Source organism: Microtus oregoni, unplaced genomic scaffold (genome assembly GCF_018167655.1).
Source record: "Microtus oregoni isolate MIOR12 unplaced genomic scaffold, Mior012 000055F_ref0000237, whole genome shotgun sequence".
Taxonomy (NCBI): domain Eukaryota; kingdom Metazoa; phylum Chordata; class Mammalia; order Rodentia; family Cricetidae; genus Microtus; species Microtus oregoni.
In genome coordinates, this window is record NW_024543831.1 from 3,650,357 (window position 1) to 3,794,535 (window position 144,179).

The following is a 144,179-nucleotide window of genomic DNA, read 5'->3' on the forward strand; positions in this document are numbered from 1 at the left end:
GGGGGAGAGGCCCCAGGGATTCAGGACAGGTGTGTTCTCTCGGTCAGCTTTTGCTTTCTTTCCCCAAAAGTGAGGGGTAAGGTTATTGGCTGTCTCCGACTTGCCTGCCCGTTTCTCTCCCCTCTTTCCACTTTCTTCCCTGGCACCCTTTCCTCTTCCTTTTGATCTAGTCCCTACCTCTCCTCTCTTCTTCCCTGTTATCACCCAGCCTCCCTTTCTTTTTAACTTGGACTTTTTGAGATAGATTCCCGCCCCCCCCCCCCCACACACACACCAATGTTGCCTAGTTTTGACTTTATCCAGCCCAGGTCATCCTTAACCTGCCATCTCCTTTCTCAGCCCCTCAAGCGGTGGGATCACAGTTGTGCACCACCATGTCTGGCTTTCAGGTTTAAACAAACACAAACAAACAAACAAATGGATGGATAAAAACACACAAACCACAGTGCTGTGGCCCTTTCCAATCCTTAGCCTGTAACATGTACCGAAATGATCTACTGGTTAACGCACAAAGATCCGTGTGTCTCAGGCAACCCCTACTGTGTATTGGTGCATCCAAGGGTTAGTCCCAAGTAAATCTACACTCTTCTTTAGCACAGGAAGTCTTTGGATGTGAGTGTCTCTCCGTGCTCCCTAAGTTCTGTGATCTCAAGAGAGGTTGTGTGGCCTTTCCTAGCCTCAGCTGCCTGGTTCTTTCTCTGTCCATACACATGATATCTTCAATAGGAATGATGAAACACCGTGATGGGAGATAAGATTTAAACAGCATGCCCCTGCTGCCACGCTCTGTAATAGTCATTCATTCATTAATTCACTCATTCATTCATTCACTCATTCATTTATTTCTAGGCCTTGGACACATGATCCAGTTGGGTGATCAACATTCATTATACTTTCTCCCCATCACCCGCCCCCAGAGGCTCACATGAGCTGATTTCTTACTGGGTGCTAACATCTCTATGTAGCCCCCCCCCATTATCCTGTTTTCTACTGCTTAGAAAACAAAGCCATGGGGAGGTGAGGTACATTGTCAAAGCTCAGAAATGACACAGTGTTGAAGACCATCTGACTTCAGAGCAGATGACTTCCACCATTGCACCCATCTGTCACCCCCAAAGCTAAGAGCAAATCTCAGGTGCGAATGATCTGTTTTCTGAGGGTGTCTGAGGACTGGGAAGGGTTTCACAGAGGAGGGAGGGGGAGAGGAGAGGTCTAGTGAATGAAAAGCCCCTAGAGGAGAAACCAATTCCACACTCTGGAGATAAACATGGCTGGGAGCCTCACCTCTGACCAGTGGTTGCTATGGCCTGATCTGTTGAGAAAGGGAGCTGGCAGCAGCTTCACCTTAGCCTCCGCCATCCCAGTGGGAACACGGGAGAACCTGGTGGGTGCTCAGCGTGTTTCAGAAGGACCATACTCCCTGTGCCTATACCTGCTATCCCTGACGTGGTGGGGTTCCCATTCCTGGAATAATCTAGCTATGCATGTGTGTGTAGGTGTTTGAGTGAGTGTGCACATGTGTGTTCAGGTGTGTAAATGTGTGTGCCTACACGGGCTCTCTCACTGAACCTGAATCTCACCAATTCAGACAGAGTGGCTGGCTGGTATTACAGGAGTGTGCCCACCATGGCTGGCATTTTACTTGGTGTCCTGGCTAGTTTTGTCAAGCTGGAATCATCTGAAATGGGGGGGGGATCTTTGAGAAAATTGGCTCCCTAAGATCCAGATATCGGGCATTTCTTTTTATTTATTTATTTTTTTAAAATTTATTTATTTATTTATTAAAGATTTCTGCCTCCTCCCTGCCACAGCCTCCCATTTCCCTCCCCCTCCCCCGATCAAGTCCCCCTCCCTCATCAGCCTGAAGTGAGGTAAGCCAGACCCAAAAAGAGGAACATGGGATGTACTCACTCATATTTGGTTTCTAGCCATAAATAAAGGACATTGAGCCTATAATTAGAGATCCTAGAGAAGCTAAATAAGAAGGTGAACCCAAAGAAAAGCATATAGGCATCCTCCTGAATATTAACCTTCATCAGGCGATGAAAGGAGACAGAGACAGAGACCCACATTGGAGCACCGGACTGAAACCTCAAGGTCCAAATCAGGAGCAGAAGGAGAGAGAGCACGAGCAAGGAACTCAGGACCGCAAGGGGTGCACCCACACACTCAGACAATGGGGATGTTCTATTGGGCATTTCTTAATTAGTGATTGGTGGGGGAGGACCCAGCCCATTGTGGATGGGGCCATCCCTGGTGGTCTCGAGTTCTATAAGGAAGCCAGCTGAACAAGCCATGGGAGCAAGCCAGTAAGCAGCACCCCTCCATGGCCTCTGCATCAGCTCCTGCCTCTAGGTTCCGGCTCTGTTGCTTGAGTTCCTGTCCTGACTTCCTTTAGCGATGAACAGTGCTGTGGAAGTGTAAACTCTTCGGTCACAGTGCCATCATAGCAGGAGGAACCCTAATAAGACACTCAGTTTCTGGGGATCGGAACTCAGGTTCTTAAGATTGCGCAACAAGCCTTTTACAGACCGTACCATATCCCTAGCTACACACTAGCTTTTGGAAGCCCGTTTCTCAGCATCCTATAAGAGGAAGATACTTCCAGAAAGGTCTGAGAGGACCCCTAGAGGACAGAAATGACCAGAAGGCTGGCACAGAGCACCAGAGTTGGGATAGTGGAGTCTTGGGTCGGGTGAAGGACGTTCCAGGCTTTGTTGCTCCCTGCAACTCTATCTGCCAGCCGAAACCACTGCAGTTTCAGCACCAACCTCCCCGGGATGATTTAGTCGGGGCTGCGCTGAGCAGTCATCCCTTCCATTATAATGGACCTGAGTCATAATTCTCAGCCACCACAGGCCCCTTCCCGCTTCTACCTCCTCCCCGAGGCTACAGCTCTGAGGCATTTAGGGTAGATTTAAGATCAAAATCAAATCAGAGTCACCAAACAAGGTGTCAGGCCAGGCAAGAGGGGTGGGAAGCCTGGAGTTATAGTCTGGAAGGCTCCGCAGCTCCTTGGAGACTATTAAGTGAGTGTCTTTTATGGCCAGACACAATGCTGAGTGAACCATCTATAAACCAATTACAGGGAACTTCCCCTGCGCATCTCAGGGAGTGCTGGTGGCCGTGGGTGGGTGAAGAGGACATCTGACTTTGTGCCAATAGGCGTTCTCCAGGGTTCTACCTGCTGGTGCCATCCTGTTTACCCCCTCACAATACTGAGACTCTCATGGGATGGCTACATGGGAAGGGGTCAGCAGTGGCTTTAGAAACAGCAGTCTCAGGATCATGATACCCATTGTACCAGTGAAAAAACTGGAACTTGAGATGGGGAGAGTCCTTACTCAAGCTGAGAGGAGCGACAGGGCGTTTCCAGTCCTCAGGTTCATCCTTCTCTGCTTCCAAGGCACCCGACCTCTTGTAGGGAACAGTGGAAAGCAGATTTCCTCAAGTGATTTCCCTACCACTCAGCTCTAGATGTTCTCAGGGGGAATCTTACAGGCCTGTGGCCCAGGTGAGGCCATTGATGCTGACAGCTGGAGATGGTCTGTAGACAAAGGCTGCCTGTTTGTTTCCTGGCCACCCAGACTGGAAATAATTAGACAGAAACTGTATTAATTACAACATTGTTTGGCCAATAGCTTAGGCTTCTTATTAAGTAACTCTTACATCTTAAATTAACCCATTTCTATTAATCTGTGTATTGCTATGTGGTTGAGGCTTACTGGGTAATGTTCTGGCGTCTGTCTCCTTCAGCAGCTACATAGCGTCTTTCAGACTTTGCCGTCTTTCTCCCTCTATCTACTTGGAATTTCCAACCTTACTCCGTTCTGCCCCTGCTGTCGGCCAAAGCAGCTTTATTCATTAATGAATCCCATACCAATGGTCCATCCTTTACTGGATGTTTTCCGTGGATGCCTCCCATCCAAGCCCTGGCCCATTTGCTCTGAAGCACATCATTTCCTCATGAGAATGCTCTCATTGTAGAGTCAGGCACCACACCGATTCATCTCCATACCACTTACCAGGGCCTGGTGAAGGAGACACAGTGAATCTGGTAGATGATTACACCTAGACTTCTGCCATCTATACACACTGCCTAGAGACAGACACCGGTTGCATGGGTGAGTGAGGTCACTTGTCAAGGCACATATAGTTAAGAGTGACAATACACTCTTCCCCCCACCCAGGCAGGGGCTGTGGGACCAAACCAAATGATCTGGAATTAAGTTGCCATGATCTTCTGGTACAGTTTGGATGCCGGGCATCCCCCAGAACTACATAAATTAAAGGCTTTATTTCCAGGATGATGCTGTTGGCGGGGGGCGGGGCTCTGTGGATCTTAGGGGTTAGAGCCTCAAGAGAGGTCCACAGTCATTGGTGACTGTGTCTTTCATGGGTTCCCCATTCCTCCTTTTCTCTTTTATTGTTGGCCGTGAGGTAAACAATTGGCTCCACCACACTGCACATCATTGCCAATCAGATCACCCACCAGAATCCCAAAGTAGTGGGGCATCTTAATCATGGACTAGAACCTCCCAAACGGTGGGCTACCCTTTATCACCTTGTGAGAATCTCAGTTGTCTTGTTCTGGGAGAGGAAGGCTGACTGACACCCTCCCATCAGGAAAACCTGGTCATGCAGTTCATTCTAGAAGCTGATAGCCCATTTTAACTAGATGGGACTTTAGTGGAGAACGGTGACTTAAAAAGTCACGTTCTGGAGAGGGTCAACGATGCCTTCTCCCCTTTGCACCCCCCAGGGTCCTCCTCCACAGCATCTGCTTCCTGGCTACTCCTGTCCTAGAAAGCCAGATCTGAGCTTGTGATGGCCATCTCTGAGGGCCTGGCAAAGACCCAAGGGAAGCAAAACCCAGAGGACCCAGCTGCTTCCCTGTCAGGTCCAGCTGCCCCGAGAGTTGATGGCTTGACAAGTGGCATTAGCATAGAAACCTCCACAGTGGCAGCTGCCAGCTCTGTGCAGGTGCCCACGGCTCCTCTGCTTGGTACCACTCGCTGCCACAGGGGTGGATGCTTGCCAGCTGAAGGTGCCTGGCTGTCTCTCACACCAGCACTTTAGACTCTGGGCCTGGAGCATGAAAGTCTCTAGCTGCCCCCTCAGCTGCCCCACAGCCTCGCTTTTGTCTCTAGGCATCCCTCTTCTTAACTCCCTAGAAGGAGCTGCTCTATTCCCTGTGTCCCACAGGTTCTCGCCTCTGATGGGATTGCCTGTCCCTACCCTCAATTTCTTCCTCTCAGGAGTAAGGGAAGATCTTCCTGAAGTACTTCTCTTTGAAGATCTTAGTTTTGGAGAGGCACAAGGGTCAGGCTTCCCAGATTCCATACTTAGTGCCCCTCAAGAAATGACTCTTCATAACATGCATGCAGATACCCAAGTTAATGGTCTTGTGAAAACAGTGGCAGGGATCCCAAGGTCAGATGAATAGGAAGAGCTAGAGAGCAGACAGGAAGGCATGACTAGACAGAGGAGGCTCTTGCTCTAGGAGTTCCCTAACATCCGGTACCACAGCAATGTCTTGATGCCCCTTTTCCAGTCTTTGCAACCTTGGGCACACAGATAGAAGCTTCCAGAAATATTATCAGCACAGGGTAATATTAGAAGATGGCCAAAAGGTATCAGTTACAAATAGGTATCAGTTAGCAAATAGCCAGGAGTCCTTTGGGCTCCATTGTGCCCAAGCTGTCTACCCTGAGTCCCAGCATCCCTTTCTCCTTTTCCTCTCTCCCCACTGCCCTTCTTAGTCCAGCCTTGGACCTTTCTTATGCTTTTTCTGTTTGTCTGGAACCTTTCTGTCCTTACTCAGAGAACCTTCCAGAACTCACAGCTAAGAAGTCCCAGGGACCCCACATCATCATGATCCCTTGCTCTTGTTTTTCATTACAGTCACAAGGAATGATATTGTATATTTTTGTGCAAGCATTTTAAATGACTTAATAGACATCTCAGTGTAAAATATCTCTTTCCCTTTGTAAATTAGTGTTTTAACCAAAGTGACTTATACACAAAATTTAAAAAATCAAATAATATCCTAAGATTTTGTAGGAGAATCCATTGACCTGAAACACCTCTTCTTCCACCCTCCATAGTCAATTACTCCCAACTCTTGTTCGATTCTCCCTTTAGCTAGATCTTTTCATTTAAATAACACACCACTACATATTAACCCAAGGTTTTATTACATATTTTATTTTATTATGGTTTTAATACATAAAAATGCCAAAAAAATTTTTAGTGACAACCCATAATCCCTGGATTATACAATTAACATTTTACTGTATCTTCATTTTTTTTTACTCATCTACCCATTTACCCATCTGCCAGCCACCTGTCCACCATTCTGTTCACCACCCAACCGTCTATCCATTCAACCCATTTATCCAGTTATCCACTCACCCATTCCTCAACTCATTCATGCATTTACCTGTCCATCCATTCACCCATTAACACATGCATAGTGCATATATACACACAATCCATCTACCCACCCACCCACTCATCTATCCATCTACCCATCCACGCCTCTACTCATCCACCACTCATCCACCCACCCACTTATCCAGCCATCCACTCATCCATCCATCCACTCATCCATCCATCCACTCATCCAGCCATCCACTCATCCAGCCATCCACTCATCCAGCCATCCACTCATCCAGCCATCCACTCATCCAGCCATCCACTCATCCACTCACATACCCATCCACCCACCAATACACCCACCAGCTCATCTATCCATCCACTCATTCACCCACCCACTCATCCACCCACCAATCCACTCACTCACTCACTCACTCACTCACTCATCTATCCATCTACCCATTCACTTTGTTTTTGTTCCTATACTATACTTACATCACACTTTAAAAACTTCAATCAGCATCATCTTCACACACAACAATAAATGTAAGTTTCCTTCCTCAGACAGCACAGTGTAATGATCCTTCTTGTACAACTTTGTTCTCCTCATTTCCAGTTAGCTTTCTTTGCTGTGCAACACACATACATACACACACGAACACACACACACACACACACACACATACACACACATACACAGAGCGATTTAACAGAACCAGAAAATTCTATCATCTTTATTTGCTACCTGACTGAATGTATCAGATAATCTATAACTTATTTTCCCCAGAGAAACTGCCTTCCCATCAGTCGAGAGCTGCTTTCTCTCAGCTTTTAGAAGCTCCTATCTCTGGTGCCCGAGACATCACCAGCACATACCTTAGACCTTTAATGACCCTTTCAATTTGCAGACCAACATCTCTCAGCTTGGGGAAATTTTCTTCTATTATTTCTTTGATAATTATCCCTCCATTTTCTCTGAACCTCTCTAGAATTCCTAACGGTCAAATGACCAACCTCCTGAACTGATACTTTAATGTTCTCATTTTCTTTGCCATTATCTGCCTTTCTCTGCCTCGTATTCTCTCTCTTTCTGTTCCACTTTTGGGGAAATTTCATCTATTTTATCTTTCAAACCTTTTATTGAATTTTGAATTTTTTCCATCACTTTTAATAGCCAAGAGTTCTCTCTTGTGCTTTGATTGTCATGTATGATAGCTTGAATCTACACCTATCTGGGATCTCTCTGTCTCCCATCTACCATTTTTTTTATTTCAGGTGAAATCTCTGCTTTTATCTCTACGAGGATATTATATACACATATATGAATAGATGTGTGTACATATGTTCATGTATGTGGTATGCACATGTGGGCGTGCATGCACATATGTGCACATACATATGGAGGCCAGAGGACTTAGATGTCTTAGATGCCATTTCCCAGGCACTAGCCACTTATTTTAGAGATCTGGTCTTTCACTGGTCTAGAGATCAACAGGTAGGATGACCTGACTGGCAGGCGAGCCCCAGGGATCTGTCTGTCTCTTGTTCCCCAGTACTGGGATTATAAGCTAATACCACTATGGAAATATTTGCATATATATTTTATTACATATTTTTATTATTGTTTTGAAAACAGAGAAATGCCAAAAAATTTTACACCTGGATTTTACAATTAGCATTTTACTGTATATTTATGATTTTACTTATCTACCCATTTACTCATCATCCAGCCACGCCACCCATCTTCCCATCTACTCACTCACCCACCCATCTATCTATCCATTCAACCACCAACCCATTCATCTACTTGTCCACTCATCCATTCATCAACTCATTCATGCATCTACTCACCCATCCATCCACTCACCCATTAGCACGCGCGCACACACACACACACACACACACACGCACACACACACGCACACACACACACACATACACACACACACATACACACACACACACACACACACACACGTGCACACCCGCAGGGTTAAGTTCGGGTCCTTGTGCTTGGAAGGCAAGCACTTTACTGATGGAGGCGTCTTGACAACCCCAAGTTTGTCCCAGCTTCTTCTAGTTTTCTTCTCTTCCTTTCATCTTGTGTGGCATTCATGATGCCAAGAGTTCTTGCGTTGTCCACATCTGAGTGAAGGAGTCATTAAGAAAACCTGATTGGGGGCCATCGAGTTGGCTCAGTTGTTAAAAGCACCTGCTGCTCTTCCAGAGATCTTGGGTTCAGTTCCCAACTACCTGTAACCTCGGTTTCAGGGAATCCAGTGTATTCTTCTGGTCTCTGCAGGCACCAGGCATGCTAGCGGTACACACATACAAGCAGATTTTCACACATTATACACATAGAATTAAAACAAGCAAATCTTAAACAGAAAATAAAAGTTAGGGATTTACTGATTCTCTATATGCATTAAAAAAAATAAAAACAGAAAAAGAAAATCTGTCCTGACATTCTCTGGACGTAAGAGGGTCCCAACCCACTGGTGGATTTACTGTGAGATGAATAGCTATGGAACGGAATTTTCTTGGGAGGACACCCATACATTTTTATTGTCTTTTTTTTCCTTAAGCCAACTGAGGTTTTGAGGGGCGTCTACTGGATGCTTCCATTTTCAAAGCCTAGCCGGGGGAGGGGATCGATAGTGGCCCTGTCTTGTATAGGTTGTCTGATGCCTTCCTTCTGTCTGCAAAGCGCCTTCTAGTTCCCTCCCTAGTCACCTTCTGGGATTGGCTCCTCCCGCTCAACCTGGTTAGAGAGGAGAGGCTTGTCTGTCTGCATGGTCCAGAAGAATTACCTACAGCCCTAGCTTTTTTCCTTCTGTCTTACTCTACACGAATTACCCTTAACTCCTCAGGCCTCCTGGGGTCCACAGGACATGTCTTCTATACTTTCCTCTGTAAGTTGGCTATTCGGACTTCATCCATCCTGTTAAGTCAGCTGACCATGAGTGTGTGTTTATGATTTTCCCCAAATTAGACATTTCCTCTCTGTTTCTGTCATCCCCACTTCCTTTTTCCTGGTGGGATTTTGTCCATTTGTGTGATTCCAGGAGGGAACTGTGATAAACGGTCACGATCAACCTCCCAAGTCTGTGGATTTAACATCTGCCTTCCCCACTAACCTCGCACAGCCCACAGTCACTCTCACCAGCTTCCTTCCTCAGCTTTCAAAGCACCTACCAGAGTGCCTGGCACACGCTAGCAGCAGCTTAGGCAATAGGGGTTGACTAAATTAAAAGTGTGGAGGCAAGCAAGCTTTACAGGGAAGAGTATCTGCTTACTGGGTGTGAGACCCCAGGCTGTTCAGTGGAATAAAAGCCAGGAGTGGGTTGAGGGGGTTGGCAGATAAGCTTGGTCATACCAAGACAATAGAAACACACACACACACACACACACACACACACACACACACACACACACACCAAAAACCTTTAGCTTCATCCATCCAAATATTCTGAACAGACTCCCCCAACCAGGTGGCTGAAGGAGCTCACAAGAAGAGCCTGGCTCCACCCTCTCTCTCTCTCTCTCTCTCTCTCTCTCTCTCTCTCTCTCTCTCACACACACACACACACACACACACACACACACACACACACGCCCACTTCACACCCAGAGCAGGGCCTTTTGTGTCTCATTCCTGGAGGGGAAGGGAACCAGAAGTCTGGAGGAGGGAAGGAGGAGAGGGCCACCTGGGAGGGAGGGCTGAGAGGAGTGAGTGGGGAGGGAGGAAAGAGTGAAAAAGTGAGGAAGGGGAAGAAGAGGGAGAGGACAGCCTGGAGGCTTCAAGCCTCAGCACCAAGCCCTGATGCTGGCTGTGGAGCTAAAAATACAGGGCTTCCTCTCCACCACTGTCTTAATGTAGTTTTTTAAAACGAGGCAGCCTCTTTCTAGTTCTCCCTTTCCACTGTCATTTATTTTAGTTTTTATCTCCACAACAAAAATTCCTTCCAACTTTCCCCCCCTGTCTCCCTCTAATGCTCTTCACTCTCAAATGCTAATAACCTCCAGCTGTAAAAGGCTTAGAAGTGGCTCTAGATTGTTTGATCTTTGGCCTGTGATCTGCTTTCATCTCTCTGCTTTCAAATGTTACTTTAGATTTACTTTAACCTATTAACATGCTTGGTATTCATAGACACGCACACTCCAAAACAGCTTCCAAGCTCCCCAACTGCACGCCCCCCCCCCATTATAACTGGGCCGGAAACTGAAATTCCCAGTGCAGACCGGAACTTTCCAGGGCTGGATGGAGGAGGAGGCCTGGAAGGCGTGGAAGGGAGAAAGCCGGGGAGCCTGAGGAGGCGATGCAGGAGAATGATGGGAAGGAGGAGGAGGAAGAGATGGGGGAAGCGGAGAAAGGAGTAGAGAAGAAGAGAAGGCAGAAAGGAAAAAAGGCAGAGAAAGGGACCAGGGGTACAGAAGTCAGGAAATCGTCCAGGACTGTTAGCCTCTGTGCTGGTTCCTCACAGCCTAAATCTACTCTCCCCTGATGGAGGACGGGGACCCAGAGCCCACTGAGTTAGTGCTTGAGATTTCCAGCTTGTGCTTGAGCTGGGGTGTCTGGCATGCTGTTTCCACAGGAAATGAGGGGCCTGAATATGGATGGAACTCCTCACCGAGACCACAAGGGTACAGTTCAATTGTTTGCTGGATAAAGTAGCGTGTGAGGATATTCAGTGCTTGATTATGTCTTCTGTGTATGTGTGTGTGTGGTGTCCATGCATGCAGGGGTGTGTGACTATGACAGGGTGTGTGTGGGTGGCTGGAGAAGGTTCCCCAAGCACCTGCAGGAGACCCTTTGAGTGCTCCTGTGAGAACTGAGCATTGGAGATGATATGGGTGGGGGCTGACCATTTTTCTCTCCTCTCCTCTCTCTCTCTCTCTCTCTCTCTCTCTCTCTCTCTCTCTCTCTCTCTCTTTAACACACACACACACACACACACACACACACACACACACACACTCGCTTTCCACTTTCTCCAAGCTACAGCTGTCACCCCACAGCCTCTAAATCGGCCAATAGACAGAGCCCCGGAGGAGGACTGCTGATCTCAAAAGGTTGGAGAGCCTTAGAGCTGAAACCACCCCAAACCAGCCCTTTCCCCAAGCCTGCTCTCCTGTCTGGGTGAAGCAGGTGTCTCTGTCACCCCCACCCTTGCCCCCTAGGGAAGATCTGACTACAGAGGGAATCCAGCGTCCTCCTAGGCAGTCTCTGCAGAGGGAGGAAAACCCACCAAAGCTACCGAGAGAGGACCATGAAACCCCACATGCAGTCAGAAAGTCCCAGGTGCAAGTCTCAGATCAGGGACTCAATCCCTTCCGCCTCAGGTTCCTCATCTGTGAAATGGACTAGCAGCTCTTCTTGAGCTGTGCCAACAAAAATAATCCCAGCGAGGATATAACTGTAAGTTACAGAACATGGATCATGTAGCAGGTACTGTTCTAAGTGCCTTATGAATATTAACTTGCATAATCCTCCGTTAATCCCACTTAATCCCCTTTTAACCCTATGAGGTGGATACTATTATTAGTCTCATTTTCTAGATAAGGAAATGGAGACACAGAAGGTTTAAGTAATTTGCACAAGGTCACACAGCTAGGGCTATTATGTTCATTTTAGACTAATTAGGCTACAGAGGTCACATGAATTCATCAATTACCTCATCCCAGTTCCTTAACAGCCCTTGGAGATAGGGGCCTCTGCCACTAGCTCACACAGAAAGGAACGGTCCAATCTCACCCTAGGAAATCAAGTTCATTGCCACGGCAACCCAAGTTCCTTAACATGTTCTGACATGAGGCTGCATCTCCCGGAACAGGACTAACCTTGTTATTATTACGCATGAGTACTGGCAAAGCAGCAAAGGGGGAAACTCTTGTCTGCGGCGTTAGAAGCCAGGGCACTAAGGAAAAGGAAGTGTTTCTAAGCTGTCCTCCTGCTGGGACCTTCTCTAGGGCTGTCCATGGCCTTCCTAGTGCTGTGGGTGGGTTGCTTCTGGTTCTTTACAGGAAAAGGAGCCGAACCCACATTAGAGTTTTTACAGCCCGGGTGTCCTAGTTCAGTAGAATCTCTCCTGTGGCTTGACCCCTTGACTTCCCATGGTTCGAGGACTAAGAAAACAGGTGATCCTAGCAGAGCCCACCTATAGGCTACGTTGGCCACCGAAGTAGAAGATCTACCCGCTCGAGGCCCATCAGCATCCATCATCTTGTTCAAACATCAGTAACTCTGAAAGTTATGGTCCCATTCACACCACTGTCAGAATTTAAGTGACTTCAGCATGGTCACACAGCATCTCCTTGTCACACCCAACTGCCCGTTCCTTGGCGCTCTACAGGTATAGATTGATAGCAGTTGAGAATTAAATCAGGAAGCCACTGTGTGGGGCTCCCGCAGGTGATACACATGGGACTCCACATTCGCTAGGAATGCCCTGGGCCTGCGTCTTCTGATGAGCTGGAGGAATCCAAGTTTAAGGTGTGGCTTCTTCCTCTCTCTGGATACTCTCTCTTCTAGCTTGCTCAATCTAGTCAGCTCTCCATAGCAGTGGCCCCCATGATGGCAGAGCCCTGGGCCAAATTTGAGGGCCTTTCTACTTATTGGCTCTGTACCCCTGTTTGAGTGGCTGACCAAAATTTCCCCATCTGCTTAAATCGTATGGTGTTTTTAATGAACCATGACTTCTGGGGTGATCGGGCCATGGGAGTACAGTTCTCTTACATACTGACTTCCTGCACAGCCCATTGAGGTCCCCTTAGGAAGGAGCTGAATGTCACACAGAGTTCCCAATTTAGGGGCAGGTGAAGGCATACACTTCTCAGGAGGGCTGGACATCTGCACCTTTTCCTCTGCAAAGCTCGGACTGTGTCACTGTTTATAGGACAGACAATCAGGCCAGGAAGAACAAGTCTAGGTTGCTTTGATGGTAAGGGCAAGGCTGATTAAGGCTCCTTTTTTCCCACCCCACCCTGGTCTGTGGTATCTTTTGGTGCCAGGCTCACCAAGGGCTTGGAGAAACTGGGAGGAACTGGAAGCACTTGAGGAAGCATGCCCCCTTCTTCACACCACCCACCAGCCCTTAGCTACTGGAAAGAACAAATGCAAATGGACCCAAAGCACAATACCCAGAATACACTGCCATGCTTCCTAGGGGCTTGCTGTAAGTTAAAGCTGGGCTCCTCCTGGGGGCTGACATTTTCCCTGGTTCAAACAACATCTGCGCCTCACCGAGCTTGGCAAAAGGTGAAGGAGCCAGTCGCTGCCATTGTAGACTCTAGTGAGGCAGAAGAGAGCCATCCCACATCCCTTTCACCTGCACAGGGGAGGGTGAACCCACACATGCCCATGTATATGCCCGCTCAACATGTCATAAAACATGTACAGCTGGAGGAGCCTCTCATACACACCTGGAATGCTGGCAAGGCACACTCCTCCTGCTGTGCTGTGTGTGCTCTTTCAGCAACCCTTAGGCTTATTCAACCTCAGACGTACAAATACATGTGTGTATTTACTGTGAATGGCACACAGGTTCCTGTGACTTGTCCACCCTCATCCTTCCCCAGTTCAAGTCCCAGCCCCTTCCCTGCCATCTGCCTCCAGCCCTATGACTGGGCTGGAGCAACTCGGCCGCTGCTGAGGATTCAAAATAAATGCATTCTTAGAAGGACCGTCTTCCCTCCAGGCTGCAGGCCAAATCTCCAAATGAAATCAGGCTGGGGAGAAATGAACAAGCGAGATGCAGAAAACAATGTGAAGAAGAAACTCTGAAGATACGAATAATAATAGAAAAAAAGGTGAGAGTTATTTTTCAGCTCACTGGCTTTTTGAAAAGTAATATAAAGTTGGCCAGCATCTTCTTGGAACCGACCTTTCTGAGCTGAGACCCAGGCCACACACACATCTCTTTCCTCCCTTTCTATTACCTGAAATTTGTATGGTTTCATCTCCTCTGATTTTCTTTCATTTGTGCGCCTGTGCAAACCCCTGTGTCAGGGGCTTGTTCCTAACCTGGCAGGCCCACCAGGCTGCCAGCACTTCTCCCTGGGCCTCCTGCAGGGCTGAGAATTGAGATCCTCCCAGGGCCCATGGTGCTCCTGCTCCAGCTCCCCCACCCACCTGGCCTCCCAGCTGTCTTTGTTCCTAAGAGGACGGACTCTCCTCTTCTTTCTTGCACACTATCCTCTCCGTGAGCTGGGGGGACAGGTCCTGGAGTGCAGTCGAGTCCAGAATCTGCTGCACCCTGTAGCAGAACACACATTCACAAGGAAAGAGTGTGTCTTCTTCAGGGTTCCTGCCCCAAATTTTCCAGGATAAAGATTCGGGGCAGGGGGGGGGGGCTAGGAACGTTGTTAAGAGTAATGCATTGCCTATCCACTGCGATTCCAGGGAGTCCTCTGAAGGAAACAAGATGCAAAAGTCTTGCATAGACGTATTTCTGTTGCTCTCCTATCACTCCCTACCTAAGGTACCCACACACTCACACATGCACATATGCACAAAGGCTTGTATGAGGTCCTCAAGCATAGCTACACAGGTATACCCACACACTCCTCAAACATTCAAATAGACCTATATGTATATATACTTTAAATGCATCCATATAAGCACAAACATACCTTTTAACATACATGGATGCATGTGCTTTAAACACATCCACACAGATGCACACACATGCACATCTCACAAACACTCAAGTACATGTCTATACTCCTAAAGAGACCAAACCATGTGTGTACATGGACAAACAAACACACACTTAGACAATATGTGTGTGTGTACTGACGCATCTTAATCACATGCAAATGTATATACACACATACATACCTCACAAACACATGCAAACACACACACACACACACACATACACACACACACATCTCTAAGGAGACCAAAACATATACATACAGAAGATACCCATTTCTTAGATGCAGGCACATGTATTGACACATCTTAAGCACACCCTCACCATCACTCATGTGTGCTCAGGTACACATGCATGTTCTTCTGCAGGGGTACCTCTCAAGGCCATGCTGACACTCTTTTGGTAGCCATTTCTCTCCCACACCTGAGGGGGTGGGGTTGTTCTGGAGTCTGGATTCTTATTGACTTTTGCAATTAACGCATTAACATGAATTCCACAACCTTTCCCAACTTCCTCTGTTATTCATTGCTGAAAAGATGAGGGAGGGGTGCTGACTCCAGACTGAGTGTGGTCCTTCAGCAGGACAGATTGGTGCTCTATCTGGGTCCACTCTAAGAGTTAAGAAAGTCTGTATGGGTAGATATTGAGTAAGGGAATGAAAGCAAGTAGATGCAGAAAAAGTGACTGGTTTTTTAATTTTTATTTTGCCAAAGAAAAGTAGGAGGAAACAGTCAATTCTTGACTTCTGTGCATTCTACCATCTTCAATGAAATTTTTGAAGCACCTGGGGTATGAGGGACTCAGGATATGACTCAAGGGGTAGATTGCACAAGACAGTACTGATTATTGACATTAGTGAGTTCTTGGCTGCTTGCATCCTCCTTCTTTTAACCCATTTCTCTCTTTACACTCGCCATTCAGTATGAACGCTATAGGTTTTAGCTGTGAACCTTGGAGGTGAGGATTATGGGCCTCAAATAAGGTGAATGAATGATTTAAGTGTATCTGTAGGGCCATTGCTGTAAACATCCCCATATCTCAATGGGTCAGCACAGCTTCTCCAGCTTTCCTCTCTACAGCTGGGGTTGGTAGGATGCTAGGATGCTCTATTAGAGTAGTAGTCAGGGCGCCTAAGCAACTTCTGTTTTGCAGTTCTTCTGCCCATCAGGTTCTTGGAGCATCTCAATTAGGGAGGTGAATGGAAAATAGTAGGTAAGAATCCTTTGTGATATGCTTTTCTGGGCAAGACCTGGAGATGGCGCATATCATCTATGTTCACACTCCACAGCATAGAACATAGTCATGTGGCTATACATAATGACCAAGGAGGCTGGGAGATACAGTCTAGTTCTCACTGTAGGAAGAAGAGGAGAATGCAGACATTGGTGAACCATAACCAGCATTGCACAGCTAGAGTCTGTTCTCAGATGTAGGTCTTTGCCTTCCAGGCTCTGTGGTCTCCCATTCTATAATTTACAGTTGAAGTCTTTGGTTTTACCAACAAAGGTTGGGCCCTTTTTGTTCTAGGTCTAGAAATCTGTGCGTGTATAAGATTAACAATCATGAACACTGTATTTAATGATTTATTTGGCTTCTGTGTACTCTGTTAGTCACACTCTCTATAATCTTCACTACCCTCATCCCATGAAGTAGTTAGGCCTGTCTTCTGACTGAGGACCTTGTACCTCAGAGATACTGGGTGGCTCACCCAAGTTTGACAGATAACGAGGCTATGGAAACATTTTAGTCCCATTCTCTCTCCTTTCTACTATATTGCTGTGGCTCCCACTGGCCATAGGATTGGAAGTGGGGTAGACAGAAAGTCATCTTTCTGTCCAACAGGGTGGGATATCCTGATGAAACTTAAGTACGCTGCTAAAGTTTTCAGGAGTGAGTAGGGTCCTTTATAGCCTCTTGGCTCTTGGTACACCTGAAAAGCTATAATCATGGTAACTCATCTGGGTTGCTTACCATAAACTTGGAAACTGAAAATTGACTTCTAGTTGTATGATCTTGGACAAATCCCCCCCCCCCGGGGGGGTTAGGAGTTGGGAGGTGTTCGTGCTGAGAAACCATCTGCAATTGACAGCTACTTGGGGCATCTCACTTTGAGTCCTTCGTTCCTTTACCTTTCTTCTGAAATTTGAAGACTGTAGCCCCTATTATCACTCTGCATCTCAACCAACCTCCTAATCAGCCTCTCAACACCACACTTTTCACACTCTTCCTGCATATCCATGACAGATTAACCTTTGTTCTTAGTCACACATACAACCTTTCCCATACTGCTCTGATGCTCAACAAGATATAGGCAGCCCTGCTCTGAAGTCCAAGCTCACTAACAGAGTCCTTGCCTATTTTTGAACCAAGTACACATCTTTCCTGTCCAGACAAATTACCCTTGATTCCCTTGAAACACACCAAATACTCCATGCTCCCTCTGTGATGTCTTTTTCATCCTTGTAACCCCATGACCAGGTGACCCTCCTTACCAGCGTATCAGTGTTGCCTCTAAAATCCCTCGGTTAATCACTGCTCATTTTCAATCTTATGTCACCATCTTTAGATGCCCATATATGACTTACATAATAGTACCCAAATGTTTAGCAATATACATCCACATAAAGCCTTAGAAAGCTTTTAAAAGGGGGGCTTCTAGACCCACAAAAATGTGAGTAAATTGGACTTCTTGGTAGCTACATTTTTTTTTCAGATAGGCTCTGCTTGCTGGTGGCAAGCAGAGGCACGGATTCTTTAAGAGATGACTTCTTGGTTTGTATTGGTGGCACGAACAGCTCTAGTTCTTTTGGGAGGTCTCACTATAGAGTAGTCAAATGGGGTTTGTAGGCAATATGCTACAAGTTACTTGGTGGTGGAATGGGCCAACTGCTTCCCAGAATTGGGGTGGTAAACATGGCTCCCAGAGTTGGCAGTAAACAGATCTTTGCCATGTTGGAAAGTCGAGCAGGGTAGAACCAACAGCCAAAGCGGTCACTCTGGTTCTAGTCAAGCCCGCATAACAGCTTAAAGCAGTGATCAAAAAAGGATTACAGCTATGCAATAAAGGCAGATTCAGACAAAAATAAACCTCCAGATAGGTCATAATGTGTGTGAAAAATGTACATGGACAAGAAAAAAAGAAAATGTGTATAGGCAGTAATAGGAAGAAATAATTTTAAAAAAATAAAACAAACTCTTTAAAGAGACAGTAAAAGTAATATAAAAGAGGGCAAAAGTCATAGATTTAAGCCGTAAAGATAATAAAATAAATATTAAAAGGTAATAGAGTAAAAAGTCACATAAAGATGGAAAATACACAGAGAATCTGGATTATGTATATTATTGTGTTCTTTAAACTTTTTGATTGTTAATGAGCTAACTGCGGAGAGACATTTGATTCTGGGGGCTGCTAAACTAAACCAACATATATATTTTAAAGGTATCTTGACTTCAAAATTTGAGTCTAAGGATATGTTACTTCAGAAAAGAGGTTCTGCTTTTGTTTCCACAGAAGATGAGAACCTGTGGATTCCTACCAGACTAATGTGGTTTGATGGAACAAGACACCCCAAAAGGTCTCTGTGAGCCCTAAAAATACTTCATCCAACAAACAGTAGTAAGCATTTTAGAAAAAACTATGTCCAAATTCCAAAAATTATTGTTTATAAATGTTTTCATTTAAAGGGGGTTGATTATAAATGGTTAAATAATTGCAGTCAATCTCTTTTTTAAAAGGGGGGAGATATAATATAAAGATGAATACTTTGCATTAGTATGGATCTTGGTCTATTGATAGAAATTTAAGGACAATTTGTTACATTGTATATATGTATTTCTACTTTTTTAAAAAAGATATTGTGTTGTGCAGCTCATTTAAAATGTAATTTATAATTAAGAAATACAGATTAATAGATAGTCATTTATAATATTCAAACTGTAGTCATGTCAGTTAGGTTTTCTTGTTGTATAGAGATATAGTTCAGATGGATAGGAATTATTCAAACCTTTCAAAGACCTATAGAACATGGCATTTAAAATGTTTTAAAAACTTCAACTTTTCTCAACAATGAGACATGTCTGATTCTGACATCACCAGTTACTTCAGGGGGTTGATGGGCATTGAAGAAACTCATTATGGAATTAGCCTTCAATGTGACAAGGCTAGCCATTTGGGCAAGAAGCTTCTCTTGCCTTGGCTGATTGATGGTATACTCTATATATTGGGCCTGCAGGATCCAGAGAAAGATGACTGCTAAACCTGCCTAAAGAAGGTAAGACAGTCCACCAGGGTTCCTGATTCATGAAAAAGTCTGTCAGATATTCTACAGGACACAAAAGAAAGTGATTGACAAACTACCAATATAGACAAAACAGTCTTTCAAATTTCCTGCTCCATGGAGAAATCTGTTGGATACTATAGGCCTGTAGGCTGAAAATAGATGCTCTAATATGACAGAAGAACTTTGGGTTACTGTCCAAGCAGCAAGATGTCTCTGTCAGTTCTAGAGTTTTGGAAGTTGCTTATATTGTACTTCCTGTTTACTTAGGTAATATTATGTCCTTCTGGGGTTTTTGATGGAGTTGAAGAATAGATAGTTATAATTATAGTTTTCCTTAGTTATGATAAAAACAAAAAGAAAAAGTAGATATGAAACTTTGGACTCACAAAGATAAAATAGATGATATAATATTTTCTTTAATTTTGCCTGATACCCGTTTTGTTATATGTAGTTTTACTATGTTAAAGTGAAAAACTTTTTCTTTTATTTATAGAGAAAAGGGAAAATGATTTGGGATTCTCCACTATATGCTGTGAAGATGTTTTAATACCATTGCTTAATAAAGAAGTTGCTTTGGAATATGGCAGGGCAGAATAGAACTAGGCAGGGAAAATGAAATTAATGCCGGGAGAAAGACGGCAGAGACAGAGAGATGCCATGTAGCTGTCAGAGAAAGATGCCAGGACCCTACTGGTAGGCCACACCCTCATGGTGACTCATAGATTTAATAGAAATGGGTTAATTTATGATGTAAGAGCTAGATAGGAATACACCTAAGCTATTGGCCAAACACTGTTGTAATTCATACAGTTTCTGTGTGATCATTTGGCCCTGGATGTTGAGGAAACAAGTGAGTAATCTCTATTTACACATATAGCCCCTCTCTTGGAGGGCCCTCTTGCTGTGTGGTCATCCTTGACTAGTTCCTATTAGCTCATTAGATGACAAACTTCTTGAGAGGGAAACTGAGTCTCATGTAATTTACATCCTTAAGAATGTAAACACATGAATGATCACAGACTCTCTGTGATATGCAAATGAAAGATTTCATTTTGAGACCAAATGATGCTTCAACTAGACATAAGGAGGCAACCCTGGCATACAAGTGGTAACTTTCTTGTGCCTATCTGCAGAGCTGACTATCTGTATGCATGGACTGAGATCAGATTTTCAGGCACGCTTGGTTGTATTTTCTTTGCCTACTGAGGGGCAAACCCAGGTGTCCCATAGGGTGACCTGTCAGTGGAAGCAAGTGGGCAGGTACCTTTAGGGAACTCTTCAAATTAAGCTCTCTTGGCTTTTTGCCCACACTCAACCCTTTTAGACCAGGCTGAAGTCGGTGGAGAAAGTAATAGATTGGGACTGGGATGCTCAGGTTAAGTGGGCTGCTTTGCGGAGCTCATCCATAACCCTGCTGGAGCCCAGAGAACAATACGTTAATTAGAGCCGACGGCAGGGCTCCCATCAGCCATCCATCCTGTATGTGTCTGTGGGGCTTCCCCATGGACACGTCAGCACACTCCCTGCTCTGAAAGAGATTTATTCATTATCAATGTGTGTCTATGAGAGGGACCTAGTGGGGAGGGAAGGAGGAGGGAGGGAGATGCCAAGAGGGACTGGATGTGAAAGAGGCTGATCCCAATCTGCTAGCAGCTGATGAATGGGTGTTTGGGGGCTGGAGATAGGGTGTTCCCAATTAGGAGATTAAAACAAGGCCACCTGGTTAGTCAGGTGAGCCAAGAGAAATTAGAAGAAATGTTGTAAATATGTCCAACAAGAAGGAGTCTTGGCCAGGTTTGAATGCAGCTTCCTTTAAGCCCAAAAGGTAGAGGGAAAGAAGGCAAAGGAGAGAAAATCTGTTTACCACAGAGCTATGCATCCCCAAGATTCTGCTTTCAAAGCACCCAAAGTCATGCAGAATGAAGAAATGACACTCTATGGACAGCAGAAGAATCAAGGCCAAATATCAGGAGACCTAACCACCAAGGAAAAAAGAGAAACAGCAGCCAGAAAGACAAAGCATGGGATTTTTTTAAATTCTATATTATGTTATATTTTTAGCTCAGGAGTTCTTTGGAAGAAAGGGAGGTGCATTTCATTGTTTCTGGGTACTGTTACTTGTGTGTATTGCAAAGAAGTTTAGAGATGATGGAACCAGCTCTCTTCAAGATGCTGTAGGAGCCTGTGGGGTGAGAGGTGAACAGACCAGAGATGGCCAGTGGATGACTGGGCTGCTACCCATTGGTCCAAGATCTAACAACAATAAAGAGGAGTATTATAGGTGGTACAGTCCCTACCTTATACACTGGCTTCACAAAAGACACGTAAAACATTGCAATGGTGCTAACACCACCCCTGCAACCTGGTTGACTTCCCCAAGCCCTACAGCTGTTTTTTTCAGAGTAGTGCTTTTTGACTGTGATGCTACTCGGGGGGGGGGGTGCACCAGGAAGACTGGGTTCTGTGATGCTATAGGGGGGCACCAGGAAGGTTGGGTTCTGTGATGCTATGGGGGGCACAAGGAAGGTTGGGTTCTGTAATGGTATGGGGGGGGGAGCACCAGGGAGTCTGGGTTCCCCTGGCACAGGTTCTTGTTCTCATCAGTCAAATAATTTATAGAAGAATGCAGAAGGACAGCAATCAAACACTTTATTGGAAAGATGTTGGGGTGTTTGAGAAGAGAACATCCATATTGGGGAGCAGTGCTGGTGGCCTCAACAGTGAGAACCTCACTCAAGGAAGGTTGGGGTATTGTTTTCTATGAGCTCAGAGACATTGTGGAGATGGGAGTGCTTCATTGGGGATGACTTGACTAGTTATGCCTTTATTATATTTAAATAATGTACACTCATTTACATTGTGTTGGGTATTTCTATTATTAATACGAAGCTGCAGAACTTGTGGTAGGGCTAATTTTCCCTTGAAATTGTCCTTCCTGATGGAGCATCACCAGTAGACGATCAGATGTGAAATCTTTGGTGGGGTTTTAGGACACTGCACGTGCCTAAACTGGGTGTTTATCAGCTGGGAATCATTTGAAAGTTCCCAGGAGGTATCCACGAGGGCTGAGTTCTCCTTCCTTTTAGGTAGGAGCAATGAATGATTTGTCTCGAATGCAAGGTAAAAGGTGAGAAAACAATGAAGGGGTTGGCCACTGTATCTGGGCAGGGCCTCTGTTCATCAGCTCTTCCTTCCTTCTTTCTTTTCTTCCTTCCTTCCTTCCTTCCTTCCTTCCTTCCTTCTTTTCTTCCTTCCTTTTTTCTTTTTTTCCTTCCTTTTTTTCTTTTTTTCATAGCAAGAATTTGTATTTTTATTGGAAAATTCATAAAATATATTTTGATCAAGTTTCCCCACCCCCAACTCTTTCCAGATCCTCCCCAGTACTCTGTTCTTCCAGCTTTATGTCCTCCCAAAACAAGCAACAAACATGTAAACCTTCCCCACAAAAACAGAAGTCAAAAATATGCAAATAAAAGGCCAATAAGACAAAAAAAGTCCAAATAAAGCAAAATTAGACAAAAAGTCTACAGAAACACCATTGAGTTTGTTTTGTGCTAGCCAACTATTCCTGGGCATGAGTCCTACCCTGCCTGAGCAGGCTGTGTGTGTATATCTGTTTGTATGTGTATGTATGTGTGTTGTGTTGTGTTTCCACACTATGAAATGAAGTGTTTCTGATGAGGTAGCAGTTTTCTCCATGGGCCAGTAGAGCCCATTGCCCAGGAGTCCTGTTGCATATGCAGGAGCTTGGTCTGTGTGCCGTGGCGGCTAACCAGGGTCGGTATTTCCACCAGCCCTCCATATGATTTATGTGGGCCCTAAACCTGGAGAGCTTGTTGATCCATTGCCTATCTCACACTGGGAGGTGACGGGATACTGAAGAGAAGGCCAGTGTGGGGTCCACTCACTGGCTGGGTGACAACACCTCTGGACTTCAGTTCACTTGTTTTTCACGTAAAGGGACTAAACTAGAGCGGGTAATTTTTGTTGTTTGGAGGGGTTGAGAAAGGTCTTACTACATAGTCTTTGTTGGCCTGAAACTTGCTATAGAAACCAAGCTGCCCTCAAACTTGCCGCGATTCTCCTGCCTCTGCCTAGAAAATACTGGAAATCCAAGCGTGTCCCAGCATGATCAGCTCAGACCAATCTCTCTCTCTCTCTCTCTCTCTCTCTCTGTGTGTGTGTGTGTGTGTGTGTGTGTGTGTGTGTGTGTATGTGTCTGTCTGCCTCTCTGTATAAGTTCAGAAGTCAATAAGGGTTTTTCTCTGCTGATCTTTATCTTATTTTATTTTATTTTTGAGACAGGGTCTCTCAATGAACCTATAACTCACTAATTTGGCTAGACTGTCTGGCCAGTAAGCTAGTAATTTCCATGGATCCTCCTGTCTCTGTTCCACCAGGACTGGGATTATGGATGCTCACCACACACGTCCTTTTACATGGGTGCTAATGATTCAAACTCAAGACTTTGTGCTTGTGTGGTCAGCACTTTATTGACTGAGTCATCTCTCCAGGCCCAGGTCAGTGAAACTTCATTATACTTTAGCAGTCAATGATCACCTGGAATGAAGGAAAGTTGTCTGTGTAGGAATCATGATTGTACTTTTAACAGGCTCCCTACTGCGGAACCTTAGCTTGAGAAACACTGACCAGATGGTTTCTGAGGTTTCCTCTGATTCATACATTCTATGGGCCATTCTGCCCAATCACAGTACAGAATTAGCTGTCCCTCTGTCACGCATCTTCCATTGGTGGGAAGATTCTCTCATGTTCATGATGAGATCTGTTCTTCCAAGAGGACAGACTTGTCCCATGCCATATCTGCTTCCTCCTAGTTGAGACAGTGAAGGCCACTTTCCCAGCATACCCTGAATGGATGAGCTAAGCCCTACAAAAAGCACGGAAGGCAATTCAGAGAAAGTATTATCAACAAGATTTAAGAAGAAGCCCATGGAACACAGCAATAAAATCTGGAAATAACTATCCATTTCCTACCCACAAAATGTCTCATTTCCGAGTCCATAAAGGCTCCCCCCTCTGAATCCCAGGCCCATCTGTTTTGTGAGCATGTATAATTATTAGCATCATAAAGTCAGTTTCTATACCTAATGCAATTATCAGGAGCCAAAATAATATCAGGTAAAGGCGGGGGAGAGAGAGGATGCTTGCTCACTGCAAACTTGGACTATTTCTTAAGAGAGAGAGAAGTAGTCACATGAGAAGATAAGGATTCTTTATGGTGAGATGCCTTTGGAGGCTTTGGGGACTGCTCCGCAAATAAGGCAGAGCTGGCTCATCTTAAAGTAAAGAGCGGCTTTCTTGGCATGTGCCATGGGGTCATTAGCTGTTGGGAATCAGAAATTGGGATCTGTGCTTCCTCTGTGACCTCTGTAGCCTCTCTGGAGGCCGTGGGAGTATTTTCTTCCCTCCAGAGGCACTTCCAAAGCTAGTCCATTCTTTTCCATCCTTTTCCTCAGCCTCTGGAGAGTTAAAAAGCAACTTTACCACGCTTGGCTGAGAATCTACTCTGTGGTGAGTTCCTGATTCAGAAAGAACTCGGGCCTCCCGTCTTGGTGTCTGGGCCCAGTGGCGAGGCTAGTTAGCTACCCATGGAATGAGTGAGTCAGTGGATGAAGTGATGGATGAGTGGAGAAGGTACAGATGGTGACAACAATCGCTATTACAGGAGAAGGGGGGCATATGCCGGTTCCTCCGCCTATGTCTTATTGTGCTGGTGGGAGGTAGCATACGGCTCATGGAGACATTATGGAAAGCCTGGCTTTTATTTACTTCAGCATCCTGACCATGAGATCTGTCCAAGTGGAATGGCCACCTTGGCACGGCAGTGAGTACCACATTACTGCTGATTTTCAAGGCCGAATCCGGACAGCCTTCTCTGGGCATCTCATCCAGGAGTTGAAGGTTAGGTTGGAGGGGCAATGAATACAATATTTACCAAACATCAGAGAGGTGTCTGACTCTTCTAACCTCACTAAATTCATTCTCCAAACCAGAAGTAGATGCTCTGATCTCTATTTTTTAACATTAAAGAAAGCAAGCTCAAGGATTCATGGAACTAGTCCATCACACCGGCTAGTGATATACGGAGCTGTGATCCAAAGGAGGGTCTGCTTTCTCCAAGGTTTAGCACCTTCCACAAACTACTTGAAAGGCTATCCCAAGCCTTAGAATGTTCAGTGCACTCATTGGAGCAGAACTTGGTGTGCCTGGCTACTGAAAACACAGGCTGCCGCCCCTGCTGGCTGAGATGTTGGTCTGCCTTCTGGACCCGTTGCTGAGGATTCAAAGCTGTCTGAAGAGGGCCTAGAGTGGGGGTGTGGCAGTTCTCCATGCCCGTTGTCATTTGGTTCAAATGGGTTTGTCAAGCTGCCCAAGCATCTTCTCATCTGCTAGTCTGCCAGAATCCAAATTCTATCTGCGGGTGTAGGGATTTCATTCTAGGGTCCTGAAATCTGTGGCTGGCTCATCTGGGCTTGTCTGAGCTCCCTCTCACCTGTGCCCCTCTGTTGCTGAGGAGAAGTCCCCTGTCTCCCCATCCCACTCCAAACACAGTTGGGGGAATGTGTCAGCAAGGCAGGTCAGACAGATGGGGATTCAGGCTGCTGTACTATAGCTAGTTTATAGCAATGGTGAACTCCAGAGGCAATAGCAATGCAGTCTCACAGAGATGAGAAAGTTGAATGGCAGGCTCTCTGAAGTGTCTCCTCAGCCTGTGGGAACAGCTCTATGCAGGGGTGTTTTCCACTGGCCTCTGCCCTTGTTCCCATGCTAGCATCCTCTGGTTGTCCACCAAGTCCCTTCATGCCCGCAAGCCCTGTCTCTAGTCTTCCTTGCAACTATGCGGCAGGGACTCCTTCCTTTACAAAGGCTGAAGGTCAAGAGGAGTGGGGAGGAGGAGCTGTGAACAACTGGTTGTGGGTACCATGATGCCATCTTTTTTCTTAAGGCTTCCCCCTTTCTTCGCTTCCAACATATTTTTTCTTCCAGTACCCTGCAGTCTGGCTTGATGTGGTGCTAGGACAGGTCCTGCCAGAGCAGAGCACCAGCCAAGCCTCCGGGAGGACTTCTGCTTCTACTGATAAGTACCCTATCTTTTTCCTCCCCTCAGGCAGGGTGGAGACGCCCTCCCTTCGGAGCCAGGGAATTAAAGCAGGGAGCTGGGCCTTGGCAACTGGCCTCCTCTCTGGCACTAGGCCTGCACCGTCTCTATGGGTTGCTCTCTCAGACTCACTGCTGCCTGTTTTAAAATGATTCCTTCTTGCAAGACAAAATAGGGTCTTGTTTGGAGTCCACCCCAAAATGAAATAGACACTTGCTGTTCCAGGGCCGCAGGTCCACAGGAAGGAAAGGCCGAACCAGGGGGTGGAGACGGGTTTCCCTTCAGGTGAAGGGAAGGGCTGCATGAAAAGCCAATCTCTTCAGGTCGCCTTATATCCATTCTGGCCTTACCTGTTTAAAGAACCACAGAGTCTTAAGCCATGAAAGCACAAGCCAGGCATGGTGGCACGTGGTAGTAAACCCAGCACTTTTGATGCTGAGGTGGGGAAAAGGACATGAATTTGAGGTTAGCCTGGGTTATACATTCTGTTCTAGGTTAGCCTGAGCTATAGTGTCTTGAGCAAAACAAAGCAACACAATAAGCCAAAAGCAGTCTCTTGAGAGCTCTGAGGGCAAAAGTCGGATATCAAAATGTGACTTTGGGGCTTGGTTCTTGCAGAGGGAGGAGCAGAATCTGGTCTCGGTCTCTCTGTTGGACTTGTAGATGGTGTCCTTCTCTGTTTTCCTCATTGACTTCCTTCTGAATGTTTCCCAATTTTCCTATTTTGGGGGTCACCAATTATATTAGTATGCTCAGCCTATTGGAACAAATGGTTATCAACAATGGCATCCCTGAAGCAGCCAGCACTTCTTTTTCTGCAGTTACAGAGGCAGAGAAGCCTCGGAGCAGGGTGGGAAAGCCTCTTCTTGCTTGCAGAAGGCCATCTTCACTAGGGAAAGAGAGGATACCCATGAGCCTCCTGGAGTCCGGCACTAGTTATGTTTTAATCTGTCACCTCCTCACAGGTGCTGCTTCCACCTATGACCCCTTTGAGGGATGAGATTCAAGATCCAAGTTTCCAGGGAAGCAATTCAGACCTTGGTATCATTCATTCTGGGTTAGGGATCATCCCGATGACCTGACTTATCTTGAACTCGACTATCTTAGTAAAAAGTGTCTCTGTATACAGAGATACATTCTAAGGTATTGGGGGAGTTATACTGTTAACAGCAAAATTTGGTGGGAGACAAACTCAGTGTATAAAACCCAGGTTCTACAGACTTACTGAACCCCAGTAGAAAAGAGACTGGGGGGCACATATGTTCCCTTTCCTTGGCCCTGCTTTGTTTTCTGGGGACATGGGACAGGCAGTGTCCCCTCAGGAGCTCCCTGGGCTGAGACTTACCCTTACAGCTCCACTCACTGTCCCCAGATTCACTTTCTGCCATTGCTCAAGGGGTCAGTTTTCAGACTCATGGCCCCACTGCCCAGCCACTCACTCAGCCCTCAGTTGACAGAGGACAAAGCTCCAGAGCAGTAGGGTTGCCTTTTCAGGAATCCTTTGAGAAAGGAGTACAGAGGCAACCTGACTGGGCCTGGAGTCTGTTCAGGGTTTGGGAGATTCGGAAGCAGGGGCCAGAGAAAGCAGGGGTGAGAATTAGCACAACTCTCCTTCTTCCTAAGCCGGCCATTGCTGTGGTGGCGGTAACCTCTCTTCACATTTTTCTGTCCTAATAGGATTATGCCCCAACCATCTCAAGCAAGAGAAATGCTGTTTCCTTTTTAATCTTTATTTAGAGTACACAAAGACTGGAACTTCCCTTTCTGGGTTAAGGAGCTTTTACATCTTCTTTGTGCCCCATTATTTCCCTGTAGAAATGCTCTACACTCCCACCATCATCTGGAGACCCACAGGCCACGCTGTGACTCTGAGCCACCAAAGTGGGGGGTGGGAGTCGTGGGGTAAGGATGCCTGTTCTTCCATCCTTTCAGCTGGTCTGTCATTTGCCACCCTTTGCCTCCGGATTCCCCAGGCTTCCTCCCAGGCTCCCGCTCCCTGACTCTCCTCACCTGTCTTTCAGCAGCACTGTGCGAGGGTCAGGAATCAGAAGAGCTCACTTGCCATGTGAGCCAAGCGGTAGAACGGTGGGGGCAAAAAGAGAAGCTATGCACCTAGCCTGTGTCACGTGACATCTGCTCTGGCTGCAGTGGCCCTGCTGGTGCTTAGGCAGAAAGGCCACATTAGGCTTCACAAAGAGACTGAGAACTGGGAGGGTCTTTGCCAAGCACGGAGCTCATCTCCCTGTTGGATGTCCCATGCTGCTCAGAGGCCTGCTTTCGTAGTTGAGGAGCAGGACGACACTCTTTCTTTCTTTTTTTTTTAATTTATTTATTTATTAAGGATTTCTGCCTCCTCCCCGCAACCGCTTCCCATTTCCCTCCCCCTCCCCCGATCAAGTCCCCCTCCCTCATCAATCAGGGTTCCCTGACCTGTGGGAAGCCCAAGGACCGCCCACCTCTATCCAGGTCTAGTAAGGCGAGCATCCAAACTGCCTAGGCTCCCACAAAGCCAATACGTGCAGTAGGATCAAAAACCCATTGCCATTGTTCTTGAGTTCTCAGTATTCCTCATTGTCCGCTATGTTCAGCTAGTCCGGATTTATCCCATGCTTTTTCAGACCTAGGCCAGCTGGCCTTGGTGAGTTCCCGATAGAACATCCCCATTGTCTCAGTGTGTGGGTGCACCCCTCGTGGTCCTGAGTTCCTTGCTTGTGCTCCGTCTCCTTCTGCTCCTGATTTGGACCTTGAGATTTCTGTCCGGTGCTCCAATGTGGGTCTCTGTCTCTGTCTCCTTTCATCGCCCGATGAAGGTTAATATTCATGAGAATGCCTATGTGTTTGTCTTTGGATTACAACCTAGCATACTGGGATATCTCTGATTAGGGGGTGGGTCTTCCTGGGTTAGTCAAGCTTCTCCAGAGAATCAGAATCAACAGGATACAAAACATCTATTTCTCATATTATATACATATAGGCACATGTGACCTGTGTAATAATGTGAGGAACTGGCCGGAAAGATTCTGAAAGCCGACAAGTCCCACACCAATGACCTTGCTTAGCCGAGAGTGTGCCTTCCCATTCAAAGGCTTGAGAGTCAGGACACGATGCGGTTTTCAGCTATAAAAGCCTGATGAGGTGTCAGGCAGAGAGGTTCTCTGTTCCTTGGGAAAAAACTTAGCTTTTCTGCTGAGTTTGCTTTGCTCAACTTTCCCCTGACTGGGCAGGGGCCCCTCACACTGGGAAGATCTACTTTCCTCCAGCTACCAGTTCAAACACTGTTATCCCGAAACATGCTGACACCTCTTAGAATAATGTTTGACCAAATAATGTCTGACCAGATATATGGCACTCGATGGCCCACTCACGTGCATAGTTAGAATAACCAGCACACTTCCTTCTGTCACTTTGCTTTAGGCCAGCCCTCCTAAAATGGCGTTACAGGAGTGGGCTCAGTCCCTTTATGAACCCAGAGTGTTTAGTTCAGCCATTTACTCCTCTAAAGGGACCGTGATACCCAGCTGGGAGGCACTGTTCTTTTTGGCTGTCTTCTCCTATAGCACAGCTGTCTGCTTCTCTTGCCTCAGCTGGCCATAAGGGATGTCTGTCTGCCCACCTCTCTGTGCCATGTGTGTGGCCTGGCTGGACATGTCTGAAGTGCTCTGGCTTAGAGTCTTAGAGCATAGAGCCAATACTTGGCTCTCAGAATGGTGGCTCTACCTTCTCTGTCCCATTTTTTCTTGTTAAATCCCAGAGAAGCAGGAGTCGGAGTCCACCTGGGGCTAGGACTCTGGGACTGACTCATGGGAAAGCGCCTCTGGTAGTGTCCTCAGAGAGGGAGGCAAAGTGGATTCCCACTTAGATGCCTAAGGCTCTGTGTGTATCCTGTCCTTGTGGCCATGATAACTCCAGCACAGCTCACCGGTCTCAGCTCCACATCACTGCAAAGACACTGTCACATAAGCAGAGCCTCCATCCCAAACTGGTCACATAGTTCTCAGTGACAGGAGCAAGGGCTGGAATCCAGCTTGGGCATGCTTCAAGCTGTGCCAGTTGGGGTGTGTGGGGGTAGAGAGACTATGGGTAAGGCGAAAATAATTTCAACATTAACAATGCTATCCTTCACGGGTGTACCAGGAGCTTAGCTGGTGGCCGTCGGAGGAAGTCACTATAGGTGGCATACTACTGTGACATCTCCAGGAAACAGTTAATGAGGTGGCTGGAGGAGATGATTCCTGCATGTCACTTTTGTCAGTGCCGGAACGTTCGGGGTGACAACCTTCGGTGGACAGGAGAATCCCCAGAATGAGTGGTTATAAAGCTCCTTTATATTTGCTGCCCGGAGAAACTAGAGGTTCAGGGTTTCCAAGTATCTCACAATGCTCAACTCCTTCCCCAGTCCTGGCCCTTGCTGGGGAGGAGGTGGAGGCACAGCCTTTGCAAAGGGCACGGGCAGAAGTGAGGCGGCTTCCTGTTTGTCTGGGCCCCTGCCAGCGTGTTCTTCGGAGACTCAGAAGGGGAGAGCAAACAAGGGGATTTTCAGATGGTCTTTGCGGGCCTTCACTCTGTTTTCCCTTGGAGGGAGAGGCAGCCACGATTCTAAATCTTGGCCTGGAGGAGTCGGGCAAGAGAAATTGGAGGGGAGGATGGCTTATGTGAGATGCGGAGACTGAAGCCCCGCTAAGCTGATCTGGGGAGCGGTTGATCTGAGCCCTGCTCAGACAAGCTTCGACTTCTCTGGAGAGAAGGCAACTGACCTTTATGGAGGCTGTTGCTTCTCTTACAATGGGCTTTCAAAGGAACTGTCATCAGTTTGGAGTGCTGGGAGAGGATCACCTGATGCTCCTTGAGAGCTTGCGGAGACGGAGCTCTCACTCCCCTCCCTGGGCCACCATGTCACCGCCATGCAGGCTCTCCTAACAGTCTGCCTCCAGGTGGGTAATGGGAACTTCCACCCAATATTCCAGAGGCTCCTGGGACGCCTAGACTGTGGCACCTGTCATCTGCTCCCACCTGGGTGGTACACTCGGAGCACCCTTCTCACAGTCTTGCTGGGGATGTGGCTGGCTGCTCAGCATTAGTCATTCTTCTTCCTCAGCTGGACAGTGAGCTGCTGCCAGCAGGGACCAGAGCATCTCCATCTTTTATATCCCACGTATTTACTCCCAGCAGGGTGAGCATATGGCGAGCCACGTCCTGGATAGGGACGAAAAGGAAATGGAGAGGAAAGGAGATCTGTCCTCACTTTTTTTCTCTACTTGACAGTGGGTTCCCACCCAGGGCAGAACAACCAGCATGTGCTGGGGGAATGGGTAGCTCCGTGGATAAACCGTGTGCAAGCTTGAGGTCCTGCAAACATTTAGATCCTCAGCGTCTAAGTCAAAGTGGAGCATGGAAAGTGTATCCCTAAGCCAGTGCTGCAGCATAGGGACAGGCAGATTCTGGGGGCTCCACTGGCCAGCCAGTCTCACTGAAATAGAAGCTCCAGGTTTAAAGAGACCCTATCTCTGAAAATAAGATGGGGAGTGATTGAGAAAGGCAGTCAGCGTCAAACCCTGGCTTCATGCATACTCATGGATGGACACACGCAAACACACACGCATGCGTGCATACATACACACACACACACACACACACACTGATAGTTGTTCCTGACACAGGTGAGGTGAGCAGCACCTTGGCATGGAAACCAGTTCTGGGCTTCGCTCTCTGTACCTAGATGTCTATTCGGGGATTCTTTAAAACAATCCAGGGGAATTATTTATCTGAGCTTAGGGAGGTTGTGCAGGTCTCGGATTTAGTTCTGAAAAGTCCTACAACAACCATGTGGCTATGATGACTAATGTCCACAGAGAACTTTCTTTCTCTACAGTCTCAGTGTGCAGCTTCTCTGATGGGCAGTTGACAGACGAGGAAGCCGCAGTTCAGAAGAATTAAATGACGTGAAAACTAGGATCTGAATCCATATTCCTGCTGGTCTGCAAAGCTCTTTTCTGCTATAAACCAGCAAACTGGTTTTCTTTTGCGGGAAAGGAGGTGTGGGTTGTTCTTTTCTTTTCTCTTTCATTGTTGCTAAAGGCAAGTTAAGGGCAATGGCCATGGGGCAAGGGAAAATGGGAGGGGTGCGGAGTGAGGATGTGCTGGCAGAGGTGTTGGATTCTAATAGGGTCCCTAAACTTCACAACTTAATGATTCTCCTGCATAATATGGCAACACACACTAAAATCCCATGTTTCCCAGCCTGCTTGTGGGACTTCATCCTTGTCCTGTGTCATTTATAGTGAGATTCTGGTCTCTTAGCCAGGGAACGCAGGAAGATCAGGGCTTCCAGGAGTGCCCTGAGCAGGTATGGGAGAAGTCAAACCAGGCAGAGCAAGGGAGGATTGGGCTTTGACACAGTCACCCATCAATCATTCTGCAAACTGTATCGTGCAGTGCATATGTTATAGGGGCTGTGCTGAACCCCACTGGGTTGAAGAAATAGGGGGTTCTGGTCCCCGAGAGCTTGTAGCTTGGTGGGGAAGGCAAGAATCCCAACAGATGCAGAGACATGGGCAGAGGAAGGGGAAGGCAGCTGGAGATGGTTAGGCAGAGGCACACACCTGAGCTCCTCACTGGCATCCTCTACCCCAGCATCCCCCTCAGGCCTGGCTCGGAGTTTAAGTCAAATAGCTTTGGTCCCCAGTTGCCTCCTGCCTGCCACGTTCCAACTCAATCATTCTTTGAAATTTGGAAGTGGAGCTAAAATGCCTTTGCCCTGTAACGGGATTTGCAGTCTCTACAGCAGCGCCCGCGTCTCTCCTCACCTGCTGTTGTAATCTGTACCACTAAGCCTGCAGCTAGAGGCGGAAAAGCTTAACTCGTTTTTCCTGGCACGGGAGCCATATTTCAGGGGGGAGCTAATCCACACCCCATCTCCACACACGGAGGCTCTCAGAGGAAGTACCCGTGGCAGAGAGGGGCAATGGCTCCTTCCTCCCCAGAGGAGCTCTGAAGATCGTGTTCCTCTTACACAGACTGCAGCAATTGTGATGTCTGAGTCTCAGGGTTAAAGGACTCTGAGGGCCTTCTCAAGAATCCTGGTGGCAGAGACAAGATGGCTAATTTTCCTGGTGATTGTGATACCTGGGTTGGAGGGGCCTCCATGGCTGTGCTGGAAGAGTTGGCTCTGTCTAAAGAATTTTACAAGTGCTTTCTAAGTGAGTGTGTATGTGTGGTGTGTACCTACCCATGAATGCTGAGTGTGTGTATGTGTGTAGTGTGTGCCTACCCATGGATGCTGAGTGTGTGTACATGTGTGGTGTGTGTCTACCCAGGGATGCTGAGCGTGTTTATGTGTGCGGTGTGTACCTGCCCATGGATACTGAGTGTGTGTATATGTGCAGTGTGTACCTACCCATGGATGCTGAGTGTGTGTATATGTGCAGTGTGTACCTACCCATGGATGCTGAGTGTGTGTATATGTGCAGTGTGTACCTACCCAGGGATGCTGAGTGTGTGTATGTGTGCAGTGTGTACCTACCCAGGGATGCTGAGTGTGTGTATGTGTGCAGTGTGTACCTACCCAGGGATGCTGAGTGTGTGTATGTGTGCAGTGTGTACCTACCCAGGGATGCTGAGTGTGTGTATATGTGCAATGTGTACCTACCCATGGAAGCTGATTAAGTACCTAACATTTTTCCTAAAATCTACACAACTGCTCATGTTTTGTTGTCATCTAACTTTAGCTTAACTCTTTGTGCTTCAGGAAAACAGAGCCCAGAGTGAGCAGGAGTTTACTGAGTGCTCCCTGGAGCTCAGCTCTGTTTGAGGCACTGTACCTAAATGCACGAGGGTGGGGATGGGGGGATGGGGGTCCAAACACATACACATGCACACTAAGTAGAAAAGCAATCTAGAAACAGAAAAAAAAGTTGCGAATTTCTTAGAGACAGGCCAGGCATGTGTGTGTCCATGTACCCATGCAGTGTATCGTTCAGAACATATTTACTAAGCCTGACATGTGATAGATGCTCTTTATAGATGCTGACAGACACCAGAGCTGTCCTCGTTCAAGTGGGATGTGCTGGAAGGACTGGGCAGTGACTGGAACACAGCTTGACCGAAGCAGTGAGTTTCTGAGAGGCTGAGGGTCCAACAATACAGTAGCTTGTGAGGAAGTAGATTCTTCACGTCCGGGAAAGTTACAAGATTGACCAGAGACTTTGTAGACAGACCCCTGAGATGCAGAAGAGAATGTAGCATGTCCTATAGATGCTCATCTATCCCTGTCCCTTTTCCAGTGCACACCAGTATTCTTTAGCTACCAGACCTCGTTTCTTCCTGTCTTAGAACCTTCTCTGTTTACTTCCTGATGACAAACTGAAAGTCTCAAGGCATGAGTGTCACCTAGGAGCAGCCTTCATAGCTGTCTGAAAGGAGTACATGTATGCAAAGGTCCAAGTCCCCCTCCTTCTTGCCCTGGGAAAGGTTACCACTTTCCAGAGTTCCCAATGTCACAAAGCTCTATTGCCCACAGTGGAAACTTCCCCAGGGTCCAGGTTCCTTAGCTGCCTTCCTCCCCGCCTTTCTTCCTCAACTCTCTGCTGGTACTTTTTCATTTTGCTTCTAGAATGATGACCTTGCACTTGGTCCCTAGCCTCTTTATCCCCTTTCTGAATAACCTGAAGGAAGACAGGGTATCTTGCCCTGTGCGGAGGAGGCTGAGACCTCTGAGGATCCCCTCCTTCCATTTCCATCAGACTCTACCTGGATTAAAACAATGTCGCACTGAGCCTGGAACTTCCCTCCTCTGCTGAGGAATACCTATCACTCATCTGACACAGATGCTCAGCTTGCCTTCCTGCTGGCTTGGGAGGACCCCTGCGAGCATTTGGTGGCAGGTACTTTAGTGCTGTATGCCTTATCTTCTATTCCACCAGAGCCCAGGCCTGGGAGACCAGGATGCCTCATGGACACTTGCAGCTATATCTCTCCTTGATCTTTGGAATTCTTAGTCTGTGCTAGCTCTGGGATGGATGAGCTCCCACGTCTACCATTCCCAAAAACTTCTGTTTTACACAGTTGATGAGCCAAGGGTTGGGCAGGCCTTGTCTGAAGGTTTTTTTTCTGTGACACCTGTTCTATGCAAAAAGGCACAGAACTCAACAAGCAATTGAACCAGGTTGATAACCTGCTACTCTCCAAGACTAGGGCACTGACTAGAGCAATGTATACCATACGGCCATAGACAGAGTATAATAGAACTACTTTTCTAGGAAGGCAGGGAAGAAGGATGGAAACATTTTATTCAGTAGGCGTAGTGAACACTGCGGTGACCACCAGTTCCTCATCAGTGAAGAACTTGCTGGCCAGATGCTGGGAACGTAGTCTGCACTTGGAATCTTTAGGGGACAATTCAGTGGCAGAGATGCTCCTACCCAAGGCTGAGACCCTTTAGAGATTGCTCACACTCAATAGCAGATTGATACATGAGGAGGAAGATATGCCATCTGGCTGGATTTGGGATTACTCCAAAAGTTCTTTCATAAGGGTCTGAAGAGATGGCTCAGTGGTTAAGAGTACTGGCTGCTCTCTCAGAAGACGCAGCTTTTGTGACACTCTTTGGTAAGTACTCTCTTGGTAAAATTTAGTTCGGAGGTTTCTCTCAGAGACCCTACCTTGGGACAATGGAGCATAATCCATTCTGACTCAATTGAACCTCTGAATCAATCTGCTAAACCATAAAATTGTCAGTTTCTAAATTGTACCTTCCAGAAAGCCCCTGGAACCTTAGAGAGTGAAGTGGGGTTAAGCCCTGCTCTTTTTCCACTGGTCTCATGATTGAGTGTGTGTGTGTGTGTGTGTGTGTGTGTGTGTGTGTGTGTATGTGTGTGTGTGTGTGTGTGTGTGGAGTACGTGCGTGCATGTGTGTGAACATGTGTGTTACAGGGAATAGGGTACTAAACCCTGCAGGTCACACACACATGCCACCCTACCCTGAGGTGCACTGACACCCCTGTCACAGCATAGCCAGCCACCCTGTGTAGTCAGAGGTCCTTGAGAAGACATAACAGTTACAGGCCCTCAAACAACAATGTCTCTCTGTCCCGGCTCATTCCTACAGCTAGGACTACAACGGGAGCCAGCTTTATTAGATCCCATTATAAATGGATGATTTTCCATCTCTGAAGATAAATGGGAAGCTTAATGCAGAGGTACCCTGTCTGGGGAAACTGGAGAGTTATGGATGTTAGCTTTGCAGCCTTGTGAAAGCACTTTCTTAGGGAAACTGAAATGACCAAGATGAGATTGAATTAGTATGTACTGGTATGAGCTTTTTCTCCCCCTATCCATCTTGATTTTTTTTTTTAAAGGGAAAAGATTTGCCTCCTGTGTGAGCAGTTTCATAAAATGCAAAGCTGAACTTGGGGTTGGTAATTAGCAGGGTTGCTGACTGGTGTTAAGGTGGCAGCTGCCCAGCTGGAGTCTTCTGTGGAGGTAGCTAAGGGAGCGCCCTCTGCTGGCTCCCCTCCCAGTGGTGCCTGCCTGCTCCCACTCACTCCGCCCCCACTCCTGCCAGGTGCTTCCTTTCCCAGTCTTTACAGGGTGATTAGCACCACCTTCCTTTCCAGCTGCAGGCTCCTGGATTCTGCTTCTGCTTCTCTGGGTGTCTCTCCCACGCGCCCTCTTTATTGCCCTGGCCCATTCTGAATTTCAGACTCAGGTCACAGCTAAGATGTAAGCTCGCTTCTTGCCAGTAGGCAACTCCATCCACTCCAGACTAAATGGTCGAGCTGTAAAGGTGAGGATCTAGACTCCTGCCCGTCAAGAGAGGGATCTAATGGAGGAAACACAGACGTATACAGTAACCAAACCAGTGCTCTACGACGGAGCCATCTGAGACGGCAGGGTTGTCCGGTATTTATGGTATACATTGTGGTCCCTTGAAACTAAGAAGGGACAGGTGTCTGGGTCTTCAGCCAACTGGCTTAGGATCTAAGCAAATAGCTTCTGAGATTTGAGCCTCAGTGTTCTGTTTTGGAGACTTACAATGTGCTTCTAGAACCTCTTGAGAACCTCAGATTTACTGGCCTAGCCCCACTTCCTCCTGAGATGGAGAAAGAAAGGCTGTGATGTGTCCAGTTTCATTCACGATAAGGGAGAGACAAAATCGGGACTCTAACTCTTACTTCCTGGCTTTTTGACTCCATCAGGCTGTACAAAGTGTGAGGTAGGGAACGAGCTTTAAGAGAGAACAAAAGCCCTCAGGACTAGTTAGGACTCGGAGGCATCTGTTGAAGCCTCCTGTTTAAGCCATCACAGACTCAAGACTAAGTTTGAGGTCTGGTGTGAACTGGAGGCTTACAGGGTGATTATAGAGGACATTTATTAGTGATAGCACTCAATAACCTAGGACCAGCACATGCCCTCATGGTCAGTGTCTGTCCTAAGTATCTTCATCATCAAATAATTCTAGGAGTGAGGCACAGAAAGAGATGGAATGGTGTGTCCCCCAGTTTACCTGGGACACCAGAGAGTGGGAGCAGTGAGAATCCCTGTCTCTCGGAGACTTCACTGGGCATAAGAGTTAATATTTTGGGTGGTCCCCATTAAACAGTGAATTCCAACATGGCTTCCGGATTAATCTCTGAGCCCAAAAACTTTGTGTAGATGGAGAATGGGAAGGGATAGCTTGCACTGAATAGACTTAGCCTCCTCTCTGCACCACAAATATTTATGAACATAGATAGGATCTAAAGAAAGTCTCGGCCGGGCGGTGGTGGCGCACGCCTTTAATCCCAGCACTCGGGAGGCAGAGGCGGATCTCTGTGAGTTCGAGACCAGCCTGGTCTACAGAGCTAGTTCCAGGACAGGCTCCAAAGCCACAGAGAAACCCTGTCTCGAAAAAAAAAAAAAAGAAAGTCTCGCACATATGGCTGGGAGCTGGGAGGGTCAGAAGCAGTAAGCATCAGGTGAATTCATTTGAAATTCAAAGTACACACTGAATAGTTTTCTTTATATAACACCAAGCACTGGGCCTACCCCAGGTCTTAGAGTACTCTCTTGAGATGCTGAGCTTTGAGAATGGAAGGATCTTGGTCACTTGGCTCCCTAACCTGCTCCATACTCAGGTGTGGGGTGAGTCCTAGAGTGAGCACCCATCACGATCCTGGGCAAAACCTGGAACCCACCTGGAGTTTTTTTTTTTTTTTTATTTCAGGTTTTCCCTAGTAATGTTCCTCGTGTTGGTGAGAGCCTTCTGGCTGTTTATGAAACCACATAAAAACACTATAAATGCCAGTGTATTTAAACTTGCCTGTGGTTTCTTACTTTGGATGGGGTTGGGAGGTGGGTGAGAATTTTTTGCTCACCTAAGATGGTTATCCTCTTCTAAAATTTATAAATTTAAATTCTTGTTTTTAGTATTATGCAGTGTGTGTTTGTATGATATGAATATGGCGACTCGTGTATGTGTACGAAGGTCAGGACCACTTTGTGGAGTCTGCTCTCTACTTCCACCTTTCTGTGACTTCTGGGACCTGAACTCAGATTACCAGGCTGGTGTGGCAAGCGCTTTTACCTGCTGAGACATCTCCTTGGCCCAAGTGCGTGTCTTCTGGGTGCTATCTTTAAGGTCTCCTTCTGGCTGTGGTGGGAGCTAAGTTCGAGGAACATTCAGGATGATTTCAGGCCTCTTCCTTCCTCTCCCTGTCTGACTGTGGAGAGGCCAAGAGATCTAAGGTCAGGTAGGGACTCCCTCAAGGTTGCACAACCAGTCAGCAGCAAGGTGGAACTGAGATTCCAGCTGTCTAAATCATCTGCTCACTTGCTCAGAAGGTTTTTAGTAAATTCTTAGTGGGTATCCAGGAACCATGATGGGTAAGGGGACAGTGGAGTGGCAAGAAGACCCAGTGTCCTCATTCCTAGTGCTTGCTCTGGAGTAGGAAAAAATAAACACGTAATCTTACCTACCTTTGCCTACACATCATGAAGGAAATGGCAGAGCAGCTAGTAAAAGCTTCCCTGGAACAGTCGTATATAAATTTTGTTCCCGGGATGTTTGGAGAAGCAAGGTTAGAACTAGATACAGAGTGTCCCCGGCCAAGGGAGCAGCTTTCACAAAAGCCCTGGGGATGCAAAGTTTGTTGTCAAGGTCGGTGTGGTGGAGCAGAATAAGTGAGAGAAACTGGGATGGGGCCAGGTCATATGGTCAGCAAGGTCATGTGACAGCCCTCCTATGTCGTCTGGGCAGAATAGCTGAGGTCCTGCAGCACAGTGAAGGAGGACGTCAAGGGCTGATGAGCATCTGGATTAACAGGGACTTGGCTGTTTTGAGAAAGGCACTCTGAAGACATGAGGACATGTGGTGTGACTGCTAAAGATGGGGGTAGCCCAGGGAAGGTAGGGACTTGGTCACCTCAAGAGGCAGTGCAAAGAGATCTTGAAGGGGGAGCCCAAGAGTTTGCTGAAGAGCCTGGCAGTGGCAAATCAAGAGAGGTTCACCAGACCTACCTGAGGACATTGAAGGGCTGGAGCCAAAGGGCTGGAACCACCAGCCTGGGCCTTAGTAAATCCATATGGAAGGAACCAACCTTGGGTGTGGAATACCAAGGGAATCTGTGGTTAAGCTGAGCTTCTGTGGTTTACCTTCTTGAGTAGGACTCCTGTCCCCAAGAGTCCTGGCCAGAGACTCTGCTAGGCAGACAGAATATGTGCAATGTTAATAGACCTTTGACCTGGTGGATGGGATGCATACGGGCAAGGTAGCAGGACCAAGTCCAGAGGTGGCAATAGTGGATGTGACAGGAAGGGAAGGTAGGGGAAGGTAAGGGGAAGTTGACTTTGGTGGAGAGTGTCCACCGTTCATTCCTCCCTGACAAGCTGCCTCTCCTGGCTGTGGCAGTGAGGCTGTGGGATCAGCCTGTACACCGTTGCAAGCTGTATGAGTGTGACTGGTAGAACATTGGAGACGCAGCCCATGGATCCTGCCCTTTTGGTGACTATCCATGCTGGAGTAACCACTCGGTTGACAGTGTCCTCTTTCAGGGAGGTTCCCATCATTGAATGACACAGTAGAAATGAAACATAGAAGGCAGTCGATGTGCTGTCCAAGATACTGGGTGCTCAGGGCACAGAGACCCCAAAGCTCCACTCTCTTGCCCTGGACTAGGATCCTTGACCTCCCATTACTCAATGTCTTCCTGACCTTTTCTGTTTTTAAATTGTTATTTCATTTTGCTTTAGGTAAATGGGTGTTTTGCTTGCTTGTTTGTCTGTGTCCCACCTGTGTGCCTATGGCCTATGGAAGCCAGAAGAGGGTGCTGTATCCTGTGAAACTTGGGTTGCAGATGGTTGTGAACCACTGCATTAGTGCTGGGCATTGAATCCTGGTCCTTTGGAAAAGCAGCCAGTGCTTTTAACCCAAGCTGTCTTGCCAGGCCCCATTTTCTCATCATTTAAGAGAAGACGATATCATGTAAGCAACTCCAGTTATCCTCTTGATGCTGGACCAGAGAAGACTCCAGCTAAATCACTTCTCTCCAGATCTCTCTTGGGGGAAGAGCTTGTCCTAGATCGGTTTCTCTGCAAGTGTACCGCAGCATGGTGCTGAGCCAAACAGAGAATCCCTGTGTTGGCAAATGTCTGGGTAGGTCTAGATAACCCCTGGAAGGGTATCTCCCAATTGAGTTTGGTCTGATCTCTGTCATGAAGATCACACAGTTCCATTCTCTCTGTGTGCTGTGAATTAAAACACAAAACCAAACCAAACCAGAAAAGGACCGCCTAGAAACACCCTAGAAATCATCCCAGAGGTCTCTGTTGAGATGATATGACTAAGGTCCTGTGAGCTGTCATTCAGCTTTGAGACCTGCCTCTTCTGAGAAACTTGCCCTACAGCATCATCCAGTGATATCCCCAATCCTGGCCTTTCCATTAGTCACAAGCTGTGATATCCTGGAATTAATGCATTTATTTATGCTTCTTAATGTTTCCCATAACAACAATGACAACGACAACAGCCACTGCCATTTATCATGCATGTAGGTGGCAGACACCTTAAGAAGCAACCTTGGGAACTCAGGACTTTGGTGGCTTAAAGTGCTTGCTAAGAGTCAACACCGAGTCAGGATTTGGACACACAGCTTCCTGGCCTAGCCCATTGTAAGCCAGTTACACAGCATACGTTCTCTGTGTGTCCTATTAGACCGTGGAAGCCCCAGGAAGAGACTGCTGCATTCTTCCCATCTCCCTTTATTGTAAAACTCTGCTCAGTAACATAAGTCAAGATTATTGTTGGGTATATCAGACACATACCTTGATTGAAGTTGAAAATGCTGTGTACGAACCCCCAGGTTGTAGACAGAGAAGGGTATGATTAATTTTCAATTTCCTTCCTTTCTTCCTTTCTTCCTTTCTTCCTTTCTTCCTTTCTTCCTTCCTCCCTCCCTCCCTCCCTCCCTCCTTCCTTCCTTCCTTCCTTCCTTCCCTCCTTCATTCCTTCCTTCCCTCCTTCATTCCTTCCTCTTCCTTCCTTCGTTCCTTCCTTCTTTTACTTTTTGGTGTGTGTGTGTTTGTGTGTGTACATGCAGAAAGTGTGTGTTACAGTGTGTGTTACAGTGTATGTTCACTGTGTGTTACAGTGTGTGTTACAGTGTGTTACAGTGTATGTTCAGTGTGTGTTACAGTGTGTGTTACAGTCAGTGTATGTTCAGTGTGTGTTCAGTGTGTGTTACAGTGTGTGTTACAGTGTGTGTTCAGTGTGTGTTACAGTGTGTGTTACAGTGTGTTACAGTGTGTTCAGTGTGTGTTACAGTGTGTGTTACAGTGTGTGTTACAGTGTATGTTCAGTGTGTGTTACAGTGTGTGTTACAGTGTGTGTTCAGTGTGTGTTCAGTGTGTGTTACAGTGTGTGTTACAGTGTGTGTTACAGTGTGTTACAGTGTGTGTTACAGTGTATGTTCAGTGTGTGTTACAGTGTGTGTTACAGTGTGTGTTACAGTCAGTGTATGTTCAGTGTGTGTTCAGTGTGTGTTACAGTGTGTGTTACAGTGTGTTACAGTGTGTGTTACAGTGTGTGTTACAGTGTGTTACAGTGTGTGTTCAGTGTGTGTTACAGTGTGTGTTACAGTGTATGTTCAGTGTGTGTTACAGTGTGTGTTCAGTGTGTGTTCAGTGTGTGTTACAGTGTGTGTTACAGTGTGTTACAGTGTGTTACAGTGTATGTTCAGTGTGTGTTACAGTGTGTGTTACAGTGTGTGTTACAGTGTGTTACAGTGTATGTTCAGTGTGTGTTACAGTGTGTTATAGTGTGTGTTACAGTGTGTTACAGTGTGTGTTGCAGTGTGTGTTGCAGTGTGTGTTACAGTGTGTGTGTGCTTGTGGAGCATGTGAGTGCAAGCATACTCATGCTGTGTAGTGTGTACCAAGGTCAAGAGGTCAGAGGACAACCTCAGGTGTTGGACCTTGCCTTCCCCCTTGCTTGAGACAGCCTCTTGTTTGGGTCTGCACTGGCCTGCAGATTTTCAGAAATGGTCATGTTTCACGCTTTCTTCTCACAGATATGCTAGAAATAGAGGTGTTCATGCTACATGTCTGACTTTTACTTGAGTTCTGGGGATTTGAACTTGGGTCCTTATGCTTGTGTCACACAGGCTTTTACCCACTGAGCTATCTTCCTAGCCCTGACTTCCTGCTTTGCTAGTTGTAGATGAGAGTGACCTTACAGACTTTGAGGCATGGGAATCAGGTCCCAAGTGACCTTGCTGCTGGTGTGTCAAATAAGAGGACCCTCCTATAGAAGGGCACAGCTGAAGAGATACCCAAGAGTCTGTCCCTCAACCAAGTATCTGGCCTGGGTGCTGGTCCCAAGGTTTATTGTAGATGTCTTATGTCAATATCCAGGACTCTCTGTGAGGGGTAGAAACAAGAGTTGGTGATTGTTATCTATAGCCTTAGAGGGTTATAGGAGCCTGCTGTGAGGCTCACACAGCCAAACACTACAGGCTGGTGATGCTGGCTCCCAGAGTAGACATCCTCTTGAACTAGCATTGTCTAGGGATGCCTCTGTCATCTCCTTTTCTCCTTCTTGGACTCTGTCTTCAAAGAACACCCTTACCTGGCCTTCCCACTGCCAGGAGCTCTGTAAAACATTTGATTTGGGGCTCCAGATGAGTTATCAATGAGTGGCCCTGGGGAGCCCCCATCTCTTTCTGTCTTTATCTGAATAGCTACATCAAATACTAATGTGCTTTGTTGTTGAAGGTAAGGTGGTTATAACTTAACTTTATAGTTCATTATTCATCGCTCTATGACCTTGAACTAGTCTGTTAGCATTTAGTCAGTGAATATTCACTGAGCACCCACTGTGTGCCGCACACTGGCATAGGTTGTGTAGACTAGGACAGGAAAGTGGCATGCAAGGACTGGCAGAGCCTGGAACATCACTGGGAAGGGCAGCCAAGGCCTCTTTTGGTTGAAAGCATAATGATGATGCATAAAGAAATGATGGAGAAAAAGAAAATATTTTGGAGACATAAAATACAACAAGTCCAAGGCCTTAAGTGGCAAAGCAGGGAACCACTGAGAAGTCTACGAGGTTCCTAGTTTGCTGCCACACAGACAGTGAATTGCCAGGCCTCAAGGTGGAAGCAGAGAGTGCGGCTAGACGGCTACTGCAAGGGTCCTGGCCAGGAATGATGATGCTTGGGGCACTGGCTCTCGGAACCTGTTTCCAAAATGAAGACGAGACTTCCCAGGATGGTGATGAAGATAAAATGAGGTGAGTAAACAATATTCAATCCACAGAAACCGTTAGTAACAACACCAGCCCCAGCAACACCAGCAACAGCAATAGCAATGACAATAACAGCAGCAGCAGCAGCAACAACACCACCAGCAACAGCAATAGCAATGACAATAACAGCAGCAGCAACAACAACAACTACAATATCAGCAGCAGCAATAACAACAAATGATAGTCATGGTTGCAGGCGTGGCTGTGCAAGCCCTCCCAGGAGAACTGAACCTATAATTGTCAGGACTTTTCAGCTGGAAAGTCTGGGGACAGGATGCAGGCTGTCCTTCCTGGCTTTTTTTTTCTTTTTTTTCTTTTTTAAATTTCATTTTGCATTCCAACCACAGTTATCCCTCCCATCCCTCCTCCCACCCACCTTACCTTCCTGCCCCCCAGGAACACCTCCCAATGGGTAAATGCTCCCATGCCATGCAGAGTCGACAAAGTCTGGCACATTAAGTTGGAGTGAGATCAAGGCCCTTCCCCCTGCATTAAGGCTGAGCTTGGCATCCCACCATAGGGTGGGCTCCAACAAGCTAGCTCATGCACCAGGGACAGATCCTGATTCTACTGCTGGGGACCCCTCAGATAGTCCAAGCTTCACCACTGCCTCCCACATATAGAGGGCCTAGGTCAGTCCCGTGGAGGCTCCACAGCTGTCAGTCTAGAGTTCCTGAGTTTCCACGAGCTTGGTTCAGCTCCGTCATGATCTTGACCTTCCTTGCTCATTCCCTCCTGCCTCTCTTCAGCTGGATTCCCAGAGCTCGGCCTGGTGTTTGGTTGTGGATCTCTGCATCTGGCTCCATCAGTTACTGAATGAAGGCTCTATGATGCCAGCTGGGGCATTCACCAATCTGATTACAGGAGAAGGCCAGTTTGGGCATTCTTACCACTGTTTTCTAGAAGTTTTAGCTGGGGTCACTTTTTGTGGAGTCTTGGGAATTTCCTCAGCACCAGGTTTCCCCCTAAATCTATAATGTCTCTCTCTATCAATATCTCTGTTTTTTTTTTTTTTTTTTTTTGGTTTTTCGAGACAGGGTTTCTCTGTGGTTTTGGAGCCTGTCCTGGAACTAGCTCTTGTAGACCAGGCTGGTCTCGAACTCACAGAGATCCGCCTGCCTCTGCCTCCCGAGTGCTGGGATTAAAGGCGTGCGCCACCACCACCCGGCTCAATATCTCTGTTTAATTGCTCTCCCACTCCGTCCATCTCCTCCCTTGACCATCCCATTCCCTTATCCTTCCTGGCTTTTTTATCCTGGGTTGTTAGTGGCATGAAGAGCAGCCATGGTGCTCAGCACCTAAGGCAAGGTGGTCACCAGTCCAGAAGAAGTGGACAGGTGGTATCTGGAAGAGGGGCACTTCTGTGTGTCACCGAAGCAGTCTAGACTGCCAGCAAGTGGGAGAGTCCAAGTATCTAGTGCTCCGTGCCTTCCCAGGATGGAGCTGGGAGGCATTCCTGCCTTTCCAGTAAGTCTGCTGAGTTGAGAAGGGATGGGAGAAAGGCCTAGCTAGCAGAACAAGCAAACTGGGATGCAGACAATGTGGAGACGGTTTCTTCTTGCACCTGCCTTTCCATCAGCAGGGAGGAGTGCACAGGAAACAGAGGAAGCAGAGGTGCACAGCGTTCTCCCCAGCTTCCTGTCTGTCCTCTGAGATGAGAGGATGAGATAGACTGGGGCTGTGAAGAGGGATTTGGGAGACACTCTCAGCATGTCAAGACAGCAGCTGGACCCTAGAGCCTATTTCTGCTCAGCGAGCAGCGGCATCTTCTATCCTGCAGACATTCACCTCTTCTGAGTGGTGCTGGGACAAGCTGGGGGCTGGAGAGCTCTGATGCCCTGCAGTCACACCTTGGACTGCTCTAGCTGTCTGCCACTGTGGTAAAGGGAAATTTTATGAGCTCTTCATTCCTCAGGTCCCACGGGGCCTTTGCCTTGCTCAGACCATCTCGGATACACACATATATCTTCAAAAGAAAAAGAAAGAGAGAGAAAAGCTATTTTATTTCATTGCCAAACTATCCACTTTAAATACCCTTTTTATTACAGTATCTGCATAGTAATACTAATAATAGATCTTGTTGGCAGTTCTAATGAGGCTGGAGAATATAAGGTTCCCAGTAAAGTTAATTGTTGCCTTTAATATTCTCATACATTTATACATGGTAAATCTTTAAAAGAGAAAAAACACTCCATTTCACCCCTGTTAAGCAGCTGGTCCCAGACTGGATAGAGACCAAGTATAGCAGTGATGTGGGCCCAGAACTCGGCTCAGGATAACTTGGGCTATCAGCTCCAAACTTCATTTAAGCAGCCTGGGTTTTAAGCAAATAGAAGCCAGACTTCTAGGCTGGCCTTGATGCTTCTTCACTTTGTCGCTGAGACACAGGACTGAACCTCTCTTAGCCTCATATTTATTTTTTTGCCTAAGACGTGGGATTCATGCTATGTGTATGTAGCTCACTCAACATAGTACATAGCGTGTTCTCTGTGTTCTTCCCATGGAAATTATAATCATTATTTCTCTTCTCTGTGTGCGTGTACTTAGTGGGGCAGGTGTGTGTGCGTATGTGTTCATGTGGACAGAGAATAATTTTCCGTTTCATTCCTCACTCACCACCCACTGTATTCTTTAAGGCAGGGTCTCTCCCTGGCCTGGATTCATCCATAAGGCTCGAATGATTGACCAGTGAGCCCCAGGGTCTGTTTGTCTCTTATTCCCCATTACTGTGGTTACAAACACATGCCACTGCGCCTGGCTTTTTACATGGGCTCAAACTCAGATCCTTGGGCTTGTAGAGCAAGCACTTTCCTGACTGAGTCATCTCCCAAGCTATGTCATCACGATTTAAAACTGTTTAAACACAATTAATATTTTATCTACCCACCCTGCATTCTCACTGAAGGCGAAATGAATCACAAGGCTACAAAGACTATGTGAACTCCAGAGCTGCCCACAAAGCTCTCTGTTGCTGGTCAGTTCTTCAAGGTTGCACAATGCCAAGGGTTAACCAGAGCTTGAAGCCAGGGTTCTTGCTACATGGGATCTTCCATTATTCATCAGCTCTTAGGTGACCCCTGACCTCTGCATCCCTACCCCCAAGAGCATTTCGCCAACTTCACTTTCCTTCTACCTTTTAATGCTTCCTGGGTCCCTCCTGCCTGAGTCTAGACCAACCTTGATTCCAAACTGAGGTAAGGGAGGGCTCCTTCCTCAGCCTTGGAACAGACAGTCCCGATTCCCATCGACCACTCCCAGTGGCTATTCTTTCCTTTTTGCTTTTTCTTGGAGAAAAAAAAAATCACATGAATTTTTCAGTTGCAGAACAAAGAGGAGTGTGTGTTTCACCATTTATTCTGTCTCCGACTCCATGTATTTCTGACAGTTCCATTGCACTACTGACACTTAGGATGTTTTCCTCCCAGGAGGGGTGGCAGAGGGAGATTTTACTCCCACCCCCCAGGCCCAGCCTTCACGGTCTGAGAGAGGGAGTGAGAACCGAGATGTCCCAGGTTAGGGACAGCCCCTGTGACCTTGTGTTTCAGCAAACAGAGCACAAACAAGGCTCTCCCTTTCCCGACCTTCCCCACCCAACCAGGGTTCTCTTCTACACATCAACGCCTCTCCTACTGGCAAGTGGCAAGAAATACTATGTGACAGGATGGTTGCCATGGCAACTCTCATTTCCAGTTAAACAACCGGGCACTGATGAAAGGGGTCTCGTTTCCTTTGGTTAAAGGGTTTGTTGAGAAGGGTGTGGGGCTCCTTTTCTTCCTTTCTTTGTTGCCTTTCTTATTCTTTGCCTTTGGTCTCTTTTGTGTGTGTGTGTGTGTGTGTGTGTGTGTGTGTGTGTGTGTGTGTATGTGTGTGTGTGTGTGCGTGTGTGTGTGTGTGTGTGTGTGTGAGAGAGAGAGAGAGAGAGAGAGAGAGAGAGAGAGAGAGAGAGAGAGAGAGAGAGAGAAGCATGAAGTAGGGATCTTGATGGGCTAGGGTTGCTCAGTTCCCGGAGAAGGGGAAGGTAGCATCGGGCTGGACCGGAGGGAGTTAGATGGGGATCTGGGTCTGAGAGAGGAGAATGCACCTCCCATTCTTACATCCCTGGTTTCCTCCCAGACTCACCAGCGTACATCTGTATTCTCTCAGAGGAAGGAAGGACCTGTTGGGGGAAGAAATGGGTTGGTGGAGGACCCTGTGTCCCAACAGGTGGTTGGGTAATTAAGTGAGCTTTATGCACACAACACTGTTTTGCCCGATGTAATTGCAGTTTCCATATAAATAATTCACGGGAAATTATTAGAGTGAGGACATCGCCCGCCTCTTCATAATTTGCTTAACCGAAATAGGCTCTTTCATCATGCACGTTGATTTGCCTTAAGACCATGCACTCAGCATCCTTCATAGGCCCGCTCCTCTGAAAACGAGAATGCAGAATTTAATTAAGTTATGCAAATCTGGCGTCCCCTGCCTGGGGAGAGGCAGAGTGTTTGCCCACATGGCTGTGGGGTGGCGCAGGGAAGGGAAGGTGGAGCCAAGGTGTGCCCCAGGGGGTGGATAGCTGTTTGGGGAGGGACCAGAGTGCTCCCTCCTCATAATAAGAGCAGCACAGGATGGGAGAAGGGTTTGGGGCCTGGACTCCATGGGTGGGGAGAGAAGACTCTAGGGATTTGACCTCCTGATTGACTGGCATGTAACTCTGGAGAGGTTCTTAACCTGAGGGACCTGTCAGGACCCTTCCATGTAAAATGAGGATAATAGAGGCACTGAGCTGGGGCTGGGAGCAGAGATTTGAGCTCCGTATACTATGGTTCTCGCTCCAGGGTGTAAGGAATCACCCACCAGCCATCCTGTGATTAGTGTTACTTCTGCTGTGATTGTTGTTACTGCTCTTATGTAACGACACTGAATTCTCTGATTCAGGTTTCCATTGCTTTTTATGGAAATATCTAATTGAAGCCATCCTGCCTTCCTGCCTCAAGGAGACTCAAACTTACATCTTTCTCCATAGATTAACCCATGATTTGGGGAAAATTATTAATTAGAGGGAGAAAAACCTCGCTTTTTGTTTGTTTATTTTTTGAGACAAGGTTTCACTATAGCCATCAAGCCTGTCCTGGACCTAGCTCTTGTAGACCAGGCTGGCCTCGAACTCACAGAGATCCGCCCTCCTCTTTCTCCTGAGTGCTGGGATTAAAGGTCCATGCCACCAAGTCCATCTTGGAAACTTTGTATTTTGAAGCTGTGAAGATGAAGGTTCACGTCGCAGATCCATTGCTTGAATATGGTCATGAGCAAGCCAGTTACCTTCAGAAATCCCAAGGAACTCTTGGGTAGAGTAGGCAGAATTTTATTGACTCTAGGGTGGGGTGGGGTTGAGTGGATGGGGAGTAGGGTAAGAGGAACTTCCCCTCTAGGGCTGGGGGTGGGGTTAGGAGGAACTTTCTCAAGGCTCTGGATTAGTACCTGTTTTATGCTCTACAAAAAGCCACAACTGTCAGTGACTCTAGCCCACCTGCCTTAGCCTCCTCTGTATACCCTTCCTTTGCCTTCTTCCACCATGGCTGTTCCTCTCCCTCCTTCTTTCTTTCATGCCATCCATCAAAATACTGCCTATTAGTTCACTTTTCTTATTCCTGGGACAGACTACCTGCACATCAGAACTTGGAGGAGGAAGAATGTATTTTAACTCAGTTTCACGGCAGGGGAGGCATGGTGGTAGCATTAACCTGTCTGTGGCAGGAGGTTGGGATGACTTGTTCGTATCCTGGTAGTCAAGCAGTAAGTAGAGGGCTCTGGCTGGAACTGGAGCCACGTTGTGACTTATAAACTTGGCTCCTATGGCCCTACATCTGCCAGCAGGGCCCCATGCTAGAAGAGTTTATAACATTAGAAAACTGCACCACCTACTGGGGACCAAGTATTCAAGCTTGTGAGTCTGTGAGGGACAGTTCCCATTCCAACAATAACAATGTTGTAAAATCCAATAAGACATCTACATTGTAGGATAAGTAACTGATGACTTTAACAGCTCCCTTTCCCCTTGAGGAGACTGACATTATTTCAGGGGACAAGGTATGCTTAATTTCTAAATACCAAAGGCTTGGTAACCCATAGAGGTACTCTACAGATGAGCAATCAAGTCAGAGGCACTCCCCAGTCTCTGTAGACAGGTGATCCTTAGTCTCTACTAGGCAGTAAGGGGTTCTTTGCAAAGGAAGCTTAGTTTGGAAATTTGTCTAATGGTTCTGTATATCTTTTCTCTCTCCCCCTCCTGCCCTTCCTCTTTCTATATAGCTACATATCTCTCTGTGTGTCTATTTCTCTGTCTCTATCTCCTCATTTCTTCCTCTCTCCTTATGCCTCCCAACCATTCTCCCGGAGCCAGTCACCTCATGCATTAAACAAATCTCTATTGATCACCTGTGATATATAAGATACTGTGCAAAGTATTTGGGTTTACATTGGCAAACAAAATAGACCCAGTTTCTGCCCTAATTGAAGTTGTAGGTGCCAGTTATAGAGCCAAAGGTCGCATCTCTAAGTATATAGCTCCATACTCATTAAAGACTGTGCAGGAAAGATGAAGGAAGATTGGAGAAGAGCGGGGGACTGTTAAAACGGCAGGCATTCTCTCAGCGGGATTGGGAGGGAACTCACTGAAAGGTGAGAGGAAGGGTATTCTGAGTGGTGGAAGCGAGCGTACAAAGCTTGAGGTCAGGAAAATGATTGGTCTCTTTGAGAAGCTGAGAGTTGACAAGAGGCTGGGGTAGCTGAGAGAACAAAAGTGCTAACTTCATCCAGTGACTGGACACTATAGTAGGTCTCAGCCAATATCAGGGTTCCTCAGGGTCCAGTCAAGCTGACATGTGAAATTAAGCATCACCCTCACTAAAGGGACAGGACAAGCGTGATGCAACACTGTAGGATTAGTGACTGCCAGGTGCTGTTGTCTCTCCCTACCTCTTAGGCTCATGGGAGTGTGAGGGAACAGTGACCAAAAGCTGCTAGTGAGAGGCAGGAGATGGGGGTCTCAGTGCAAAGTCTCCTTGAGTGGAGATACAGTTAAAGCTCCCAGAAGTTGCCTTTCAGTACCAAGACTTGTGCCCCAAAGAAGTTTTCAGTCCATCCCAGAAGTGGGGGCGAGGAGGACTTCCCACAAGGAACTTGGAGAACATTGGGGACCTAGCGACAGAGGGATGTTTGTTTCTGCCTCTGCTGCTTTGTCCTTATTGAATTAGCAGCTGATGTGTAGTATCCTCACCTCTAGTGGAATGTTCTGGGTGTTTCCTGTTGAGGCCCTTCAGAGCTGTTCTTCATGTTTCTCTGAGTTCTAGGAGGCTGACCTTTACAGGATGTATCTTAGTCAGCTTTTGATCCCCGTGATGAAGTCAACTTGAAAGAGAAAAGTCATCTTAAATGGATGGGAAGTTTATTTTAGTTTGTGTATTTTCGGCCCATCCATGGTCACCGACAGTTGCTTTGGGCTTGTGGAACCACAGTACATGAAGGAAGGAGAGAGCGTGGCGGAGGAGGACTGTTCACTTCCTGGTGGCAGAAAAGCCGAAGTAGAAGAATAGACCAGGTTCTCATTTGTCCTTCTCAAAGGCAGGCCTCCAGTGGCTTGAATTTATTTCAGCTCTTCAAGGTTCCAGCAACCCTCAGCAGCACCAACAGCTGGGGACCAAACCTTTCACACATGGCATTTGGAGGACGTTGTAGAGCCACACCACAATAGACAACATTAATAGGATAAAATATCTAAGAGGGGATCTTTTCCCTTCTGGCTTGGCTGAAGTGAAGAATCAAGAAAGCCTGGAAAGGCAGAAAGGTTAAGGTATGCAGCTCTCCTGTCTCCTCATTGCTAGGCAGCAGCTGGGCTGGGTCCCTCTCTAAACTGTCACACTCCAAGTTTCCTGTGTCCAGGTTCGGGTCACTCCTGACTCTCAGTCCCATCGGCCTAAGGTGGGGAGAGGTGATGATGCATGGCTGTCGCTAATTGCGTAGTGCTGTATCACCTTTGTCCTGTCCCCTTAGCCCTGCCCGTGTATTTGAAGAATGTTCCCAGTGAGCATGGTGATTAGTTTTATTTGTCAACTTGCCTGGGCTAGGAGGTACTCTGCTATTTGTCCAGACTGTCTGGTATGTCCGGTCTCTCTAGGAGGTTAGCATTGAATTAGTATGCAGTGAAGACCACTCTCCCTCACGAGTCATGCACTATCCAACCGAGAGATCTGAGTAGAAGAAAACTGACGAGAAAGAGGAAACACGTGATCATCTGGAGTTGAGATATGAGCCTTCTACCCTCGCTTGACCATCTTGAGTTGACATGAGTCTTCTCCCTTCAGACTGGAATTTATACCCTTGGTTTTCTGGTTCTTTGGCTCAGCAACTTCAGATCTTGTGAGCCATTCAACTCATGGCAAAGAGGGGGGGGGGGCATCATGCTTCATATTGATGGTCAACATGACAGCATCCAGAGTCACCCAGGAGGCAAATCTCCAGGCATGCCTCTGAGGTGTTTCCAGATTAGGTTAATTTGGGGGAAATGGTCCACCATAAATGTGGGTGGTATCATTCCATGGGAAGGGAGTACCCTTCTGTGGGAAGGATGCAGGCTCAGTACCAATATTCACCTCCCCCTGCTTCTTGACTACAGAGGCCAGGGGACCAACTGCCTCACACCCTGCCACTATGACCTCCCTGACATCATAGATTTTGCAAGCTGTGAACCAGAATCAACATCTCCTTCTTTCCAATGCTTTGGTCAAGTATTTTCTCACAGCCATAAGAAAAGTTGTTAATACAGGGACCTGGGACAAGATACAGTCCCCAGTGACATGCCCTCAGGGATCTTTTTTCTCTAACTAGACCTAGAAGTTTCCATCACCTCCCAATACTATCACATCATAAGTCTACCAAGGGGAAAATCCTCTGATAAGGTCACCACCCCCCTTAATACAAGTATACCTCTCCATGACTGGATCTGCCAACTGGGAACCACGCCTTTAGCACCTGACTCTTTGGTGGGGTGCATCTTATATTCAAACCATATTGGAACCTCTCAGCTTCAATAAATGAGGGAGCCAATCTCCTCCCTGCCCCTACCCCTGACTTTTCTCCCCCACATCAGCCTTGATTGCAAAATTAGTTTCAGGAAAAGGGAAGAGCTGAAACAATTATCTCCATTACTGCTCCTTTACCTCTTCACAAATCCCTTTACCTTTCACTTCATTAACACTTAATTGACATACAATAAACTGAACATATTTAAAGTGTACCATACGATGAGTTTTGACATATGTGTGTTCAAGATAATGAGCATATCCATCATCCCCCCCCAAGTTTCTTTGTGCCTGCCCCCTCTGAAATCCCTGGCTCCTGCTCCCCACCCCCAGTCCCTAGGCAACCAAATCTGCTTTCTGTCACTACAATCTCATTTGCATTTCCTACAATTATATAAATGGAAGCATACAGTATGCGCTCTGTTTGCTTGCCTTCTTTCACTCAGCATAATCATTTTGAGCTCCATCTGTGTCGTAGTGTGTATCGATAGTTCACTCCTTTTCATTTCTGATGGTATTTTGTTATATGAATATCCCATGGTTTGTTTATTCATTCGCCAGTTGATGGACACGTGTGAGGTTTCCAGTTTTTTTTTTTTGTTGTTTTTTTTTTTTTTTTTTTTTTTTTTTTACTATTCCAATCCATGTTGCTAAGAGCCTTTGGGTGGAAGTCTTGGCCTGGCTGTGTGTTTTCCCTCTTTCTGGGTAAACTCCTAAGAGAGGAATGGTTAGACCACATTCTAGGTAGCTGTTTAACTGTTTGAAAAGATGCCACATTGCCTTCTAAATCAGTCGTACCATTTTACATTACCCAGCAGCGTATGAGAATTCCAATTGATTCACGCTCTTGGCAGCACCTGGTATGTTCAGGCTGCTTAACTTTAGCCATTCCAAAAGATGCCACCAGTATCTCATGGTAGTTTTCATTTGTGTTTCCCTAATGAATAGCGATGGTGAGTATCCATCATATGTCTCTTTTCTGTGATGTACCTTCTACAGTGAAATCAGGCTTTTTTTTTTTAACTCAACTTAAAATTAAGTTGTTTATGCTCTTATTATTGTTTTGAGGGTCATTTGCATACCACAGATATAAATCTTTCATGAAATATGACTTAGGGATCTTTATTTATTTATTAAAGATTTCCTGAAGTGGGGAGATGGCTGAGTATGTGAAGAAGTGTTAGCCAAGCAAGTGTGAGAACCTGAGTTCGCACCCTCAGAATCCACAGAAAGCTGGATGGAGGAGCACACATGGCTGTAATCCTGCACTCGCTCGCACAGAGAGATGGAAGGTGGAGACAGGAGACTCCAAGGACAATCACAGGCCAGCTAGCCTGGCATGCCCAGTGAGAATGAAAGGGCAGCCAGGGAGACCCTGTCCCAAACACGGTGGAAGACAAGGCCTGACTTCCGATGTTGTTCTCTGACTTATATACAAATGTTTGAATTCACACACACGAATGCACACACATACACACCACACAAACATTATACACATGTACAAAGGCAAATTATAGTAGTAACAATAATATTTTCCTGGCCTGTGGCTTGTCTTTCCATTCTCTTAACTATCTTTGAAGAGCATAGATTGGTAAGTGTTGGTGAAATTTACCAATTTGTTCTTGAATACCCTTGTACTTAAGTGTTGGGGGTGACCTTGCATGGACACCCCTTGGGGGAGGGGGCAAGAAGGCATAGAGTCAACAACATAGACTCTGGGGTCCGGCAAGAAACAATAGCCAATTCATTTATTGAGGGGACGGGCAGGCCTCTTATAACCTCTCCCGAGGTCCCATTGGCTCAGGCAGTCAACTCTGCTGCATTGTCCTTCCCTCATTGGCTTCTCTAGTTAGATGTCTCTAAGTCAACAGTTTCTGGGTGTCCTGGCAGGCTTTAGGTTGGCTCAGGGAGGAATTACCTGCTGCACATGCTCATGTGGGCTAGTTTGGGCAGGGCAACTGTAGTTTGGGTTGACTGGCCTACAGTTTCTCCTACACGTAAGTATTTTCCTTCTCTATAAAGGCCATATCGTGTTTCTTGATTATGTCAATTGGCCATGTGGAATATTGGTCTATCCTCTCAAAGTTTATAAGGCATACTTTATGATGTTTGCACAACAACAACAACAAAATGGTTTAATGGAAGTCTTTTTCAGAGTGTATTTTTGGCTGTGATCATGGATTTGTCCATTACTCTGTGTAGTTCTGCCTTTCCTGTACACTGTTTAAAACTTTGCTATCAAATGAATACATATCAGGGATTGTATTTTACTGAACAACCCCCCTTCTGCTATTAAAAAAACCACTAAAAATATCCCCGACAATATTTTTTGTGTGTGTGCTGAAACCTACTTTCTCCAATATAATGTAACCATCACAGCATTGTTTCTTTTCAGTAGCTTTATTGGGCTTTGTTGTACAGAATAACTTCTAGAAGTTGGAATTTTTATCTGTAAGTATTGCTAGGGTTAGTGAATTTAGTGCCTCTATGAAAGGCTCTTGTATTGAAGGCGTATTCCCTGATGCAAGTGGTGTTCAGAGTAGTATTCTACAGACGTGGTTAGATCATAAAAGCCTTGCCTTGATCAGGGGAAATCCATCGATGAGCTCATAATCTGGGGACATTATTGGGAACTTACGAGAACATTAGGAGGGAGGGCATGTAGGTCACTGTGGGTCTGCCTGTGAAGGATGTGTCCTGCCCCATGCCCCTTCCTGTTGGTCTATCTCTCTGTTTCCTGGACACCATCAGGTAGGTAGCTCCACTCCTCCATTCTTTCCTACAATGAAGAACTGATAATTCTGAAATAGTGAGCTAAATCAATCCTTCCTCCTCTCTGCTATTTCTCTCCGACATTTCCCACTGAAATGAAAGGTCTGACCCACAGAGTTCCGTGTGCTCTTTTTGATTTTTTAAATATGATGCACAGAATCACTGAAAATTTGTGCTTTTACACACGGCCGTTCGGTGTTGAGACTTTTACTGGAAATGACTGACCTCTCTCTATTCCATAGCCTCTACAGAGTTGTCAAAATGGCTCTATTTCTGCACTCTGTCTTTTATTGATCCGTTTATTTAGCATTTATACCCAGACCCCACTTTCATCTCTGTAACTCTAAGATGAAGATAGTGCTGGCTTTCTAGCTTTGCCCTCTCTAAAGTTCTGTTTTCTGCTTCAGAGTTGGTGTGTTTATTTGTATTTTCACCAAATTTTAAAAATCAATTTCTACTGAGTTGCATGGTGCAGCTGTATGTGGTGGTGCATGCCTTTAATCCTATAACTAGATGGTAAAGGAAGGAAGTTTGAGGGTAGCTGGCTTACACAGGGTCAAAATCCTAAATCTGGAATAATGATTAAAAGTATGTCTGATCTAAAATTGACATTCTTAAGACATAGAATCTTCCAAATCATGAACAGAGTGCGTCTTACTATTTATTAGGGTGTTTAAATCCTTTTATCCAAAATATTTCAGGCTCCTTAATTTTCATGTCTTTCAAGTATTTCATACTATTGATAACCTCATAAATGATCATTGGTGTAACTTGAGTACATATTTTGATATTTAAAATATTGAAATCAGTACATTCATCATATATTTTTCAACTTTGGTCAACTTATTTGTTAGTTCTGACAGCTTTTTAGAGATTCTATTGCCCTTTTAATCCATGAATAACCATGGTGTCTTTGAATAAAGATCATTGCTTTTGATCTTTTCCAATTCCAATTCCTTTTCTAATGTTTCTTACTGCTCAAACTCACAATACAGTGTCAAACAGATGACGATATCCGGTACTGTTCTATGGTGCAAGTGAGGGCAAATCATGATTTTTTTATGCATAAACACCCTTTTTGTTCGGCCAAGGAAATTTTTCTTTTATGCATACTTTGGGGTGAAGCTTTGTTTCAATGGATGCTGTCTTTTGTCAAATACTTTATCAGCATTTATTGAGACTCTGTGGGCTTCCTTTTAAAATTTTATTCATATACTAAATTACATTGGTATATCTGAATATTAAACCAGCCTTGCATTCCGAAACTAAATCTCTCTTACTCATAATAATTACCATTTTTTTAAAATAGAAGATTCAACTTGTGCCAATTTTGTGTAGTTTTTTTTTTTTTAGCAATTCTATGGGCCTAAAATTTTCTGGTAACAATCTTTTTTGAAGATGTGGATAACTATGTTCCTATACAATGAGTTGTGAATATTTCCTTGTTTTCAGATTTTCAGAAGAGAATGTAAAAATTGATACTGTTTTCATAAAATTATGAATGACCCTCTCTGATCTTGAAGGTTTTGTCTTGTTTGGTTATTGTAACAAGCTCTTACTACATAGCCCCGCCTGTCCTTGAACTCCCTATATAGCCCAGGCTAGCCTTGAGATCATGATCCTCCTGCATTATCCCCCTAAGCCTTGGATTATAAACCTGTGATACCATACTGAGCTCAAAGATTTTTCAGAAGATCTTTCACTTTAACTGCCATTTCCTCAAGAGATTGATGTCTATATTATTTTTTTGATTGAGAATTGATGATTTTAATCATCCTATTTATCATTTTCTAAGTTGTTGTATTATTGGCATGGTTATTTATGATGAGCCCTTGCACTTTGATGTAGGGTCCATTGAGTTGTGATGTTTCTCATCATTTATCCTTATGGTTTTTATCTTCGTTCTATATCTGATCAGCTTGGTTAAAGATTTAACTTATCAATTTTATTGATAATCTCAAAGAATCACATTTCAGTTCTATCGATTTTTCTTTATTGTTTTCCTGCTATTGATTTCCGTTCTGATATTTATGATGAACTTTTCTTCTCATTGCCTTGGGTTTCATTTACGTTTTAACTCTCTTAAGGTAGAAGTTGAGTTCTTTGATTTAATAGTTTCCCCTGTCCTTTTTTTTTTTTTAGTGGTGACTTTTAGTGCAAAATACCATCTTCTCTACCAGGTGCTGCATTTGTGGCTTCCCACAATTTTAATTAAGTTACGCCATGTGTCTATCTACATAAGAGCACTTTATAATTTCCATTTTGAGTCCCCCAGGATCCACAGGTTATTTGTGTAATGAGTGTTTGGATATTTTTCAAAAATACCACATTATTAATTTCTGATTTAACTTTGTTAATTAGAACATTTTGATGACTTGAACACTTTTATATGAACTGAGTTCTTTGTGACACCAAATATGCGCCATCTTATGAAGTAGCCTTTCTACTTTTGAAGCAAGTTTCTCTATGCTACGCAAAAAAATTGCTGGGCAGAGTGATCAGTGGTGTTCATTGGGTTGATTTGTTTGATAGCGCAATTCAGATATTCCTCATGTTTCCTACCTATGGATAAAGAAGTATAGCCAGTCACCAGCTAGCATTATTCCAGCCAGGAACAGGTCATATAGATGACCTGAGTCCCATAAAAATATAATGCAGCTGAGAATCACGTAGCCGTCATAGTGTAAGTTGTTATTCACACCCTGGTGGTGATGCTGGAAACAGCAAACCTCCTGTGCTGACAAGCACATACAAGTCCAGCAAACACAGTGATTTAGAGTATATTCTAGTTATGAGAATAAATGATATACTGCTGGCTTGTCTGTTTACTCTATTATACCTTTTATCATTATTTTAGAGTGTATGCTTTCTATTTATAGAAATATCTCCTGGAAATAACATGTTGCCACATGGGTAGCAGTCTCATAAGCTCACCTTCCCAGCACCTCTTGATCGTACCAAGTAACCACAAGGAGTGATTGGCATATACACTCTAAGTTTTATAAACAGAGTCCATGTTTGCACAGAGATGCCCATTATTTTTCTAATGTCTACACATCCCAAAGCATCTCTCGGGTGTGCCTTGTTCTTGGTTTGTCTTTCACTCCTGACAGTTGTTTTAGCTTTGAGTCATTTAAAACTTTGTTATAAACACTTAAGATTATATGTCCTTTTAGAGAATCTACTCTCTTTTCATTATAAAGCAAGTTTTATTTAAACTGTGATATTTTTGTTCTGAAAGCTACTTTGTTTGATATAATAACCACTCCAGTTTTCTCTCTCTTTCTCTCTTTCTTTTTCATAGCATCACAGAGAAAGACTGCACAGTAGAAATTGACCCAGCTTCACACGTAGAATTCAATGGGCTGTAGTTTCAGAGTTGAAAAGCCATTGCCATAATTTAATCCTCAAACACTTTTGTCACCTCCAAAGGAAACCCATGCTTGTCAACAGCCACCCTAGTCCCTTCTCCCCACCTTTGTTCAGAAGTTACTATTTTCATTTCTTTACTGATTTTATATTATGTTTATTCTAGAAATTTCCTAGAAGTGGAGTCATATATTGTGTGTTCTTTGTGTTTGAGGGCCTTGAAACTATTTCAATTACACCTTCTATTTGAATGTAGCTACAATTATCTACAAATTCACAGATATTTTTCACCGCTCTAACAGAGAGATCCCACATCACCCTTGACCAGCTTTATCCCCTATCTTGCAAATTTTCAGTTTGCTATTATAGCAAAGATTCCGACTCAGACATGTTAAAGTCACAGAACATGTGCAGCACCCTTGGGATGCCGCATGGAGTCTTTATACATATTCCTCCTATTCTCCACCTTTTCAACTTTTGGCAGCTGTGGTGGCTTGAATAGGAATAGCCCCCAGAGACTCATGTGTTTGAATGCTTGGCCTCTCAGGAGTGGCACTGTTAGGAGGTGTGTCCTTGTCAGAGTAGGTGTGGCCTTATTGGAGGAAATGTGTCACTGAGCGGGTGGACTTTGAGGTCTTATCTATGCTCAAGCTATGCCCAGTGTGGAACACAGTCTCCTTGTGTTGTCTGTGGATCAAGATGTGAAACTCCCAGCTACCTCGCTAACACCACATCTGCCTGCATGTCATCACGTTTCCCACCATGACGATAATGGACTAAACCTCTGAACTGTAAATCAGCCCCAATTAAATATTTTCCTTTCTAAGAGTTGCTGTGGTCATGCTGCCTCTTCACAGCAATAAAACCCTAACTGAGACAGCAACAAAAAGAATCTAGCCTGCTTTTCTAAAAGTTTATTCTTTTAAAAATACATGTGTGGTTGAGATTGGCTTTTTTCGATCTAACACAATTGTCTGGGAATAAATGAGGCTGCTGCACATGGCAATAGTTTCGTACCTTTTCGTTACTAAGTAGTATTCCACAGTGTGGATGTGCCGCGGTGGCCTCAACAGTCACACCCTGCACACATCTCAGGCAGTTATCCCTTTCAGTTATGACGAGTATGGGTTCTATAAACATTCGCGAGCCAGCCTTTGTGTGCACCTAAGTCCTCATTCTTGTTAGATTTATCCTTAATAATCCAATAGCTCTGCTATATGGTAATGACAGGCCAGCTTTTCACAAAACCGCTGAGCAGTTTTCCAGAGTGTCTGTATACTGTGACAGGTGCAGCAGGAATGTGTACGTGGTCCAGTTTCTATAAACCTTCAGTTGTGTTTCTATTGTCACTACTCTTTTCATTTTAGCTTTCTGATGGGCGTGCCGTGATATTTCACTGTGATTTAATTTGCATTTTCCTAAAGGGTAATGATGATGGACTTTTTCTCATGTTCTTACTTTAACCATCTGTCTATCCTGGTTGGTGAAATGCCTCTTCATGTCTGTCCATTTTCTAATTGGATTTCTTAACTAAATTTTGAGGCGTCTTTCCATACGCTGGATGGGGACCTTTGCTGCACGCACAGTTTGGAAACATGATTTCTCGCTCTGCAGCTTTTCTTCTCCACACTCTCACAAGGTCTTTGACAGAAGCAGAAATCTTTATCTTAACAGAATCTAATTTATCATTTCCTCCTTTTAACGTGACTTTGATTTCAAGTCTAAGAATCCAATGGCTAACCCTAGATTTTCTGCTTTTTCTAATTTTTTTTTTTGAGACAGGGTTTTCTCCTTTATGGCTAGTCTGGAACTCACTATGTAGTCCAGGCTGGCCTTTGCCTCGCATTAATCCTGTCTCAGTCTCCCAAGGGTTGGGATTCTAAGCCACACCTGGCTTAGAATGTTATTTAATATAGATACAGTTTTAAATTTGACATTTAAGGCTATAATCTATTTCCATTACTTTCACTCCAAGTGTGAGATTTGGGTTTAGTTCTTTTTGTTTCCCTAAAGATGTCCAATCGCTTCAGCACCATTTGTTGAAGAGGCGATTTTTCCTCCAGTGAACTGCTTTTGCACCCTTGTCATAAGTCAATTCAGCATATTTGTGTGGCTTAGTTTCTAGTTTCTCTACTCGGTCCTATCTATCTATCTATCTATCTATCTATCTATCTATCTATCTATCTATCTGCCAACACCACACTGTCTCAATTATTGTAACTATATTAGTCTAGAAATCAAGCAAGCAGCTTTTTCCACTCTGTTATTTTTCAAAATTCTTTTAGCTATTTCCATTCCTGTATCTTTTCACATAAAGTTTAGGACTTCTATATCTATAAAACATATGTTTGGGTGTTTGATAGGACCACTGCTAAAATTCTCTATTAATTTGGGAGTGATTAACATTGTTTGCTTAGTCCTGCTGAAATTTCTAACCCACGAACACTGGTGTATAGCTATTTATGTCTCACCAATTTATCAATATTGAGTAATCTTTAGCATATGAGTACCATACATATTGTCATTTATATTTAAAAGCTAAATGTTTCTTTTTTGACATTGAGTTTAATTAGTGTTATATTTTAACATGATGATACATACCTGCAACCCCAGGAGGCAGAGACAAGAGGAGTGCTGAATTTTTGAGGGCAGCCAGGCTTGTGTAGCAAATTCCAGGCCAGCCAGGGTTATACAACACGATCCTCTTTAAAAACAGAACAAAACAAAATAGCATAACCCAACAACATGGCATTGTAATATAATTTTTTATTTCTTTGGATTTGTTGCTAGTATATGCCAATATCATTGACTTGCATATGTTTACACATGCTCTATAATTTTACTAACTGTACTTACTAGTGTATGCAGTGATTTCCTGTCCCAACCGCCTGCTTTCCAATCACCATACAGAGGCGTAATAATACTTATAAATGCTCAGCCAATAGCTCAGGCTTGTTACTAGCTAACTCTTACAATTACATTAACCCAAATTTCTTACTTACCCTCTGCCACGTGGCTCATGGCTTGTCACCTCACTTTCTACATGTCCTGCTCCCTTGGCAGCTGGCTGGCATCCCCTCAGACTCCACCCTTCTTCATCACAGTATCCTCAGTTTAATTGTACCACCTAACTTTATCCTTCTTTTGCTATAGGCCAATCAGCTTCTTTATTATCCAATGAGAGTAATATGTATTCATAGTGTGTAGAAGGATTATTTCACAGCATATTGGTTCCAGAAGTCTCTGGTAGGGGCTTGAGTTTCTGTGTAGACAGTCGTTTTGTGAACAGATAGGGATGGTTTTCTTTCTTGCTTTCTGAATCACACATGGTTAATTCCTTTTCTTGCCTTATCACACATGCATAGGTACCCAAAACTGGTGATGCTGAAAGGAGGTTTGCCAATAGCATAATAATAGCTGAGAATTTCAACATTCCACTGACAGAAACTGATGTGATATTTTGCTAATAAAATATCAAAATAAAGGAAATTTAATAATAGTTCCTGTATGTATTAAAAAGTATAGGAGATATTATAACAGTTCCATAAATTTACATCCATAAATTCAAAACTTTGATTTAGTGAATTCCTAGGGAAACTGACTACCACAGAACAATCAGTATAAAAAAAGACCACTTGAACAGCTGTCTAATTAAGAAAATCAAATTTGCAATAAAACCTTTCAAATTAGAGAAGTCTATCAAACACATGGAAAATTCGTATCAATTCTATGTACTCCTGTCTAGAAAATAGAAGAGGAGAGAATCTCTTACATTAATTTTTTGAAGTGGCTCTGATACTGTACCAGGCAAAGACTGAACAAAGCAAAGTTATAAACTAATATTACTTAAGGGTATAAACAAAAAAATTAAAAAATATACATTATCTAGTAAATTTTGCAATATGTGAAAATTATTATGACCATATGACCAAGTGAGGTCTATCTCAAGGATCTTAAATTTGTTCAAGATTCAGAAATTAATTAGTGTAATTAATTTACCATATTAACAATTTCAGGAAAAAAACCTCATACAATCACATACATCAGTGCAGGCAAAGCTCAATGCCAATTCACAGCAGAAACTACAAAAAGAAAACATAGTGAATTCTTTGTAAAAACCTTTCCTAATTCCATGAAGAACTAATGATCTACAGCTAACCATACCATTATGCTAGAGTGATAAGTAATTTCTTGTTCAACATGTTCACTAAAAGAGTGAGTAAGTTCTAGCCATTGTAATAAGATAAGACAAGGAGTTAAACCATGTGTAACTTGGAAAGCAAGAAATAAAATCATCCCTATTTGTTCACGAAATGACTGTGTATGCAGAAATCCCAAGTCCCTATCAGAGACTTATGGAACCAATAATTATAGTTATTAAGATTATAGAGTATGTGATAAATACACACAGAATAATAATATTTGCATGTGATAGCAATGAATTAAAAAAAAATTTATAACACAATACAGTGTTGTTGGATTATGTTGTTTTGTTCTATTTTGAAAGAGAATACTGCTATGTAAACCTGATTGGCCTGAAATTTGCTATGTAAATGTTTATATTTATAGCAAATTCATATATATATATATGTATATATATAATCACAAAATTATTAATTCCATCGTTTGGGTCATTTTCTTAGCATTGCTAAGAGTCTTCTTAGTAGATTAATCCTAATATTACTACATAATACACTTTTCTTCCTCCAGTAATATTTTTTTGTTCTGACGTGTAACATTTGTGGTATAATTTTGCTTAATAAGAATTTTAATTCTTTTGCTTTCAGATGCTTCATATTACTAAAGTTAGTTGCTTGAAGGTAGCATGTAGTTAAGTCATATGTTTAAATACTCCTTTTAATTTGTAGTTTTGTATCATTTATATTTAATGTGATTATTGCTATGTCAAGGATTCATCTATTGTTTGATTTATGCTCTCGGTCTAATCTTATTTTGTAGATTGTATATGTATGTGCCATGACACACATGTGGAGGTCAGAAGACAGCTTTGTGGAGTCCATTCTCTCCTTCAGTTTTTACATGGACTGAACTCAGGTTGTCAGGCTTATGAGCTAAGTGCCAAGTGTTTTTACTCATGAGCCATCTCACCAAACCCAATCTTATTTTTTTCTACTGTGTTTATTTTTTAATTTCAACTGAGTTTTAAAAGAAACTTACTTTGGTTTATTAATGTTGTGAGTATATTTTTTTGTCTAGCTTTTCTAGCTAATTTTCTACATATACTTTGTGTACACAGCATGTCACATTCCACTATGACCACATCCTCCCAAATCCCTCAACATAGAGAAATTAACTTCTTCTGCATCTCTTCACCTTCTTTGGTTTGTAAATATGTTTCTTAAAGACATCTTCCACATGCTCTTAGAAAAACAGCAGGCAATTTTGTCACAGCTGCTTCAACTGTTATATAGAGCTCAGAGCACTCAACAGAAAGGACACCATCTGCATTTGCCTGTAACCTGCTTCCTGAGTTCTTCCTGGAGTTCCAAATTATCTTCCTTCTTTTACTTCTCTTCTAATTTGAGACTCCTTTCACCACCCTTTTAGGTTAGATATCTGGTGACAAATTTTTGTTCAGAGAACATTTTCTTCTTATCCATGATAGAAAGTTTTTTTCAGATATGGAGTCTTAGGCAACAGATTTTGGAGATCAGCACCTGGAAAATACTGTGTGACTTCCTATGGGTCTCCATGGCATTCACTGAGATTTTACTATAGTTTGAGCTATTTCTCCATTGCAAGTGAGTCTAAAAGGAAGTTTCTTTTACTTTCCACTTTTTCTCAAATAACCACTCTTAATCACTCTGAGTCTTATATTAATTGTAAATGCTCAGTCAATAGTTCAGGCTTATTATTAACTAGCTCTTAAATTTTAAGTTAGCCCATATTCCTTATTTACACTCTGCCATGTGGTCATACTTTTATTAACACGACACTTTCATCTCCTGCTCCCTTTGCATCTGCTGCCCACTCCTGCCTCCACCCTTTTCTTTCCTATCATCTTTGTTTGGTTGCTCCACCTATACTTCCTATCTGGCTACTGGCCAATCAGCTTTTTTATTAAACCAATTTGAGTGAGAAATCTTTACACTGTACAAGAGGTTTATTCCACAGCATTTACCCCTTTTTGTCTAATTAAAAAAATAGTTTTAGCTTTAACATAGTAGAATTATATTCAATAAAAACAGTTATCAAGTATGGATGATACTTACAATATGCATTCTATTGGTATTTGGCAAAATTAGAGGAAATACTTTATTATCTATTTTATCTTTGTGAGTCCAGAGCTTTGTACCTAATTTATTTTTTTATCATAACTAAAGAAAACTATAACTATCTAGTCTTCAACTACATCAAAGACACTAGAAGGGTGAAATGTTACCTAATGACAGGGACATCATGCTGCCTGGACAGGCACCCAATATTGCTCTATAATTTTGGGGCCTCCAACTCTGGCCACAGGCCTAGCATATCTGACAGACTTACCTGTGAAACAGAGAATTTTGAAGAACTGTTCTATCTTGTCTTGACAAAGTTAGGCAGTGGCCTTTCTTGCACTCTGCTGGTCCAGACTGGATGGTAACTTTCAGCAATTCTTAGTCCGCATGGCTAGTTTTTTCCATAAGGAAAACAAACTCCATATGGAGTTTCTTCGATGCCCATCATCCTATTTGAAGTAATTGGTACTGCCAGGAGCAGATGTGTCTCACTGTTAAGAAAAGTCTAAGTTCTTAATATGTTTTAAATGCCATGTTCTTCAGGTCTTTGAAATGTTTGATGATTGCCTATCTAACTGAAATATATCTCTGTATGGCCTTGAAAACCTAACACAACCAAAAGTTTGCTATTATAGATGACTATAAATCTGTATTTCTTAATTATATAGTGTATTTTAAATGAACTGCATGAACATAATACCCTAAACTAAAGTAGAAATATACAAACAGTATAACAAAATTAACTTTAAATTTGTATCCAAAATCCATACTAATGCAAAATATGTAAGATTAATAGTTGTATTTTGGCTGGGTGGTGGTGGCACATGCCTTTAATTCCAGTACTTGGGAGGCAGAGGCAGGCAGATCTCTGTGAGTTTAAGGCTAGCCTGGTCTACAAGAGCTAGTTTCAGGACAGGCTCCAAAGCTGCAGAGAAACCCTGTCTTAAAAAACCAAATCAAACCCAATCAAAACAAAATAGTTGCTTTTTGGCTTAAAGTATATTCAATAATCTACCCTTTCATCTTATCACTTCTGTATCATATCTCCCTTTCATTCTTTAGAAAGAGATCTTTGAATTTAACTCTTTTGTTTAGCCTTCTTCTTTACTATGACCACTAACAATTTGTAATCAATCCTCCTTAAAGGATAATAAATATCCCTAACCAGTCTTTTGTAAATGTGGGCACAGTTCTCTAGACTACTTCTTGTTGGTTTGGAGCACTGGTAATCCTTGGACCTTGAGAAAATTTAGGATAATTGCTAAGTCTTGGCTGTAGTATTCTGTGAGACTAGATCATCTCAGTCAGCAGTTTGGAAGCAGTTCTGGATATTGGATCACCTGGGCCATTGTTTTCTTTGGTGTCTGGTCCCCTTGCTCTGAAAATATATAAACTTTTAAAGGATATATATATATATATATACATATATATATTAGTACAAGTATAGATTTTACATTATTATACAAGTCATACAAAGATGATTTTTTGTTTTATGTTAGAGAAGGTGAAATCTACATCATGTGTCTTGTAATTCTTTTAGGTTTATTTCTTTATGTTTGTAGTCATATTTTTTTCAGGTGATCTTCCTCAAGCAAACCTGAATTTTCTTATCCCAGAATGAATCCATAGCCTCTCATTTCCTATGAAAACAAAAGCATAACCTCTCCACCAAATTAACATATATTTTGACTTAAATTTTAAAGTCAAGATAATTTAAAAATATATAGCTTGGTTTAATACAGCAGTTTTCATAATCCAAGGTCTTTTAGCAGCAAAAAATTTAAAGACAACACAATAATATACACAATTCAGATTCTCTGTGTTTGCCAGCTTTATGTGACTGTTATATTTTTTATTATTCTATTCATTTTTTCTCCTTCTTTTTCTTCTTTTTCCGTTTATTTATTTATTAAATATTTCGGTCTCTTCCCCGCCACTGCCTCCCATTTCCCTCCCTACAAACATAAAGAAATAAACCTAAAAGAATTACAAGACACATGATGTAGATATATATATATATATGTAGATATATGATATATATATATATATATATATATATATATATATATATATCCTTTAAAAGTTTATATATTTTCAGAGCAAGGGGACCAGACACCAAAGAAAACAATGGCCCAGGTGATCCAATATCCAGAACTGCTTCCAAACTGCTGACTGAGATGATCTAGTCTCACAGAATACTACAGCCAAGACTTAGCAATTATCCTAAATTTTCTCAAGGTCCAAGGATTACCAGTGCTCCCAACCAATAAGAAGTAGTCTAGGGAACTTTTAAAAGACTATCTCTACCTTTTTTTTTCTCTCCCAAGTCTACACAGAGGTTTTCTTTGTCTGAATCTTTCCTTACTGCAGACCTGTAACTTTTTCTGTCTGTGTGAGAAAAAAAAAACCCAACAAAAACAGACAAACAAGCAAACAAAAAATTTCTGTGTAACATAGATCATGGTATGCTGGTGTTGGCTCCTCCCCCTCAATTCCCTAAGAGTCTAGTCTCATGGTAGAGGTTATGTTTACTGCCAGCTCTGAAAGTCATGTTTACTGTTCCAACTCTGGGATGTTTCTAGGTCCATGCCACCATTGTGTAGCATGCCACCAGCTGCTCATAAACTTCATGTAAGTGTTTGACAGTAGGGCCTCTTAAAGAGTTGCCCATTTTTACCACTAGCACCAAACCAGAAAGCAGTCTCTTAACAGAGCTGCACCTCTGCTTACTGCCAGCAAACAGAGCTCACAGAAGAGAATGTGGCTTCCAAGAAATCATGCTTGACTCTGCTCTTATGTGTCTGGAATTCCTTTTTAAGCTTTGTCAGGTTTTATGTGAAAATTTTGGCTCCATATTGGGGTGTCATATGTAAAAGGAAGTTTCTTGTCTTGACCACCTGTTTCCAGAAAACCACTCTGAGTTTTATATTAATTGTAAGTGCTTGGCTAATAGCTCAGGCTTATTACTAACTAGCTCTTGCATTTTAAGTTAACCCGTATTCCTTACTTATGCTCTGCCATATGGTGGTGTCTTTATTAGCATGACACACTCATCTCCTGCTCCCTCTGTGACTGCTGGCAACTCCTTCTCCTTCCCATCATCCTTAGTTCAGTTGCTCCATGTATACTTCCTGCCTGGCTACTGGCCAATCACCATTGTATTAAGCCAATTTGAGTGATAAACTTTTACAGTGTACAAGGATTATTGCTTAGCATGTGAGACATTGTTCTTTTCTGTCTGTAGTCTTCAGTTTAGTCACTACATGTGGTGGTGAAAGTGTGATTAGATTTATCTTGTTTGGGATTTTATAGCAGTTCCAGTGTGTAGGTTTATATCTCTGGACAAGCACAGAAAGATTTCAGTCATTATTCCTTGGAGTGTTTATTCTTACTTTCCTTCACTATTTCTTGAAATCTAGTAATATGAAAATGAGATATTTTGCTATAATTTCACAGGTCTCTGTGGTTATGTTCCTTTTTTGTAGTCTATAATTTTGATTTTTCTTAATTATTCAAAATTTTCCTACCTCATGAGCTGAAACTTTGTTATTGATTATGTTAATATTTTAATAAACTATTTTATCTTATGTGCATGGATTTTGCCTGCATTTATGTCTACACAATGTGTGTATGCCAGGTGTCTGCAGAGGTCATAAGAGGGCATCATATATCCTGGAACTAGAGTTATAGATGGTTGTAAATCAACAATGTTGGTGCTGAGAATTGAACCCTGGTCCTCTAGAAGAGCAGCAAGTGCTCCAGCTCCCATGTTAAGATCTTGGAACACCTTTACTTATCATAGATTACTTTAAAGAAATGCTATAGCAATAATGCTAACAATAGACTATTTTCATTTCTCTCACACATTTTTATCTTAGAAAACAGGGACTCGGGTAGACCAGGATGACCTTGGATTTATTATACAGCTGAAGATGATCTTGAACTTCTAATTTCTCTATTTCTACCTCTCAAGTGCTGGGATCACACACTGGGATTATTTGTTGCTGAGAACTAAACTCTGGACGTTGTACATACTAAGCAAGCCCTCCCCCAGCTGAGCCACATCTCAGCCTCTCCTTGCTCTTTCTGTGCTATTATTTTCACATGTCCCCTCTTCTGTCAATCCTGCACTGCATTGTTATTTGTGTTTAGTCATCTATTAAATGAAGATATTTAAGTGGTTAAGGAAAGAACATACATTGTTATTTACACAGCTATCATTTTCAGGTTTCCTTCATTTCTTTGTGCAGGTTCATCTTCCCTCTGATGTCTGAGCGATACCGCCATCCCCCAAGCTGGTAGAAGTCCTTCAGTTTTAGCAGTGTAGATTTTCTAATAACTAACCATCTCAGCTTTTAAAATGTCTGAGCACTTTTCACATCATCTTTGTTCTCAAGTTAATTTTACTGGATACAAAATTCTTCTTGACTCTTTTTTATTTTAAGTATTTTATTTATGATACTGCTTTGTGGTCTTCTTCTTTGCCTTGTGTATTTTCTTGCTGGGATAAAATACCACAATGAAAGCAACTTAAGAAGAGAGGGTTTATTTTGGTTTACAATTTGGGGGCCCAGTCCTTCCCACTGGAAAAGTCATGGTAGCAGCAGGTCACGTTGCCTGAGTCAGAAAGATGAGTGCTTCACAGTTCACATCTTCCTTTTGATGCAGTTGAGAACACCAGCCTAGGGAATAGTGCCACCCATGGTAAGAGTGGTCCTTATACCGCAATCTAGATAATCCCACAGGATTCTCAAATGCTTGTCTTCTTGGTGATTCCAGATCCTGTCAAGCAACCATCAAGGCTAACCATCACACCTTTGTTCTAAGGAGATGGTTTCTGACAACCTTATCTTTATTCTTTTGTATTTTAAGTATCTTTCTGAGGTAGTATTAAGATTTTTCTCTTTATCTTTTTAGTTTCTTTTCTTGAATAGTTTAATGTTGGTGTGCCTTATGGTTCATGTAATGATTCTTATGTTGGAGGTTCACAGAGCTTAATATATATAATATATATATTATATATATGTGTGTGTAAACATATAGTTTGTATCAAATAGATACATTCTGACCATTATTCAAATACATTTTTCTACCTCACCTCTCTTGCAGACTGTAATTGCCTGTATATTAGAGTGTTCGGGGGCATCCTACACCTTACTTTGAATGTGTTCACTTTAAATATTCTATTTTCTCTGATTCATTTTACTTTCTTTTTATCATATTGCTGTTTTCAGAGTCACTGGTCTTTCCTTTTGCCATGTCTAATTTGCCATTAGTCCTACCCTGTACAGTTGTCATTTCATATAATGTAATTTTCATCTTTAGAATTTTAAATTATTCCTCTTTTGTCTCCTCTGCATCTTGGCTTGTCCCTCACTACATAAAGTCCAGTTACAACAACTGGATTTGGTATCATGTGTGAATTCTGATACCTGTGTCAGTTCTGAATCTATTTCAATTGATAAACTTTATCTCTCGTTATATTATATATATATTATTTTTACTTTGAATGTTTGGTGCTTTTTTAATGGATGCCAGAATTGTGAGTTTTCTTATTGAGGGTCTCATATTGTTTAATCCATTCCATGTTATTTCATCAACAAATAACAAACCACAGTGCATAGTTCTGTAAATGCAAATGATCAGCATTCACCTGATATGCTGACTGAGACAAATAGGTACCTAAGATGATGTGTATGGGCCTGGTTTAAATTGCGTGGTCAGGAAAGTTCTTTCTGGAAAGATGGTATTTGATCTGAATCCTGCAGGCTGAATGGAGTCAGTTGTAGTAAGCTCCCTTCTCTTTCTGGTCAGCCCCAAGCTGCAAACCCCAACTCTTTCCCAAAACAGTGGGATGAGAAAGACGGGATGCTGGAGGCTAATAGTAAAAGAGGGAACTTGCTTTGCAAGAGGATCTATGTGGGTCAGCATCAGGGAAGGATTTTCTGGCTGGGAGCTGGGTGGGAAAAATGTCTTGTGAGTCCAGCACATCAGCAGCTGCCACTCTGGTGCATGGATGGTAGCTTAGGGGACTGTCAGTGCCATCCTCTGGCTTGCACGGAGGAGTGACGCTGGGTCACTAGCTGTTCAGATACATTTGTGCTGCCAGGACTGTACCTTGGGGTTGTGATCTCAGCTTGGCACGGTCCTTGCTAACTAAGATTAAGTTCAGATTGTTTAGTTTGGGTTATGGATCCAACTGTCTGTTCAATGTCATGAATGTCTTTGAGTACAACTAGTTTTGGAAGCAGAGCTAAACTCAGCCGGACTTCTTTAAATTTAGAATAAAGAACGTGGGGCTGTGGTGCAGAGGAAAAGGCCAGTGAAAGAAACACACTTTGACTCTGAAGCCAGAGCCAAAGAAACACACTCTTGCCCCTGACCAACTCAGCACAAAAACCAACCAGTTCCTGATCAGGAAAACTAGCCAATCCCTGAGCACAAAACCAACCCATCCCTAAGCACGAAATCCAACCAATCTCTGAGCTTGAAAGTCAACCAATTCCCACCCGGAAAATCTTCACTCTGGAAAAACTCCACTCCTAAGAAGCCCTATATGAAGCCTGTAATTCAGTTGGGAGCTGTGTTTTTCTACCTCGGCAGAAGTAGGCCCCCTCCTGGAATCTGTCTTCTCAATAAACCTCTTGAATTGAGTGGAGCAGAGACGTTAACAATTTTCGCTGGATCCAGAGCAGGGCAGAGCAGGGCTGTACCAGTTTCGCCAGAGAAACCTTCCTAGCAGAGCAGAGTTGTTAGGAACCTGAGCAGAACTGTAAAGGAAATCCTCCCCTGCCTGGGCAGAGCTGTGACATTGGGGGAACCTTTCCCTGGAGCAGGGCTGCGAGGTGCTAGGCGTACAGTGACTTTGTGGTATTCCTTGTCTCCTGACTACCAGGATGCTTTTCCATCCCAGCTGCAATACTTACAGTGAGGCCATCTCCCACGTGTGGTATTGGAAGGGAAACTGGCCCCCTGACATCACCGCACCATGGAAGAGCATGGATATAGACATCCTGTCCTGTGACTTCAGGCCAGCTAGGGAGTAGACCATTGAAGTAAGAGCTGGCTCAGAACTTCACGGTTTCCAGGGCATTTGCTTCTGCCCACGTGGACCCAGTGTCCTGGGAGCTATCCAGAGAATGCAATGTCGCTTGTTTGAAAGAAGCATCTGTGTTCATAGATACTTGGGGCCCAGTGGATTGGAAAGGGCATGGGGTGGTAGCAAAGAGTGTAATGAATCTCTCTACTGCCCTTTGGACCACAGGAGCCATGTATGCTATGGGTTAATTCACTAGCTTACCCACTGGCTTTGGTACCTAGCATGTGTCAGACACATGCAGATACCTTACTTGCTGTCTATAAACGGGCTATAGAGGAGGCAACAGCACTTGGGGACTGCCTGGTGACTTAGCGAGCTATGGACCCGGGGCCCGCTGTAACCATTGCCGTTCTCATAGAATAAATCAGCCAGTGAGTGGAGCAAGGGGTAGGGAACTCATATCCATACAAGTGAGCACAGAGACTGAAAGACCAAGGGGGAGGGGCCTCAAGGAAACAAAGATGTGCCAGGCTTGTTGACCTACATGGTGAGATAATACATACGTGAAAAATGACGGAATAACTGCAGCCTGTTGATCTGTCAGGAAATATGAATGGAGCCACGCAGAGATAGATTTTCATGGGAAGTAGAGAAAGATCTGGTATAGGAGGCTGGAAGTACCAGCGAGGCCCTCAGTGAACTCCTTCTTAACTATAGGAAGAAAGGAATGTGACAGGCTTCACCGAGGGGTGACTGTGAGGCTCGTTCTGGAAGGTCATGGCAGGAGGTGGAGAGGTTTGCACGTCTTTTCTGGCTACTGTGTGAGAAAGGAAGGGGCTACAGGAGGAGGGGTCCTGTAGGTCAAGGGGGCCAGAGGAAATGTGGTGGTTTGCAATAGAAACATTCTCTGAAACCTGTTTATTAACTCTTTAGGTCTCAGCCACAGTGGGTAGTGTCAGATTCTTTAAGAGGTGGGTTCTAGAGAAGGTGTTTTGGGGTGATTTAGAGTGTACCCTTGAAGGTGTTATGGGACCTGTCCCTCCCGGTCTTTGGCTCCCTGATGGTGAAGTGCATGGCTTTTCTTTGCCTCCTGCTCCTTTCAGCCCAAAGTAATGGGTCCAATCAATCACGGTAGCTCAAATTAACCTTTTTATCTTTATAACCTTTTTCTGATGTGTGTTACAGTTGCAGAAAGAAACATAACCCAGGGAATAAACCAGCTTCCCTGAAACCCAGAGCCAATCCCAGGCCTGATCACGCTACCCAGGTCTCAAGTACAACTATACCTCTCCTGGCTAGACACCATCCTCCTGAAACACATTTTTTTTTCCTTGACCATCTTTGTAGCTTTCATTTCTCAGAGGCTGGGGCCCTCTGTCCTTTCCCCAGTCTTCTTCTCTCTTACCTACCCACATTCCACTGTTCTCATGTGTGGCTCTGTAACTGCCCTCCAGAAGATGGTGAGACATCCCATTAGGGATCCACTGTTGCCTCACTCTGCACCCTGACCCCAGCCTGTCCATGTCTCCTTTGTTTGTCTTTCTGAATAATCCTACTCCTTCATTTGAACCTGGTTCAAATGCCTGCTTCTTGCAGGAAGCCTGCCCTGGCTTCCCCAGTATGAAGCAGCCTCAACCTCCCCTCTGTTCCTGTCACATTTGCCATCCACGTATCTTTTCACACTTAGCACACTGTTCTTGGGTTTTTATTGAACAGCTGTGCAGGTAGGGGAAGGCGTTTTCTGAACTACTGAGATCTGGCTCCAAGGCCTGTTGGACTTTTAACATGTTAGTTGATCTTTTTTGTGCTATAATCTTTGTTCTTATAAAAGCAATGCAGAGGGTTAATGTAGCTGAATTCTACTGTGAGGATTAGAGCAACCCGGAACATGAAACAGGGATAATAAACAGAGCTTAGTAGAAGCTCACAGAGCGCATGCAGTTTCCACGAACGTCCCTTCGGCATGAGATTCTAGACACCATGAAGGGTCAACTACCATCTTCGGATGCCCAGGGGACTCAGGCTGACCTCTCTGAGTGTCCAGGTCTGCGTGGCCCTGCACCAGCCAGTGCCCTGTGCCTATCTGCGCCAACCCATGACAAAGGCACACTCTGACCTCAATGGGAATTGTTACCCCGTGATGCAGGGCCAGCAATTATTATTGAGCTTCCTGGAGCTCTCAGTCCCTGAGACTTAGTCCTATCTTTGCAAGACTTTTAAGCAGATCCTCAAGGACATCTCCACCCCCAGGGATTTGTTCCCCTTTTCTTGGTCACAAAAAGCTCTACTTTCCTAATGAGCTGTTAAGGAACTACCAATTACGCATACAAATGAAGAAGCTGGAAACCATTATGGATCCAGAAATGAGCTGAAGGGAGTGGCCTCCTCTCCGGCCTCTGGGTTTACCTCGCCACTCCTGGGAAAGCTGGCCGGAGTATGGCAGGAATCAAGCACCTCCAGCAGCCCATGCCTCCTTTCTTCCTCTCACCCGGCTCTGTCTGCTCTGAAGTTTGTCCCTCACTGTTCTGAGAATTTTATGTCAACTTGACTCAGGCTGGTGCCATCTGAGGAGAGGGAATGTCATCTGAGAAAAAGCCTCGCTGTTGTAGGCAAACCTGTAAGGCATTTTCTTAGTTGGTGATTGATGGGGGCAGGTTCAGCCTACTGTCAGCGGGGCCACCCCTGGGCTTGTGGTGAGCCTGGGTTCTATAAGAGAGCAGGCTGAACAAGCCAAGAGGAATAAGCCAGTAAGCAGCACCCCTCCATGGTCTCTGCATCAGCTCCTGCTTCCAAGTTCCTGCCCTGTTTGAGTTCCTGTCCTGGTTTCATTTGAGTGATATGGAAGTGGAAACTGAATAAACCCTTTCCTCGCCAACTTGCTTTTTGTTCATGGTCTTTTGTCAGAGTGGCAGAACGTTAACTAAGACACTCATGTCAGGGAAAAGTGCAGAAGAGTGTCCATGTATTTAATATGTAACTTTATGAAATGTCTGAGCGATTTCAGACATAGCATATAGTCGCAACTACTGAACATGTAGGGTATACATTCTTCTAGAAAATTCTTCTTCATAACTTTTATTTGGCTGTGTATATGTCTCCCACAGAAATCTATGGCAAAAATTACTCAATAAACTTCTAGTTAGTTTAACTAAAAAGAAAGAAGAGCATGATGAGGAGGAAGGGAAGAAGAGAAGAGGAAAACATTGAATTGAGCCAAGCAGGGACAGGAGGCAGGAGGCTGCCCTGGGACAGTTTATCTTCCTGACCAACCTTGCATCACCTGAACTCATTAGCAAAATCCCACCTTTTTAGTTCCTAGGGACCACTTTTTTTTTTAAAGCCTAAAGTACACAAAAATGTTTCTATGAAATATTTGGCCAAGATACCTTTAGGAGTACAAGTTTGTATATCAGGCCACTTGGAGGCCAACACTGCCTCTCCCTTTTGGCACAGCAATAACCTTGCTGTGTTACAGTGTCTTCACTTGCACAGACAGAAGGTGAGGACAGGAAATGACTTCCAGAATCTAGGCAGAGGATCCTGAAATAAAGACAGATTAACAAGAGAAAAACCTACAAATTTGTTTAATTAATAGACGCATCATCTACATGGAACCTTCAAGAAATGAAGACCCAAAGATATAAAGAAACTTATTTGTATGCTGTTTGGTGGGGAAGTGCGGAAGGATGATTGGACAGAGGGAGTGATCTAATGATACATCTCTTCCCCTTAGGGAGGGCCAGAAGGTGAGGTGTTTATCCTTCCCCAGTCCTTTGACAGAGCAGTACACAGTTTAAAGAGAGGCCCCGCCCCCTAAGATGCTACTGAATAACTCCTCTTAGGTGTCTAGAAATTGGATGGCCCTTATAAAACTTTCCTAACCTTTCAGTTCCTTCAACGGAAATAAAGTAGGTGTGTTAACATGGGGCTTAACTTACCTAGGAGTTGAAGAGGCACTAAAGAAACTCTTCCCCTTCAGGAGTTAGGAGCCCATTGTAATATTCAAGCGGAATAACAAGAGAACAGTAAAAAGAGGTTTACACCCTGATAATAAAGACAGCCCCCCACATAGGGCCTTCCTGCCCAGGTTTCCCTTTCCTACTTGGCAGAAACTCTGCATGGACCTATGAGCGGAGAACCCCTCTGTTGTCTCATGATTGCTGAACCTTGAATGAGCCCAATTCTTTTCCCTGAGGTCTCATCTCAGGAGTACTGGCCTTTGAGTGGTGGGAAGCCTGGATCTAGCGGCATTAAACTTACCAAGCCTTGCCCAGAGTCTTTCTGCATCTCTCTGCCTTATAGATGAAGATTCTTCCTTTTAATATTTGGTAGACATGACGGTTTATGACCTACTTGGAGGCCAGATAATTTTCTGGGTTTTATCCTTCCATCAGTAGAGAAAGATGGGGTGGGTGGAAAGTCAGGGGGAAATTCTGGCTGCTGTTGACATAGATGCCTAGGGTAGCATGTCCTGAGCCCTGTCATAGACAATCACAGCACTGTTTGGATAGGGATCTGGAAAGCCGAAAATGTACAGTGTATGTAAACTCCAATAATGGTATCCAAACTCCAATAAGTTTTTAATCAATAACTATGGCTTTCTAAGATAAAGTAGGAACTCATGGTGGGCAAATATGCTCCTTTACCAAGGCTCACGAAGAGTCTATGAGGAAAACGAGGCCTATAGTCTCCTTTCGCCAGCAAAGAAACTGAGGCAAAGAGAAATTAGCTTGAGGTCACCAGCAGAGATGGGAGTCTCACTTTCATTATCTGTGTCTGGCAACCCTGTCCTTTCCATTAGCTGTACTGACTGCTAAGCCTTATTGTGTTCCCTCTCCCAAGGGATTTGCATTTTAATGGTGGCCAGAGGTTCTATGTTAATGTACAAAACTATGAATATCTAATTGTAGAATCTTAAAATACCACCTAGGGGGTGGGGGTAAGTGGGCAGGGTCAGGTATTGAGTAGGGAAAGTTCTTTTTTTTTTTTTTTCAATAGCAAGGAGAGAAAAAAATGCACTGCATTTGGAATCATGTTATACAAGCAAAAGGTCTTTCTTCTAGCCTGGTTTGGAAGGAAGAATCTCACCCAGGAAAAGGGGCAGCAGGCAGAGTGGGGCTAAAAAGGCTGCCGACTTTTAGGTAAAGAACCATTATTACTGGGTCTTTGGAATTTGGAAAGGGTTTGGATGGCTGAGGTCCAGGGAGAGCCTCTGAGGGCAATTCTCTGCTGGAACTGAGGAGACACTTGAAGGACAAAGATGTTGCTGCTACCTCTAATCAAATGCAATGAATGGGTACAATTACAGAGGAGAACTTAATCAACTCTGCCATTCAGAAGCCTGTCTGGGCTAGCACTGGCCATAGGTGAGCTAGATTTCACGTTCAGATGCCACCAAGTCCCACTTCATCTCCATCCCGTTCTCCTAAGGCTTCATCTTGAGGCTACTCAGCAAACATCTAGCAGAGCCAGAATAAACCCTCCTATAACCATGGCTACTGGAAACTCTGGGAAGCCTCCACCCCCCCCCCCCCCATTGGGGAAATTTGAATCTCCTATCTGAGTAATGGACTCAGAAAGCTCAAGTATAGGCAGGAAATCCATAGCCTCAGCAACTTCCTGGAAGAGGAAGATGAAAAGAAAAAGGAGAAAGCCATGCCTTTTGGGTTAGGCCTGGAGGTTAGGCAAGCTACGATGATAAGCTGTTAGCTGGAGGGAGTTCTGCCCAAACAGGCAGCTTGATAGAAGCAAAGATAAGTTAGCTGGGGCATCTTGACCTCAGGTTCCTAGCATAGAATTGGACAATTTTCCATGGATTCTCCATCAGAGAGATCAAATTCTAGTTAAATCTGATCTGGGCTCAGCAAGAATGAAGATGGAGGAAACTCTGCACTGTCTTGCCATGTCACAGTAACAAAGATGACTATGTCGGTTTCTGACCTTTATAAGCTCAGAGTCCAGGGAGCAAGTTAGCCACAAATAAATAGTCACCCTCGGAATTCACTGCTATGTTAGTTACTTTTATGAAAGTGTATTATGATACACCTCAAAGAATCATTTGAATGAGGAAGGATATGGTTCTTGGTGTGAGATGTTTCAGAGACATCAGTCCATTATGGCTGAGGGTGTAACAAAACAGAGTGGCTCACAAGGCAATGGAGGGGAGAGAAAGAAGGGGTGAGAGCAGAGACTGCTGCTCAGCTAGCTCTGTCCCTAGCCCCTTCTTACTTCATCCAGGTCCCCATATGATGGTGCCATAAACACTCAGGGGGGAGTCCTTCCTCTCAGCTAATCCTCCTGAAGGTGCTTCTCCATCCTAGGTGACTCTAAGTCCAGCCAACTTGACTGGGAAGATTAACCATCATGATGGAGGAGGTTACAAGACCATCTCTGTCTGGATGCCCAGTCCAGTCAACTTGACTATGAAGATTAACCATCATCATGGAGGGAGTTACAGGACTATTCCTGGATGCCCAGTCCAATCAACTTAACTATGAAGATTAACCATCATGATGGAGGAAGTTACAGGACGATCCCTGGATGCTCAGTCAAGTCAACTTAACTATGAAGATTAACCATCATGATGGAGGAAGTTACAGGACGATCCCTGGATGCCCAGTCAAGTCAACTTAACTATGAAGATTAACCATCATCATAGAGGAGGTTACAGGACCATTCCTGGGTGCCAAATCCATAGAAATCAACTCCCTTAAATTAGACCTTCATGTCAGTATGACACAATGTGGGGATAGAAACAATACAAGGAAGGAAACATGCATGTGGCACTTGGTTTCGGAACTTCAATGCATCATGGAAGGAAGGATACAGCAGATGGGAAGCAGAAAGGAGCAGTAACAGGAAGGAGTAAATACAAGGTACAACCCTCTGTGACTCACTTCCTCCAACTAGGCCCCACCTCCAGCCAGTCTATCACCTTCCAAAATAGAGCTAACAACTGGGGACTAAGTATTCAACACAAGCCTGTAGAGGGCCTTTCATACTCAAACTATCCTTTTTATAAAATGGTATCTTCTATAATAGCATTTATAACCTGTGTGCATCCTGTTGAATGGTTTAATCTCTAAATTATTTATGATACCTAATATAATTAAATAGTATGTAGATGGTTGGTATATTGTATTATTTGTGGATTTGCGTAAGAAAAAAGTCTGTGTTCTTCAATACAGATGCATTTTTTTGAAAAGTATTTTTCATCTACAGCTGGTTGAAATGCATATGGAAATCCACAAATACAAAGGGCTGATTGTTCCCCTCCACCAAAAGCAGGTGAGGGGTCATGAAGCATTATATAACAGAAATGCAAGAAAATATATTAAACAATATTTCATTATATATTTAATACTAGCGCTGCTTGCAATTCGGGCAACGTTGCAAAGCTATCTTCAAGTTCCTATCATTTTCTATAGTCTTCCTGGTCTCCACCAGGGATCACAGTTGCCTGCTGCACAACTTAATTCAGCGCTGGCCCTTTCATTGCCTTCTCCATACCATGTCCATACCACGGATCTGCCCTAAGACATGAAGGAATAGGAATTCCCGCTAACTGGAAAATCAGCCCCAGAATAACCAAAGACATTGTGTTGAGCTCCCAGGCTCCTGTCCTCTGCTTCGCTCTCTCCCTTAGGTGGGACTGTGCCTTTCTTTGTTGGCTGGTGGGCTATGTATGGAGTGACAGAGTAGTTAGACTTGGCTCTTTACTGCAAGAGACTTTCTGCAACCTGTGAGGAACATATTCTGCGTTTCTCTGCAGTTCAGCCCACAAGCGGTTAAACACCTGAGGGAAAGGTTCCAAGACGCCCTGCCTAGTCCATCTCTTCATGCACAATGGCCAAGCTCTTTCTCTGCAGTGACCTTTGATCTAATTGCACACTTGCCATCATTCAGTTGGGCTCACTGGTGATTCTGTGCCCAGTAGGGAAGTGACAAGAGACTGGAGGGCCTCGAAAGCTCAGTCCTTAGCTTTGTGACTTTTTGCCTCAAATGCCACCCAGGCCCTTGCAGGAGAAGCATGCTGTGGTGGCTCTAGCATCCAAATACTCTAGTACCAAGAGTGCCAGGGGGTCAGAACTGTGGCAAGGAGGAAGGAGGACAGAAGACAGTGGGGGACCCCTGAGGATCAGATTCCAATGTCCAGAAGCCACAGAGGTGGCATTGAGGACTTTAGCATTCATATTGTGATTAGGTAGAAGCAGATATTGGACTGCCTTCTCCAAGGGCCTCTGGCAGGGTCCCAGGGGGATGCTAGGCAGGTCCAAGAAGAGGAAGTCATGTGAGAAGAAGAACAGAAGGTGATTGCCAAGCTTGAGTCTGAAAGGACCAGGGGAGAGGAAGGAAGATCTCCACATGGTCCAAGGAGGCTGAGCTCAGAGAGAGAACTGAGAACACACAGTCACTAGTGCTTGCCTCCACCTGGGGTTCCCAGGGGACCATTAACCCCTGCTGAGGCCATTGGACTTTCCCACCTCTGCTCTACTCTCAATCCTCCCTGCTGTCACAGAACCTTCTAGAATTGTAAGTGGAGTCCCTAGCCTTTTCTCCACCCTTCAGCATCCTTCAAAGACATGCTGAACAAGCTTAGACCCTTTGTTGTGGCTTTTCAGCCTTTCAGGAGCCTCTACCTGTCAATCAGTCTCCGTTCTTGTGATGTACCTTGGGCTTCTGCTGCCACACTGACTCCTCCATTTGTGGAACATGCCAGACCTGCCCAATTCGTATGTATGTGACCTTCTCTGCACTTGGTTATCCTCTTTGCCCTTGGGTATCTTACTTGCATGCTGCTTCTGAGGAGCCATCCTGAGCTCATTGAACATTTCTGGATCTTTGTACTTCCTGACTCAAAGTCTCATGGGAGACATACTGCACCTCCAGACCTGGGTCCAGGTTCTAGCACCATTGATGTGGTACTAGCTCACCTTGGACAATTGACTTGTCTAGTCTGAGATTTCCATTCTGATCATCCAAATGTACAACAGCTCATGAAGAGAACATGGGAAGATGTCTCCCACACATGAGAGCAGTCCTGCAGGGTTGCAAGCTGTTTAAGGTTAGGAATGACATGGCACGGCTGGGAAGATGATTCAGTTGGTAGAATGCTCACCATGCAAGCTTGAGGATCTGAGTTTCATCTCCAGCACACATGCCGTGTAAAAGGCTGGGTAGGATGAGACAGGAGGATTCCTGGAGTCCACTGGCCAGCCAGTCTAGCCTGATCACCCAGTCCTAGGTTCCGGTGAGACTCTATCTTAAAGAAGCAAGGTAGAGAGTTCCTGTGGATCAACACCTGAAGTTGAGTATGAGTTCTGCATACTCAAGAACACACATGAGTGTACCTCCTCACACATACATGAAAATTACATGAATATCCTTACGACCTCTCCATGCTCAGCTCTCAGCTAGATTTAAAGCAAGGACAAGTAAAAGAGCAGAGGCCCTTGATGGAGGTAAGTGGTAGTGAACCCCATAGCACTGGCCACCAGGAAAGGGTAGAGAAAGGTAGGGAAGGGGAGGGAAAGGTAGGGAAGGGTAGTGAAGGGCAGGTAGTAGAGAAGCAGGCAGAATCTGGAGGCCTCTTCCTCATCATCACTCATTTGCCTAGCTGAGCTCAGCAGCTCTGCCACTGAGGATATAGGGCTCCAGGCCCGGAGGCTTGTTCCAAACTTGCCAGCTATTCTTGGGAGCTTTTTATGTCATAAAGAGAGTCCCCTAACTGGCCCGTTGACCTTTCCCCAGGCGTCCTGAAGGCTGAGTTCTCATCCCGTGCACAGTGTAAGAGCTACCTCCCTAGAGAAAGCCGAAAGAGCAGGCAGGAGGAATGGTAATAACTCCCACTTGGTGAGATTTACAGTGTTCCCGGCGTTCTGCTCAGCGCTTTGGATACATTTCCTAATTTAATCTTTGTGCCTTTAGCACAGCTATGGGTTAGGATGGTAAGAACCACAGTTCAGAACCATCAAGGCACTTATTTAACACCACACAGCTAGGGACCAGCAGAGCCAGGTTAGTACGGACCCAAGCTAGCTTTGACCCCGGAAGTCCTCACTCAGCATTTCATGTTCTTGGGATGCGGTAGGTCAGGTGCAGTGTTGTTGCTGCACAGGGACAAGGACACATGGCCCTGGAAGTTTGTTCCTGGGTTCTGGGTTGGGCAGCTGGTTTGTGAGGACTACTCTTTCCTTGGGGTGGGGTCAGGGAGAGGGCAATGATTTATTCTACTGATTATGCCATATGTTCCGCTGTGGCCGAGCTGGTGACAGAAACATGAACACCATTAGAGAGTATCGTTATGGCAGGACTGACTGCATCATCTCCAGCTGGAGCTAAAGTCGGGAGCGATAGATCAGAGTCTGTTGGAATCACTCCCTGGAGGCAGGCAGCGAAGGCTCGGCCGAGCTCTTCCTCTGAAAGCACTCGGGTAGAGCCACAGGTTGAGCCAGCAAGAAGAAGCTCGGCTACCAGGGCAAGGCTGCTCTCCCCGAGGGAGAATCCCATGTGTAAAATGTCTGCCTGTATGAGTTTCTGTCCTGCCTCTTTCTAAGAAAATATGGCTATGGCAGGGTTCTGTTATAATCACCACATCTAATTACAAAAAGGGTGTAAATCACCGAACGAAATTAGTTTTCAGAGTCTTAATTATCATCAAAAAGAGTAATTAATAAGCAAAACAGGAAATGACCAAGCCAAGTTGCCTAGTCTACAAAGAAGTGTTTTCCTCTCAGCACTCGGGAGGATGGGGAGTGGGAGGGATGGGGCAGATGCAGAGGGGGGTGAGGAGGGGTGAGGGGGTTGTGGCACAATGCCAAAGCTTCCAGAGCCCCAATGGACATTAAAAATGAATATCCCGGGGCTCCACGAATCTCAGATGTTCACACTCCTTTCATACTTGGTTTGCAAAGTTTCTAGGTCATTCCTTGCAGGCCGCTTCCTTTCCCAGGCCTGGCCGCCAGAGGCAGGCAGACGAATTAGAATAAACAGACAGGCCAGTTCCCTTCTCTATCCTTCCAAGTAACAGGCTCTGGGCCAGAAACTCTCAAACCAATTGATGCTAACAAGCTGAAGTTCAACACCATTGGCTGTCTGCTGAGACTGCCCTGGCTTTTCGTAAGTCTGCTCCTCGGCTTGTTTATCTCTTTTTTCTTTTTTCTTTCTCTTTCTTCTTTTTTTTATTTATTCATTTTAGTAGTAGCGTCATATAAATAAAACACCATTACAAAAATGTCGCAGAAAGTTCAAAACGATTCATTATCCATTTCGTATGGATTAAAATTGTCATCAAGGCTGTTTGGATTTGCCTCGCGTTCCTTTCCTCCTAATGAGCCGGATAGAGAAGGCAAAGGATGCTAATGCGTCCTTACATCTCTATCATATCTCGGCTTTTACTATATAAAGCATCAAGGTCGCATTCTGGGGAAATGTCTTTTTACCAAAGGTGCTATAATAATAATGAAGAAGCAATTTGTTTCAGCAAACTGCCTGCAGTAATGAGGCTTAATTATAACCATGTTATTAATACCGCTGCTTAAGGTAATTCACTTCTGAGCGGGGTGCAGAACAGTAAACTATAATTTAAACAAGAATCGAGACCTAATTTAAATCATCGGATCTACTGCGGAAAAAGGCAAACAGAATGACTATAATCCGCACGTTGATTTAAAGCTTCCCCTCCATGCCATTTCCAGGAGACCTGGGTGACTACCAGAGGGGGCAAGAAGCCCCAGCGTGGGTCTTGGTCCTCCCACTCGTCCAGGAGGCTTGGTAGGCGACACAGCTGTGCTGACCTGTATCCAGGCACCTGTTGGCTCTTACCTCCTCCTCTACATAGGCAGGTGAGGTTGACAGGCTGGAAGGAAGGGCCTCATCATCTCAAGGGCATCTTCAAGATGATGTTGAACTCACTGTGTTTCTCTCCCCGCTCTCTGAGGATGAAAACATGTGGTTTGGGATGGGTGACAACTCATTGGACTCGGATGGTTTTTAATGTAGCTTTGATTTATTCTTTGAGAGTTTCATACATAGATACAATGTATGTTGGTTATATCTTACCTTTCATTCCCTCCATCCCTCCCATCCCACTTCTCCTGATCACTCCTGTGTTTCCCCATAATCATAACTTATTTTTTAAAAAAGAACCCACAGAATCCAATTAGTGCCTCCTCGTATGGGCACAGGTGTAGGGCATATACCGAACATGATCACACTAGGGACCACACCCTCAAGGAAATCTGGCTCTCCTTAACCCCTTGCTGTCATCAACTGTCCTCAATTAGACTAGGTATAAGGCTTTGTTACTCCCTCCCCAACCCATGCTGGAATATTGAGCGGCTTGATCTTGGGCAGGTCTTGTTTGGCTCTCTAAATTCCTACAAAAGCCCACACTCAAGTCATAAAGGGAGGTGATTTGTTGCCCAAGAACACACAGTGCACTACAGAATAGAAACCACACCCCCGGCTTATTGGTCTGGTGTCCTGGAAATGATATTAACCTCCCTCTGTCATTTTTACAGGACCAGATACTAACCCAAATATTCCAAAATGTAACTGTTCCCCCAAGGACTCTTGAAATGTTTGTTAGACAGTGTTAAGTTCATGAGTCCTGCACCCCACACCTGGATTCTGATATCAATGTGACTTTGGGCTGGGGGGACTCATGTGTTTATCAAGAACTTTGAATATCGAGCGTGATATTCATTTCACTTCTTGCAGTATCAGTATGCAATATATAAGGAATGCATGCACGTGTGTGCGCATGTGCACATGTGTTTCCTTGACTACCTTTTGAGTTATATTTGTTCATTCATCTGCTTAACATTTATATGCATCAATTACGTGCATAACACTTTCTATTGCTGCTCAATTTTCAATGACTTTCCCCCTTCTGGATTCAGGACTGTAGTTCATGTTAGCCTAAATGAAAAAAAAAATTAGGAACTTGAGAAAAGAAGTGTGCGCTACCATGTTTTATAACTGTGCTCCAGAGAGGTTAGATATTGCCAAGGAAAGGAGATGTCTTTTCTAAGAGTCAATGTTAGCCGGTCAGGATTTAGGAATCTCAGGCTGAGTTAATAGGGCAACTACGAATGCTCTGCTACTAACAATTTACAAAAGTATGAGAGACTTCTAGAGTCAGAGCAGTGAAGGTGCTGTTCACAGCCTTGATTCTAAGAGAACCATAGGGCCTCTGCACTGGCAAGGGTCTTTGACCAGCACCTAGATCCTCCTGTCCATTTTTCCACTAATCACCTCATCAGTCCCCAAACTAAGCCACTGTCCTTGGAGCTAGAAGAGTGCAGGGGGTTCCAGGCTAGGTGTCCCATATCAACCTCCTCCAAGCTCCATGCATACAGGGAGCTTCCCCATCAAAGCTAAGGGTCGAGCTCCCTAGATCCAAATCTGGGTATCTTAGAGGGAAAGTCCTCTAGCAGCCTGACCTCTGAGTTCCAGAGGACTTCTTCAACACGTGTGTAAAGAGGGAAGTGGGTCTTCCAAATGATTCAGAAACAACACAAATCTTCATGATTTTCCTCTTTAGTATTTCTAGTTTTAATTTGACATATATACAATCATTAGAAATCCTACTTTAACCAAACAAAGACCAACCTCTTCCTCAAGTCCCCCCTCCCAGGTCTGCCTCAGTTTATCTCCCACATCATCCCCACTTGCTTTTCTGGATCGGCTCCACCTGAGACACCTGTGCTTTCCTCTCTCCTTCCCGTGCCTCTGCATTTTCTCTTTTTCTCACTTTTGTTCCTTTCCAAGAAAACTCTCTCCTGGGTTTCCCTACTGGTAGGAGTTTTGCGAAGCTAAATGACACCAAATGATGTCTCCAGCTGGTGGTAATGATTGGGTTCTGACTGAACTGCGGTAAGAAGGCAGGAAGCTACAACACAGAGCTTAGCCTTAGCTGTAACTGGGAGCAGCCCCTCTCTGTCACACAGTGCATCTTCTGCACAATTGCACACATGCATACATACATAAATACATACATACATGCATATATACATGCACATGTAATGCAACTCAAGTTCACACACACAATGAAAACACAGACATGAACGCTGTTTTACAAAAGCAAAGACATACCCACAGAGCTCCATATAGCAATAATCCTCATTTCCTCCCCCAGTTAACCCTTCCTAACTTCCCAAAGTGCTGGATTCGCTCCCATCAGTGTTGGCGGCAGGAGTCTGGCGATGCTGTCCATTTCAATCTTGAAGACACGGTGAACTAGTCCAGATGAAGTGACTGAAGGACAGCTGGCAGCAGTGCAATTGAGAAGGAGAAGGAGGCTGTTGCATGGGGACCAGTTCTCTTTGGAGAGACAAAACTTCCTGCTCCGTTCCATCTCTTCGCAACCTCCTGCAGGCTGCTTCATTTTCTGCTGTGTGAGCTCAGAGGGGGTGCCCAATTTGATGAACAATACCTATAAAGCCATTCACAGTGCCCCACTGTGACAGAGTGGCCAACTCACCTGGCTCAACACTGTACCCGTTCTGTCTCCTGGCGAATCTTCCATGTAGACATTCCCAGTGTAGTCTTCCCTTACCACCCGTTTCTATGCAATGTTTTTGGAGTCACGCCTCTTAGAGTAGAATCTGCTGTTGTGTCTTTTGCATTTTGGAGGACTTGATCTTCCTGCAAGGGTTTGAGAGGAGAAGGTGGTGGGCAGTGACCCCAGAGAAAGTTAGGATGTGAGAAGACACTTAGATCAAAGCTCCCTTTAAAGGTTGGATCTCCTGTAGATACCTGTGACTTATTGCAAGGAGCCTCAGGGCTCATTTAAAAGCCTTGGAAACTGGGATTCCTTTAAGATGCCCTGCTGAGTGGTGTCACCTCTCTAGGTCAATGGGGCCATCACCCAGTATCGAGTTAAACCTGTCTCCCCTCAGGCCAGAGTTCCTGGGAGAGTCTTTGTGGGTGGAAAGTATCATTCAGTCTTGCTGGCTCACCATTCTGATGATGAAAGTATCTTTCATCTCATTCTTTTCAAAGCGCTTTCACACGATTAGCCTATTGATTGATTGAATCATTGTACACGTTTATTGAACACACGAGGTGCTTCTGATCTTGACAGAACAAGGCAGGATCTAGATAAATACCTGCCCTCATGGAGAGTGTCCACAAAGACCAGGCCATGCCGATGGATGCCCTGAGCAGTGAGGTGGGTTTTACAGAGAGCAAGGAGAGCCTCTTCCAAGTGAATCCCCACCCCAACACCCTGAAGGTCAGACAGAAAACCCGCTGAACTTCTTTCTCAGAGAGGCCAAGTGACTTGGTGACTGTCCTGGCACTGGAGGCAGATTCAGGACATACCTCCTGATTCGAGTCAGATGTGCCTTTTCTCTGTTGTCCTGAAATGCTACTTTCTAGAAAGTTCTTCTTGTGGCCAGAGCTTGTCTTTCCTTCCTCTTGTCTGAGTGGAGAAACAGTCACATCCCAATTCTTTCTGGGCCCACATGTACATCACTCCAGGGACAAGAAAGGGGAAGAAAAAAAAAGATATCTGTCTCCTTTACTTCCCAAAGAAGGCCAGCAGCACTGAGAAACTGTCTGCATGTCACAGTCACATGCAGCCTCTGCCAGGACATTGATTTTCCCAAGGGAGTCCTGACTGTGTGTACTCACACAGGGGGCAGGGACAATTCTGTCTTCCTACTCAGAACTGGGACTCCAGATAACTGCCTGGGCCCAGGCTCCATGCCAAGGCCAGGGTTTGGGAGGGTCTGCTTTGCCTTTCTGTAGGAAGAGATTGCACAGTGGTGAAAAAAAAAAAAGTCTGTGTGTCTGAGGGTGCCAGAGAATTGGGTGTGTCTCTCTGTGTGTATTAATCAGAGAAACGAGATCAAGACAGACTTGATGAAAATTTTTAATAACTGGCAGGACCCCCCCGCCTTTCCTAGTATGATGGAAAACCTGCTAAAGGAGGGTAAAGATGGCTGTGTGCAGGGACTTCCTGGAAGTGAAGGAATTCTGGGAGATGTCTCTGTGGGTAGCAGCTTCTTCTTCAGAGCCCAGGACATCTCACAAGTTACTCCTCTTCCTACTTCTCCTTGAAGGTCAAGGGCCCTAAACTGTAGCAGCATCTAGACAGCATGGTGCCGAAGGTCAGCTGGGCAGATACTAGAGATGAGGGTGCTTATGTTTGGGGTGCTTACAGATCTAGGGAAGTGAGGCTTCGGAGAAGCTGGGAGGCTGAGAAGGTTGTGTTCCTTGAGTCAGAAAGTGGAAGAGTGGCCCATCTGCAGGATTCCAGGGGAGCATGAGATGGTTCTGAGTCACTTAGGAAATGTGCAGACTTGGAGTCCTGTCCCTTTAAGGCCTTTCCCACCGGGATCTACAGCCCACATAGAGTGGATGCTACAGCTCTCTGAGGAACTGGAGCCATAAATGATGAGTGTCTCCCCTGAACTCATCTCCCTGCGCCTGGTGCTTAAAGTGAATTGAGACGAAGATCTGATAAATGAATAAACCTGTAAATGGAATAAAAAACCTTATGAACCTGAAGGAGAAATAGGAGTCCCAGGTCTGTTAAGTCTAAATTGAATAAATCTGATCAACTCCCTGACAATTTCTGCCAACGCTCTTGAACAAGGAGGAGAAGAGGGGTGAGCAGGGAGGGGCCGAGACGGGAGCATGTGTGGTGGGAGAGGAAGGCAGGAACTGGCTCCATAATTAAGCTATCATTGGAGCCAACAGAGGGGAAGGCCCCTGCACCCCTAGCTTCACTCTTGGACTAATAAATAGATGGCAATAGAAGATCCTTGCAAGTCCAGCTGCTCCCCCATGTCTGCCTGAGGCTACCTCAGCAGAGCTATCAGATCCGCACAAAGCAGGGGAGGCCAATGTCTTTTTCTGGAGCCCCTTGTGATGCATAGCCTGTGTTGAGGTGGGGGACCTTGGGCAGTGTGGAGCCCTTTGCCTCGTCATTGACCCGTGACACTGTCTCTCTCCTGTGCTAGGCAAATTGCTTGTTGCAATGGCAAAACAGAGCCCCGGGGTTCTTTAATACTCATCCCAGTGAGCAGTAAACCAGTCCACAGTCCGTCCTCCTGATTCTGGAACCGGGTGGGGTGGAAGCTCCTGACTGCCTCCCCCAGCACAGAGCAGAGCAGTGGCATCAAAGCTGGCTCAGAAAAATCTCAGCTTCTGTTTGATGTTCGCAGGCAGTGTCTCTGGGGGAAGTAGCTACCATGAAGGATGTAAAACCTTCCCTGAGCTGCTCTGACGCAAGTGTTCCAGCCCAGAGGAGCTCCCAACCACCAGGCAGCATCAGCAGTGAGCTGTAGGAGGGCACCCCCCAGCCTGGGTGGACCCCAGGTAACTGCAACCCAACCCACCTCTGACTGCACCACCCAGAAAGAGTAGCCTTACCCAGTCGCTCCTGAGTTCCTGCCCTATGACATCTGAGCTGAGCGGTATGCAGGTGCTGCTGAAAACTGCTGAGCTTTAGAGTAATTTGTTAAGACTGAGCCAAAACACATCCCTTGGGGGGGTCCTTTTTGAAAGTGAGTGGGTAGACTAGGCTAGCATTTAAACTACAGTTTGAAAATTATGTGTGGAATTAACGAACTTTTACCCCAGTTCTTTATTGTTGTAAAACACATATAACATAAAGTTTATCAATATACCTATTTCAGTGGTATTAAATATGTTAGTATCAAAATCCACCCCCATTATTCTTTTTATTTTGTATAATTGAGTGTGTGTGTGTGTGTGTGTGTGTGTGTGTGTGTGTGTATCAAACAGGAATTCCTTGTTCCCTATCTCCCCTGCTCACTGTTACCCCCATTTTATCTCAGGGTCCATCCATGTTGTATCATGTCAAATGCTTCTCCTTTTGAAGACTGAGTGATATTCCATGAAAAGATTAAAAGGACATACCACATTCTGCTTTGTCGATTCACTCATGCATTGGCAATCACTTTGGTGGATTCTGTTTGTGGATAATGCTGGGATGAACTTGTGCTCATTAGTATCTCCTCAAGTTCTGCCTTTAGCTCTCGCCGACATATACACAACAGTGTAATTGATAGGTTGTACAGTAATGTGACTTTAAAATCTTAGAGGAAGCACCATGGTGTTTTCCAGAGCAGAGGTGCCATTTTGCATTTCTACAGCGCACCAGACTTCCAGTCTCTTCACACCTTCACCGACACTCATTTCCTGACTTTTTCCTTGTGGGTATAAAGTGACATCTATTTCAGAGTTGATTTGCATTTTCCTAATGACTAGTGATGCTGAACAGTTTTCTTTTTCAAAACTGTTTTCTTTGAAAAGCAGAATTCAAATGGCACAAAAGAGTAAAGGAAAAGAAAAGCCCAGAAATTAAATAGTTTCCTTCCCTAGCCTGGAATTCGTCCCAGTAGTGGAAGATAATACCTCCAACAAATGTGAATCTTCCAGAAAGGTTTCATGTGAACAGAGTGTGTACAGATACCCTTATAAAATTACACATAGGATTATATCAGGCTTCATTATTTTATAGTTTGCTGTTTTCAGCAACTTGTGCGGATTGGTAATTTACCTATCAACATACACGTGTGTACCTCATCTTTCTTCATATCTGTATAGTATTGTAGGGTGTGGCCATGGGAATATTTCCTTTCCAAGTCAGTCACTTTCCCTGAGTATCTCAGCTGTCTCTGAGGTGAGTTGGCTGGAATTGCTCTATGGGTACAAATCGGTTATCCTTGTATATTTATTCATATTAACTTTTAGACAAGAATATTTGCAAGTCAAGATAACAGTGCTGTTTCTGGGTCAAAGGATACATGTGTTTAAAATTGCAATAATCCTTGCCAAAGTCGCCTTTAAAAGGCTTGCATTTAGAGCAGGCCGAAGCCGAGGAAGCCAGCCTTCTGCCACACTTGTGATCTTTCGAGTTTCATCAATCTGCTAGAAGAAAAATGTGCCCTACTTTACATTTTTATGCCTTTTCTTACAACGTTGGACATTTTTATCTGTGTTGTGATGATTTTTTTTGACGCTCTGTTCTTTGAATAGCTAATTCATGTTCTCTGCCGACCGTACTCAGTCATTCATCTCTTTTTAACCCCATTTGTAAAAGCTTTTCTTATTTTAAGAAATTTACTATTTTTATGTTACAAATATTTCCTTATTAAACACGTTTTTTTTTTGACATTTCAGGGGTTTCTCGTATGTAAACTATTTTGTTTCTAGAGTATCAGATTTATTAGTCTGTTTATAAAACGGCTTTTGAGGTCTCCCCTGCTTTCAGATGTCTTCTCTTTTCTAGGATTATAAAGCAAAAAAAACCAAATTGTATGTGTTTCCTTCCAGGGCATATTATTTGGCAGTTAAAAACCTTGATGTGTTTGGATTTTATTTTTGATATAAGGGATGATAGGACTCAGGGTTACTTTCAAATGGCTAGATCGAAGCTCTCCGGTAGAAATATAAACTGAGCCACATATGTAACTGAAAATATTCTATTAACCACATTTTAAAAAGTAAAAAGAAACAGGTGGAAGTAATTATAACAACATATATTATTTAACCCACTCTATCTAAAATATCATTTCATCATGTAATTGATATAAAAATTATTAATGAGTTAGTTTACTTTTTTTCATACCGAGTCTTTAAAACCTGGTGTGTGCTTGAGACATTCTGTACTTGGTGTACCCAGTGGTGCATGAAGCCCAGAGCCACCATCCTGGAGAACTCAAGAGTTGAAATAGTCACCCCAGTAACATCGCCAACTCTTTTCTCCTTCCACCAACCTCGAATGCCACCCGTGTTGGCTAACTTATGACTTCTGTTTCATATAGGGATGTGTCCAGCCTATGGAATACTTTTCCATTGAGCTCCATTTCTTCCTTCCCATACTGATCACGGTCTGTTTTAACTATGTCGTCCTGACCTCTTTTACTACCCCATAGATTCCACACACCCCATTCTCTTTGCTTAATGTATCTGTGGCTCTTGCAATTTAGCTCTGGCTTTAGACAGACATTTCTATCTGTTCTGGAAGTGGTCCCCCATAGGCTCAGCTGTGCAAGTCCTTGGCCCCCAGCGGGTGGTCCTGGAGCCTTTGGGATGTGTGGTTTAGCTGACAGAAGTGGGTGGCTCTGAGCAGGTATTGCTGCAATGTGAACAAGCCCCACATTCACGCTGCTGGAGGGGCAATGCCTTTCCCTTCCTGATGGACGGTATCCTCTGAAACCATAAGCCTAAACAAACACATATCCCCTTAAACTGCTTCTGTCACATTGGCTAAAGTAACTAATTCAGCATCTAGTAATAGACACTATGTAATACTACACTCCACCACTGTATCATAGCATGTCACACGGTGGATAGATCACACACTGCTAGCATGCAGGCTGTTCTATAATATGGAATAGGGTTGTATAATGTGATACTGAATTTAGCATGGGATCAACACTAACATCTGGTAGCATATGAAATAGCAATGCTGCTGTGTGTGGGTCACAATACATCTGGGTCCAGAAGACCCCTAAATTGCCTCTAACACCTTTCCACACTCAATTTGCTGCCCAGAGAAGGGAAGGGCTGCTTGGGGCAGTTTTGTTCTGTGACTGGGGAGGTGGACCCCTCCAAGCTGTGTGTGGAATGAGTGCTTCACCAACGGAGGCCTGGCAGGTGTGTGACCTGTGAGCCTGATGTGAGGACCATGTTTGGAAAAGATCCGGAAGTGATAGTTTACTGTGTCCATAATGAGATGAGACAAGCTGAGGGCTCTAGCTGGGAGTGGGCAACCCCAGTAGCTCCTGAAGACATCATGATTGTCTTGGAAGATGGAGAAGAGGAAGTTTGAGGAAGGAAAAAAAGGAGTCAAGGACAGAGCAGGAAGTTGGATAGAAAAGGTGGAGTGCCACGGGAGATCTGGGGAGGCAGGGAGGGAAAGAGGGAGGGAAGGAGGAAGGGAAGGAGGGAGGGGTGGAGGGGGAGCGGAGAGGAGGAGGGATGCTGAGAGGAGCAGGCTGTGGAGTCGGGAGCACTCTAAAGTTTTCTGAACTGGAACCTCTCATTACAGCCACCCTGTGATCACAGTGGAATATGGATTGGTTGCTGGGCTGTCCTCAGGGGGACAGGATGAACCGAGTGGGGAGCAGTTCCTCTAGAGGCGCCTGGGGAGCTGGCATGGAGCCCAGAACAAAGGTTGGCACTTCCCAACTTCCCATAGTGCTGTGACTGGGTACAAGGATTTTTTTTCTTTATCCTCAGGGCCAGCCTTTCCCCAGTAGGAAAGAGACAAAGATAAGGGTCAATGATACCATTCCACCAGGAGGTAGAGCCAGGGCCTACAGAGGCACTGAGTCCAGCATGTCATTCAGGGCCACTGAACTGTGGGTCTTTGGGCAGAGGGGAATACACTATCTCTGGGTGACCCTCTTAGCTTTCAGAGTCTCCTCTCCTACTGGGATCCTCTCAAGCAGGACAGATAGACAATCCCGCTCATTGCTTACAACACAGGGGCATTAAGATAGCTCAGCAGGCCAGGGACAGGCAAGCACCTAGTTTAAATACCTGTTTCTCACTCCCTGCCTGGCAGCCCCACTCAGGAATTCCTTTCCCCACCTTGTTCACTCAGTGTCTGGAGAGAAACAGAAAAAGGAATGTCAGGTGTTGACTGGGAGCCACTAGATTGTCAAGGAGTCGCCGGGTCACACAGAGCCAGAAACAAAAGGGGGAAAAGCCACCCACCTTCACAGCTTCCTGAGATGTGCACCTTGTCTCTCCAGACCGCTTGCTCCTCATCACAGCTGCGACAAAATGCTATTTTCCTTTCCGCCGTGTGCACAGGTGCCAATCCAAATGAGTATTACTCACACACCTCTGTCCAAACACTGTGCAGGCTTCAAAGGTTGATTAAACCTCACGTTGGTGCCTATTCCTCCTGCACTCAGATGCTAGATGAAGCCCTCCCTGCAATGACCTCACCCCCATGCTCCTGTCCTTTTATGCATCCCCCCCCACCAAAAAACCCAGGGTCGCCAGGAGAGGAGGGTGTAGTGGTTCTTGGGGAGGGAAGAGAGAATGGCAGGGAGCCCGGCATGGACTTATCTTAGCTCAGAACTCGGAAAGCAGAGTGCAGAGGGCACCTTGTGTACAAAGGGGTCTGGTGAACGGGGCACTCAAGGGTGGGGAGAGCAGGGATTTGACTTTGATTACCCATAAAAATCCATTTCCTGTTCATAATGACTGGCTGGTGCGTATTGGAAATTATAGCCGTCCTGGTCCTCTCTCCCCTGTCATTAGTCCCCAGTAGAGTGGTTTCTCACGGAAAGCACACCTGCTGAAATGAGGCGTGGTGTGCAACTCCAGGGACCTGGGTCCCTGCGGATCCTGTCAGTGGTGGCTCGGGTACTAGCATTGGCCTGGGATCTCTGAAAAGCCCAAGAGATCTTTCTAGTGCCATGGATGTTCAATAGTCCTGCTGGTGCTGGAATGGAAGCCTGTGGGGTCTCCAGTCATCCCCTTTTCTTTTGGTCACAGTACCCTAATTTCATCTGAAGAGTTACACCTTCCTTATCCCTACCAGAGTTTTCTGAATGCTTGATCTCCTTACCCCCAACACCACCTTCCAGGGTGAGCATGTGTCCGAACCTCAAGAAATAGAAAGGAACCATAGGGGAAAGACAGTTGTAATTCTTCTATTGAAAAAAGAACTCTAGTATTCAGAGAACTGGAAAGACAGCTCAGTGATTAAGAGTGTTTGCTGCTCCCGTAGGGGACCAGAGTTTGGTTCCCAGTACTCAAAGCAGGTAGCGCACATACAACTGCCTGAAACTACAGCTCCATGGTATCCAAGGCCTTCATAGGGAGTCTACTGGCACTGCATTCATGTACACACACACACACACACACACACACACACACACAGAGAGAGAGAGAGAGAGAGAGAGAGAGAGAGAGAGAGAGAGAAATAAAATATTTTAAACTATAATTGTCAGAACGTGAGGTTTTAGTAAGATATACCCCGAGAAAAGTGTTTTTAAAATTCTTTTTTAAAAAGGGGTACTCATTTATTCTTTTTATTTTATTTGCACGAGTGTTCTGCCTGCATGTATGTGTACCTCACATGCCCATGGTGGGTAAAAGAGGGTCAAAGATCCCTCTGGAATTGGAGCTACAAACAGTGTGAATTACCGTGTGGGTACTGGGATCTGAACCTGGGTCCTGCAGGTTAAGAGCCAGTGCTCTTAAACTGGGAAGTCTTGTTCAAGGCACCACTAAGGACAAGCATACACAATCTATAGTTTCCATCATCTCTAGTCTGGGGTACACATGCCCAACAGATAGGATATTTGTGCCCACCCAAAGATACATGGGAAATTACTGCAGAGCACTTTGTTCATAATTGCCAGCATTGAGCATGGCCTCTGTGTTCATCAACACTGATCTGAGCTCTATTCATGTCATGGCATTAATGGAAGATACATGGCAGTGAAAGTACAAAGTCCGTTAGACACAGGGAGTGCACCTTCCACAGTCGTGGTCTTGGCTACGTGGACTTGGCTGTCTGAGAGCATGATTCCACGGTGGGAGGTCGAGGTGGGGAGGGCTGATCTATGCTGACAAAAGTCAGCTCAGTAGCTTATCATCTACGGGGGAGTCAGAGGGGAAACGAGACAGAGTTTGCCTGGGTATCCCTGGCTGTCCTGAAGCTAGTGCTGTAGACTAGGCTAGCCTTGAATAAGATCCGTCTGCCTCTACCTTCTTAGTGCTAGGATTAAAGGTGTGTGCTGCCATGCCCAGCTCTACAGGATGTCTTCTGGGCTGTAGAAATTGTACGTCTTGGGGTACTAGTTTTATGTGGACTCCATTATTCCGGAGATCTTTCCATTTCACTGATGATATTATAGCACAATTTATAGAATGGGTAATGAAGAAAGAGGCTGCTTCTTAAGAATTCCATCTGAACTCCCGAGTCAGATCACACCTGAAGGTAAACATGTCAGACACAGAATGGGAGCGCCATCCTGGCAACCACATTTCATGCTCCCCAAACCCCACTTCTAGAAGAGGTCACACAGGTTTATTAGTTTCTGAGCCAACCATGATTAAATGTGAATATAACTGTGTGTGTGTGTGTGTGTGTGTGTGTGTGTGTGTGTGTGTGTGTTTGGTGGGGAGAAATGGGGCTGGGATTCACGTGAGGTTCACAGTTCCCAACTTGACCAACACAGCCAACTCTTTCAGGTTATAGGTCCCCAAATGGTGGGGGTTTGAACACTTCCCAGGAGGGTGCTCCAGAGCCTCGGGTGCTGCTTCCTCGAGCCCTTAAGTAGGGGCTAAGGTTAGTAATGCCTGTGCCTTGCAGCATGAGACACACCTAAATTTGTCAGCTCAAATTTGTTAGAATAAATGCATGAATGAAAGTTTTTCTGGGGGTTACATAACACAGGGTACACAGCCAGCAATGTCAGGGGGTGTTCTCAGTAACCCTGAGACTCAGGAATCCCTTTTGCTCCCAGGGCCCCTGATGCAAAGGAATTGCAGTCTTGTGACCAGGGCTTGCATAGGTCAGTTTCTCACAGGGTCAGGCTTGGGAACAGTTCCCATTGTGGCCTTGTCATAGAGGAACAAAGGGGCCTGGGACTCAGGCCAGGGTGGAAAACACCCTTTTGGGGTTCTTTAGCACTTGTTAATTGGTCACCTCGTTAGCAGCCCATCTGTAGCAAGTAAGTGGTGATGGGGTGGTGGGGAGGACTGCCCTGGCCAACAGGGGCCTCGTGGACCAGTAATAAGGACACAGCAATTATAGGAACTTCTAGAGTGAGTTCCCTTCAGGAGCATGCCAGGTCGTTGCTTTGTCCTATGGAGAAGCAGGAAAGGTCAGAGGAGGAGAAAGAAAGAGCCCGTCCCCATCAAGGAGCCAGCGAGGGAGGGAGGCAAATAAAGGGAGGCTCCATAGAGGTGATAAACTAAAGAAAGAGTGACATTTGGACGCCCCTCAGATGAGAGGTGCAAGATAACGGCAATGAAATCCCTAGACAGAAGAAGCTGCCGAGGGAAATGGCTCTGAGGGTCAGTACTGTGCTCCACAGAGCTTGGGACTGGGGGTGGGGGTGGGGTAAGTCTTGTGCAACCAGGCTGAGAACAAACCTCCCTGGTCTCAGTTTCTCCACACAGTCAGTCTGAATCTGATGCCCTAAGGGTTTCCGAGGTCTGTGAAGGTCTGTGAAAGGGGGGAGCTAAGCTTCATGCTAAATGCTTCTCTTTCCCTCTGGACCTGTGCCCTAAACATTCCTCTGTGAAGTCAGCCCCTTACACTGAAGTGAAGTCCCGTGCCCAGGTCTGAGAATAAGCCCAGAGCAGTGTTCCACCATCATTTCTAGGCCAGGCATATAACAGCTCCAGCCGTGTCTTCCCTGTTGTGATGAATCATGAAGCCTGGGTCCTTGAGAGGCTTGTGGGGAGCAGAAGCCTCTGCTGAGCATATGGGTTGTCCATAGACACAGAAATTCTCCTTTGCCTGCGAGGCAAGAAGCTTTTGGCTTGTTCATGGCTTAAGCGTGGACTGTCTGGACTGTCCTGACGAGAAGCGGAAGTGGGGGTCCTTGACCTCCCAGTTTGCAGAGGATGAGGGTTGAAACTACAGTTTTGACGAGTAGCAGTCCCTGCCTGGGCCCTGGTCTGAAGCAAGTGTGGTCTCTGTAGGGCCCCAGGCTGTGTAGGTACCAAGAAGCCCTCTGCTTTCTTCCTATCTATGAATATCTGCTCACAGACCCCATGCACCGAGATGAAAGGGCGTCTGCCTCCTTGATCAGATGAACCCAAGGAACTGAGAGAAACAGTTAGCAATCTGTGAGGTCAGACTGCGGATCAGCTCTCCAGACTTGAGTCCCCGGGATAGGGTATGGAGAATTTTCTGATCCAGGTGTGGGGTCTGCCCTCTCTGGTCGAGGCCTGCAAGGGGTAGTGAGACAGTAAAACATGCATTGTTCCTCTGTAAATGCCTCAAAGCTTGCCTGAGCTTGAACTCAGTGGCTGGGTGGGAGGTTCCTGCTGCATATCTTGGCCCATCCCTGGAAGTAAAGGCATAAGGTCAGTCTGCCACGGACTCACTTCTCTGACTCCAGAGAAGAAGTAAGACATCCACTATGAACTCAAGCGCTGTCCAGACAGCTTTGGGAACCATTTTGTGTGTGTGTGGGGGGGGGGGGGGGGGCAGAGAGAGAGAGAGAGAGATTTTCTTCTGCTATTTCTTTTAATTGCATTTCAGAAACTATGCCATTGCTTCCCAGGGGACGGCAGATGGGAGAGAGAGGAGGAAAAGGGGTGGAGTGGGGTGTGTTTCTTCAGGGACTCTTGGGTGAGATACTGCACCAGCATTTCTCTCCGCCTTCAGCCTGCCTGCCCATCCTCAGATCGCCTTCCTCCACTGCTCTCCTGCCAGCTGAGTCTGTTCTCAGGCTCGGAGGGTTGTTCCAGGGTCCTTAGTTTCTTGTTTCCCTCATTCCGCTCCACCTTCATCACCCAAAGCAGCAGGTATTCATTATTTAAACAACCTGTGCCTCTGAAGTCTTATTTATGTAACATCTTTCCCCAGAATATGTTAAAATTTACAGTAAGTGCATTCATCCCATAATAAACATTTGGCTTTGCTGGTCTACCAGAGGCAGGGCTAATTAGAGAGAGCAATTCCCTTGTTATCGGAAGGGAGGTCAGCAAAGCAATTAGCATCCTCACGTAGCTTTCATAATTGTGACTTGGAGGCTAGGCCCTCTGGTGCCAGGTAGGGAAGAGAGAAGTTGGCAGGGAGGAAAGGAAAGCCTTCCCCAGCAAGTTCTGGAAAACCAGAGCTCAGCTGTGAAAATGGCAGTCTAGGTTCTCCTAACTTTGCCGGAGTCTGAGCCCTCTGCTGGCCTCTTGTCTCTCAATCACAGCTTGGCCCTTAGGATGTTCTGCCTGCAGCTCTGTCCACCCAGCCTTCTCTGTAAGCAAACCAAAGGGCACAACCAGTAGGAAGTCCTATCACTGTCTCATTGTTAGAGCACACAAGCCAATGGACACAAGCAGCCAGCTTTAGGGCTGGAGAGGAACTTTGAGATCATAGGGTTGACTTGTCAGCCCTTGGCGTCATTGTCTTCATCATTTCTACCAAGCAGATTTGTTTTTAATGTATGGTAGAAGTCATTCTATCCTGTCCCCTTGGGTGGAGAAAGAGGAGCAGAGTGTGAAGATCTGGACTGGAGTTCTTTAGGATCCAGGACTAGCCACAGCTACATCTCAAGTACTATACACCACTCTGGGGCAGTGGAAACATGGGTCTAAAAGCATTCCAAGGAGCAGGTGTGAGGGGACATGCAGAGAGTCAGGCTAAGAATCAAAACAGTATGACATGAGGGAGCAGGCAGGAACAGTGAAGCATAAGAAGACGGCTGTCCAGGGTCCCAAGATGCTCACACTCAGTGTTCACTGGAAAAACTCACAGAACTAAGTCTCCTGGTTACTGCTTACAGAAGAATACCGGTGAGAATCAGCAGGGAGGTGGATGCTGAGGCAGGGGCCAGAACTCCCAGCTCTGCCTTTAGCCATCTTTTGTAGCCGACAGAGCAGGCAGAGCTGTGTGGATGAGGCCCAACAGTGGTTGTGGCACAGAGTTTGTGGGAGCCTCTGGGACTAACTTAGCTGGTGAATTTGGGGGGTGGGACTACCTCTCAAAAAAGGGTTAAATCTTGCTTGCCCAGGCAAGGCATTCAGAAGCAGAAGCTAAGGACACATCAGGGAGGAGACCTAGGGAGGCATGGAGGTATAGGCTTGCCTGGGAAGAAGAACCCACTCTCCTCTCTAGGCCTGTTTACTCAGGGATGGGTCAGAGAGACACAAATATCAAAGGCAGAAAAGGCCTTCTGGTAATTTTGCCAAACAGCAGGTTGGTTTAAGAAGTCTGTGAAGGAGGCAGTCTGGAGACAGCCCCAAAGGGAGGTTATAGTACACACTGTGTTGCATTCCACAGGCCTGGGACTCTGTTGTTTGAGGACCATAAAGTTCATTGACCGTCTAGAGTCAGGGAGACTGAGTCAGCTTAGCCTCTACTACTTACGGTTTCCTCATCTGTAGGTAAACGCTTGAGTCTTAGCTTCTCATCTGTACAGACGTGATGTAATTCCCCCGTATCATCATGCTGCAGTGAGTGTTGTATGGGACGAATGGGAGGGAGACAATGACTGTCTTTATAGCCGCCATTCTTACCTTCTTATGAAGCAGAGTTCATATTTGGATGCCCTTGGCCTCCCTAAACTTCTTTTTCTTATTGAGATGTGTATTCGTGACCAAATTACCTAATGCAAATGGCTTTGGGGAGGAGGATTTATTTGAGTTCACGGTTAGAGGGATTTCACTCCATGGTTCCTTGGCCTCATGTGCCTGGACAGAACATCATGGTGACAGGGAGTGTGTGGGGGGAGACTGTTCTTCACTTCTTTGCAGGAAGGAAGTAGATAGCTTGAGACAGGAAATAGGGGTGATTATAATCTCTGTTATAATATATAATATATAACCTGACCTACTCCAGCCAGGCCCCACCTTGCAAAGTTTCCACAGCTCCTCAAAGAGCAACAACTCTGTAAATATTTCACATTGAAACCATAACCAGATGAGACCTGTTTCTCTGTTGTTTCCTTGTGACAACATCTGCCTCTCCTTAATCTTTCATTTCTGTCAGTTGCATCACTGTTTGTTTTCAGTTATCCATCCATCCATCTATCCATCCATCCATCCATCCACCATGCATAATCCAACCATCCATCCATCCATCCACCATCCATAATCCAACCATCCATCCATCCATCCATCCATCAACCATCCATCCATCATCCATCCATAATCCAACCATTCATCCACCCATTCATCCCTCCATCCATCCCTTAATCCATCCATCCATAATCCATCCACCCACCCACCATCCATCCATAATCCATCCATCCATCATCCATCCATTCATCCAACATATTGCTGTCTGTCCATTGATATTGATGTTGTACTAAGTGCTGAAGACAGAAGTCAAAACAAAAAAAAATGTCTAGCTCTCAAAGGATTTAGAATGAGCATCCAGATAAAATGCATAGTTCAAATATTGGCTGGTAAACATATGAAGTTACTTGAAGCATCAGAGAATCAGTGTGTGTTCATGTGTGTATGTTTAACCTGTTGCTTTACCTCCTGGTGCACCCTCATTCTTGCCTTCATTACCTCCTTGAGATAATAAAGGTTCTTTATCTCTTTATTTTTTATTCTGAGTGGTTCTTTCCTTTCTGTTCTTGCTCTTGTAGGAGGCTGTAGAAAAGCCAAATCTCAGGTTGGAACTCCAGATAATTACTGGAGATCTCCTAGGGGAGAGTGATGGGAGGAGTCCAGGGCTGTCTGGGTCACTAGGACTGCATAAGACCACAGCTGAAGACAGATAGAAAGCTATGAACATGATAGTAAACAACCTGAGTATGTCTAGAGCTCAGACAGGGTAGTTGGCTTCTCTGTAATGAAAACCTCTTCTACACTCTATATTCCCTATCAGCAGCAACCCAGCTCAAGCGGCCTCTCCTTTCCATACCCATTGTCTTCCTCACTGCTTCATACCAGGTGTGATTCGTCACTCGCTTGCAATGTGGTCCAGGGGTGGGAAGCACATTTTCGTATGTTCAATGTTGTTCTCTGCTTCCCCATTCTGGGCTGGTGCAGGCCTGGGCTCGTAATTGGTATTGCCTTGTTGATGGACAGGCAAGCATTCTAGCTGAATATAAATCACCTCTGGTGCCATTGAATCTTTCTTGTTAGAAACACTTTTGCCACATTGCCTCTGGAGAGGTGAGGTATTTGTCCTAAAGTCTCTGAGAGACAGTGTGATGGCAAAATTCGAATACCTGATCTTCTCTCTCTCTTTCTCTGCTATTTGAGTCTGTCCTGTGGTGTGGTGACTATGGCAACCCCATACCCTCATGGATCTTCCTTCTATACAACCAAGAGAAAACATCTTTAATTCTAAAATAGGATGGGAATTAAATTGTGGACATCCATTCGGTTAAAGCAGCCTTCAAAGAGATGGTATCTTGGAAGGAACCTTTCTGTGGGAGTGAAGTTTAGGAGACTCCTGGCAGGGAGATAAAGGCTCCATGAGAAGAACATGGAATGGCAGAGCATTAAGAAACCATGGTCATACCACAGGTCTGACCCCCTACAGTCCGAGCACAGGAGGATGAGAAGGTTCTAGGGCAGGAAAAGAGAAGCCCGAGGAAGAAGCTGTGCGAAGCTGATCCTGAGGACAGGAGCTTTTACTGTCAACTTCCTAGGAAAGCTGCAGAGGTAGACAGGGGCTGGGAGCTGAGGTCCGTCATGAGTGGGCAGCAAAGTGTGCTGAGGTGAGTGTCTTTACCTGGTGGCATATGGGACGCTTAACAAACGGAAGAACATGTGTGTTCACAAAGGCTATGATGGCAGAAACAAGGAGGATGGCCTGCAAAAGGCCAAGCAGGGATCAGAAGAGCCCACAAGGGATGCTCGGGATAAGGATTTCGCTGAGGAATACGTGGAGAGTGATCCCTCCCAGGGAGCCATCATTGTTGAAAGCAGCCACTCAGTTTGGCTAAGGCAGAGACAAACTAGCTGTTAGGGCTAGCGTTATTGCCAACTTGACACAATTTAGAGCCAGGTAAGAAGAGTCTCAGTGAGGCTTGTTTACATTGGGCTGGCCTGTGGGCGTGTCTGGGAGGGGGGCGTCTCCATTATCTTAATTGATATGGGAAGACCCAGCCTAGATGTGGGAAGTGTTTTCTGGCAGCTTCTCTTTTTGCTTGCTCAGCTTTTCTAAAAATTAATCAATTAATTAACTTTCATCATGCATAAATACATATGTTTGTTTATTCTTCTCTCCTACAAACATCACTGCCTACATTGTCTGGCTTTTGTTCCCACTGGTGAGTTCTCCTCTCCTGTTGTGCCCTCTGATTCCTTTGCTTACATTAGAACAAGCTTTTCTGGGCTCCCATCATGGACCAAAGACCAGCAGCTCTCTAGGAATCTTCCAGACAGTTGGCACCAGGTTAGGACATCCTTCTTGCGGATGAACCACTGCCAAGTTCTCAGCCTCATCTTGTAAGACAGCGATTACTAGATGAGGGAGATACGGTAGTATAACAAATCCTATTTCAACCAGAGTGATCGCCCTATTGGCTCTATTGTTCTAGAGAACCCTGACAAGCAAAGAAGAGTTCTGACCCCAAATTCAAAACCAAGGAAACAAATTCAGTCACATCCTATGAAAACTTCCATGTATGAAGAGGCAGGATAGAAGAGAGGCTCTGGGGTCAGATAGACCGATAATTTACCGTGTGCTATTTGTGTAAACCTGACAGTCAGACAGTTTCTCTGAGACTCACTTTACTCCTCTTTAAAATAGACTCAAATTGTAGCTCCATGATAGTGCAGTTTCAACTGTGAAATGAGGTCTCTGTGTGTAGCATTTAACATAATGCTGAGAAATAGGTGATTTCTCACGAAGTGTGAGTCATTGTTCATATTACTGAGGATTGCTTGACAAGACAAGCATGTATTGTTAGGAAGTGTCCTTTTGCCTGGGAGGCTGGAGAAGGAGACAGGCAGTACAGGACATGGAAGTAGCTTGGCTAACTTTGAACTAGCCCGTAGCAGCAATGGGGCAGCATGGATATCTGGGAGCTGAACGTGGTTCAGTATAGAAGCAATGGTACTGAATATGTGGTTTGAATATCTTTTAAAAGTACACGTGCTGGAAATTACATTTGCAATATGTATGTCGAGTCTCATGTATTAATGTTACTTGGAGCTTGTTGGGTTGTTGTTGCTTTTTAAGAATTATTTTATTTTTCTTGGTGGTGTGTGTATGTGTCTCTGTGCACCAATGCCACATATATGCAGTGCCACAAAAGCCAGAAGAGGGCATCAGATGCCCTAGAGCTGGAGAGGTGCTGAGAACCAACTGGAGCAGCCAGTGCTCTTAACTGTTGAGCCCTCTCTCCAGCTCCCTCGATGTGGTTTGAGTTGTATGTGTTTGGACACTCACTCTCCAGCTGGAGGTGCTGTTTGGGAAGGTTAAGGAGCCTTTAGGAGATGGGCTTCTGCTGGAAAAAGTGAGTTACTGGGGATGGGCCCCACTTCCTAGTCATCCTCTGCTTCCTAGCTGCAGGTGAATGTGATCGGCTGGCCTTCTGCTTGGCCACCATGCCCTCCCTGCCCAACTCCATGTCTTTCCCTCCATGATGGAATGGTTCTCTCAAGCTGTAAGCCAGAATAAACCCCTTCCTCCCTTCCTTAAATGACTTCTTGTCAGATATTTTATCTCAGCAATGAGAAAGTTAACGGCTGCAGAACTGATTTGGGGGGAGTAGTTAGGGTTTGATGGGGTCAGAAGGGTGGGGTCCTAGTGATGGCCTTAGTGGCTTTTGTCAGAAGAAGTTCCACGCTGTCTCTCTACATTGCCCCCTGGCTATGTTGGGATGCTTCAGGTAAGCCTTTGTCACATGCCATGTAGAACTGGTACCATGCTTGGACTTCCAGCCCCAAGAAACAGCAAAAAGAAGTTTCTATTTCTTTTTTCTTTTCCAGAAAAACAGACAACAACCAACCCACATTTATCTTAAATTGACAGATAAAAGGAAACCTCTTCTTTCCATGACAACAAATAAATACAGAGATAATGTGGAGGTTTCTTAAAAAATAAAATCATGATTTTTGCCAATTCTAATAAAAGCTATTCAGATATAGGATGATCAAAGGACACAAAATCTAGGAAGGGCAGGTGCGATGAGGCACAAAACTCTCGACACAACATAAAAGTTCCCCCAGAAAATACTAATTGCAAGAGGAGAGAGAGTGGCTGGACAATGCGGAAAGTGGACCGCTTCTCTTCCGTGTGATGGAAATAAATGACAGCAGTCAGGCCCATTCTGTGCATCTGAGCTTGGTACCTAGGAATGCATCACTTAATAGTATCCTCTCCCACGCCACACAGTCGAAATCTACCCATAAGGAAACATCAGAAAACCCCAGCGGAGCTGTTCAAACACATCGATACTGCAAAAGACTGGAAACGGCAGAGGAATTGTTCCACATCAGAGTCATGACAATACAATATCCAATCCTGGATTGGATCCTGTCTCTGAGAAATTACCAGCAGAACCAATGAAACCGGAATAGAGAATACTTCAGTGAAAGTACTGCTGAATGGGCAGTTGCGGACTTTATATGCTTGAGTGAGACGGTGCGCTTGCTCTTGTGAAGTGTGTGTAGCAATAAAGCACAGAGGGCTGGGTATCTGCACTGCACTCTCAAATGGGCCAAATAAAAAGATGACTATTGAGAAATGGACAGCTATAGAGTAAACACAGGAGATGTCAAGAAAGAAGATAACGTGGGACAGCGAATGGTCTTCCTTCTGTTTAAATTTCTCTCAAACAAGCATGTCTACATGGACATGTAAGTGCTTCTTTCTAGAGTACTGAAGCTTTCTGTACTACCCACGTCCCCCAGGTGAGGGAACAGCTGAACGATTCTTTTGGTTGTTGACACATGCGGAAAGATCTATGTCTTTCCCGGGGGAAGAGTGCTACAGTTTCTAGAGCTTCCTATACATACACTCAAATTTCTGCACACATATGTACTTGTATCATTTTGATGGGGATATAAACCCTAATATTTCATCATTTTCATGTTGACTTTTCTGGAGTTTGTGTGTGGCTTTAATGCAGCTATCACGTTTCTTCTAGCTGGTCTTCCTGCCTTCCCTCTGGAGCAGCGTCTGATGTGTATGCTCTCAGCGAGCAGACTCAGAATGTGGGTCACGTCATTGACATAATATGGAGACTTGTGGTGTTTGTTTGCTATTCTGAGAAATGGCACTAGTGAAGACCTGCCCAGGAGGACCTAAATCTGGCCACTGGACCCCTTGTGAGAAGAAGGTGCTCCAGGGTACGTGTAAAATGAGAGTCACGCAAGCTCAAGTCCCAGGTTGGCCCAGAGCTAGTCAACCCAGCCTTTAATGACCTGCGATACTCTGATTGGGTTCAGTTCTGAATTTCTTAATAAACTTCTATTCTTTTAAATTATCCAGGTTCCAGTATTTTGTTATAGTAGTAAAGACAACAACAACAAACAAACAACAAACAAATAAATCCAACACACAGAGATCCCACATGTTGCAGAGTTTTCTTACTCAGCATTCTCTGAGATGACTTCTGTGTGTCCTTCTGGCCCAGAACAACAATGGACAAAAGAAGGAGTCTAAAACTTAACAAGGTTGTTGCCCTGACCTTAGACCTTTAAAATTTTGTTTTTGTTTGTCGTGTGTATGTGTGTGTGCACAAGTGTGTAAGCAAGTGACCAAAGAACAGAAGAGGGATTCAGATCCACTAGAGTTGGAGTTGCAGGTAACTGTGAATCACCTGATATGGATTCTGAGCATTGAACCCCAGTCTTCTGCTAGAGAAATAAGTATTCTTAACCACTGAGCCATTTCTTCAGCCCCAGATCTTATAATTTAGAACCCCCAAAAACCCACTCTAAATTGGGGTGTTGCACATGCCTGCAGTCTCTGCACTTGGGAGGTGGAGGTAAGAAGTCAGGATCTTCTTCGGCTAATAGCAAGTCTGAGGCCAGTATGTGCTATAGTTATACCTAGTTTAAACAACAAGCACGCGCACGCACACACACACACACACACACACACACACACACACACACACACTCCATTCAAAGTTCCAAGTTACTTAGGCCCTGTTCTGTGTCAGCTGCCCCCTCTCTCACATGGTGGCTATCTTTATTGGGAGGTAAAGGGGATCTTGCAAGGAAACAAAGTTTGTCCATAGTTATCTTCTAAAGAGGAGCCAGAAGTGGTTCACAAACAGCTTCCTGGGCCACCTTGCTTTCTTCACCTACAGGGCAATGTCTCTTCCAACAATGTTTGGAACAGGATGGAAGAACTCGACCTCCAGACTCACCCCTCCCCCCACTTAGCCAGTATTGACTTCCCCCACCTTAGTGTCTCCTTGGGCACCCATTGTGAAGTGGCCATGACTACCTTTTCTTTCTTTTTGCTCCCTCTCCTCCTCATTCCACCGAAACACTCCTTTATTAAAAACTTGCTATGTGCCATGCTGCATCTCATCTAATTCTTGAGCCATGTGAGGGGAAATGATCTCATCACTTCCCTTTTCAGGAGCAGTAACCAAGGTATGGAGAAGTCAAACATTTGTCCAATGTCAGTTGCTAACCATCAGAGTTGAGACTTCCATTTGAGGTATTTTCTCTTCATGATGTCACTTGCACTCATGGTTGCCTGGTTTCCCTGGGTTCTTTACAGAGTTCTAAGAGGGCAAAGACATCTTAATGATCTAATTACCTTTTCCACTGTGTTGACTCAGGCTGCGATAATGCAAAATCATCATTTTACCCATGTGGGTAGCACGTGGCATCCCTAGACCGGACAACTTGTTTTGTGACTATAGAATGTACTTGCAGGGAAAACTCTACTCTCACTTAAGAATGTCCTGGTGAAGTCGAGGAGTTTGCTCAGTGGTTACAGTGCTTGCCCCATGAGCAGAAAGACCGCAGCCCACACAAATGCCAGAAGGGCACGGCAGCCTGCTATGATCCTGGCCTCAGAAAGTGGAGGCGGGATCCCCAGAGCAAGCTGACTAGAGAGACTGGCCACATCAGAAAGTTCTGGATTGGTCTGGAGATGGGCCTCAACAGTGGAAGGTCAAGGAGCCTCGATTCCCTGCATCGGTCTTCAGCTTCCAAATATGTGCGCATATGTGGGCATGCGCCCATATACACGTACACACACACACATACACACACGTACACACACACACACATTTGCACATGTATGCTGCAGACACGACACACATGCACACAATGAAAAAACAAAAATTTCCTCATGAGAGGATGAAATTACCAACTTCATTAAATCGTCACCCTTCAGAACCTGTCCATTTTGTGGCTGTGCCATCAAATGAGAGGGATGCACAGGCATTTATGCCAGATACATTGGTCTTGAAAAAAACACACCCATGAATGTTTGAGTCGTGAGCTGAACCAACACCTTTCTTCCTAAAATACCCTTTGTTTGAAAAAAAAAAATGGCTGGCAGACAAATGATGGTTGTCTGGACTGGGGTATATGGAAAACATTTTCTTGTGGATGAACAGAGCGAGGCTGTCGCTTCAAGGAAAGCAATCGACAGTATTTGTTGTCATTGCGAAAACTCACGTTTTCAAGCCTATTAGGATTTGGGAAATTTGTATGCATATTGTATCAGTCATGGTCTAGCCAGGAGAGAGAAACCACCTAGCAATTTGAATAGGGAAGATTTTATATAAGGAAAGAACTCTTTCCAAAAATGGATGCGAATAAAGAACACCTTAAGATTACGGGAAACTCTCCAAGGGAGGCAAAGAGGAGGAGGAGGGACTCCCTCCATGACTTGAGTTCCAATTGGTGGATTGTATGGCTGCCTGCTGTGTAACAGAGGCCCAAGCCCATCTATACACTGTGAGTCTAAACTGGCTGGAGGGAGACTGCCTGCATTTCATCAACGGAATTGCCAGAAGCTGTTGCAATGGGGGCATGCTGAACATTCTAAAAAGCAAGCAGTGGTACCCACAGAGATCTCCAAGAAGCTCCTGTCTATGACTCTTTGGGCTATCCCCAGGGAGATGCTGCCATATGGCTGTGCAGAGCTTCCTGGGAAAACCTTTCACGGGGAAACAATTACCAGTGAGATGCCCCAGCTAGAATGGAACTCGCCACTTCGTATTTTGAATCATGTGGTAGAGGGACATGCAAGATCACTGGAGTCAGGAAGAAAACGCTTTTCTTCCTCAGGTCCTTGCAGGGCTGCCTGTGGGTGAAACTGCTACCTGGCATGGAAGAAGTGTCCCTGGAACATAATAGCGGGAATGAAGGGCCAAGGAGCCGGGCAGCAACCATTTGATGGGGGACACAGACAATTCCTTTGCCTGCTCAGCCTCTGAACTTCTCTTTTCTCATCAAATAAGATGTTGCTAACTTTCGAGGAGGTAAAACTCTCATCCCTTCTCCACGCAAGGCAATGAGGAGCCTCCGCAGTTGTTATATCCATAGCTGGCTATCGGCATGTCTCCTTAAATTTAGCCATGCTACCACTGAATAATTTATAAACACTAAATTATGAAGCTGCTCTCCAACAGCTTATATATAAAATGAGCCTGGAGCCTCATTCCCGGCAGCCTGCCTCCTACTCATGGCTAGCTTTTCTTGGCACTTGTCTTAGTTAGGTTTCTATTGCTGTGATGAAGACCAGGACCAAAAGCAACTTGGGGAGGAAAGGGTTTATTTTGTCTTAAATTTTTAAGTAATTGTCTGTCACTGAAGGAAGTCAGAGCAAGAACTCAAAACAGGAACCAAGAGGCAGGAGCTGAAGCAGGAGCCGCGGAGGAACATTGTTTACAGGCATGTTCTCCGTGGCTTGCTCCCCTAGCTTGCTTGATTATAGCATTCAGGGCTATCTGTCCAGGGGTGGCACTGTTCCCTGTGATTATTAATCAATTATTAAGCAAGTAAATGACCTACAGATTTGTCTACACGTTAATTTCATGGAGGCGTTTTCTCAAGAAATTAAGATTCCTTGTTTCCAGATATTTGTGTCAAAGTTTATATCAAGTTGACAAAATTCCACATCGTCCTAGAGGGATGCTACCCAAGGAGATTTTGCTTACTTGACAAAGCACTTTCTCATGGGTGGTCTCCTCAGAAGGTGGCTACTTGGCAGCTCTGTGGGTTCCCCATCTGCCTTTGTCTTCAGCAGCACCCCTGAAAATGGCTTCCCTATAGATTTCCCAAGCGTCTCCCAATGGACCTTCTGCTTTCTATCTCTCCATGTGCCAAACTCAGCCCATTGACTGTGGTCCAGCATTGGTTCAAAGCTCCCTAAACAATTTCTCTGCTACCCAGTGGACACAATCCCATTGTCTCAGTGGATGCACATGCCCAGAGCATCATGCTACTTGAAGATTGCTGATGAGGTCAAAGGTGATGTTAGCAAACGTGATTTTCCAATACTGAATCATGAAATATGTCACTGTTTGCAAAACAAGCACAGGTAGCCAATATTTCCAGGTGATCAATTCATGATGTAAAATTCCATCAAAGAATAAGACGGATCAATGGATTTTTAATGTAACAGCATATTAAAAGGTTTCCCAGCTGTAACTCAATTTAAGAAACTGCCATTTGTTGAGTGTTGCTGTAATTTCCATGAGAGCCCACACTTATCAGAATGCAATCAAAGCAAATACTCCTTACTTTTCCAACTACTTGTCTGTATGAGGTCATATTGCGTCCATATACTCACACACAGAAATATTATAACAGACTATCTAAAACTCACTAAAACCACTGAGCTAATTTCTATTAAGACAGACACTAAAGGAATTTTTGAAAATGAAAAACTCAGTTCCCTGGGCGTGGTGGTGCATACCTACATAGTAGCAGCCAACACTTGGGAAGTAGAGGCAAGAGGATCAGGAATTCAGACCAGCCTTGCACTAGATAAAAGGAGTTCAAGACCAGCCAGGGCTATACAGTACTTTGTCTCAAAACAAACAAAGTAACAAAAAAGAAAGTAAAATAAGGTCTCTGTTCTTGCTAATTTTGCTACGAGAATGAAAAAAGTTCCTGTATTCACATATAAAAATTTGTTATTATATTTGAATAAAGTAATACATACTAAAGTATTTAAAGCTTTTTCTCAGTCTTTAAATTTTCTGGTTCAGTAAATATGGATAGATATAATCTCCATAAACACAAGCTCTTTGGAGTCTCAACAATTTTAAGATTGTAAAGAGATTCCAGGACCGTGTTGTTGGGAACTGATGTTTTAGGCTAGAGAAACTTTTCTTTCCAAAGTGAGGCCTCTGAACTTGAATGTGAACAGCAGGCAACGTCTTGTGGTCTATGCATGGTGAGACTCTCTTTGTCTTTAGATATTCATAATGATTTGCATCCAGGCACCTAGAGACCCTCCAGGAAGACTCCCGGTCCATTGCTGCTACACTGCACATCTATCCCTAGCATCTCTGCCTTTGTTCATGCCGTGTCTACCTGAGCTTTTACTGAACCTGAGCACCAGTGAAGGGTCACTTTATGTTCCCATGCATATGTGGATGCACATATGTTTGCACGTGTGTACACTGGTGATGAAGATAGTCCTGTGTGTGTGTGTGGCAGTTAAGGTCAACCTCGGGTGTCATTTCTCAGGTGCCATCAGAGTTAGTCTCTGAGAGAGGGTCTGGGATTCACCAAGTAGACTAGGTGGTTTGACCAGCAAGCCCTAGCAGCATGCTTGTCTCTCCTTCCTCTGTGTTTAGATTACAAGTGTGCTCCATCACACCTGGGGATCCAACTCAGGTCCTTCTTCCTGTTGTTTTGAAGAAGCTCATCCCAAGAGAGAGAATCCTTGATGACTCTGTAAGAAACATCAGCAAGACTGGAGAAGCCACTATAAAGCTGCCTGATGGGAGCATCAGGACCAGTGGATACTCTGTTTTTTTTTTTTTTCCTTCCCTGGTGCCTCTTGGCTTCACATGAACTGAACCCATTGCCGGTGCTCTTTGCTCTCTTTTGTCTTAGTGTGTTCTGTTTTCACCTTTCCCCAGCTGGCTGTAGCATCCATGTACCTTGTCTGACTTCGTGACAGGTTTTGGAGAGGATGTCAGAGATGCCCTTTGTGTAAGAGAAATCAACAAAGATACCCCCGCCCCCGTTATTCATCTCTTCCATCCAGGTGCGCCTATATCTCACAATGCCAAATGTACTCCCTGGAAGTGGGTTGAGAAATCACTGTCTAAACTCTAGTGTCAGGTTGTGGCATCTATGCCTTTGAAAGACTCTTTGCCACTCTGTTTCACATCTTTGAGACATTCCCTGTTGAACGTGATGGAGATGCCTACAGTCTTGTTCCCGTTATTGGGTGTACATCACGATGTCATTGATACCTCCTAAAATTCTGCAGAACAGAATAACTCAAGACCTTTCTGCAAGAGGGTAGGAATGTAGCCCAGTGGAAAAGCCCTTGCTGAGCATGGCCAAGGCCCTGGGTTTTGTCTCCGGCATTACTTCTCACAATAAATAAAATGTCTGAAAGAAGATGGCTTGCCCAAATGCTGACTAGTGAGAGTTTCCACCACTGTATGCTACCTAAACAATGGATTCCTGCTATGAGTGTCGGCTTCCTCTGGGAGTGGCCCCAACTTGCAGTGTCTGCCCTAGGCCCCAATCTGCATGTGGGCTCTGCCTCTGTGCCCCTGGCAGGATGACCAGCTCAACAGAGAGGAGCACAGAAAGAGGAAGCCTCTTCAGTCACCTTTGAGATAAAAAGAAAAAAAATAAGAAAGAAGGAGAGAGAAAAAAGGAGAAAATCAAAGACTAATCCTAAAAACCTTCCTTTAATCTTGGAGCTTCCGGAGCTAGTTGCTCTTTCATCTAGGACTTCCAAGTTATCTAGTTATTTTATGGGTCGTGAAGCCACCAGGCAGAGATGGGGTGGTGAGGGTGGTGGTGGGAGATTAAATTAATGAGCAGGTAAGGAGGTTTATTATTTGTCTGATCCTTCCTCCCTTCTTGCTAATTTCTCTGAGCCAATTTGGGAGGCAGAGCCTATCATGTTAATGCAGGGACAGACTATTGTACCCATGTTCTTTCTGAAGCCATTTATCTGAAGGATATTAAACATCCAATTTACATAGACATTATAGCATCGTTGTGAGGCAGATGTGTGTGCACATGCATAAATGGTAAAAGATGTGTGTAGGGGGGAGAGAGAGCAACGCGTTAGGCTGTGTATCAAGTGGGCCTATCTGCACATCCTCAGCTCACATTAAGTGTCACCTGTTACAAAGTTTTAAAGAGGTCTGAAGTCACTTAGCAAACTACTTCAAGAAATGCAGGAAACAGACCCCAGACAATAGCAGACAGACTTATTAAATATATTGCAACTCTCAGGTTCTTGAATTTCTTTATGTCTACTACTGAGTTTATTGTAGTAGGCCACTAAAGTCTAATATCTGTTTAATTGGATATCTGATGATGTTGCCTTGTGTGTGTGTGCCTGTATGATACGGCATAGGGGGCAACAAACAGCATGAAGAAGAGGTCTGATTGTTTGGTTGAGTAAGAGACACATTAAATTGTAGGTATCATCAAGATCCCGGTGACCTGCTCTGGTGCCCTCTCTCCTGGAGTGGGCATCTGGTAAGTTACTCTGGCAGTGGAACAGTTAGTTGGTGACACAAGGCTTTTATCCCCCCAGGTTCCAGCCACACTCCCGGGAGCTTTCTTCCCTGTATATTTTCCTCTAGGAGCTCCCATAACAGTGACTCTTAGCTTCCTTCTCGAAGCCTGGACTCTCATTAGAGCTGTGGGCAATGGTGCTGCTGTCGTGGTTTAGCTCTGAACTAACAAACCTCCTGTGAGAGGTGAGCAGATTGCTTCACTGGTAAGGTTCTTGCTTTGCAAGCATGAAGGCCTGAGTTTGCTGGGGAGGGTGGCATGCGCTTGCAATTCTAGTGCTGGGAAGGCAGAGACAGGCAGATTCTTGGAACTGACAGACCAGTCAGCCGAGCCTCCTTGGCAAGCTCCAGGCACTGAGAACCATTCAAAAACAAAACAAAACAAAAAAAAAAACAAAAAACAAAAAAAAAGCAAGTGGTACCTATAAGAACAACACAGTAGGCTTATTTCTGACTTTGCTACACACTCCCACATATATGCATACAGAGAGGGGGGAGAGAGAGAGAGAAAGAGTGAGAGAGAGAGAGAGAGAGAGAGAGAGAGAGAGATGAACAATGGATATGCCCTTACTGATAAATCTAGATCAGCCAATAGCCCCTGTGATGACATCTTTAGGCCTTCATGATTTGGTCAGCAACTTCTCCTGCCAACAAGGAGGTTTCTACATCAGGTCATTGCCCTATACCATGTCTTCATCCTAGAGTCCTCCATGTCTTAGTTAAGGTCCTTTTCCTGCCCACTGTCCTCCTGTGCCTATGATTAGCGAAGGAAGTGCAGCTTGCTGAGGCTAAGATCTGGCAGTAGCTGGGAGAGAAGGCAGACATCCCAGTCAGTTGTTCTGTCCCCTACTCCCTCTTCAATGGTGCCTACCATTATGGTCTTTTATCATTCAAGTCTGTTAAGAATCTTTTTTTTTCCCTGCGATCAAAACTTCTTGTCTTTCCTGGGACTTAAAAATACTGTCCTTGAACCACGACGGGGCCCTTGCGCATTAAACACACTCTCAACTTCAAAGCCGCATGTGTGGTGCTGCTGAGGGTCCCTGGGGATCATCAATATGAGATGTATGTTTGTTAAAGTACAAAGAGAAGTCTTGCTTCATGGTGAAGCTGATCTGAAGGGTAGGGGCCCTGCAGGGCCTTCCTGTCTGTCTCCAAAGGAAAGAAGGATTAGGGGAGGAGAGGTCTAAACTCCGGGAGGAGTTTGGCGTCAGCAGCCTCTTGTTCAAGGAGATGCAGTCTCCAAAGGCAGCAGGGACAAGGATGGTAACATGAGCCCCGAGACTCATGTTGTCCTCTGATTTCCACGTTCATAATTGGGTACGTTATGCTTGGCCATGAGCACGTACACACACACATGCATGCGTGTGAGCACACACACACGCACACATACACACGCACATTTAAACATACACACATACACACACACAGATTTAAAAAAAGGTGACAAAGCAGAAGTGGCCTTCTCACGTGACCACAGTCAAGGTCATAAGATGCCTTGCTTATTTGTGCTCCTAAATGCCTAACACACTCTGCTGTTAGAGGGAGAACAGCCAGCAAATGAAATCAAGGAAGGTTGTGATTGCTGCCTGGAGACAGGGCTATGGCGACCCTTCTGCACCTCATGTGAGTAGAGCTTGACATCCTAAACTCACACAGGCTCTGTCTACAACCACCTGGGGCTAGGACTCACTCCCTGGCCTGTTTCTGCTCTTCCTCCTCTAGCTCAATAGCTTCCTGGCTCCTAACTGCCTCCACTCTTGTCCGCCATCCTTGGGGTCACTGGAAGGGTATTTTTGCAATCTAAATCTAATGAGACCACTCAGTAAAAATCTTCCTAAAAGCACTCACTGGGGCTTCCACATCTGAAACCGTTAGATTCATAGATTCGCAGACTCCTACAATCTCTTTCTATTCCTCCTTGCAGACTGCACTCGGCTGTGTCTGATTATCTACTATTCTCTGAATACATCTATAGCAGAATGCCCAAGTCTTATACCTTTGTACAAGCTGCCCCTTGCTACTATCGTCTCTTTTCTCCCTTCCCTTTCTGCCATCAATGCTTTTACCCTTGAAAGCTCAGAACTCATGACAGACCTCCCTCTCCCCTTGTTTCCAGGCTGCATTACTTTCTGCATTCATGTGGCATGCTGTCTGTCACTTACAGTGTCGGTGTTTGGAGAGAAGGTGGAGAGGTAGGGTTTGAACTGGGCCTACTTCCAACTTGGCACTTGAGATAGGAGCAGAGAACTGAATTACACAGACCCCTGGGCAGAGATTTGTTCTTCTAAAACATTCAGGCCATCCCAGCTGTTGAAGGAGAGAGGCCACTTCTTGGTCCTGGCTGCCCAGAACCAAAATAACCACACAGAAACTGTATTATTTAAATCACTGTTTGGCCCATTAGCTCTAGCTTCTTATTGGCTAACTCTTACATTTTAATTTAACCCATTTCTACTAATCTGTATATCGCCACGTGGCTGTGGCTTACTGGGTAAAATTCCCAGCATTTGTCTTCAGCGGCTCCATGGCATCTCCCTAACTCTGCCCTTCTTTCTCCCATCATTCAGTCCAGTCCTCCCCGCCTAGCTCTGCCCCGCCCCAACCTACTCTGCTATAGGTGCAAAGCAGCTTCTTTATTCATTAACCAATAAACGCAACACATAGACAGAAGGACCTCCCACACCACCCAGCCTGGCTTCCAGAGACTTTATTCACAAGGCAACCAGGGAGGAGGTAGGAAGAAGAATTAGTCAAAGGAGACTGAGTGGATCTGCAGCTTGCCTGCAGGTCTCTGGGAACTCATTTGATACAGTGGCCAGAAGTTCATACCAGGGAGTAGCGTGATGGGGGACATACTTCATGTCCCACCTGATTTGCTAAGGGAAGTATAGGTGGGCAAGAGTAGGGACCGGGGCAGAGAAGGTGCAGGCAAACATGCCCTCTTTTTCCTTTCACATAATCTAGTCTTCGTCGTAAGCTTCCTCTGCTCACAAACCACATGGCCTTCTTTGCCTTCCACTAGTGACACTGCACTGGCCTCTCATTTCCTTCTGGGACCCTGGCTTTGCCCTCTGAAGAAGCACCAGGAGCCTCTTCCCCCTGACTTAGCCTTCTCAGTCTCCTTGGTAACCTGTACTTAGTAATACACCTTCCCGGCTCTCAACCAGCAATCTGCCCTGTAGTACCGTCACGCTGAGGGGTGAGATGAAGCAGAGGTGTAGTCTCGACCTTGAGATGGAAACAGGAGGTTCCATGGCTACCAGCTACCCCAGACTCATCCAGAACCACTTAATCCCCAGACCACACTTGATGGAGGGGTTTGACTCTACCTCTTCACTGAGCCCCGTTGACCCTTTGCTGCAAAACTATTTATCTGCCTTTCTCCTCTTTGCCCTGAAATATTTTGGCAGCCCAATTAGTGAGTTGCAGATAGTTATTTGAGTCTGAGCAGTCCTCCAAGCTGACCTTTGCCCTCCCGACTTCCCTTTCCTGTCCTTGTAGGAATGTTTGACAAGCTCCTTCCCATTTGTCTCCAGGCAGGCTGAGATGCTCAGAGATCCTCTTCCAATTGAAAAGCAGGTTAATTAAGGCAGACTTTCCAGCTTGTTCTTAAAAGGAAAAACAAAAGAGAGAGAACAGGTATCTTAGTTAATCGTTCCTAATTGTTTCTTTCCTCAAAAAATCTTTAGTGTAAAACAGCCTCATTGAGCACTTCCTGCCCTGGCATGGAAGAACAGAGCGTGGCTGCATCAGGTCCAGTGAAAGAACTCCCTTCTCCCTCAAGATCCAGGCCACTTGCCCTCTCATGGTGGAAAGCTTCCCCCACTTGGACTATGTGTCTTGATGGTAATGAACACTGTGCTGTTTGTGGGTCAGTTGATTGGTTCATGCTAACTCCAATGAGAAGTTCTGGACTCCTCAGGGAGGAGTCAGCCTGAGACAGCGGATTCCACTGGCATCAGCTAAGGCCATTAGTGGGACTGTCTGAGTCTTCTCTCCCCTCTGCCCGGTCTTGCGTTTCTTTTGGCATGTTAATTCAGCTCAGGGTCTGCTTGCACAGGGACCAGAATAACAGTGTTTCTCCTTGGTGTTACCATAGCATATTTTCAAGTCCTCATTACCATGATCACCATGTATAATAGTATACTGGGTACCCAGAGGGTCAAGGTAGCAGGGGTTTAATGCAAAGAGGCTATTGTTTTCTAACAGCAGGTTTACATTTCCTTCATCTGATGGGGGAGAGTCTTCTGTTTTGTGTTAATTTCATTGGTTAAATAAAGAGACTGCCTTAGCCCCCTAATAGGACAGAAAATTAGATAGTTGGAGTAGACAGAAGAGAATGCTGGGAGAAAGAAGCCGAGTCAGGCAGTCGCCATGATTCTCCCACCCAACACAGACGCAGGTTAAGATCTTCCCTGGTAAGCCACCTCGTGGGCTACACAGATTATTAGAAATGGGTTAGATCAATATGTAAGAGCTAGCCAATATAGGCTGGAACTAATTGGCCAGGCAGTGTTCAAAAGAATACAGTTTCCGTGTAATTATTTCGGGTATAAAGCTAGCTGTGTTTGTGGCCAGGTGCCAGGAACATAGCCCGCCGCTCCTATTACAACATTCATCTTTGCAAGATTCCTATGTATCATTCACCCACCCATCCACCATCCATCCACCCACCCACCATCCACCCACCCACCCATCCATCTATCCATCCACCCAACCACCATCCATCCTTCCAACCACCCACCATCCACCCACCCACCCATCCATCCACCCATCATCCACCCATCCACCCACCCACCCACCACCCATCCATCCATTCATCCATCCATCCACCCACCCATCCATCCATCCACCCACCCACCCATCCATCCACCCTCCCATCCACCATCCATCCACCCACCCACCATCCATCCATCCATCCATCCATCCTCCCATTCTTCCTTCTATTCATCCATCTACTATCCATTCTAGATGCTGCTGGTGCCCCACCCAGATCCTTTATTTACTAAAAGATCAACCCAGCTGCTCTAACTGTTGCCTTAAAATACTTCAGACTGCTTTTCTAGAGGTTTGCCCTTGACCAATGGGGAGCTGCTCTCCTTAGAGGCTGAGAACCTATTGTCCCTTCCTTGGTGGCAGACCTCTGCTGATGATTAATAACTAACATGTGAGAGTAAAAGGGCAGTGATCTTCCTTAGGCAGCTTACCTCCGTCATCCCTCTTCTGAGCATCGTCCCTGATAGGCAGCTTGAGGAAGCACCCTTGTCCTGGTTCTGTTTTTACATTGAGTGTCAAGAGCGGCCCCAAATTGTGAGCATGTAAACCCAAAGGGAAAATGGTCACTAAGGCACGCAGGCCAGGGCTAGGTTGCCATGACGATCCCCTGGCTGGCAGTGGGTGAAGCACTGGTGGCCCCAAAGCCCAAGCCAGTGTGAGGGCTGAAACCATCCCTTAGTGAACCTGTCAGAGGATACATGATTGGCTCCATGCCTAGGAAAGCTAGAACATGCTTGAGTCTGCTGGAGCAGGCAGGGAAAGCCCAGCAACCTGGGGGCTTCAACATCACAGATTTTATTTATCATACTGCTGGGGGCTGGGAGTCAAGAGCAAGGGTCCTCTTGGCTTGCTTTCTCCTGTGGTCACTTGCTGTCCTTGAGTTGAAGGCCACCTCCTAGTCACTCCTCTGTGCATGGACTTCCCTTTTGTCCCTTTCTTTCCTTATAGCAACAACAGCCATTGGGAGTAAGGCCCAGCCTTGTTCTACCTTAACTAGCTCTTTAAAGTTTTTATCTTCAAAACAGTTATGCTGGAGTTTGGGGTTTTGTCATTTAACTTTGGGGAGAGAGATCCAATTGAGTCCTTAATACAAGACCACAGAAGGGGAAAAATGGATTGTGAGGACTGGGTGATTTTGAGCTAAGTGGCATTGATTTGTTGAAGGGAGAAAATGGCAGGCCTGAAGTTATAATTAACTATTTAAAGCAAGGTGTCAGCATTTAGAAAGAACCTCCATGCCTGTAGCCAGAGCAGGCGGGAAAAAAGCCAGCCACGGATTTCACTGTCAGAATGACAGAACTTTAGAAAAACTGACTTCCCAGCCTGGGCTGGCTGCACGGTAAACAAGGCACTGGAAGGCACAGTGTGGACCCTGACGCTTGCGATGGAATATTCGCATACTTTACAGCGGAAGAGACAGCAGTCTCTGCTTGCAGATCGTATGGAAGTCTTTCATTTGATGTGAGAGCCCCATGATTGCTCTCCGGGTTGGGTACTGTTCCCAGCTCCCCTCCTGGACTCCAGAGCATAAATTGAGGCCAAATTTCAGCAGAGCCAGCCTGGGGGATTCCTGGGCCTGTTAAGGGATTAGAGGATTCTATCCAAAGCTGTAGGACCTGGCTGTGCTGCAGGAGAACCAGGAACCAAGAACGGGTCTGTCCTGGAGGGAGGCCAGAATATAAAGCTGGGTATGGAGAGCTTTGTCAACACAAGGTAATCTCCCATTACACAAGATACAGCACTCTGGCAAGGACCCCAAGTTTGAGTTGTGAGACCCTCCTGAGATGTCTCTCAGAAGCTTGGCTAAAACAATGGCCCAAATGAAACCAGACGATTACCAACATAGTGATGGAAAGCCAAGCAGGCAGACACTGGGAGGCTCCAGTGGGTTCCTAGGGCTGCTCCATCACACAGTTCCAGAAGGTCTGCTAGCTCTGTTTGTCCCATGAGGCCTGAAGAACTCTTTTACTAGGGTGATGAGGAAGGTATTACTGAAGGGTACCCATGTGGCCAGAGGACTCAGGGGGAGGGCTGATGAAGATCTTATCACTGAGTTCACTGAATCCCATAATGCCAGAGGCTAGCTGGTCACACCTCACTGTCAGAAAACAAGGCATATATAATTACTATCATGGCCAGCAAGGGCTGTAAGACAGCCCGGCTTGCACAGATTTCTAAAATGGTCCCTAGATGGTGGCACTCTTAGAGGCAAGAGACACAGAGAGGCACCAGTAAGGATAGAGAAGGCCCTCTTCACAATTTCTGACAGTTATACCCCTTACTTGGTCTCCAGACTTGAGGCTGCTATTACACTCGAAGCTCCTGTAATGAAAGTGAGATCACGTTCCCATGAAGAGATTCCTCACGTCTTGGGAGATGGACATTAGTGCCCATCCCAGTGCTTTCTCGGAGGACTGAGAATTACTTATTTGCACAGGCAAGCTCTGGAATATTGGAATCCCCATAGCCTTTTTGAGGTCCATTGGAGGCAAGGGCCGAGTTGACCCTGATGTCTGGAGGCACAAAGCACAATTAATGCACCCATCATGGCTATTCTTGGTTGTCAGCCTGACTATGTCTGAAATTAACTAAAACCCAAGCAGTTGGGTATAGCGGTGATGGGATTTTTCCTGATTGAAACATTTGTGGTGGGAAGACCCATCCTTAGTCTGGATCTTTTGAGTTGAGAAGGTCCACCTAAAACCTGAGCCTTCCCTTTACCTTCTGGTGACATGGAAGAAGGAAGTCCCTGCTTTATGTCTGCTTGCTCTCATTCTCACTGGCCAGCTCGTTCCTTCGCTAGCATTCAAATTGACTTCTTTGGGATCTTGGTATATAGTGAAGATCAGCAGAGGTACCCAGCCTCATGGACCGAACTGGATTCTTGGACTCTTCATTGGGAGACAGCCATTGTTTGACTAGTTGGACTATGACCTGCATAACCTGTAAGACACTAATATATATATATATATATATATATATATATATATATATATATATATTCCAATCTGGTGAAAAAGTTGTCATGCTTATGTGGAAGGAGAGAGATTGATCATGCCTCATGCCTCAAAACCCGATGCCAGAGAGACTGGCAGGGCCAAACTGCAACTTTCACATAATCATCTGGTGAGAACCAATAAGGATGTCACTAACAGTGTACTAACCTCTTCCCATTGGTCCAGTTAACATGATAGCATCAATTCAATGGGACATGCTGCAGTTTACCCTGCCCATACATTCATTCATTCATTCATTCATTCATTCTATCTGCTCTGTTTCTCTAGAGAACCCTAGCTAATGCAGCACCCTTCTTAGAGAGGTCAGAAATGTCCAGGTAATCTGTTGGTATATCTCAAAATGATCTACTTGTTGGGTATTTCCCTAACTATTGACATATAATTGGGACATACGTATTTAGAAAGACATTAGTACTTTGATATATAGAACAAAGATCAGCAACTACAAAGGCCCTGAAAGTTTCTTCCTTCCACCTGGGCAGGAAATGAAATTTGATATCCTATTCCAGGGAGGATGACAAAGATCAGGGACATCCTAACTCATAGGAAAGATGCTGAGGTCAGCAGCCCTCCTGGGTGTTAGTCAGGGCAAGTGGTTCCTGTGTACCTCGTCAGTCTGGCCTCTCTACAGCCCAAGCAGACAGTGGTTCATGGTAGACAACTAAACTGCTGCAGAGCTGACCAAACAGGAGTCCCTGTTGTAGCTGCTACTGTACCAATCATCCCAGATTCACAAGGTTGATTAACATAGCCTTGGGTAAATGCTATGTTTCTATTGATCTGGTGAATGCATTTTCTTAGCCCATCAGCAAGAAAGATAAAACACGGCTTGCATTAATATGAAATAGCTGACAATATACATCCACGGTCTTGTCTCACGGAGAATGTTAATTCTTAGTTCCTAATGTAATCTAAAGTGTTCGAGACTCTTTGGACAGCCTACACTGTATCGGAATGTCCTTCTGAATTGATGTTATCATGATAATTGGACCAGCGAGAAAGGATTAATGCATTGTTGGTGATGTCTTGATTGGTTCTCACCAGAAAGGTATGTGAAAGCTGGAGCCTAGCCCTGCCAGTCTCTTTGGATTCCAGTTTTGAGGTGTGATCTCTCCTTCCACATGTGCTCCCAGCTCTGTGACACCCTGCACTGCAAGTTCTTCGCCAGAACTTCACCTGACCCTGAGCCTCCAGGATCTAGAGCTAAGTAAACATGCACTGTAAATAAAGTGAACCTACCTGAAGTACTTGTTAGATAATGAAAAGAGAACAATACACATAAGGTTGGAACTGCAATCTATCAGAACTCCAGGAGTGCCATGTGTGAATGAAATAAGGTTACAGGGACAAGCAACTGGCTCAGATCTGAAAGCAGACTAGACCAGAGCCTGGTGGTGCCTGACCAAATGTGTGTTTTGCCCACCTGACTTGATGGATTGCAAGCTCTGGATTCTAGGAGCTGAGCTCAGCGAGTGACTGGCATGGGGCAGAGGTAGACTGAGATTCTCTAGGTTGATAGTTCTGCGGAAATTTTCTTGTTTCCCGTGACCACTTGTTTGTGGACTCCCTCTAAAGCCAGTGGAAACCACGTTTACCCTAGCATTTAAGCTGCTCTTCTCATGCCCAACAGGTCATTTGAGCAAGAACCTCTATTCGGAGTCTGCTTCTAGATAATGTACAGATTTATGTGTGTTCACTGATTGTTGTACAATGTATCGGTTGCTTTTCTTGCTGCTATAATGAAATGACTGATACAAAGCAGGTTAAAGGAGGGGCATGTTTTGTCTTACAGTTTGAAGACGTTAAGTCCTTCTCAGCTGGGAAGGCCTAGGTGTAGGAGCTTGAAGCACTTGGTTGTATCACATACAGTCAGGAAGCAGAGAGTGGTGCATCTGGATTATTAAACTTCAAAGTCCATCCCCGTGACTCCTTTTTCCCAGTAAGGCTCTATCTCCTAAAAGTTCCACAGCATTCCAAAATGGCACCACCGGACCTGCTCCAACCCTGAGCCTATGGGGACAATTCACACTCAAACTATAGCACACAGGATCCCTTTTCCTAAAGCCACCACCCAGCGTGTCCCTTAAGCACTAGAAACATCGCCCTTCTGGGATTGTGTTTACTGCCTATGTGATCCATGAATATATATGCCCAATCACCTTCTGACTTGTTTTCTCTCTCACTTTTGAACCAGGGGATTTTTGTGCTAGTGAAGAAGATGGGTTCAAAGGGAGGTGGTTGTGTAGTTCCATCGCACTCCTGAGCTCAGCCACGGCAAACAGGGGCTGGGGGGCTTTTACTCACTTGCTGTTGTTTTCCATGGAGAAAATAGAGAAATCAAAGAGAAATAAAAAGAATTAATTTTTGGCTTTTGAACTTCTGAGATCCCGGCTTTGGGAGGAGGTTTTCTAAAAGATTTTTCAAGCAGCATTTTGAAGATGCCTGTTTTAACCTCGTGTGTCTCATTTTAAAGCAGCCGCTCCTGCCAGAGAGGAAACTCAATGGTGATAAACTCTTGTCGCTTTCCATAACCTACACTCCCCACTACAGATTAGGCTTCCTCTCTTTGGTCTGAATTAGTGAAGTTTGACCTAATGTGGACAGCAAGTGAATTGCAAATTATATGTAAATGTGTATAAATTAGCACCAGTTATTAGAATAATTTGCATCTACAACTCTATAATTAGGCAGCAGCCTGGGAGAGAAGGGCAGTGGGCAGGGCACCTAGGAAGCTGGGAAGGCAACTCAGAAGTCTTGGGGTCCCCACCTCTATGTTAATGAAGCTTAATGTTACCATCCCCAAACCCCTTAGCACAAGACCAAAGGGATCTGAAATCCATGGCTACCCAGCTTTGGATTTCTCGCTTTTTTGCTAAGATTGAGGCATCTTGCTGGCAAGTTTGGCTTCTCCTGTTCCCACAGCACACGAGAGGTCAGGCATTCAGAATGAAGTGGTCTCAGACCTACTGTCCAGGGTGACGGAGGCTCACTATCTGACCTTTAGTTTCCTCATCTGAACAAAGGAACTACCAGATCCCAGATTATCTTCTAGTACGATGAGGCTTGGACAAGATTTTTCCCAGAAAGTGTACAGTATTCTACATGCATTTTAAAACACTTAGTTTTCAGAACGCAGTGTAATGTAGGTTTCCTTCTGGCATCTGCACATCGGTATACTTTGTTTTTATAGCTCCCCATTCCACTGTCCTACCCCTTTCCCCCTCCCCACTTCCAGGTCATCTCCTAAAGAGTCCCTTTGGTTTAATGTCACATGGATCCCACTGTCCCTTCTCCCCTGCCTGAAGATCTCTTCCTCTCCTTTTATATCCCCTTTATGTTCCCTTTCCTTTCACTGTGCACACACGAGCACGCACGCACGTGTGCTTGTGTGCGCAGGCACACACACACACACACACACACACACACTTTATTTGCTTTTATTGAGCTATCTGAATCCATTTACCTACCATGTGGCAGATCCAGATTGACACTCTGTTTTATTGGGCCTCACAGCCTCTGCCTCCTCACCTCCCAATGCCTCAGCACAAGGCAAGTCTGAGGACTGTGGAGACTAGGGGACTAGATCATCCCTGCACTCTCCAGGCCCTGCTTGGTTTCCTGTCTCATACTGAGCCCGGCCCTGGCGCCTTTAATGCTTTTGTCCCTTCTCCCTACCATACCTTCCTGTAGAAGATGCATTGGCGAGTTCCCAGGTCTTCAGCCCAGGCCTGCTCATGGACCTGTTTAGGGCATTTCCCTTTAGCCTGGAACAACAGTGGAACAGTAATGTGGGATTCCCTCTGTATGCTGTGAATACCTTTGGTTAATAAAGAAACTGTCTTGGGCCTGTGCAAGGAATAGAGGTAGGCAGGGAAAACTAAACTGAATGCTGGGAGAAAGAAGGCAGAGTGAGAGAGAAGCCATGGAGCCACTGCTGGAGACAGACATGCTGAAACCTTGCTGGTAGGCCACGACCTGTGGTGATGCACAAATTAGTGGAGATGGGTTAAATTAAGATGTAAGAGTTAGCCAATAAGAAGCTAGAGTCAATGGGCCAAGCAGTGATTTAAACAATATAGTTTCTGGGTGATTATTTCCAGTCTGAGCTGCCAGGTGGCCAGGACAAACAAGTGACCTTACTACAACAGAACAGCACAGTTCTTTACTTTTTGCTGGTCACCTCCTTAGTGACCATTGTCTGAGGGGAAAGGGAGATTGAAAGAGCACACAATGAAAACCAATTATATTGGTTCAGGGGTTAAAGTGCTTGCCTCACAAGTGTGAGGTGGGTATGGTGACTGCCTGCAATGCCAGTGAGTGGAGGCAGGGGATCCCTGGAGCAAGTGGGCTGGGTAGACTGGTTATATTGGTGAGTTCTGGGTTGAACTGAGAGACCATGCCTCAGTGAATCAGGCTGAGACCTGATGTAAATCTTGGACCTCCGTGAGCATGCACAGCTGTATACCCATGTGCACCCATTCATATGTGAACACACACATGGACACCACATACACATGAGGACAGAAAGAAAAGATAAAAGATCACCTTGTTTGCCTTTGAAAGAAATCCATACGGAATTTCTTTCTAACAGATTCTCTGTCTAAACCTGTCTGTGTTATAGAACAATCCCTGGGCAGGACTGCAGGACTACACACCCACTATGGAGATATCACAGGGCTCCATGTCAGCATCAGGACCAGATTCCTAATCTGGGACCTTATGAAACTTTTGGAGTCTATTTATATCCTTCACAGAGTGACTGTTGATGAAATAGGATTATAGACAATCTGCTAATATTTCCTCTTTATCAGAGATACCCAGGTCAAACTCATCAGACCTTGCTCGTCTGTCCCTACTCACATCTGCCCCCGACCCTCCACACACTCGCACTAATTGTGGAGAACTGATGGTCGTTCCAACTGTCTCTGTTTACACTGCCATCTCCCCCTCAGATGGCTTTCCCCGACTTACTCGCTTAGCCAATGTCTACAGGCTGATCCATCCATTCAACAGATTGAGCTTCATCGAGTGTCTACTGTGCGCCAGTCACCATGGTACACATGGTCACATTGGTAAACTGAACAAGGCCAGTCCCCTCTGTCATGGAGATTACATCTTCAAAAACCGTTTAGCACTCTGCTGATGTAGTTCAGCTTTCCTGGAGACCCAGAAGCCTCCATGGACCACAGCCTGGCCCAGTGTTTAACCCTCTGCTCCCATGCCCTTAGTATTGCACAGGCTCCTATGCCCTGTGCCTGTTCATCTCTCCCACCCTTCGTCCTCTCCTTCTTTGCCCTCTTTCTGCTTGTCTTCTCTCACCCTCCTCCATCCCACCCACTGGCAGCCATATTCTCCATCCTTCCTTGGAGGTTAGGAGGTCAATCCTTGAAACAAGAAGGTGACAACTTTCAAACAGATAAAAGAAAGCCCTTCTTTTCCCTGAAGATAATTAATTTGTGTCACTTGCTGGTCATAGAACATAATTGAGGCCAAGGGCTTAAGAAGGCCCTGAGAAGGAATTAGACACATAGTCCCACCGGAGGGAAGGAATGTATCACTCCCTGCGCTTCCTGTCCCTGAGGGGCGAGGTTAGTGAGCTCTGCCCTGCGCCTCGTTACAAAAAGAATTCCTCAGCCTATTAAGCATCCTGGCTAGGTACAATGGGAAGACTTCATATGCTGCATTTTACACCAGGGTCCTATAGCCAAAGGGTGTGTGGAGCAGAAGTCTAAAGTCTTGAATTCAGGGGCTCGAGACTATTGCTTTGCTATCTAAATGATGCAGACAAATTGGCTAACTTCTCAAAGCCTCCAGTCCTGTGAAGCCCCAGCCTCCCTGCTGTGTGTTTCTTTAACCTCTGTGAGGCCCTGGAGGGCTAGAGAGTGAAATGGTCAGGCAAGCTGCAGCGTGCCAAAGACTGAACACTCATGGATGCCCAGTGTCTCACCTCTGGATGCAGTGAACAAACAGCTGAACTCTGAAGAAGAAGGATGCTTCCTGGAGGTTGAACGTATAAAGTCCTTGACTGCTAGACTCTTAAATGCATATGATGATCTCATGTGAGACACAGGGATTGACAGCTATATTAGCACCCTGGAGCCTGGACCCTGCTTCCAACACTAATTGAATGTGAGGGCCGGCAGGCCCTTTGTCCTTCCCTGATTCAGTCTATAAAATAAGCAATAGGCACTGTACCAATTCATGACTTCCAAAGTAGAGTCCTCACATATCAGTAAGAAATTTTAAGAAAAAAGTGGTCCCAACAAGAGTGAAAGGAAACCGCTGGGTGATGTTGTATGCATAGCCTGTCAAGAGAATACGAGTGAGAGTCTGCATGCTGAAAATAACAAAAATCCCAGACCACCAAATGCTCTGCTTTAGCTTGATCTGGCCCACCTTCCGCAGGACCCAGTATTAGCATTATATGACTGTAGAGTGCCCAGCAACAGTCCTTGGTGAACATGCAGCAAAGCAAAATCTTGGGATGTTGCCTCTGAAACAATTTGTGCCCCAGTGAGACTCGTACAACATCACCGCCGCCACACGAACTGGGGAGGAAAGGGCTTCCGACATCATACTGCGCATTGTTCGGAGTCTCCTCGTTGGGTACCTATTGAGTCTGTCTGTGACTCTCATGTCGCCACCTGTGCTTGACTAAGGTAAGAGATACTCAGCCAGCTTTCCCAGGGTCAGGAGTGGGCGTCAGGGAACCCAGCAGATAGGGAGGCTGGGTGAGTAGCTGCGAGGGCACTGCAGGTGCAGGCGTGCTGTGCACGTTGCCAATTAGCCCTCAGAGGCTGCACATGAGTGGTGTTTCAGGTGGCTGAAAGCAGATGTGCAAACCCGATACGCTACCTGTGGAATGCCAGCAAAGAGAGCGGGACCATTCCACGACACTCAGTATCTCCGCAGAAACACATGGAATGTCAAGGCTGGACCAGGTACTGCACAGGCAGCTGGAGACCAGAGGTGACTCAGCTCCAGCCCAAGAGGTCCTTCAGGTAGCGGGGGAGGGGCATAGACAAGATGCTGCTGGCCAACAGGTAGCAGTACCTGTTGCCAAGCGCGCAGGCACGCTAAACCCAGCAAGCTTGTTAAAATCCAGCATGAGATTCTCAGCCTCACCCTCACATTTTGAGAATCAGACTGTATGGGGCAGGGCCTATGTACTGTGTATTATGCACGGGTATGTGGCTGGATGGAATGGGGAATTTTTAAATGACCTAGACACCATTCATGGGACAAGGATGCTGCATGGAGTCAGAATGTCAGCTAGACAATGCCTCTGCCTCTCTAAGTTTGTTTTTCTCATGTTCACGTGCTTATGGGGGGATTGAGGTCCAAATACCATGTGTGAGGCACCAGCCCCGAGTTTAGCATCCCACAGTAGATCAGGGAATGTTCACTATTCCAGAAATGAAAGTAGCCCGAGGAGGAAAGAGCATCCAGTCTAGTCCGTTTCCACCAGTCTCACTTCCGAGGGCAGGGAGGGTTCTAGACAGATCTTGGGTAGGATAGGCAGGGATTTCTGAGTGATGCATGCTGGGGGCAAGACATAACATATAACGCCAAGGATTGATTTTGGACCAGATGGTTCTGTGTTCTTTACGAGGGAGAGCTGCCTAGGTTCTGCATAGCTGCACTGCAGTAAGCTAAGACTCAAGTCTCCATCACAGCAGCTCCTTTTACCACAGGGGAATGCAGACTTCTGTCTGAAAGTTCTTAGTCTCACAGGCAAAAGAATTTAAAAATGGACTCAAACGGAAACCAGAAGACAAGTTTGTTAGCCTTGTAGAGAGATGGCAGCAAATGGAGAAGCTGGGGGTCTTGGCAGATGCCGGGAGACGAGGATGGGTCAGAGGAGGAATATGAAGATCTCTAAGTCAGAAGTCCAGGAAGCAGGCAGGTTTGGCCACCAGAGTCTGCAAGCAACTGCGCCAGAGAAAGTCTTCAGAGAGAGGGGGGATAAGAATGCCAGGCGTGGAAGGGTGTCTTAGTTAGGATTTTCATTGCTGTGATGAAACACTATGACCAAAGCAACTGGAGAGGAAAGGATTTATTTCAGCCTACATGTCCATACTGCTCATCGAAGGAAGTCAGGGCAAAACTTGAGCAGGACAGGAACCTGAAGGCAGAAGCTGATGCAGAGGCAGTGGAGGAGTGCTGCTTCATGGCTTGCTCAGCCTGCTTTCTTATAGAACCCAGGACCACCAACCCAAGGGTGGCCCCACCCACAATGGTCTGGGCCCTCCCCCAGTAATCACGAATTAAGAAAACACCTTATAGCTGGATCTTACGGAGGCATTTTCTCAGTTGTGGATCTCTCCTCTCAGAAGAGTTAACCTAGAACTATCCAGCACACTGGCTAGCAAGACTTTAGGGCTTTGGAAGTGTCTGAAAAAGGAAATAGAAAGCGGGGAAAAAAGTTAGCTTTTCTGAGTTAGAACTCAGAATTCAGGCAGATTGAGTGGCAAAGATCCTATAAGCAGCTCTGGTGAGGGAGGGGCTTCTGCCTTGTATAAATATATATCTCATATTCTAAGCCTGTCAGGTATATCATGTTTCTTGAAGTTTCTGGAACCTGATACTATGGACCATTTTTCTGTGTGTGTGATTGACAGGCTCATTTGGATTAACTCCTATGGGAGGGGACAATAGTCTATCTTTGTAATCTTATAATCTTTTGGGTAGTTTAGAATGTCACATCTCTATCCAGGTCCAGAAGTACGACTCAGATCTCATTCTTTTAACCAAAAATTGTGTAAAAGAGTAGATTTTGAAGAATTAAAGAAAAAAAATCTATAGTCTAGCCACGGGGAAATGATTTCCTCTTAATGAGCTGCAACAAAGTCCCGCAACCTCCATCTCCCTCTGTGTCTTGCAGTATTTCAAATCTTAAGGAGAAGCAACTGTGATACTTTTCCCTTCCCTAAAATTAGTATGTGGCTGGGGATAGACATAAACTTGGATCTCAGAGTTGACAAGGGAGAATCCATACGCAGTGACCTTCAAGCTTCTAATATTTGACTAGCTTCCTAACATTTTGGTCTGGTTCACACATTTAGTAACAGTGATACTCACAACCTCAGAGTCTCTATCAATTTTTTTCTGTGTGCATGCCTATTGCCTCTGCTAGCTCTTTAAGACCACAGACCGGACATCAGATGTCTCTTCTCTCTTTAACCTAGGGCTGTGCAAACAATAGATGCTCAATAAAATCTGTGGTCAATTGATCAGACACCAGCTGTGCCTGTTTTGCCTTCAATTTGGGTTCGTTTCCACCTTTAAAGAGCGGGCACAATTATTATATTATCATATTATGCAAAACCAAATAACCTAAAAAGACAGATAGTTAACAAACAGACTAGTAGATTAGGGATTGCCTGTGGGATTCGTCCTAATCAACTAGCCTACTTATCTGCCTGTGATCAGGGCCATGCATCTTTATCATTCAGCCGAGTGAAGCAACATCCCAAGTTCCCAGAGGAGTAGAGAGGGATTTCAATTACATATCTGAAATAACATGGGCTCCCTGGCTCTAAATTGCTAAAACCCAGTTTAAGTTAAGGAGACAAATAGACACTAATTATAGAGCAAAGTGGAGTCCAAAGCATCCGGGAAACTGACTGAATGCCTTTGTCCTCCCTCTAGTGCGAAACTAAAGGAGCTGCAGCCACCTCACAAACCTCCCTCTTTCCTCCTGGGTTGGGAGGATGGGGTGGGTACAAGGGAGCCATCAGTGAAGGGAAGTTGGGATGTTCCTCTTTTAACAAAAGCTAGCTATTTACTTGAAGATCCTGCATCTGTTTGTCTTGTATAATCTATGTCTTTGCTTGTGCACATTCTTATCTATTAGGAGGGACCATTTAAGTCCTAATTAATGGCACTGTTTCCCGATGAAAAGAGTAATGATGCAAAGGTTTCAGGGCTCGACTCGTGCTACTGCCCACTGGCTGTGTGATCTTGGATGTGCTGGCTGCCCTCCTTAGTGCAGCGAGAGCTCACAGGGAGGTGATGAACATTTAACCACCTCTCCATGGGGAACAGGGGGAGACCTGATTTTTATCTCTTGCCAATCTCTCTGGTGTAAATATTCCCTTTGTGGCTGATGTCAACCTGCCAACCTGATGTTACTAAATACAATAACATCTGGGAAGAAAGGCATCAATTAGTTCTCATGAGAGGAAAGGTGGAAATGGAGAGTCATGGGGGAAGATGCAAAGGAGGAGACACGAGGGAAGAAGGAGGTGAGTTTTCTAGAAGCAAAGAGGGAAGCCATGGAAGATGTAGGAATCTAGCTCCATGGTTCCAGGAAAGACCTGTCTTGCCTGTGTAAGGTTTTCATGGTGGGAGAGACTATTTTGAGAACAACTGAAAGTCAAAACATGTGTGTCCTTGAACCTCTGATGAGTTAGATTTTGTCTTGAGACCACTGCAGAACTACCAAGGGCAAGGAAGTAGCATGATGAGAAATATTGGGGACCAAACACTATAGGTGGAGAGTTTATAGCAGATGGAATGAAGCACTGGCCAGGAGAACTTGAAATTCTGGGTCTCAAGCCAGCGTAAAGGTAAAGGGACTAAAAGGACTAGAAGGAGCAGAGGTAAGAAGGAGTCAGGATAGCCAGTGGTTGCACAAGCTGTGTGATGGGCTGGGTGGTGAAGGATGCTCGTGGGAGGAATTAGAGGAGAACCTGGGAGTCTAGAAAACCAGGAAGATTCATGGCAAGGATTCTTTCTGTCTTTCTCTTATGGACCACAAGATTGCTTTCTTCTCTCTCTTTCTCTCTCTCTCTTCCACCCTTCTACTGTATGCCTTCTCCATCCTCTTCTCTCCAAGTCACTTTCCTCCATTCACTTTCCTGTTCCTTTTCCTAAAAAATCTCAGCCTTTCCGGGTCAACCTTGACCTTCTGTCTAGGCCGCCATTGACCCAGCAGCTCAGGATGTGCCTCTCTTTGCTGTGAAAGATGGATATGGTTAATTCCATTTTTATGCCTGTTGCATTGTAAAAACCACCAACCTGTACCTTGACTGGCCTTGTTTCAGGTGGATGTACCTGGTCCAAAGTGCTGGGGTTCAGTGGTAAAGATAATGATGCAGGGTAGCCCCAAAGCTGTGATCACATGACCAAAAGACTAGAGGTACAGTAGAAAAGGCAGATCATACTGCTGAAGATAGATATGCTGAAACTTTGCCAGTAGACAATGAGCCTCATGGTAAAATATAAAATAATAAAAATGGGTTAAATTAAGATGTAAAAGTTAGCTAATAAGAAGTTAGAATTAATAGGCCATGCAGTAATTTAATTAATACAGTTTCTGTCTGTTTATTTTGGGAGTCTGGGCAGCTGGGAAACCAACAAGCAGCCTCCTACAACAATTCTCCAATGAAGAACAACTTCTCTGAGAACTTAACTAGAAACTTGTCATAACTGTTACTTACAGCAGCTGAAAGATGGGGAGACCCTATTGTCCACCCAGCAGCAATGGACACACAGGCTCTGGTATGCATGGGAGACCCTGTTGTCCACCCAGCAGCAATGGACACACAGGCTCTGGTATGCATGGGAAACCCTGTTGTTCACCCATCAGTAATGGACACACAGGCTCTGGTATGCATGGAGAGACCCTATTGTCCACCCAACAGCAATGGACACACAGGCTCTGGTGTGCACATTCAATAAGATGTTATTCAGTCATGAAAAGGGAAAGCCTGTGCTGTAGGTTACAGCATAGATGAAGCTTAAAGGTAACATGCTAAGTGAAGCAAGCTAGACACAGGTTAAATAAAGGTGAGATTGCACTCAGAGGAGGCTTTTGGAACCATCAGATGCACAGTTACAGGAGTAGACCAGGAGCTAGGGGCACATAAATGTGGTATTACTATGTGATGGGTATGAAGCTTTTGTTTGGGAGTAATGAGAACATTCAGGAAACAGAGAGCAGTGATGGTTGTGTGATGTGTGTGTGTGTGTGGGGGGGGTGGATACACTGAATGCTATTGTTCACTTCAACACAGAACGGAACAGCTTGTATTCTGCCCATCTTAGAACAATAGAAACCTATCACACAAGCCGTCAAATGAGTGGTCTGTGGATGTATGGAAGGAGACACGCAGGAAGGCTAAGGTGGACTTCTTCAGATGGTGGTGCCTGGGCCTGGAGTGGCAGCAGCAGAGAGGCTCTAAGAGACAGAGCTGATTGGTGCCAGATGCGTGCAGGGTGTAGGAGAGGAAGGTGTCATGAGATAGGTCTTGACTTGAGAGGCACAGGTACATAGTAGTATCTTTATGTTAGAGAGAAAATAGTTGTAGTGCTGGTGGGAACAGTAATATTATTCTTTTCTAGTGTCACCCAAGAAGAGTGTGGCATCTTAGGGAGACAGATTTGGTCTCAATTTTAAAAAAAAAGTGAACAATATATGTTACAGTTGTATAGCTTGGTCCTCTTGTGGTACTCCTAACAATGGGAACAGGGGCTATCTCCAACTCTTTTACTGTTTTTTGGGACTCTACTTCCCTGTACCAGGATACCTTGCCCAGCCTTAATATGTGGGGAGGTGCTTAGTCTTACTGCACCTTGATATGCCATGTTTTGTTGATACTCCTGAGAGATGTGCCCTTTCCTAAGCAGAAAGGGAGGAGTGGGAACATCAGGGTTGAAGGAGGGACTGTGAGGAAAGGAGGGAGTTGAAACTGTGGTCTGGATATAAAATAAATAAATAAACTTATAAGAAAAAATGAAGCAAACATCAGCTGTGAGCATGGATGAGGGCTATGTAGAAGTTAGGAGTGGCTCACCAGAACTGAGGTTTCTATAGAGACATATGTGGATGAGGTACCTCCCCAAGAGTCCCCAGAAACTCTCACTAAATTTACACAAGACTTTGTCAACTCTGTTAACTATGTTCTCATTGCTATGAAAAAATGCTTGCTAAACGTCACTTAATAAATGGAGGTGGGTTTATTTTGGCTCACAATGGGAAGGGACAAGCCATCATGGCAGGAATGGCTTGGTGTTGATACTGTGAAGTGACTAATTTCATTGAGTCTTTTTTTCCCCAGGAAACAGAGAGGGATGAAGTTGGTGTCTAGCTCATTTTCTTCTTTTTATTCAGTCCAGGACCCTGGCCCACAGAATCAATGGTGCCACCAATATCTGGGGTGGGTCTTCCTTCCTCAATTAAATCTTTCTGGAAATACTCTCCTAGACAAACCAAGAGGCAAGTTTCCATGGCAATTCTAAATCAAGCTTACAGTGAAGCACCCTGATACAAGGCTGAAGATGACTGCAGCCAAAGGCAGTCAATGGGTCAAAGAGGGAGTTTCTGTGTTCTCTCCCACCCCTTGTCTCTCCCCTTCCCTCCTTTTCCTCCCCTTCTCCTTCCTTTCCTTTCCCTTCCTTTACTTCTTCCCTCCTCTCTTTTCTGAGTGAAAAGAAAATCGCCTCCCAGTGTGTGCCCTGGCCAGGGCCCCGGGAGTCTGATGATGTGAGGTCAGCTGACTATTTTAGATTTGAACGGAAGCCCAGGAACACTTTCACTTCTCCTTCTCAGCCAGGTCCCAACTTCAGGGTCTTGCAGATAACACAGATTCCCTGACATATCATCACAGACAGCCTCCTCGGCTCAAATCACTTCCTGCTGTGCACCCATAACACACAGATTGGAGGTAACTTCACTCCAGAGAACCAATTAGCAAAGACCCAGGCTGGGTAATTACAGTTTGATAAGCTCCTACCAGCCTATAACCAGTGCAGACGAAGTGCTAGGAACATCTCCCCCCACTACTCTGCTCTTCTCTGATCTTGGCCCTCCCGTCCCTGTCTTCTCCACACTTTAAATTGGCTCCTGAGAACAGGGGTAAGGAGATTAAAGAGACGCTTGAGGTCAGAGGTCAGTGCTATTCAGGGCTGGGGTTGGGACTGTGGAACAGACTCAGTTATCAAGAAAACACAACCAAGTAGCCTGCGTGGATGGGTGAGGAAGAGACCATGTGCCACACTCGACATACAGGTGTGGGTCATGGCACTCTCAGGTATGACCCGAGTGTCCCTCCACTGTCCCTCTGGCCCTCTAGGAATCAGAGACTGTATGAAGTGGCTCATTTTTGTTATCCTGATTGAAGCTACCTTTTCACTCTCCCTGAACCATGGTTTTCACATACTCCTCTAAGGCCTTCTTTAATACTTATCTTTAATGCTTAGATACCTCCCTGTCGCTGGGGATACACACACACACACACACACACACACACACACGGTCTTAGTAAAGATGTGTTCTTTTTCCCTTTGCCTCATTTTTTTAAAGAAATAAAACATTGCAGACCCCATGTGCTGTTCTTCATGCCTAGTTTTCTTCTTCAACGTTTCCAGTGGTCAACTTCCCTTCGGTGACTTGAATTCTTATTTTTTTTTTTAACTACTGAACAGTGTAGTTGATTTGTATTTTGAGTGTCTTGCTCCTGAGCCTGAACACGGGTATAGACACAACATTATCACAATGAGAATACAAAATAATTCAATTTCTCCCCAACCTTCATTGTACTGTCCCTCTTTGTCGTCATCCTTTCCCCATACCTTAGTCCCTGGCATGAACTGATCTCTTCTTTACCACTAGAGAATTTTCTATTAAAAAGGTGGAATAGATGGAACTGCATGGTATGCAGCCTTTGGGATCTACCTCAACTGTGATGTGCATTGCTGAATTCTTGTTTATATGCCTGTGTTATATTCTGTTATTGAGAAAGAACAAGCGATATGATGATCTCCTTGCTTCTAGTCTTCTGTGTCTCTTGACGTCTGTGCCTATTGCTCTTCCTCCTGGGAACAGTCCACCCTCCTCCTTTTCTTTCACACTTTTCTTCTTCAGATGCCAAGTTTCATTGGAGAGTACTCCCTGGACTCTAGACTTGATGAGCCTTTCCATACCAGGTATCTATCCGTGTCTGTCCTTCCTTCCACTGTGAACTTGTATCTCATCCTTCTAAGTAGTTGTTGGCTGAATTGTCTGAGTTATCTATAAATTTCCAGGCTTTTCTGGGCCACTGTAGCAATGATGACTGTGTTTCTCTCCACTGGCAAATGCCAACAAACTTGTTGGATGAATGGATACTGCATTTTCTTAGTGGCCCTATGGTAACTTAAGTGAGAACAACACTCACAGACTCATATACTCCAATGTTTGGTTCCCAGTTGTTGGAACCATTCGGGGGAATATTAGGAGGCGTGGCCTTGTTGAAGGAGCTGTACCACTGGGGGTGGCTTTGAGGTTTCAAATGCCCCATGCTATTCCGAGCTAATTATGTCTCTCTCACTTCTCTCTCTCTGACTGCAACTTGGCTACAGATGTAAGCGCTCAGCTATGGCTCCAGCATCATGCCTGCTTGCCTGTTGCCATGCTCCCCAAAGTGATGGCCATGGGCTCACAGAATGGAACTGTAAGGCTCTAATAATTTCTTTCTTCTATAAGTTGCTTTGCTCATGCTGTTTTGTCACATCCGCGGGAAAGTACCTCAGTCTTCACAGGTTCAACACTCAGCCACCTGCAGCCAGTGTTTACAGGCTAATCCGAACCAGGGCCTCTGTCTCTCAGAAGAGGCGTGATGCGTGCGTGCGTCTTGCTTTTGTGTGTGTTGCATGGGCTTCCCTCTTATTTCTAACCACTAGTCTCCTTTCACAGCAAGAAAAAGAAATTGAGAACCCTTGTAATGATAACACAGTATCGCAAGATGGCTGGGGTAAAGTGGAATGGTCAAAGAATAAGAATAGGAGACTTAAGAAAAGCTAGCATTTAGAAATCCTTGCCTTAAGTCCAAGCTTCCTAGCAACCAAAGATAAAGGGGAAGCTCTCAGTAACAAATTTTGCATTGTCCCTAGGCAAAAGTTATACCTGTTGCCTTGGAGGAGATGAAGCTGAGGGAAATTTCTCCTGACGACTTCAAAACACAACACAGAGATCTAGCAGATGATTTTAAAAAGACCTTTCTTACATTAAATGCAATAGATAAACTCACGTAGATTTTTCCTTTAAGCTTTGCTTCAATGCAAACTTAAAACAGTATGCCTTAACACAAGCCAGAAAATCTTCTTTTACAAAAAGCCAAAACCACTTGGTCCAGATGCACAGCTTTGACGGTCTGTCTTGATCCAGGGATAAAATCTAGTATATCTGTAGTAGTAGATGGGCCAGGTGTCCTTCAGATAATCCTCCATGAATATTATTTCTTGTTCCTGGGCTTTTCCTGATGGCCAGCAGCAGACAATTTATGCTTCCGGTTGAGGTTGTGGAGTGCTGGCGTTCTGTGCTGCCACCATGGGGCAGACCTACATTCTTCGCAAACCAGCCACGCGGCAGCAACATCTCCATCCCCTTATGAGATTCAGGTGCTATTTGCACATCATGCTCATCCTGGAGGGGGTCACCTAAAGGTCACATTCTGAAGGTCACAGAGGGCAGTTGAGGCCTGCCCTCCCCCACTCTCATGCCCCAGGTACATGCAGCATCAAGAAGATCTCTTTGGAGAATTTTGGCTCACTTTCAAGAACATTCAGAAAAGAGAACATCAAGAGAATGTCCAATCCCAAGATGAAATGCGCAGAAGAAGACAGAGTATTAGCTAAATTGCGGATGCAGTGAGCATTCCTATCAAATGAAGTCTTTATTGCATTTCAAGCACAGAGCTGGAAGAGGCTTCCCAGCACCCCATGTTACAAACGACACAAAGACACTCAACATGTTAAACTGGCTGCCTGAAGCAACTTGGCACATAGTTGAAAAAAAAAAACACCTCCTCAAATCCTGTGCTCTTTGCAATTCCTGGTAAAGATACTAACATTTTAAAATCCTACATGTTAATGTAGTGTAAGCATTTCCTGGAAAAATAGAAGAGGCAACCCTTATCTTTAGAGCTAGGAATGGGGTTTCCAGCTAAAATAAAAGGATTTAAAGCTATTTCTGCCAGAGAGCTATGAGTCATAAGACTGGCCACCAACAGAGGCTCTGGGATTTTCTTACTTACAACATTTAAACATGTTACAGTTGTTTTTGACCCTGGAGAATTTAGGGGGCTATTCCATTCAGAAGCACTCAAGTTTTCCCTGAGCTTTCTTTTTCTCTGACAGTATCTTTTTACAGCCAAGCCTGGGCATGTGAGGACCCTCGGCCTGCAGGCTTCCTGGCCGCTTACTCATTCTTTCAGGCACACTTGTACAGGACCACAGCTTTATCAGAGTCTCAACAGGAGGTATTTGTCACTTCAGAGAGTGCAGATGAAGGGCTGCAATGAAGGGACAAGTCACAGGGGTGTGAGCAAGCCAGGAACCAGCGAAGCATGGTAAAGATCAGAGACCAGAAAGGCAGGGGCAGACAGAAGAACAGGGCGGGACTTCATAGAAGGGCACTGTGGAAGCAAAGATTCTTCTCTCAAGAGTCTGTCTGTCTATGATCTCTGTGAGGTTTCCATTGGCCAGACCCGATGAGAGCCTGACAGGTGCAAGAGTCAGAATTTGGTCTCCTGGGGTCAGATCAGAGGGCAGATGGAAGAGAATGGATTGGAGCAAGCCAAGGACAAGTGAAGGATGCTCAGCTCAGTGGGAGCAACTACCACACAGCTGCTGCTTTACTCTGGCTTGGGAGGATACGGGTGGCAATCATAGAACAAAGGGACACCCACAACCCTCTTAGCAAAGAGTGCTATGGAGAAACACAGCCAGAAGAGAGCTAGGGGTGGGCAGAGGCGTAGCTGAGGAGTACCTCGGTGGGAGAACCCATAGTTGATCACTGAGGTCTCAGTGCCCTTATACCAGCCAAGGGAGAAAAGCCCTCATCAAAGAGAATGGTAGGGTGGGGACAGTGGGAAGGCAGTCCTATGCTGTCCCCAGGCACAACTGTATAAAGGACAAGCTCTGCCTTTGGTTTGCTGCTACTCCACTGTAGTACTCCCTCACAAAGAGAGAAATGTCTCAGAGTCCCCAGACTCAGCCCAGCCCAGAGCTTCTGCCCAGGGAAGCTTGGTTTCAGCTGCTCGCAGCAGCACGCCCAGTCTCACATACCATGGCAACAGACTCACTGTGATGAGGAGGCTGCTGAGCTTACTCAGTGAGAGACAAGCATGAGGAAGGCAGGCCGCTGCCACCAACTGCCGGGCAGTGACCCAGAAAATTCTGCAGTCTCTGGAGTCTTCCCCCCAAGAGCTGGGAGAGAGTGGCAGCTGGTGGACAGTTGGCAGAGCACCCACGCTCAGCCAGGCTTCTCCCGAGTGGTCCTGGGGCTCTGAAGTTGGCTATAATTGGTATTGTGAGGGACTCACACTGTCTTCTCTGTCTCTCCTCCCCCCCCCCCCATGCCATTTCTCTCCCTTTCCCCTCTCCTAGAAGTTCAGGATTCTGTATTGTCTGAAGCAGAAACACAGAACTCGTACATATGGCTGTTCTGGGGGGACTTCCTGGGAGAAGTGGCTTTTAAGCTAAGATAGAGTAAGAACTGGTCTAGGAAAGGGAACATCAGGTTAACATCCCAGCTAGACACAGCTGCAGAGTCAAAACAAAGACTTTGTTGATGGTTTGACTAAGAACATCCATATAGGCTCATATATTTGAATGCTTGGCCCCCAGTTGGTGAAACTGTTTGGGAAGAATTAGAAGGCCTTGTTGGAGAAGGTGTGTCACTGGGGAGGGCTTTGAGGTTTCAAAAGCCATTGTCCTTCCTAGTTAACTCTTTCTCTGCTTCAGGGTAGTGTCTCAAGACATAAGCTCTCAGCTACTGCTCCAGTGCCATGCCTGCCTGTAGCCATTTCCCCAGCAAGGTCAGGGACTCACCCTCAGATAGTGTAAGCTCCCATTAACCTTTTTCTTCTGTGAGTTGCCTTGTTTATGATATGTTTTGTCATGGTGATTGGAAAGTAATTAAAACAGAGGAGGGGGGAAGAGGAGAAGGGGAATAGAGGGAGGAGGAACAGAAGGGGAGAGGAAAATGAAGGAAGGAGAAGGAGAAGGTAAGACAGAGGGGTAAGAGAAGGGGAAGGATAAGGGGGAGGAGAGTGGGAAGAAGTGAGAAGCTCAGAGTGGCCAAAACATAGAGAGGGAGGGATGCTGAAGAGGGTTCAGAGAGGGTTGCTGAGGCTCATGAGCTCCTGACTGGAAAGTTTACAATCTCTTTTATTTCAGGCATGCTTTAGAGTCTGTAAAACTTCTTTGTCCCATGCCATGGGATTGGAGTCAGAGCTTTGAGGACAATGGGGCTGGAACAGAAACTCAATGCTCTACAATCTGTTCAAAGGCACACTGCAGCCCAAGCCCAGGGAAGATGTGCAGCACTGTCTCTGGTCTGAGAGTCATCTGTCACCACTGACCATTGTCGCTGTCCTCTCTGGGGTGAGCTACCTCAGTCACCAACTCCAGCTGTGTTGGGGCAATTGGAGGGGACCAATAGGCAGCATTAGAACTCAAGAAACATGGCTGGGTGGTTGTCAGAGCCATTCTCAAGTGAGCCTCGGGAAGACAAAGCCCCAAGGACTGTGTCCTGAAGGCCTCATAATGTTATTGAGCTTCTCTCTGATTGTTGCTTTTGTGGTCACCACATCCCTCATAATCTATTGGCTGTATGAAAGCTCTCAGCGGGTTCCTAGGCCCTCATTGGGTGGTGTTACTAATATTTACAATAATAGTGATTGACTTTTTCTAAGCATTGCTGCTGGAGTAGATTAATGATTCAACCACCACCCTTAGAAAAATTTAGACATGTAGATAGTTAGAAAGGCTAGGTTAAGATGTTTTGGTTAATGGCTTTGAGGTAGACTATCTTGGGGGAACAATTTAAAGTACAGAAAGACACACTTTTAATAGCTGAACAAGGGACTCATTGAGGTCAGGGAACAGGAACAATGGCATCCTGGCTATTGCGGGCTGATGTTCCTTTCTTGCTAGGTTGGCTGGTGATCAAAGGTGATAATGAATTCCTTGTACCCATTTCTGCCCTCATTCCTGATATAAAGAGACTGTTGATGGGTGGGTATGCATCCTGAGGATTTAAAGTAGAGCTGACTGGTTGTTTTTCATATATAAAAGTTTGGATTTGTGATTCTTTTAAAGATTTTTTTTATAGGATTACCTTTTGAGATAAATAATAAAGTGATTGATCCTTTCTTTGTAGCTGCAAAATGAAGCCTGCCAGTAAACATATTGGCTGAGAAAAATACCTTGCTTGCTTACACTCTGTTAATCTGTAACAAGTTGCTTGGACATGAATGTATGTGGGTTCTTGGAGATAATTTGTTTTTCACTTGTAACATGTAAAATGTTTATTTAATCATGTAAAGGATATGGAAAACATGCTGTTTTTTACTTGTATTCACGGCAACCATTCACTTAAGAAAATAGAATGTAATCACATTGTAACTTGTATACTGCTTGAAAGATTTTGCTGGGGTATACAAGCTGTAAGGAAAAATTAGTTAGAAGGAAAACACCAAAAGAGGGGCAGAAGGGATACATCTGGATAAAGGGAAGAAAAGAAATAAGGAGATGAGAGAATATGATAGAGAGCCCCTAAAGGTGTGTGTATGTTTCCCCCTTTTTTGCCAACCCCAGAGAGTTAAGCTTTTGCCCCACTTGCTGGCCCAGGCCCCAGAGAATTAAGTTTTATCCCCTCAGATAGAAAAGTCAAGTAGAGTGATTAGTTTGTAGACTCTGTGGGTTACCCTCAATCCCTGAGCTGCTGAAGGCCGCCCGGTCCTCAGCTGCCCAGACAGAATCCCAATAAAGCAAAACTAGCTGCTGACCACGCCTGTGGGTGTGCACATGCTCAGCCACCACAAGGCCCCACCCAGTGCCTGGCTGTGTGACCCAGGTTGGGTTGGCATCCTTACTGGGACACACACCAGCACTGTTCACTGTGTGGTCTGGTCTGGTCTGGTCTTCCTGAGCCCATCAGCGATTACAGGTTCTCAACCTGGTAAATCTCAACCTGAGGTCATTTTGCATTCATGGATGCCCCACCTCAGAGCCAGGCTTCTCCTTGTGATACTCTTCATACTTGTGTCATCTGCCTCAGGTCTCCTACTCCCTGCTTCTAGCAGCCGTGTGATCCTAATTGAGCTCTCCAGCCTTTTCCAGACCCTGTCTTCCCACTCCTCCTCTTCACCGCCCCCTCTCTTGGGCTCCCACTCACTGTAGAGATCATTCCTGCAGCTACACTCCCCCCAATGAGAGGCAGCACAGACCTCAGGAAATCTGACACAGAAGGGCTTGGATTCGTCTGTCCCCAGACCTCCACTTCTAGGCCCTAAAGGGCCAAGAAGGCACCAGAACTCAACTGCCTCTGCACAGGGGAGTAAGGAGACGAGGAGGGAGACCTGGAGTCTGCAGGAAAGAGCAGCTATTACTCACCAGAGGGAGACAAGAAAAGGAATTGGTCAAACAGCAGGTGGTCCAAGCAAACTCACACAGCCCAAATCAGCCCCGAATTTAATAAGGGATGAGAATGAGAGGCAGTGATGGAAAGACATGACACTGTGGCTGTCTGGTCCCCCTCCTCCTCTGGTCTGTAGGGAGGAAGAAAGGTGAGTGGCAGACATGAGGGATGGGAGCCGTCTGGGAGTCTCTGTAGGGGCTGAGGGAGGTAGAGGGAAGCAGGTATCTACAGCCCCACACACGCCCTTTGCATTCCCATGAAAAGGCAGAGTCCTTTTCAGCAGACTGTAGCCTTTCCTCCCGTCTTCCCTTCTGATATAGCACAGCCACAGGAACAAACACTATTTCAATAAACTCACCAGTAACGGGCATCGCCTTTAAAGACCAGGCTTTGCGTAGGTGTTGGAGCTGTGTGGTTGTTGCCTGTCAGTTGGATGGGACCGTCAGGGACTTGATTCAAAGCAGCTGGGATCCCCGGTAGGAGACCTTTGTGAGCTCATATAACCTGAGGTTCCAGGGTAAGATCCTGGATCCCAGCAGCCCCAACAGGCTCTTGACCTCTCACGCCCATCTTCCAAAAACCAAAATAAGTGGTGGTGAAACACAGAGGGAGGCGATTCAGTCAATGTGGCCACCAAGGGAGAAGAACAAGGAAGGGACAAGTGACCCTGAATGCATCTTTGGAAAGTTGACCCAGGGCATGGCAAGGGGTAAGGGGGTTGCATAATTAAGCACCTTGGGCAGGGGGTATTCTGGTTGACCACTGTTTCAATTCTGATTTTGTAAGGCCGTCTTTGTCTTCGCTGGAGGGAGGCATTCTGATTTTCAGGAGATGATCACTTCTGCCTCTGGGTCCAGCCTTAGCATCATAGACAATCACCCCAGGGCCACCTGGGTGTAGTCTATCCTGCAGGGTTGTCCTCTACTAGGAAGTTGTTGGAGTCCTTAGGTGCAATGACACTGTGAAAATATCTCTTACATTC

The 144,179-nt window shown here is 45.3% G+C and overlaps 1 long non-coding RNA gene across 1 annotated transcript; it reads left to right on the forward strand.

Moving 5' to 3' along the window:
* The first annotated feature begins 10,778 nt into the window (after window positions 1-10,778).
* Window positions 10,779-90,361, forward strand: LOC121438202. The gene is made up of 3 exons (XR_005973079.1): window positions 10,779-11,022; window positions 14,076-14,187; window positions 89,864-90,361. It is a non-coding gene; the product is annotated as an uncharacterized LOC121438202 (long non-coding RNA).
* Window positions 90,362-144,179: the final 53,818 nt, after the last annotated feature.